The sequence below is a fragment of the Bos taurus genome, chromosome 23 (genome assembly GCF_002263795.3).
Source record: "Bos taurus isolate L1 Dominette 01449 registration number 42190680 breed Hereford chromosome 23, ARS-UCD2.0, whole genome shotgun sequence".
Classification (NCBI taxonomy): domain Eukaryota; kingdom Metazoa; phylum Chordata; class Mammalia; order Artiodactyla; family Bovidae; genus Bos; species Bos taurus.
The window spans coordinates 29,258,086-29,375,167 of NC_037350.1; the positions used below are offsets into that span (position 1 = coordinate 29,258,086).

A 117,082-nucleotide genomic window follows, 5' to 3' on the forward strand; every position below is an offset into this window, starting at 1 on the left:
GACTGATTTCCTTTAGGACTGACTGGTTGGATCTCCTTGCAGTCCAAGGGACTCTCAAGAGTCTTCTCCAATACCACAGTTCAAAAGTATCAATTCTTTGGCACTCAGCTTTCTTTATGGTCCAACTCTCACATCCATACATGACTACTGGAAAAACCATAGCTTTGACTAGACAGACCTTTGTTGGTAGAATAATGTCTCTGCTTTTTCATATGCTATCTAGGTTGGTCATAGCTGATCTTCCAAGGAGCAAAGGTCTTTTAACTTCATGGGTGCAGTCACCATCTGCAGTGATTTTGGAGTTCCCCAAAGTAAAGTGTGTCACGGTTTCCATTGTTTCCCCATCTATTTGCCATGCAGTGAGGGGACTAGATGCCATGATCTTAGTTTTTTGAATGTTGAGTTTTGAGCCAACTTTTTCACTCTCTTCTTTCACTTTCTTCAAAAGGCTCTTTAGTTCCTCATGTTTTATGCAGCAATGTAAAATCAGAGCTCTATTATTCTTCTGTAGTTCATAACATCCATTCAGATTGGATTATAGAACAAATTACAACTGACTGTAAAGCTAGTCTGAGATAGTTCACGTTGGAATATACCTTATCCACAAATGCCTTCTCTCATCTAAAGACCTGAATTGATGGGTTAAAGAAGACTGAGCAGGAAGATAGAAGTAGTACAAGCATGAGATCAGAACCAAGTTATTTGGGTATGCAAAAGTAAAAGCAGGAGCTTTGAATGGTCAATCCAACAGTTCAAATTAACTTTCATAGTTCTTACCTATGTGTATGTCTATGCTCAGTCATTTCAGTCATGTATGACTTTTTGCAACCTATGGACTAGAGCCTGCCAAGCTCCTCTGTCCATGGGATTCTCCAGGCAACAATTCTGGAGTGGGTTGCCGTGGCCTCCTCTGGGGGCATCTTCCTGACCCAGGAATTGAACCCACGTCTCTGGTATCTCCTGCATTGCAGGCAGGGTGTTTACCCACTAAACCACCTGGGAGGCCCCATGTGTGTATCTGAAGAGTTATAAATGCTGATACCCTATCCTTGGTCCAACAGCCACTCCTAGATACTGAGACACCAGGAAACATACTGCGTCTTTACTATTAGCTGCAGGAACATCTCAGAAATTATGGCCTCATTGCTTTTACTTAGTATAAAGTTGCCAAGTAAGGGGAAGAAGGAGGAGGAATGGAAATCCACTCCAGTGTTCTCGCCTGGAAAATCCCATGGACAGAGGAGCCTGGTGGCCTTCAGTCCATGGAGTAGCAAAGAGTTGTGACTGAACATGAGTACAAGGGAAAGAAAACTCATTTTATTTATTCTTACTATTTCTCTTGTATTACATCATATTACATTGCATTTCAGTTTCTTGAAATAGAGTAGGAAAACAAAACAAAAAAGGGGGAAATTCTATAAATCAACATTTTCCATGACAAGAAGTTGAGTGAAAAAATAAGCCACAAATAAGGAAAAGATATTCTTGAGATGCTTTTTCAACCTGCCTCCATTTTAAATAACATTTCACAGTAATCCTTGAGAGTTTGGCCAATGACTCCCCAAAATCTCTGAAAAGAGCGGTTCCCAAACTCCTTAGATGAACCATTGTTTGTTTTCTGTTAATTCATGATTCATTTCAGTTCAGTCACTCTGTCCTGTCCAACTCTTTGCAAATCCATGGACTGCAGCATGCCAGGCCTCCCTATCCATCACCAACTCCTGGAATTTACCCAAACTGATGTCCATTGAGTCAGTGATGCCATCCAACCATCTCATCCTCTGTCATCCCCTTCTCCTCCCACCTTCAATCTTTCCCAGCATCAGGGACTTTTCAAATGAGTCAGCTCTTGGCATCAGGTGGCCAAAGTATTGGAATTTCAGTTTCATTGTAATTCATGATTACAATGTCATTTTCTTTAATTACTATTTTGCTTCTTTGCTTGGATAACAAGAAATCATGACTACCTCTTAAAAATTCCCGATCAATCATGTGAATTAACATTTACTCTTCTAACTGAGTTATTATGCTCCTAAATTAAAATCTTCAAAATCTGAAAGTGTCATAATTTTACATCTCACATTAAAATGTGCAATATGGAGGGATCACACAGATAGGCTTTAAAACAACCTATCTGCACACTACATGGGCAATAGAGACATATTTCTATAACTAAATTCAGAGAAGAGCTTATTACAATATATAACAAATAAATTTTATCAACTAACATCTCAAAAACAAATTCAGCATTAGACTTCCATGGCTAGTATGCCATTTGCTCAGATTTCCTTTCTATTACCTAAGAATGTATTGTTGAGCCCTAGGCTAGAGTTTCCCAGTTATTTTTCCTTTATATTATTCCCTCTGTTATATGCATGTATCAGTTCAGTTCAGTAGCTCAGTAGTATCCAACTCTTTGTGACCCTATGGACTGCAATATGACAGGCTTCCCTGTCCATCACCAACTCCTAAGGCTTGCTCAAACTCATGTCCATCGAGTCAGTGATGCCATCCAACCATCTCATTCTCTGTCATCCCCTTCTCCTCCTGCCTTCAATCTTTCCCAGCATCAAGGTCTTTTCCAACAGTTCTTCGCATCAAGTGGCCAAAGTATTGGAGTTTCAGCTTCAGCATTGGTCCTTACAATAAATATTCAATGAATATTCCTTTAGGATTGACTAGTTTGATGTCCTTGCAGTCCAAGGGCCCTCAAGAGTCTTCTCCAACACCACAGTTCAAAAGCATCAGTTCTTCAGTGCTCAGCTTTCTTTATGGTCCACCACTCACATCCATTTTTGACTACTGCAAAAACCATAGCTTTGACTAGACGGACCTTTGCTGGCAAAGTAATATATATGGCAAGAGATTTTGAGTAGCAGTATCATTTAACATCTCAGCTGTCTCATTGCTTGTTTATTTATACCTCTAAGAGTTCTCTAGACTTCCTCAAGTTAGGGCCTTCTTCTGATCACCCTCTTCAAGGCCCCCTTTACTTCCTTGTTCCTCAGAGTATAGATCAGTGGATTTAGCACAGGAGTGACCACACTGTACATAATGGCAACAGTCCGGTCATGGTCCATGGAGCTACCCGAGGCAGGACGAATGTAAATGAAAAAAACAGGGCCAAATAAAAGAACAACCAACATGAAGTGGGAGGCACAAGTAGACAGTGTTTTACGAAGCATTCTGCAAGAATGAGTCTTGAAGAAAAGATAGATAATAATATAGAAATAGGAGAGAAGAATTAGAAAGAATGAGCCCATGGCAATGGTCTCTGTGACAGTATGAAGTAGCCACTCATTGAGGTCAGTGTTCCCACAGGCCAACTCCAGCAATGGCTTAACATCACAGAAGAAATGATGGATGTGGTTGGAACCACAGAAGTTTAAACGAGATGTCATTACTGAGTGCAGTAGGGCATGGAAAAAACCAATGATCCAGACAGTGACAGCCATCTGGGTACAGACCTGATGATTCATGATAACAGTGTAATGAAGTGGTTTGCAGATAGCCACAAAGCGGTCAAAACCCATCACGGCCAGCAACATGACCTCTGTGCTGCCTAGGAAGTGGAAGAAATGAAGCTGGCTTATGCATCCCAAGAAAGAAATTGCTTTGTGTATAGAGAGGAAGTTCTCCAGCATCTTTGGCAGAGTCACCGTGGAGTAGCAGATATCTAGACATGACAGGTTTCCCAGAAAAAAATACATAGGAGAATGGAGTCTTGGATCAGAGATGACAACCATCAGGATGGCTGCATTCCCAGCCACATTGACAATGTAAGTTGCAAGGAAAATCACGAAGAGAACAGGCTGCAGTACTTGGATGTCTGTCACTCCCAGGAGGAGAAATTCAGTGACTGAGGTTTGATTCAGCATCACTTGAAAGAAAAGACAAATAACATATGGAATGCGATCTCTGATGGAAACAGAGTCCCACAGCTGAGGATTTTCCCATCTAGACAATAATATTTTGAGGAATTGCTATTTAAATAAGGTCACGTGTTGGTTATGGACTGTTACTCAAACTTTTTAAGAATTAGATTTATCATTAATATTTTTCTTTCTTCCAGGAAAGAAAAATGCCAGACTTTCTTAGCCAGACTATCATCTTCTCTGATACAAGTTGCCTTTTATCATCCTAAATCAACTCCAAAAGCAGGTAAATTTTAAGCACTCCACCACAGTGCTATCTCTTGACCTAGGAAGAAACCATCTGAAGTTTTTACTTAAGAAAAATAGACAGTGAGAGAATAATAAGAGCTATAAGGAAATCTGAATCGAGATGCAGACATTGGAGCACTTCCTATAAAAAGGAATCATTCAAAGTTTGGGAAATCTATGAAAGGAGAAAGATTTGATATGACTAGAATAAAAAAGTGAATCAACTAGGGAACATTTCCAGAGATCCCCAGGGATTATCACTTTTGTAGCTAGAGAAAATTTTGAGAAATTATCTAACCTTTATTACATCTTTGTTGCAGCCTGGCAGGGCAGAGATCAGAACCTGCCCCATGGCAGGAGGGTGCGGCAAACTGCGCCCCTGAGATTGTCCTAGTAAGCATGCCCGATGGACATATGTGGAGCTGGCCGTGCTCTCTGCTCAGCTTCACTGGTTGCCCCTGTGTCCGTCCTCATGGAAACCAAGCAAGATGTTCCTGATTAACAGCAGAGCCTTAATTTTACTTCCTCTTGATGGTGTGCTGATCAAACTCCCCAGTATAGCTTTATCCTATTGATCTCATGTGACTTGTGCCAATAAAAGTGAGGGCTGAAAGGAGCCATCTTGTCTTCCTGCCATGGAGAGCAGGAGGGCCCCCTGACTCCCCACTTGCCAAATATATGCATCTGTTTTTTCATTATGTGCCCCCCCCCCCACCCCCGGGTTTCAGGTCTTTCTCACCTGCTATGCTGGACGCTGCACATCTTTTTTGTAAAGATGGCTTCAGGAATTCAGAGTAGCCTTCCTTGATAGCCATGTATATTTTGTATACTGTTAAACTTTATCACTCCTGATCAAGATACACATATGTCAAACATCGTTTTTGATTCTCTGCTTGCAAAAGAAAATTACATAAAAAAAATTCCCTTGGGGGAAAAATCTTTTCCTAACATTTAAAGAAAATAACAATGAGATTTTCTGTACCAAATATTTATTTCACTGCATCTTGAATATTTATCAATTACATATTTACTTTGGAGACTATCTAGAGATATGGCAATAAAAATGTAGGCAACAAAGAGTCTTCATAATCCACAAAGACAAGGTTCATGGTAAGATAGGCAACAGGTCTAAACAAGAAGACAGAGGATATGGGCAACTCCCCAGCCTGTCTCCTGGTTCATTCTCCTACCTGATTGAGTGTTCAAATTCATAGCTAAGAAGGCTTATCAGATTGACACTTCTGAAAAGTAAATAGTAGAAAAATTTTTGAAAAATAAAGAGTAGAAAAATATTTGATGTGATAGTTTATACTGGAATTACAGCATAGGCTCTTCATCTTCTGAAATCTCTTCTTTCTGAAATTCTGCCTGTCTTTTATGATCCACAGATCTTGAGATATTCAAAGCCTGAGAGAGAGTGTCCCTGGGGTTTGGGAGGATTATTGAAAGAATAAACAAGTTACCTTTCTATACCTGCAATATAAGAGAATTCTCTTTGGGGAATTTCGATCTTGAGTTCCATTTTTTTCCTTATTTTCCTTCCTTACTCTGTTTCTTTCTTAGTTTCATAACCACAGACAGTACAGTTCTCAAGGGCCTCAGGATTTCTTTAATTACCTTTCATTTCCTGGGACAGAGATTTGGATACACTTTCTCATGTTGAGGACTTCCATGGAAAAATGGAAGGAAATCGGGCAATGACCGTTAAGGAATGAGGGCCAGTCAGATCCCATTGATCCATACAGAAAATTGATTATCATTAAAATATTATACTCATTTATTCCTGTGATTCTATGGAAAACAAAAAAGAGGACTAGGAAAAAGTAGTATTGCTTTTGTGCCTTCTAAATCTGACTCTTCACCACTGGCAGTAACATTTAAATATTTTCTTTAATTTTGGGATCCCAAAAGCTCAAATTTATATCTAGGAGACTGAGGCTGGTCTCTCCAATGTGTGTCTTCACTTATTGCTGTACCCTTTAGGTAACAATATTCTTTCTGCTTCATCCAAGGAATACCTATATGCAATGTGACATGGATCCAAGCATCCTAATTATTGTTGTAAATACCATGTACTTTGTCCATCTGTCACAGTTCACTTTTGTTGCATTGCAGTTCATTATATATTCATCACAATAATTGCTTCTTATAGTATTCCATGAATATAATATAAATAAATAATTATTGTGTGCTCATTGTTTAAGTTATTGTTCTGTTTTCACATGTTTGTATTTCTGTCCTTCCTTGACAATCTCTACATCTTTAAAGGGATGCCAAAATTGCTGGAAGACTCTGTCTCTACTCACAAAGCAATTTCCTTCTTCAGATGCATAAGCCAGCTTCATTTCTTCCACTCCCCAGTGGCATGGGGACTTCAGGTAGGTGGCAAAGAGCGAGCTATAGAAGAGGATGAGCATGGAGAGGTGGGAGGTGCATGTGGTCAGGGCTTTCTTTTTCCTCTGTGCTGATGGCACCCAAGCTACAGCAAGGAATATATGGGCATAAGAGCTTATGATGCAGAAGAGAGGGCTGATTCCTCAGAGTCCTGTCAGAACCATCATCAGGTCCTCAATGAGGTGGGCATCAGAGCAGGAAAGCCTTAAGAGAGGTTTAAAATCACACACAAAAAATGAGGCATCCCTAGTTAGTACAGAATGATAGATTAGCATCAAGGTTTGGGTCAAAGAGTCGAAGTGGGACACTCCCCATGACCCACCCACCAGCAGCCCACATCTGCAAGGAGTCATTAGGAGTGTATAGTGCAGAGGATGGCAGATGGCAGCGTAGTGGTTGATAGCCATGGAAGTCAAAAGCAGGTTGTCCATATCAGCAAACTTCATAGAAATATAATTGGGCCTGACAGAGAGAGAGATTGATCTCTACCACATGGATTGCTGCTCAGTGTTATGTGGTAGCCTGAATGGGAGGACAGTTTGGGGAAGAATGAATACAGATATTGGTATGGCTGAGTCCCTTTGCTGTCTACTTGAAACCTACGTAACATTGTCAATCGGCTATACTCCAATAAAAATAAAACTTAAAAAAAAATAAAAGTCCCTTATGATCCGGCAATCCCACTGCTGGGCATACACACTAAGGAAACCAGAAGGGAAAGAGACACATGTACCCCAATGTTCATCGCAGCACTGTTTATAATAGCCAGGACATGGAAGCAACCTATATGCCCATCAGCAGATGAATGGATAAGAAAGCTGTGGTACATATACACAATGGAGTATTACTCAGCCATTAAAAAGAATACATTTGAATCAGTTCTAATGAGATGGATGAAACTGGAACCTATTATACAGAGTGAAGTAAGCCAGAAAGAAAAACACCAATACAGTATACTAATGCATATATATGGAATTTAGAAAGATGGTAACAATAACCCTGTGTATGAGACAGCAAAAGAGACACCGATGTATAGATCAGTCTTATGGACTCTGTGGGAGAGGGAGAGGGTGGGGAGATTTAGGAGAATAGCATTGAAACATGTATAATATCGTGTATGAAACGAGTCGCCAGTCCAGGTTCAATGCACGGTACTGGATGCTTGGGGCTGGTGCACTGGGACGACCCAGAGGGAGGGTAGGGGAGGGAGGAGGGAGGAGGGTTCAGGATGGGGAACGCGGGTATACCTGTGGCGGATTCATTTCGATATTTGGCAAAACTCATACAATATTGTAAAGTTTAAAAATAAAATAAAATAAAAATAAATAAAAGTGTCTCTTTTGCTGTCTCGCATACAGGGTTGTCGTTACCATCTTTCTAAATTCCATATATATGCATTAGTATACTTTATTGGTGTTTTTCTTTCTGGCTTACTTCACTCTGTATAATAGGCTCCAGTTGCATCCACCTCATTAGAACTGATTCAAATGTATTCTTTTTAATGGCTGAGTAATACTCCACTGTGTATATGTACCACTGCTTTCTTATCCATTCATCTGCTGATGGACATCTAGGTTGCTTCCATGTCCTGGCTATTATAAACAGTGCTACGATGAACACTGGGGTACACCTGTCTCTTTCAATTCTGGTTTCCTCAGTGTGTATGCCCAGCAGTGGAATTGCTGGGTCATAAGGCAGTTCTATTTCCAGTTTTTTAAGGAATCTCCACACTGTTCTCCATAGTGGCTGTACTAGTTTGCATTCCCACCAACAGTGTAAGAGGGTTCCCTTTTCTCCACACCCTCTCCAGCATTTATTGCTAATAGACTTTTGGATCGCAGCCATTCTGACTGGCATGAAATGGTACCTCATAGTGGTTTTGATTTGCATTTCTGTGATAAAGAGTGATGTTGAGCATCTTTTCATGTGTTTGTTAGCCATCTGTATGTCTTCTTTGGAGAAATGTCTATTTAGTTCTTTGGCCCATTTTTTGATTGGGTCATTTATTTTTCTGGAGTTGAGCTGTAGTTGTATAGAACAGTCTTTTGGACTCTGTGGGAGAGGGAGAGGGTGAGATGATTTGGGAGAATGGCATTAAAACATGTATAATATCATACATGAAACGAGTCGCCAGTCCGGGTTCGATGCACGATACTGGATACTTGGGGCTGGTGCACTGGGATGACCCAGAGGGATGGTATGGGGAGGGAGGAGGGAGTAGGGCTCAGGATGGGGAACACATGTATACCTGTGGCGGATTCATTTTGATATATGGCAAAACCAATACAATATTGTAAAGTTAAAAAATAAAATAAAATTAAAACATGTGGTCAATCAAAAGAAAAAAAAAGAATGGCTAAACAGAATAGAGATAATGACTGTTGGTAAGGATATGGAGAAAAGAGAACCTATGTTCACTAGCTTGGGGAATGTGAATTGGTATAGACACTATTGAAAACATCATGAATATTTCTCAAAAGATTAAAAATGGAAGTGCCAAAAAAAAAAAGTTTACTCTTGACACTTTATTTCAGTTTTATGAAATGATGATTGACTGTCAAATTATTTCCAAGATTCTTTAATTCACAATGAACAGATCAATTTTCCTGACTTCCAAAAAGAAAGTTAACCTGATTTAATGAAAATGCTAGCCAATCTCCACAATAATAAAAGTGCATTCAAATGTTAAAAAAAAGAAAGAAAGAAAGAAAGGACTCTTGTTCTTTTTAAAAAAAAAAAACAAAACTTAATTTTTCTGTTTATTTATTTATTAGTGGCTATGCCGTAGCAATGGCAACCCACTCCAGTACTCTTGCCTGGAAAATCCCATGGACAGAGGAGCCTGATAGGCTGCCGTCCATGGGATCGCTAAGAGTCAGACACGACTGAGCGATTTCACTTTCATTTTTCACTTTCATGCATTGGAGGAGGAAATGGCAACCCACTCCAGTGTTCTTGCCTGGAGAATCCCAGGGACAGCAGGGCCTGGTGGGCTGCTGTCTATGGGGTCGCACAGAGTCGGACACGACTGAAGCAACTTAGCAGCAGCAGCAGCAGCATGCTGTGCGGCATGCAGGATCTTAGTTCCCCGACCAGGGATCAAACTTGTGACCCCTGCACTGGGAACATGGAGTCTTAATTACTGGACTTCCAGGGAGGTCTCAGGACTTTTGGACTTTTTAATTTTTTTGAATATAGAATATTTTATATTATTTTTAAATTAATTTATTTTAATTGGAGGATATTACTTTACAATATTTGAGATTTTTGCCATATATCAACATGAATCGGCCACAGGTATACATGTAAAAAAAAAAATAAATAAAAAATAAAAGTGAAAGTTGCTCAGTCGTGTCTTACTCTTTGCGACCCCATGGACTATATAGTCCATGGAATTCTCCAGGCCATAATACTGGAGTGGGTAGCCTTTCCCTTCTCCAGGGGATCTTCCCCAACCCAGAGACTGAACCCTGGTCTCCCGCATTGTGGGCAGATTGTTTACCAGCTGAGCCACAAGTGAAGCCTGAGAATATTGGAGTGGGTAGCCTATCCCTTCTCCAGTACATTTTCCCAACAATGGGGTAAAACCAAGGTCTCCTGCATTGCAGGCACATTCTTTACCAACTAGCTATGAGGGAAGCCTAAAATAATAATAATAATAAATGGAAATAAATAAAAAGAAAAAAGAAAGGTAATATAATAATGTAATTCTCTGTGCTACACAATGTATCCTTGTTGCTTATCCATTAAAAAAGAAAAGAGATAAGCAACCAGGATACATTGTGTAGCAGATAGAATTATAGTGATTATTCTGTAATAACTTTTAATGGAGCATGATCTGTAAAATTAATGAATGACTATGCTGTACACTTGATAGTAGGATAATATTGTAAATAAACCATAATTCAATTTAAAAAAGATAAAAGAAACTAAACTTGCTAAGAAACTAGATCTCAATTGTTCCCACAGTTACTCATTAGAGAAAAACCTGGAGAAATTTTTCTTGAGAAAATTTCCTATAGACAGGGTTGAGGAATAAAATCAACAATTAAGCAGAAGCCGAATATTGATTTGGAAATGAAATTAGAAAGATTACTTAAAACTTGACAATTTCTGCCTCATTACTGCCCTGTCTCCTTAAGTAAGAATAGTTGGAAGAGACTGACATACAGGCATAAACTGTTATATATGTCCTTTTATTTTGATTGTTCTGAGAATTTCTGTCATGAAAATGTATCGCAGTTGATCAAATTATTTTCATACATCTATAAAGTCATCTCAGTTGAGACCTGTAACACCATTAAACAGAGTCAGTGCTTCCCTGCTGTACTCTTCCCAATTTCTGGATCACAGAATAATGCGGTTGAATTAAATAAGTGCTTAACCTTCTCTGTGTAGGGTGACAGTGTATCATGCAGCTATAGGTAATCATGTGCTCCTCTATAGTTTACAGCCTCCATGTAGGTTGGCTTATGTCAAAAATTTTGTTCAACAGAAATTCTGAGACAGTCCAGAGTGTAAGATATCTTGCCCCCACATACAGTCTTTTATTAACAAAACTGAAATTAAGAGGCCAAAGAAGGTAGAATTGGAAGATAGAAGAAACATGTGAGTAAGATCAGAACCAAATTCTTTAGATTTACAAAAGTGAATGTAAACAATTTGAATAGTCTATCAGCTCAAAATATTCTTTTACAGTCTTACTTGTCTGTATCTCTATTCAATGTTTTTTTTATTGGCTGTGCTCCCTGGCTTTGTGGTATCTTAGTTTCCTAACCAGGGATTGAACCTGGACCCTCGAGAAAGAAAGTGCAGACTCTTCACCACTGAACTGCCACAGCATTCTTTATCTCTAAATAGTTTTAAGTGCTGGCCCCCACCATGGTTTCAGGTCCAGTGGTATTTCTAGGACCTTAGAAAGTGAGGAACATAGTAATTCTTGTGAATTAGCTCCAAAAATACTTCTGCAATTACTATTTAATAGTTTTCACTTGGTATAAGTTTGGTGACAGAAAAGAAAAACAAGACAAAAACTTTTTATGAATTCTTCCTATTTCATTGGAGGAGGCAATGGCAACCCACTCCAGTACTCTTGCCTGGAAAATCCCATGGATGGCAGAGCCTGGTAGGCTGAGGTCCTTGGGGTCCCTAAGAGTTGGACACGACGGAGCGGCTTCATTTTCCCTTTTCACTTTCATGCCCTGGAGAAGGAAATGGAAACCCACTTCAGTGCTCTTGCCTGGAGAATCCCAGGGATGGGGGAGTGTGGTTGGCTACTGTCTATGGGGTCGCACAGAGTCAGACACGACCGAAGCGACTTAGCAGCAACAGCAGCATATTTCATTGGTATTACATCATAATATATCATGTTACAGTCTGTGAAAATAAGTATAGAAATAAAAAAACTAAGTAAAAAGGAAGAATTTTGAAACTCAATTTTCCATGGCCAGAAATTGAGGGGAAAATAACATAATAATGAACTAGAAAGATATTCCTGAGATTTTTTCAAGCTGACTCCACTTTGAACAATATTTTACAGTGATCTTTGACAGGTTATTCAATTGAATTATTAAATATCTTTGGAGTCAGAGTTCACAAAACTCTTTAGCTAAACCATTAGTTACACTACCTGTATTAATTAGAACTCAGACTACTGTTTATTTTAATAACTTGCCTCTCTGCTTAGAGAAAAAGAAATCATGACATGCTGCTTAAAAATGTCCTTTAATTCATATGTGAGTTTACGTTTTCTTTCTTGTGGAGTCCATGGCCCTAAATTAAAATCCTTAAAGTATAGCAGTTTAAGAAAACAGTTTAATTTAAAGTGTAATAATTTTTAAAAATTATTTTATTTTTTGGCTGTGCCATGCAACATGTGGGATCTTAGTTTCCTGATCAGGGACTGAACCTGTATCTTCTGCACTGGGAGCTTGGAGTCTTAACCACTGGGCCACCAGAGAAGTCCCTGAAACAGTATAATTTTATTATTTACACTATGATATGTTAACTTGCAGGGAACACATAGGTAAACATACTTAAGTACTATCCAACTATACGACGTATGAGTAATTGAGGCAAATTTCTGTATCTGATTTTATTCAAGAACACAAAAAATAGATAACAAATCATTTTTATCAACTGATATCTCCAAAACAAATTCAACAATCAAATTCAATGAGCAGTATCCCATTTATTCAAGTTTTTCTTATATTATATAGGAATGCATTGTTTAACATGACTTACTGGATTTTCCATTTATTATTCTTTTAGACAGTTCCTTTTGTTTCACAGATAGTAAACACTCTGCAAAGCAGAATAATTCCATATCTCCAGTTTCTCATTGCCTGTTAATTTATGCCTGAGAAGAGTTCTCTAGACTTCTTCAAGTCATTGACTCCTTGAAATCACCCTCCTCAAGGCCCTCTTTACTTCCTTGTTCCTCAAAGTATAGATCAGTGGATTTAGCACAGGAGTGACCCCATTGTACATAAGGGCACTGATCTGATCCTGGTCCATGGAGCTACTTGAGGCAGGATGAATGTAAACAAAAACACCAGGGACGTGGAAAAGAACAACTACCACGAAGTGGGAGGCACACGTAGACAGTGCTTTACGAAGCATTCTGCAAGAATGGGTCTTGAAGAAAAGATAGATAATAATATAGAAATAGGACAGGAATGTTAGAAAGCATGCACCTGTGGCAATTGTACCTGTGACATTATTGACCAGCCACCAGTTGAGCTCAGTGTTCCCACAGGCCAACTTGAGCAATGGCTTAACATCACAGAAGAAGTGATTAATCTGGTTGGAATCACAGAAGTTTAAGCGTGAGGTCATTACTGAGTGCAGCAGGGCATGGAAAAAACCAATGATCCAGACAGTGACAGCCATCTGGATACAGACTTGATGATTCATGATAAGAGTATAATGAAGTGGTTTGCAGATGGCCACAAAGCGGTCAAAGCCCATCACGGCCAGCAACATGGCCTCTGTGCTGCCCATGAAGTGAAAGAAATGAAGCTGGCTTATGCAGCCCAAGAAAGAAATTGCTTTGTGTGTAGAGAGGAAGTTCTCCAGCATCTTTGGCAGACTCACTGTGGAGAAGCAGATATCTATACATGCCAGGTTTCCCAGGAAAAAATACATAGGAGAATGGAGTCTTGGATCAGAGGTGACAACCATCAGGATGGCTCCATTCCCAGCCACATTGACAATGTAAATTGCAAGGAAAACCACAAAGAGAACAGGCTGCAGTACTTGGATGTCTGTCACTGGCAGGAGGAGAAATTCAGTGACCGATGTTCGATTCAGCATCACTTGAAAGAAAAGACAAAATAACATGGAATGTGATCTCTGATGGGGACCGGAGTCCTCCTGCTGAGAATTTTCTCACCCAGACAATAATATTTTGAGATAGAGAGCATTGCTGTTTAAATAGTCCCAGCATCACAGGTTGTACAATATTTGGACCACTAGATTATTAAATATTGAAGTTACATGGTGTTTGTGGACTGTTACTCAAACACTTTTTAAAAATTAGATTTATCAATATTTTTCTTTCTTCCAGGGATTCAGAGCATGTTGCCAGCCTACCCTCTTCTCTAATAACACTTGTGTTTTATCATCCTAAGATCTAACAGAGAGTCGATTTTTAAATAGTCCACTACGCTGCTTTTTCTTAACAAAGTAAGAACTCATTTGACTTACTTAAGATAAATAAACAAAGACAGAACAGTAAGAGCTCTAAGGAAACTGAAATAGAGATGCAAACTATGGAATGCTTTCTGTAAAAAGGAAACATTTTAAGTTTGGGAAATCCTTGAAAGGAAAAGAAAAAGATTTGATGTGACTAGAATTAAAAAGTGAATTCAGTAGGGAACATTTCTAGCAATCCCATGGGATTCTCACCCTTATAGCTAGAAAAAATTTTGAGTAAATATCTAACCATTATTTCAGCTTTATTGAAGGCTGGCTTCCAGGTATTCAGAGTAGCTTTCCTTGATAACCATGTATGGTTTTATATTATTAAACTTTATCACTCCTGCTTAAGAGATGCATGATATGCCAAATATCATTTTTGGTTCTCTCCCCTCAAAACAAAATTGTTTCAAAAATCCTTGGGGAAGAGAACCATTTCCTAACATCTAAAGATAATAGTAATCAGACTTTATGTACCAAATGATTTATTTCACTGCATCCTGAATATTTAAAGATCACATATTTACCCTGGAGAACACTTAGAGAAAGGCAATAAAAATGTAGGCAGTAAAGAGCCTTCATAATCCACAGACACAATGGGGAGTCCATCATAAGATAGGAAACTAGCCCGAAATCCTGGGCATTCAACTTCAATACTAGCAAGAAGGCAGACAATAAGTGCAACTCCCCAGCCTGTCTCCTGGCTCATTCTCCTACCTGTTTGAGTGTTCAAGTTCACCGCTAAGAAAGCTTACCAGGTTGACACTCCTGTAAAGTAAATAGTAGAAAAACATTAAGAAAAATAAAGAGTAAAAATATATTTGAAGTGACAGCTTATATTGGGACCAAGTACATAAGCTCTTCATCTTCCAAAACCTCTTCTTTCTGAAATTCTGCCTGTCTTTTATGTTCCACAGATCTTCAGACAAACCCTAAGAGAGAATATCCCAGGGGTTTGGGAGGCTCTTTCTATACCTGCAGTATGAGAGAATTCTCCTTGGGGATCTCCTATCTTGAGTTCCATTTTTGTTTTTTTCCATCATTCCTATTTTCTTTCCTTACTGTACTTCTTTCTTAGTTTAAGAATCACAGACAGTATAGGTCTCAATGGCCTATGTTTTCTTTTTCCCCCCAAACTTTAAACTTTCTTTTTTTAATTGGAGTTTAGCCAATTAACAATGTTGTGGTAGTTTCACATGAAGAGTGAAGGGACTCAGGTCATACAAGTAAATGTATCCATTCTTCTCTTCCAAGTTCCCCTCCCATCCTGGCCAGCACATAACACTGAGAGAGTTCCATGTGCCATGCAATAGGTTCTTGTTGGTTATACATTTTAAATATAGCAGTGTGTACACAACCATACCAAAGCCCTTAACTATCCCTTCCCCTGGCACCCATAAGTTCATTTTCTAAGTCTGTGAGTCTTTTTCTGTCCCACAAGTAGGTTCATTTGTATCATTTCTTTGAAAGTCCACATACAGGGGATGTCATATGATACTTCTTCTCTGACTTACTTCACTTAGTACTGCACTCTCTAAAATTACTTTTCACTTCCTGGGACAGAGGTATGGATACACTTTCTCATCTTGGGGACTGCTCTGGGAGAATTCTATATAAAATGGAAGGAAATTGGGTGATGACAGTTAAGGAATGAGCGCCAGTCACATCCTATTGATCTGCACAGAAAGATGATTATCGTTTAGGTATTCTGCTGCTGCTAAGTCGCTTCAATCGTGTCCGACTCTGTGAGACCCCATAGACCGCAGCCCACCAGGCCCCGCCGTCCCTGGCATTCTCCAGGCAAGAACACTGGAGTGGGTTGCCATTTCCTCCTCCAGTGCATGAAAGTGAAAAGTAAAAGTGAAGTCGCTCAGTCGTGTCCAAATCTTAGCGACCCCATGGACTGCAGCCTACCAGGCTCCTCTGTCCATGGGATTTTCCAGGCAAGAGTACTGGAGTGGAGTGCCATTGCCTTCTCCGTTAGGTATTCTACTCATTTATTACTGTGGTTCTATGGAATAAAAAAAGAGAGGAATGAGGAGAAGCGGTAATGCTTTTGTTCCTTCTTAGTGTGACACTTCACTGTTGATGTCTTTTTTTTTTTTTTTTAATTGATTTGTTTATTTTTGGCCGCACTGAGTCTTCACTGCTGTGCGCAGCCTTTCTCCAGCTGCTGTGAGCCCAGGCTACTCCCTCGTTGTGGTGCATGGGCTTCTCATTGCGGTGGCGTCTCGGGTTGCAGAGCATGGACTCTAGAGGATGCCGGCTTCAGTAGTTGTGGTTCTCAGGCTCTAGAGCTTGGGATCAAGAGTTGTGGCACACGGGATTAGCTGCTCAGCAGCATATACGATCTTCCCGGACCAGTAATTAAATCTGTGTCCCCTGCATTGGCAGGCAGATTCTTAAGCACTGGAACACCAGGATTCTCCTACTGTTGGTATTAACACTCAAATATTTTCTTTTATTTTGGTATCCCAGACCTCACACTTCTCCCTAGGAGAATGAGGCTGATATCGCCAATGTGTGTCTTCTTCACTTCTTGCTCTCTGCTTTAGTAGTAGTATTGTATCTGCTTCATCCGAGGAATATCTATATGCAATCCAACATCTATCCAGGCTTTCTAATTGCCATTACAAATGCAATGTACTTTGTCCACCTTTCAATTGTGTTTCATTTTTGCCGAAGTTCATAATATATTCATCACATTAATAATTTCTTAATTATTAATTTCATCAGCAGCTTAACAGGCTCACTGTCTCTACTCTCTATTACTAATGCCCATGCCATCAGCATCCATGCCATCGGCATCTGAAATACATTTTGGAAAGGTAAGTGTATACATATAGCTGATTCATCTGGCTGTACAGCAGACTAACACAACATTGTAAAGCAATTATACTCCAATAAAAAAAAAAGTGCATTCAGGAGAGCCACCATGGTGACTCCTTTCCAGTCTCCTTGGCTGGTTACTGCTCTTCCTCCTTATCATTCACTTTTGTGCATCTCCTCTTCTCTGTCTTCTAGTTCTGTGCTTTATATATCTATAAACAGATAACTCTCAAGTTATACTTCTAATTTCAACTTATTTTCCTAACTCTGGCTTATATATTTAACTTCCAACTAGGCAGTTCTACAGTAGCTGTCTTAACCGTTAAGATATTTTCTTTCAGCTGGCTTGATTTACATTACTGCATTGGAAACAGATACACAAATCTGTTAGACTGTCACAGTCTAACAGACACAATCACATAGACTGTCAACCTTATGCAGTCCACCAAGTGCAGAACTTGAACTCTCTATAGTCCACTTTGAAGGCTGATCCTATTACTCCATTTGCCAAATGACAGCTTCAACACTTGCCTCTGGCTACCCCAATCTCTATAAACAATGACCTTGGAATTCTCCATTCTATCCAATGATATTGGTGAGTAGATGGAAAGAGCAAAGGAGCCAGGGCCTTGGAATACACTGATGAGACCAGGTAAAAATAATGTAGTTTAGAAGCTGGGCATTATCAAGCTTTCTCTCTCTTGAACCAGAAGGATTTTGAGGAAGAAATCATTTTGGCCTTAGAGATCAGTTCCCAGAGTTACTCATTAGAGAAAAACCTGGAGGAATTGTTTCTTGAGAAAATTTCCTATAGATAGGGCTGAGGACTAAAATCAATAAACAGAAGTCTAACACTGATTTGGACATAAAATCAGAAAGATTACTTAAAACTCACAATTTCTGTTTAGTCACTGCCCTGTCTCCTTATATAAGAATAGCTCAAAGAGACGGCCATACAGTCATAACGTTAACATTATATGTGTTTTTTTTATTTTTATTGTTCTGAGAACATTTATCATACAAATACATTGAAGTTAAACAAATTATTTCATTCATCTGTTTATAAAGTCATCTCAGTTGAGACCTGAAACATTAAATAGAGTCAGTGCTTTTCTGTTGTACTTTCCCCAATTTCTGAATCACCGAATAATGCAGTTTAATTAAATAGGTGTTTACCCATCTGTGTTTAGAGCATGTCATAAAGCAATAGGTAACCATGTGCTCCTCTACAGTTTACAGTCTCTACGAAGCTTGGATTATGTCAAAAATTCCGTTCAATAGAAATTCTGTCTGAGATAGTGCAGGATGTAAGATGCCTTCTCCCACACACATTCCTTTATAAACAAAATTGGAATCAAGAGACCAAAGAAGGTAGAAGTGGAAGATGGAAGAACCATGTGAGTCAGGTTAGAACCAAATTTCTTGGGTTTACAAAAGCAAGCAGTCTGTCTGTGACCTCAAAATATCCTTTTATAGTCTTGATTTATCTGTCTGTATCTCTATTTTATTTATTTATTATTCCTATCTTTTATTTATTGACTGTGTTACCTGTTTTGTGGGATCTTAGTTTCCCAACCAGGAATTGAACCTGTGTCTTTGGCAGGGAAAATATGGAGTCCTAAACACTGGACACCAGGGAATTCTGTATCTCTAAATAGTTGTAAGCATTGGCACCCACCATGGTTTCAGATTCAGCGGCACATCTAGGAACTTAGAAAGTGAGGAACATAGTAATTCTTGTCTATTAGCCTCCAAACATACTTCAGCAATTACTATTTAATAACTTTCACTTAGTATAGCTTGGTGGCAGGTAAGGAAACAAGACAAAATTTTTGATGAATTCTTTATATTTCACTGGAATTACATCATATTATATCACATTACAATCTGTGAAAATATGTATAGAATTCAAAGAACAAAATAAATGATAGGGAACGTTTTGAAACTCAATATTCATGACCAAAAATTGAGAGGAAGATAACATGCTAAAAGCTAAAAATGTATTCCTGAGATTTTTTTTAAACTGACTATACTTTTAACAATATTTTACAGTAATCTTTGACAGGTTGTCAGTTGACTTATAATACATCTTGGCAGTCAGAGTTCACAAACTCTGGATAAACCATTGGTTGCTTTACCTCTGTTAACTAGAACTGACAGCAATACTTGTTTTAATTACTTGCCTCCCCGCTTAGAGAAAAAGAAATCACGACATACTGATTAAAAATGTCCTTTCACTCATGTGTGAGTTAATATTTACTTTTCCATTTGAGCCCATGATCCTAAATTCAAATCCTTAAAGTATAATGGCATAATAATTTTATTGTTAACATTATAATATGTTAACTTGCAGGAAACACACAGATAAACTGGCCTAAGCACTTTCCAGCTATACAGTGTATGAGTAACTGAGGCAAATTTCTGTACCTGATTTTATTTAAGAGCACAAACGTGACAGATCATTTGTGTCAACCAATATCTCCCAAACAAATTCAACTTTCAGATTCCATGGAGAGTGTACAATTGTTCAAATTTCCCTTTATTACCTAGGAATGCACTGTTTAATGCAACTTACTGGGCTTTTTCATTTCTTTTTTCTTTATACTATTCCTTCTCTTTCATAGGCTTCTCAGGTGGGACTAGTGGTAAAGAACCACCTGCTAATGCAGGAGACATAAGAGATGTGAGTTCAATCCCTGAGTCTGGAAGACCCATGGAGGAGGAAATGGCAACCCACTCCAGTATTCTTGCCTGGAGACTCCCATGGACAAAGGAGCCCAATAAGCTACAGTCCAAGGGTTGCAAAGAGTCAGACACAACTGAAACAACTTAGCACACATGCACTCTGTTTTACAAAGAGTAAACCATTTGAGAAGAGGTCTAAACTCGCTATCTCCAGTTTCTCATTACCTATTTATTTATGCCTCTGAAGAGTTCTTCAGATATCTTCAAGTCAAAGCCTCCTTCACATCACCCTCCTCAAGGCCCCTTTTACTTCCTTGTTCCTCAAAGTATAGATCAGCGGATTTAGCACAGGAGTGACCACACTGTACATAATGGCAATGATCTGATCCTGATCCACGGAGCTACTTGAAGCTGGATGAATGTAAACAAAATCAACAGGGACGAAGAAAAGAACAACTACCGAGAAATGGGAGGCACACGTAGACAGTGCTTTATGAAGCATGCTGCAAGAATGGGTCTTGAAGAAAAGATAGATAATAATATAGACATAGGACAGGAATGTTAGAAAGAATGAGCCCATGGCAATGGTGCCTGTGACAGTATTGAGCAGCCACTCATTGAGCTCAATGGTCCCACAGGCCAACTCCAGCAATGGCTTAACATCACAGAAGATGTGATGGATATGGTTGGAACCACAGAAGTTTAAGTGAGAGGTCATTACTGAGTACAGCAGGGCATGGAAAAAAACAATGATCCAGACAGTGACAGCCATCTGGATACAGACTTGATGATTCATGATAAGAGTATAATGAAGTGGTTTACACATAGCCACAAAGCGGTCAAAGCCCATCATGGCCAGCAACATGGACTCTGTGCTGCCCAGAACATGGAAGAAATGAAGCTGGCTTATGCATCCTAAGAAAGAAATTGTTTTGAGGGTAGACAGGAAGTTCCCCAGCATCTTTGGCAGAGTCACTGTGGAGTAGCAGATATCCAGACATGACAGGTTTCCCAGGAAACAGTACGTAGGAGAATGCAGTCTTGAATCAGAGATGACAACCATCAGGATGGCTCCATTTCCAGCCAAGCTGACAATGTAAGTTGCAAGGAAAATCACGAAGAGAACAGGCTGCAGTTCTTGGATGTCTGTCACTCCCAGGAGGAGAAATTCAGTGACTGAGGTTTGATTCAGCATCACTTGAAAGAAAAGAGAGAATAACATATGGAACGCTATCTCTAATGGAAACCAGTGTCCCGCAGCTGAGGATTTCCCATCTAGACAATAGCATTTTGAGGTAGAGCAGTGGTGTTTTAAATAGTCTGAGTATCACAGATTATAGAATATTTGGACCACTAGATTATTAAATATTAACATTATATGCTGTTTATGGACTTTTACTCAAACACTTTTGTTTTTTATTTGACATATCTTCTCAAATATATATGTATAAATCTTTTAAAGTGAAAATCTTTTCTTTTTCCAGGGATTTAGAGCAAATTGCCAGCCTACCATCTTTTCTGATAAAGACTTGTCTTTTATCATCCTAAAATCTAACAGAGGGTAAATTATTAAGCTCTCCACCACACTACTGTCTCTTGACTTAGTACAAAATCATTTGAAGGGTATTAAACCTAAGAAAATTTGACAGTGAGGAAATAATAAGAGCTATAAAGAACTCTGAATGGAGATGTAAACATTAGAGTCCTTGCTATTAAAAGGAATCATTCAATATTTGGGAAACCCATGAAAGGAGAAGATAAAGATATGATGTGACTAGAATAAAAAAGTGCATTTAGTAGGGAACATTTCTAGAAATCCCATGAGATTATCACCTTTAAATGCAGTGAGAATTTTGAGAAATTATTTAATGTTAATACACATTTATTGAAGGTTGGCTTTAGGAATTAAGAGTAACTTTCTTTGATAGCCATGTATATATTGTATATGGTTAAACTTAATCATTCTTACTTATGATACACATATGCCGAGCATTGCTTCTGGTTCTCTACTTACAAAACAAAATTGTATCAAAAATTCACTTGTGGTAAAAAAAACTTTTTCCTAACATTTAAAGAAAAAAGCAATCAGACTTTCTGCACTAAACATTTATTTCACTGCATCCTGAATATTTATCAACTATATATTTACTTTGAAAAATATCTAGAGATATGGCAAAAAAAAATGTAGCTAGTAATAAGTCTTTATAATCCACAAACACAATATCCATCATAAGATAGGAATTCAGCTCTAAATCCTTGGCATGTAAATTTAATACAGACAGGAAGACAGAGATGGGCAACTCTCCAGCCTGTCTCCTGGTTCATTCTCCTACCTGATTGACTGTTCAAATCCACAGTTAAGAAGGCTTCTCAGGTTGACATTCCTGAAAAGTAAATAGTAGAAAAAAATTTAAATGAATAGAGTAGAAAAGTATTTAACATGATAGCTTATATTGGAATTATAGTATAAGATCTTCATCTGCCGAAACCTCTTTCTAAAATTTTGCCTGTCTTTCATGATCCACAGATCTTTAGATACACAAACCCTGTGAGAGAGTGTCCCTGGGGTTTGGGAGGATTTTTGAAAGAATAAACAAGTTACCTTTCTATACTTGCAATATAAGAAAATTCTCCTTGGAGGATTCCTATCTTGAGTTCCATTTTTTTCATTGGTCCTGTTTTCTTTCCTTATTATGTTTCTTTCTCAGGTTCAGAACCATAGACAGTACAGTTTCAAGAGCCTCAGGAATTCTTAAATTACCTTTCATTTCCTGGGACAGAGAGATGGATATACTTTCTCATCTTGGGGACTTCCCTGGAAAAACTTTGTATAAAATGCTAGGAAATTGGGCGATGACAGTTAAGGAATGAGGGCCAGTCATATCCCATGGATCCATACAGAAAGATGATTATCTTTTAAATATTCTACTAATTTTTTACTGTGGTTCTATGGAAAACAAAAAAAAAGAAAGAGGGAGAAGTAGTATTGCTTCTGTTCTTTCTAAATCTGACTCTTCACAGTTAGTAATACTGTTAAAATATTTTCTTTAATTTTGGGATCCCCAAAATTCATATTTCTCTCTATGAGAATGAGACTTGTCTCTCCAAAGTATCTTCACTTCTTGCTGTATCATTTGTGTTCAGTTGCTCAAGTCATGTCTGGCCCTTTAGGCCCCAATGGACCCAGCAGTCTCCTCTGTCCATGAGATTTTCCCAGCAAGAACACTGGAGTGGGTTCAGTGGGTTCACTGCAGTGGGAGTTGTCATGCCCTCCTCCAGGGGTCTCCCCAACCTAGGGCTCAAACCTGCTTTTCCTGCATTGCAGGCAGTTTCCTTACTGCTGGGCCATTGGGGAAGCCCTGCTGTATCTTTGGTGCAAAAGTAGTTGCGGTTTTTGCATTGTTGTTTGATATTGTAATGCATTCTTAAATTAGTGTTCTCAGCTGGTAAAGAATCCACCTGCAATGTGGGAGACCTGGGTTTGATCCTTGGGTTGGGAAGATACCCTGAAGAAGGGAAAGGCTACCCACTCCAACAGTCTGCTCTGGAGACTTACAAATAAATAAACATTTATCATTGGGAATTTTTGGTTGTATTCAATTTTTTTTCTATAAAAGTATTATTGATATTCAGAATTTACCTTGATACATTCTTTATGGATTGATTGCTGTGCCTAAAGACATTGATATTTTAAAAATTATTTAAAGCGAACGCACTTTACTTTTTCATTTTAACGTTTAATGTAGAAAATTTTAAACATTCAGAAAAATGCAGACAGTGGTGTAAACCCTCCTGTAGCTATCATCCTGCTTTGACATCAACATTTTGCCAATATTGTGCCAAATATCTAGATATCCTTTTTTTCTGGAATAATTTAAAGAAAGTTTTAGACATTGTGTATGTATTGTGTTATATAACCTATGCAATCATTCATTTCAAATGTAAATATTTATTATACTCTCAAATTTATGAAGACATTTTTATAAAACATATTCACCATGCCATTATGATACTTCCCACAATTATCAACACAGCACAAAAACACAAAGAAATAGAAGATTCTGAAAAATGAGGCATTAAGAAGGAAAAAATGCATAGAACCAGTTTCCAGTCTCTTATTCATGGTGATGGTACTGGCAGTATTGATAAGGAAAGAGCTGAAGATGGTAATTTGTAACGTGATGCTAATGACAAAAAAATGATACTGACTATAGTAAAGCTGATGGTGAGAATCTTCATTATTAAACCAGTGATAGCCATGGAAATGATGGTCAAAATGGTGGTAATGATGAGAACAGATGACTAAGTTTCAATACTATTAGTGTTATAAGTCAACTTTAAAGAAGAGCTCATCCAATCCACTCAAGTATTCTATTTTTAGCTAATATACCTCATTATATATATTATAATATAATATTTATGGTATTATGTATATGAGAAGGAAATGGCAACCCACTCCAGTATTCTTGCCTGGAGGATACCATAGACAGAGGAGCCTAGAGGGCTACAGTCCATGGGGTTGCAAAAGTCCTGCATGACTTAGTGACTAAACCACGACAACCTGAAGTGGGCTTCCCTAGTGGATCAGACTGCCTGCAAATGCAGGAGACCCAGATTCGATCCTTGGGTCAGGAAGATCCTCTGGAGAAGGGAATGACAACTCACTCCAGTATTCTTGCCTGGAGAATTCCATGGACAAGAGGAGACTGATGGGCTACAGTCCATGGGGTCACAAAGAGTTGGACACAACTGAGTGACTAACAATTTCACTTTGATATATTACTGATATATTTTGATATAATAATATAGATAATATATAATATATGAACCTAGAGCTAGCAGTTAAAGTGAGTTCTAACAACTAATTCTCCCAATTTCTGTTTAGTGTTCTTTATGCTATAGCATATCTATACTGTGCAATAGCCTCACTTTATCAGTGTGGTGGTGAAGACTGTGATTTTTTTCCCCCAAAACACTTGTTTCTTGGAATTATTCCTAATGCCATGAGCTTTCTATGCCCAGAACCCTTTTCAGGGAACTCTCCACATCCTTATTTCTTAGACTATAAATGAAAGGATTGAGAGTGGGGGTTACCAGGGCATACATGACAGCAGTACCCAGCTCCCCAGAGGCATGAGAAGCTGACGGGGACTTCAGGTAGGTGGCAAAGACCGAGCTGTAGAAGAGGATGACCATGGAGAGGTGGGAGCTGCATGTGGCCAGGGCTTTCTTTTTGCCCTGTGCTGATGGGACCCGAGCTACAGCAAGGAAAATATGGGCATAGGAGCTTATGATGCAGGGAAGAGGGCTGATTCTTAAGAGTCCTGTCAGAACCATCATTAGGTCCTCAATGAGGTGGGTATCAGAGCAGGAAAGTCTAAAGAGTGGTCCGAAATCACAGAAAAAGTGGGGAATCTATTGATTAGCATAGAATGGGAGCTGGGATAGCAACAGGGCATGGACAAGAGAGATAGAGTGGGGCACTCCCCAAGACCCACCCAGCAGCAGTGCACATCTGTAAGGAGTCATTAGGAGTGCATAGTGCAGGGGATGGCAGATGGCAGCGTAGTGGCTGATAGCTGCGCCCATCAAAAGCAGATTGTCCATATCAGCAAAAACTGCAAAGAAATTTAACTGGGCCAGACACTCAGAGAAGGAGATCAACTGCTGCTGGTCCACAGAGTCTCCAGCATTTAGCGGGCTGTGGTGGTAGTGAAGCAGAGGTCAACCAGGGAGAGCTGGCTGAGGAAGTACATGGGGGTGTGGAGGTGGATATCAGCACCAATAGCCAGCAGCAGTAGGGAGTTTCCTAAGAGACTCAGCAAGTAGAGGGCCAGGAAGAGACCAAAGAGGAGTTGTGGTTTGTCTGGGTCACTGGACAGTCCTGAGAGGACAAAGTCAGGGTTCTTGCTGCAGTTCATTTCAGGTCTTGATGGGTTATAAGAAAAGAATCAGCATGAAGAGGATTCACTACAGTTAGCTAGAACCTTGGATCCTTTCTCTTGGCAATGGGTTTCCTTATACCACCAATGTGAGGAATGGATAAACAACTAAAATAGCAATGGGGAGGACAAGGGTTGTACCTCACGAAACATGGTCAAATTAAGGAGACATCAAGGTAAGAGAATGAAAGAAACCACAGAGATGTCCTGGAGTTATGAATGCGTAACGAGTTTTCTTAATAAAATTTTGTGTGATTGGTATTTAACTACTTGCTTGTGAATCTGTTTTCTTCTCAAGACCACGAATCTTTCAAGGCAGAAGTGATGTTTCAGTACTTAGCTCAGTGTCTGGCACATAGAAGGGGCTCAATAAATACTCCCACCCACACTCACAGTGACTATTCTAGTTCAAGGTTGTGACTGGCTGGAGAACTGTTATCCTCCTAACTATTTTAACATGGATCTTGCCCCACCCAATTTGTTCTCCATACTGTGGTCAGCGTGATCCTTAAAAAAAAAAAATCTCATCAAGTCACTTCTTTATTTAAAAATTGATCTCTACCCATGGAACTCTGCTCAAAAATATGTGGCAGCCTGGATGGGATGAGAGTTTGGATGAGAATTCACACAAGTGTATGTATGGCTGAGTCTGTTTACTGTCCACCTAAAAGTATTACAACATTGTTAATTGGCTATAGTCCAGTATAAAATAAAAAGTTTAAAAAAAGAAAATGAAGAAAATAAAATAGATAAGCAACAAGGATATATTCTATAGCACAAAGAATTACAGCCATTATCGTGTAATAACTTTTAATGAAGCATAATCTGTAAAAAATACTGAATTACTATGCTATACACCTGAAACTACTATAATTATTCAGTTCAGTTCAGTTCAGTCAATCAGTAGTGTCTGACTCTTTGCGACCCCATGAATCACAGCATGCCAGGCCTCCCTGTCCATCACCAACTCCCGGAGTTCACTCAGACTCACGTCCATTGAGTCAGTCATGCCATTCAGCCATCTCATCCTCCGTTGTCCCCTTCTCCTCCTGCCCCCAATCCCTCCCAGCATCAGAGTCTTTTCCAATGAGTCAACTCTTCGCATGAGGTGGCCGAAGTATTGGAGTTTCAGCTTTAGAATCAGTCCTTCCAGAGAACAGCCAGGACTGATCTCCTTTAGGATGGACTGGTTGGATCTCCTTGCAGTCCAAGGGACTCTCAAGAGTCTTCTCCAACACCACAGTTCAAAAGCATCAATTCTTCGGTGCTCAGCCTTCTTCACAGTCCAATTCTCACATCCATACATGATCACTGGAAAAACCATAGCCTTGACTAGACAGACCTTTGTTGGCAAAGTAATGTCTCTGCTTTTGAATATGCTATCTAGGTTGGTCATAACTTTTCTTCCAAGGAGTAAGCGTCTTTTAATTTCATGGCTGCGGTCACCATCTGCAGTGATTTTGGAGCCCCCAAAAATAAAGTCTGACACTGTTTCCACTGTTTCCCCATCTATTTCCCATGAAGTGATGGGACTAGATGCCATGATCTTCGTTTTCTGAATGTTGAGCTTTAAGCCAACATTTTTACTCTCCTCTTCCACTTTCACCTAGAGGCTTTTGAGTTCCTCTTCACTTTCTGTCATAAAGGTGGTGTCATCTGCATATCTGAGGTTATTGATATTTCTGAGGCCAATGTTGATTCCAGCTTGTGCTTCTTCCAGTCCAGCATTTCTCATGATGCGCTCTGCATAGAAGTTAAATAAGCAGGGTGACAATATACAGCCTTGAGGTACTCCTTTTCATATTTGGAACCAGTCTGTTGTTCCATGTCCAATTCTAACTGTTGCTTCCTGATCTGCATACAAATTTCTCAAGAGGCAGGTGAGGTGGTCTTGTATTCCCATCTCTTTCAGAATTTTCCACAGTTTCTTGTGATCCACACAGTCAAAGGCTTTGGCATAATCAATAAAGCAGAAATAGATGTTTTTCTGGAACTCTCTTGCTTTTTCGATGATCCAGCGGATGTTGGCAATTTGATCTCTGGTTCCTCTGCCTTTTCTAAAACCAGCTTGAACATCTGGAAGTTCACGGTTCACGTATTGCTGAAGCCTGGCTTTAGAGGAATGCAAATCAAAACTATAATGAGGTATCACCTCACACTTGTCAGAATGGCCATCATTAAAAAGTCTACAAATAACAAATTCTGAAGAGGGTATGGGGAAAAGAGAATTGCCCTACATTGTAGATGGGAACATAAGCTGGTATAACCATAATGAAAAACCATACGAAGTTTTTCTCAAAAAACTAAAAATAGAGCTGCTATAGCATGTATGATTCAGCATTTCCACTCCTGGGTTTATACTCAGACAAAACTATGATTCAAAAAGATGCATGCTCCCTTATGTTCATAGCAGCAGCACTATTTACAATAGCCAAAACATAAACACAACCTCAAAGTCCATGGACAGATGAATGGATAAAGAAGATGCGTTATATAAACTTATATATATTATCATACTAGGTGAAGTAAGGGTGAGATGGTTGGATGGCATCACCAACTCAATTGGCCTAAGTATGTGTGGACTCTGAGAGATAGTGAAGGACAGGGAAGCCTGGCATGCTGAGTTCATGGGGTTGCAAAGAGTCAGACATGACTGAGTAACTAAACAGCAACAAAAGTGAAGTAAATCAGAAAGAGATAAATACCGTATGATACCACTTATATATGAAAAACCCTAACACGTCTGACAAAGCTCATTTGGTTTTGAGCTTCATGTCACCAGCTTCAACTCACACCCCAGTCAATTATCATGTGCTCCCAGCAACACTGTCTGCACTGCATTGCCTTGTATGGACCATGTTCCTTCTCATCGCTCTGAGTCAGCTCTTGCTCATCCGTCTAACCTTGGCTCTATTGGTGACTTTCTTAGGAAAGTCTTCTGTGGCCTCTTTGACAAAGACAACCCTTCCTGTCTAGGCTCTTGGTCAATTGTTGAAGTTGTAATATGGAGGATGTAATCACATTTATTTTGTTTAAATATTTAAGTTATTTAGTTAATGTTGGTCTCCCTAACAAGGTTTTCCTCTCTTGTGTATCTCTAGCACTTGGAATGCTAAATATGGTATTTGTCAGAAAATGAATAAATTGGTTAATGAAAAGTGAAGGCAGGAGAGGACGATACATTGTCTTCTTCCAAAAGTCCTCTTCCATTTTAAGAATAAAACTTTTTACCAACAAAATATTGTCGTAGCAACATGGGTTGGAAACATTGATCCATCTAATTCCTTCATCCATCAACTTTAGACCAATGGCTAGAAATTTTATTTCCTATAAAATGTCCTTCATTTCAGACCCTTTCTCATCTTTTAAATTGTTATCCTTTTTGAGCTTTCTCTAATCAACTCACTTCCAGTTAGTTTCACGTTTCATCAGCAGCTTAACATGCTTCACTGTTTCTACTCTCTAGTAACGAAAATCCACGCCATTGGCATCCATGCCATCAGCATCTGAAACAAATTTTGAGGGGGTATGTGCATACATATAGCTTGTTCACATTTCTGTAGAGCAGAAACTACCACAACATTGTGAAAGAAAGTGAAAGTAAAGTTGCCTAGTCATGTCTGACTCTTTGTGACCCTGTGGACTGTAGCCTACCAGGCTCCTCCATCCATCAGATTCTCCAAGCAAGAGTACTGGAGTGGGTTGCCATTTCCTTCTCCATGGAATCTTTCCGACCCAGGGATTGAACCCAGGTCTGCTGCATTGCAGGCAGAGTCTTTACCCTCTGAGCCACCAGGAAAGTCCATTGTAAAGCAATTATATTCTAATTAAAACACATTGTAAAGCAATTATATTCTAATTTAAAAAAATCTGCACTCAGGAGACCCACCTAGTAGACTCCTTTCCAGTCTTCTTGGCTGGTTACTGCTCTTCTTCCTTATTATGTACTTCTGACAGTCTCCTCTTCTCTGTCTTCTAGTTCTGTGCTTTATATAGCTATAAACATATAATTATTCAGTTATGCCTTTAATTTCCACTTATTTTCCTATCTCTAGACTTACATATTTAACTTCCAACTAGACAGTTCTTCAGTAGCAATTTAACACTTTAATATATTTTCTTACAGATGGCTTGATTTATGTACTGCATTGGAAACAGATACACAAAACTTTATGCAGTCCATCAAGTGCAGAACTTGAACTCTCTGTGGTCCACTTGGAAGGCTGATCCCATTACTCTATTTGCCAAATGACGTCTTCAACTCCTGCCTCTGGCTTCCCTAATCTCTATAAACGGTGACCTTAGAAATATTCATCTATCCAATGATATTGGTGAGTGGATGGGAAAGAACAAAGAATCCAGGGCCTCGGCATACATTGATGAGACTGGGCAAAGGTAATGTAGTTTAGAAGATGAGCATTATCAATATTTGTCTCTTTGGGGATCAGAAAGATTTTGGCAGCAGAAGATATCATTTTGGCTTTAGAGACAGTTCCCAAAGTTACTCAGAAAAAAACCTGGAGGAATTTTCTGTTGAGAAAATTTCCTATAGATAGGTTTGAGGAATGAAATCAACAATTAAACAGAAGTCTAATATTGATTTGGACATGGAATTAGAAAGATGACTTAAAACTCACAATTTTGTCTAGTCACTGCCCTCTCTCCTTATATAAGAATAGTTTGAAAAGACTAACATAGAGCCATATAATGTTATATGTATCCTTTTGTTTTTATTTTTCTTAGAAGTTTTGTCATACAAATTTACTGAAATTTAACAAATTGTTTCATACATCTGTTGATAAAGTCATCTCAGTTGAGACTTGAAACATTAAACAGAGTCAGTGATTCTCTGCTGTACTCTTACCAATTTCTGAATCACTGAATTATGCAATTCAATTAAATAAGTGTTTGACCATCTGTGTTATAGGGTGTCATGCAGCAATAGGTAACCGTTTTCTCTTTTATAATTTACAGCCTCCATGTATGTTTAGTCAGTCAGTTCAGTTTCTCCATCATGTCCAACTCTTTGCAACCCCATGCACTGCAGCACGCCAGGCTTCCCTGTCCATCACCAACTCCCAGGGCTTACTCAAACTCATGTACATCCAGTCGGTGATGCCATCCAACCATTTCATCCTCTGTCATCCCCTTCTCCTCCTGCCTTCAATCTTTCCCACCATCAGGGTCTTTTTCAATGACTTAGTTCTTCAAATCGGGTGGCCAAAGTATTGGAGTTTCAGCTTCAGCATCAGTCCTTCCAATGAATATTCAGGACTGATTTCCTTTAGGATTGACAGGCTTGACCTCCCTGCAGTCACAGGGACCCATAGGGTCTTCTTCAACACCACAGTTTAAAATGATCAATTCTCCAGTGCTCAGCTTTCTTTATAGTCCAACTCTCACATCCATACATGACTACTGGAAAAACCATAGCTCTGACTAGATGAACCTTTGTTGGCAAGTAATGTCTCTGATTTTTAATATGCTTCCTAGGTTGGTAATAGCTTTTCTTCCAAGAAGCAAGTGTCTTTTAATTTCATGGCTGCAGTCACCATTTGCAGTGATTTTGGAGGCCCTCAAAATACAATCTTTTACTGTTTCCATTGTTTCTCCATCTATTTGCCATGAAGCGACGGGACCTGATGCCATGATCTTAGTTATTTGAATGTTGAGTTTTAAGCCAAGTTTCTCAGTCTCCGCTATTACTTTCCTCAAGAGGCTCTTTAGTTCTTCTTTACTTTCTGCTATAAGGGTGGTGTCATATACGCATCTGAGGTTATTGATATTTCTCCCGGAAATCTTGATTCCAGCTTGTGCTTCACCCAGCCCAGCATTTCACATGATGTACTCTGCATATAAGTTGAATAAGCAGGATGACAATATCCATGTATATTGGATTACGTAAAAAATTCTGATCAATAGGAATTCTAGTCTGAGATAGTTCAGGATATAAAATGTCTTCTCCCCATACATTCTATTATAAACAGAACTGGAATTAAGAGACCAAAGAAGATAGAGTAGGAAGATGGAAGAACTATGTGAGCTAGGTTAGAACCAAATTCTTTGCTTTACAAAAGTGGATGTAAACAATTTGGATAGTCTGTTCATCAACTCAAAATATCCTTTTATAACTTTTCAGTCTGTATCTCTATTATTTATATAGTAGTCTTATTTATTTATTTATTGGTTGCATGGCCTGGCTTGTGGGATCTTAGTTCTCCAACCAGGGGTTGAACCTAGGCCCTTGGCAGTGAAAATGCAGAATGCTAACCACTGGACCACAGCGAATCCTGTATCTCTAAATAGTTGGGAGTGCTGGTATCCACTATAGTTTCAGGTCCAGTGACACTTCATGGAACATAGAAAGTGAGGAACATAGTAATTCTTGTCTATTAGCTCCAAAAATACTTCTGCAATGAAAGCTGAGTGCCGAAGAATTGATGCTTTTGAACTGTGGTGTTGGAGAAGACCCTTGAGAGTCCCTAGGAATGCAAGGAGATCCAACCAGTATTTCCTAAAGGAAATCAGTTCTGAATATTCATGGGAAGGGATGATGCTACAGCTGAAAGTCTGATACTTTGGCCACCTGATGCAAAGAACTGACTCACTGGAAAGATCCTGATGTTGGGAAAGACTGACGGCAGGAGAATGGGACGACAGAGGATGAGATGGTTGGATGGCATCACTGAATCCATGTACATGAGTTTGAGCAAGCTTCAGGAGTTGGTGGTGGACAGGGAACCTGGCGTGCTGCAGTCCATGTGGTCGAAAGAGTGGGATATGACTGAATGACTGAACTGAACTGAATTACTATTCGATAGCTTTCACTTAGTATAAATTTGGTGATAGGTAAGGAAAACAAACTTGATGAATTCTTCATATTTCACTGGTATTATATCATATTCTATCACATTACAATCTGTGAAAATGAGTATAGAAATCAAAACAAAATAAATAATAAGGAAGAATTTTGAAGCTCAATTTTCTATGACCAGAAATTGAAGGGAAAATAACATATCAATAAGCAAGAAAGATATTCCTGAGATTTTTTTTTTCATGCTGCCTCCATTTTTAGCAATATTTTTCGGTAATCTTTGACAGCTTGTCCATTTGAATTACAAAGCATCTTTGGAGTCTGAGTTCACAATTTATCTTTGTTAATTAGTACTCAAAGCATTATTTGTTTTAATTACTTACTTGCTTCTTTGCTTGGAGAAAAAGATCATGATATACTCCTTAAAAATTTCCCTTAACTCATATATGAGTTAACATATAGTTGAGTAACCATAGCCCTATACTCAAATTCTTAAAATAAAACAGCATAATAACTTTATTGTTCACTTATAATATGTTAATTTACAGGAAACATGCAGATTAACAAGCCTTAGTATTATCCAACTGTATAATATATGCATATTTGAGGCAAGTTTCTGTATCTGATTTTATTCAAGAACACACAAGAATACATAAACAAATAGTTTTATCAACTTATATCCCCCACACAAATTCAACATTAAGATTCCAAGGGGGGCTTCCCTAATGGCTCAGTGGTATAGAATCTGCCTGCCAATGCAGGAGACACTGGTTTGATCCCTGATCCAGGAAGATCCCACATTCCATGGAGCAATTAAGCCCACTTGCCACAACAGGAGAAGCTACTGCACTGAGACACCTGAGCACCGTGACCTGAGAGAAGCCCCCACTCGCTGAAACCAGAGAAAAGGCTGCCACAGCAATGAAGACTCAGCACAGCCAAAAAAAAAAAAAAAAGATTGTGTGGATAGTGTCCTATTTGTTCAAGTTTCCCTTACATTACCTAGTCACACACTGTTAACACAACTAGACTGGAGTTTCCCATTTATTTTTTCTTTACATAATGCCTTCTGTTTCACAAAGAGTAAACAATTAGAAAAGCAGTCTAATTTCACATCTCAACTTTCTCATAGCCTTTTTACTGATGCCTTCGAAGAGTTCTCTAGATTTCTTAGGGTCAGAGTCTCCTTCTGATCACCCTCCTCAAAGCCCCCTCTACTTCCTTGTTCCTCAAAGTATAGATCAGTGGATTTAGTACAGGAGTGATCACACTGTACATAATAGCAATGATCCATTCCTGGTCCATGGAGCTACCCAAGGCAGGACGATTGTAAGTGAAAACAACAGGAGCATAGAAAAGAACAACTACCATGAAGTGGGAGGCACACGTGGACAGTGCTTTATGGAGCATGCTGCAAGAATGGGTCTTGAAGAAAAGATAGATAATAATATAGAAATAGGAGAGAAGGGTTAGAGAGAATGGGCCCATGGCAATGGTCCCTGTCACAGAATGAAGTAGCCATTCATTGAGGTCAGTGTTTCCACAGGCCAACTCCAGCAATGGCTTAACATCACAGAAGAAGTGATGGATGTGGTTGGAATCACAGAAGTTTAAGCGAGAGGTCATTACTGAGTGCAGTAGGGCGTGGAAAAACCCAATGATCCAGATAGTGACAGCCATCTGGGTACAGACCTGATGATTCATGATAAGAGTGTAAAGAAGTGGTTTGCAGATAGCCACAAAGCGGTCAAAGGCCATCACAGCCAACAACATGGCCTCTGTGCTGCCTAAGAAGTGGAAGAAATGAAGCTGGCTTATGCAGCCCAAGAAAGAAATTGTTTTGTGGATAGACAGGAAGTTCTCCAGCATCTTTGGCAGAGTCACCATGGAATAGCAGATATCTAGACATGACAGGTTTCCCAGGAAAAAATACATAGGAGAATGGAGTCTTGAATCAGAGATGACAACCATCATGATGACTCCATTTCCAGCCACATTGACAATGTAAATTGCAAGGAAAATCACGAAGAGAACAGGCTGCAGTACTTGGACGTCTGTCACTCCTAGGAGGAGAAATTCAGTGACTGAGGTTTGATTCAGCATCACTTGAAAGAAAAGAGAAAATAAGATATGAAATGATATCTCTCATGGGAACAAGAGTCCTACAGCTGAGGATTTCCCATCTAGACAGTAATATTTTGAGGGAGAGCATTGTTTTGGGGCTTACCTAGTGGCTCAGTGGTAACGAAGCAACCTCTAAATGCAAGAGACATGGATTCAACTCCTGGGTCAGGAAGATCCCCTGGAGGAGGAAATGGCAACTCTCTCCAGTATTCTTGCCTGGAAAATTCTGTGAACAGGGGAGTCTAGTGGGCTACTGTCTATGGGGTTGCAAAGAGTTGGACATAACTGAGCACATACACGAAGTTTGGGAAACCCGTGAGTGGAGAAGAAAAAGATTCGATGTGACCTCAATAAAAAAGTGAATTAACTAGGCAACATTTCTAGGGATCCCATGGGACATTCACCTTTATAGCTAGAGAATATTTGGAGTAATTATCTAAGCTTTATTACACCTTTACTGAAGGCTGGCAGCAAGGAATTCAGAGTAGCTTTCCTTAATAACCATGTGTATTTTGTATATTGTTAAACTTTATCACTCCTGCTTAAGATACACATGATATGCCAAATGTTATTTTTGGTTCTCTACCCACAAAACAAAATTGTATCAAAAATTCATTTGGGGGAAAAAAACCTTTTCCTATGGTTTAAAGAAAACAGCAATTAGACTTTCTGTACTAAATAATTTATTTCACTGAATCTTTAGAGATTACTCATTTACTTTGATGAATGTCTAGAGGTATGGCACTAAAATGTAGGCAGTAGAGAGCCTTCATAACCCACCAATACAATGTCCATCATTAAATAGGAAACCAACTCTAAGTTCTTGGTATGTAAATTTAACACTAACAAGAAATCAGAGAATATGGGCAACTTAGAGACTGTTTCATTCTCTTACCTGATTCTGTGTTCAAATGTATAGTTAAGAAAGTTGATCAGGTTTATACTTCTGAAAAATAAACAGTAGAAAACTATGAAAAATAAAGAGTAGAAAAATGTTTGAAGTGATAGTTTATATTGCGATTATAGGATAAGTTCTTCATATTCCAAAACCTCTTCTTTCTGAAATTCTTCCTTTTATTTATGATCCATTGTTCTTTTGATATATAAACTCTGAGAGAGGGTGTCCCCTGGGTTTGAGAGGAGTATTGTAAGAATAAACAAGATACCTTTCTGTAACTGCAACATAAGTGAATTCTCCTTGGGGAATTCTTATCTTGAGTTCCATTTCTTTTTTCATTTTTCCTCTTTTCTTTCCTGTTTCTTTCTTAGTTTCAGAACCACAGTCAGTACAATTCTCAGTGGCCTCAAATTTTCTTAAATTATCTTTCATTTCCTGGGACAGAGGTATGGGTACACTTTTTCATCTTGGGACCTGCCTTGGAAAAAGTATAAAATGGAAGGAAATTGGGCTATGACATTTAAGGCATGAGGATCAGTCATATTTCTTTAATCCATACAGAAAGATGATTATCTTTAAATATGCCCCTCATTTATTACTGTGGCTCTATGGAAAATAGAGGAATAGGGAAAAATAGTAGTGATTTATTTCTTTTCAATCTGACTTTTCACTGTTGGTATTAACACTAAATTATTTCCTTTAATTTTGAAATTCCCAAGCTCACATTTCCCTCTAGGAGAATGAAGCTGGTCTCTCATTGTATATATTTACTTCTTGCTATGCCCTTTTGGTAAAAATATTCTATCTGCCTTATCCAAAGGATATTTGTATGTGTTCTGACATCTATCTAAGCTTTAATTCAATTGCAAATGCCATGTCCTTTGTCCATCTTTCTATTGCAAATCAGTTTTTTTTTTGCTATGCAGAAGTTCACTGTATATTCATCACATTAATAATTTCTTGTTCTAGTATATGCTATGAATATAATACAAGTGAATAGCAATTATTATGTGCTCATTGTGTAAGTGATGTTTCTGAGTCTATGTACTTGCATTTCCATCCTTTCTTCTATATGTTTAAAGTGATGCCAAATGTGCTGGAGGACTTCCTGCAGAAGGCATTCATCTCTATGACTGGTTCCTTGACCCATTTCTTTATCTTTGACTCTCTAGGGTCAACTGGGTTCTCCTGATTGGTGGTCAAGGAATATAATCACTACTGAATAATTGTTAACATCACTGCCACTCACTCCCAGACGGTACTTGGGGCTGGTGGGCATAGCCTGGCTCTTTGGCTTCATGGTAGATGGATTGGTTGTGGCTCTGGTCCAGCAGAGGTCCAGTGGCCCAATCACATTAGCCAATTTTACTGTGACTTCACGCCTTTGTGAAGGCTGGCCTGCTCAGATCCTAGAGTCAGTGGTCCAGGTGACAAAATGCATTCATTCATTGTGTGGTTATCTCACTATTCCTTTTGGACTGATTCTGATATCTTATGTCTGGATTGTAGTGATTGTATTGGCAGTTCTTGCTGTGGTCAGCAAGAGAAAGGCTCACCCACATGGTCCTCCTACCTAGCTATAACGTTCACATGCTGTGAAATTCTCACGGTCTTTTACATTACAGTCTCTGCTGCTCAGTCTCCATTCAAGTTATCACCCTGCTCTATCTGATGGTCACCACCATCTTCAATCCTCTGATCTACCCTCTTGGGAGCAAGTTGGCTCATTAAGCACTGAGGAGGCAGCTCTCATAAGGAAACTGACACATTTGACTTACAAAGGAGGGTGTTGATATTTTCTTTTGGAAGTGCAGATTTCTCCACTGAGAAGTCTTCCAAGAATGTTTGAGAAAGCATATCTTTGTCTATTCTTTTGTTCCCCTCTAATCTTTCTATGGTTCCTCTATAAGTGAGGCAAGTATGGCAATTTTTAAGTGTTAGGTTAAATTTTTTGTTTTAAATTCTATTATTTGTCTATTAAATAGGTCATGAATATTTTATATAAAAAACAAACACAAGTAGTATCACTAAAAGAAACCTAGAAATACTGTTTATTTATAGCACTGTTTTATGACATCAGAATTGCATTCTATGCATATGTATAAATAACAGAAGTTGGATCATTAAGTTTATAATCAGATTTTCCAGTGAAAACTGTTAGGACAATCCTTATTTCTTGGACTATAAATGAAAGGATTGAGAGTGGGGGTGACCAGGTCATACATGACAGCAGCACCCAGCTCCCCAGAGGCATGAGAAGCTGACGGGGACTTCAGGTATGTGGCAAAGACCGAGCTGTAGAAGAGGATGACCATGGAGAGGCGGGAGCTGCATGTGGCCAGGGCTTTCTTTTTCCCGTGCTGATGGGACCCGAGCTACAGCAAGGAAAATATGGGCATAGGAGCTTATGATGCAGGGAAGAGGGCTGATTCCTAAGAGTCCTGTCAAAACCATTATCAGGTCCTCATTGAGGTGGGTATCAGAGCAGGAAAACCTTAAGAGTGGTCTGAAATCACAGAAAAGGTGGGGAATTTCTTGATTACTATAGAATGAGAGCTGGGATAGCAACAGGACATGGACAAGAGAGATAGAGTGGGCCACTCCCCATGACCCACCCACCAGTGGTGCACATCTGCAAGGAATCATTAGGGGTGCATAGTGCAGGGGATGGCGGATGACAGTGTAGCGGTCGATAGCCATGGCAGTCAAAAGCAGTTGCCCATATCAGCAAAAACCATGAAGAAATATAACTGGGCCAGGCACTCAGAGAAGGAGATCAGTCCATTGCTGGTCCACAAAGTCTCCAGCATTTTGGGGGCTGTGGTGGTAGTGAAGCAGAGGTCGACCAGGGAGAGCTGGCTGAGGAAGAAGTACATGGAGGTGTGAAGGTGGATGTCAGCGCCAATAGCCAGCAGCAGTAGCGAGTTTCCTAAGAGACTCAGCAAGTAGAGAGCCAGGAAGAGACCAAAGAGGAGCTTTGGTTTGTCTGGGTCATTGGACAGTCCCGAGAGGACAAAGTCAGGGTTCTTGCTGCAGTTCATTTCAGGTCTTGATGGGTTATAAGAAAAGTATCAGCATGAAGAGGATTCACTACAGTTAGCTACTGAAGTGTATTATAGCTAACCTCGATGGTTCTCTTTTCAGTTGGTTTCCTTATACCACAAATATGAGGAATGAAGAAAAGAAACTCAATTAGCAATGAGAGGGATAGAATTTGCACTTTCTGAAGGATGATCTAAGTGAGGAGGCACAAAGATGAGGGAATGAAGGGAACACCAGGAGCTTCCTGGAGTTTTTTAAGGGTGAAAGAGTTCTCTTAGTCTTCATATTATTGGATGGCATAAGGACTTGTTTATGAATCAGTTTTTATTACAAGAACATGAGCCTACTAAGGCAAAGCCTGCATCTCGGTACTTAGCTTAGTGCTTGGCACATCATAGGAGCTTGGTGAACGCTCCTACCCATCTACACAGTCACTACTCTAGTTTAAGTTATTGTTAATGACTAGAGTCCTGCTAACTTCTGAGCTGCTTGAATAGTCCCACTCTTGCCTCATTCAATATATTCTCCACACTGCCACCAGAGTGATCTTTTCAAAAAAGAAACTCTGATCACGTCTGTTATTTGCTTAAAAACAGATGTCCAGAGAACCACTGGGCTTGTGAAGGAACAAAAATCCCCAGCTATCTAACAAAGCTCAATCTGTCTTGACCTCGTGATGTCTCAGCAGCTTCATCTTACACTACAGTCCCCTCATTCTCTGCTTGCTAGCCACTCTGGCTGCCTTGCATTTCTTCTTGTGCACTATTTCCCTTTGCTTCATTCTGAGTCAACTCCTGTTCATCCTTTCACAGTCTCAGATCAATTAGTGACTTTCTTAGGAAAGTTTTCCCTTGCCTCTTTGATTAAGTCAAACCTACTTTTCATATGCTACCACGCGTAGCACCTTCATAGAATTGCTATAGGTGTCATACGGACAATGTTGTTCATATTTATTTTGTTAAAATATTTATTTAAGATATTTAGTTAGTGTTCAGAGAAGGCCTGGCACCCCACTCCAGTACTCTTGCCTGGAAAATCCCATGGACGGAGGAGCCTGGTAGGCTGCCGTCCATGGGGTCGCGAAGAGTCGGACACGACTAAGCAACTTCACTTTCACTTTCACTTTCATGCATTAGAGAAGGAAATGGCAACCCACTCCAGTGTTCTTGCCTGAAGAATCTCAGGGACGGGGGCGCCTGGTGGGCTGCCGTCTATGGGGTCACACAGAGTCGGACACGACTGAAGCGACTTAGCAGCTTAGCAGCAGTTAGTGTTGGACTCCCTCACGGGGCCATAAAGTGCATTAAGGCAAATAACGTGTCTGGTTTTCTTCTCCCTTGTGTCCCCAGTGTAGGCATCCATAAAGTATATTTGCACAAGATGAATAATAAATAAATTAATTGATAGTGAGGACAGGAGAGGATCATGAGCTTTCCTCCCAAGTGCTGAAATGTTCTTCCTTCCATTTCAACATTTTATGAATAAAAGATTTTTCCTCCAAATATTCTCTTAGTAAGACTGGAATCACTGATTCATCTTCTTACTTCATCCCTAAAATCTATATTAGTAGTATAACACTTCTTTTAAACTACAAAATGATCCTCATTTTTGTCTTTTTCTCAACTTTTTACAGTTACCATCTTTGTACTTTCAACAACTAGCTCCCAGTTACTTAATCAGTGGCTTTACCAGCTTTATTGATTCCAGAAAACATACAGCTTTATGGTTTTGGCCTGACGCTCCCTTGCTCAAATATCTCTAATGTCTTATTTTCTAATGCATCACTTCCCAGGTGGTACTAATGGTAAAGAACCCACCTGCCAATGCAGGAGACATAAGAGATGCTGGTTCCATTGCTGGGTTGGAAAGATCCCTGGAGAAGGAAATAGCAACTCACTCTGATATTCTTGCCTGGAAAATTCCATGGATAGAGGAGCCTGGAAGGCCATACAGTCCATGGGGTCACAAAGAGTAGGACAAGACTGAGCAAATGAGCATGCACACAAAATGCATCACTTCTACCTATCTGTGTCTAGTTATTGATAATTTCTATCCTTGTACCCACTTTCCAATAAACACGATTTTCTACTTTTTATCACTATTTAGTCTCCTTTCTCCTTGAGCTGATCATGTCATAACTCCACGAATATTCTCACTTATGCTTTCACACACTGATATATACACAGGATAATCTAGTCCTTGCTGCTGCTGCTGCTAAGTTGCTTCAGTCGTGTCCAACTCTGTGCAACCACACAGATGGCAGCCCACCAGGCTCCACCATCCCTGGGATTCTCCAGGCAAGAACACTGGAGTGGGTTGCCATTTCCTTCTCCAATGCATGAAAATGAAAAGGGAAAGTAAAGTCGCTCAGTCATATCCGACTCTTCTCGACCCCATGGACTGCAGCCTACCAGGCTCCTCCGTCCATGGGATTTTCCAGGCAAGAGTACTGGAGTGGGGTGCCATTGCCTTCTCCAACCTAGTTCTTAATTGAATATTATCTTAAGATGTTTTCTAATGTTTATGACATACAGATTTTCTTGTATCAATTATATTATAAATACACTGAGAGTAGAATCTTATATTTTTTAAAAATTTCTTTAAACCAAGAGTCTAGAAGTTGAGTGTGTGTTCTCTCTGACCATACCTCTCACATTTTTACATCCTTTCCCAGGTTGAATCTTCCTGATACTTTTGCTTGAATACCTTTCTGCTTTTATATCCACCTCCTGATAATTCACCTGAAAAATAATCATTCGTGTTGGATCTCAGATAGACCAGGAGTGGTTGAAAACTGAGGTTATCAGAATCATATTTCAGCATGGAAAATATACGAGATCCTAACTATCTAAAATTGTGAAGTCCTAACTGTCTAAAATCTCAGCCTCAGATGGACAATACCCTCATATCCTACTGTTTCCCCTCAGCCTTCCTCAGCTACTCCTCCACTTCTCCACTCTTAATGACAGATGCTTCAAAAAGCTACTTGTCTCCATCACACATTGTCCATTACTCTCCAGATTTGTTATTTTACCTTCCATGCTTTTTATGAATCGTCTTCAGTCAAGCTGTTCACCTGAAACTATCACAAACATTGTTAATTGGCTATGCCCTAAAACAAAATTAAAAGTTAACAAATTATCTGTTTATAGATATTTGAAGTCTGAAACTAGAAATAAAAGAAGAGGTCCAAAAATGAATAATAAGAAAGAGGAGAAGCCAGACATGGAGACTAAGGAGCCATCATTGAGATCACCAGCAAAAAAGAGTATTTGAAGTAAGAGAAGTTAGCTGGGATAAGTCTTGTTGAGACATCAAGTAACTTAAGGACTGAAAATTGAACTTTGACATGGATGAGAGTGATTTCATTGGTATGTTAAGAGCAATAGCCTGACTGAAGAGGGTCATACATGTACATGTATCCATTCTCCCCCAAACTTCTCTCCCATCTAGGCTGCGACATAATATTGAGCAGAGTTCTATGTGTTATACAGTAGGTCCTTGTCAACTATCCATTTTAAATACAGCAGTGTGTACATGTCCATCCCAAACTCTAACTATCCCTCCCCTCCAGCAACCGTAAGTTTGTTCTCTAAGTTTGTGAGCCTATTTCTGTCATAATTAGATAACTTTTAAATTATATCTTCTAATACATCTTCTTTTCTAAACTCTGCTAAGTCACTTCAGTCATGTCTGACTCTGTGCGACCCCATAGACGGAAGCCCACCAGGCTCCCCCATCCCTGGGATTCTCCAGGCAAGAACACTGGAGTGGGTTGCCATTTCCTTCTCCATTTCTAAACTCTAGACTTGCATATTTAACTTCCTATTAGATATGTCCTTATGAATGTCTGTTAGAAGTTTTACTGTCTAAGAAATTTCTTATAGCTCAACTGATTTACATATGGATTTAGAAACAGATACAGATGTAGACTTCAAGCACAGAACTTTCATCCACTATGTTCCACTCTGAAGTCTGAGCCTGTTTCTCTATTTGTCAAATGCTACCTTCCACACTTACCTACTGGCATTCATAATCTTCAACCCATGAGTTGATCTATGTATTCTATCATTTGATATATGTATTCTATCCAGTGCTTTTATTAAGCAAGTGGTATAGTCCAGAGATCCCAGAATCCTTGGCCTACATTGGTGAGGTGATGTTCATAGCTAGCAAAGATGTAGCTCAGGAGCTGAGTATTAACAGTATTCATGTCTCTTGGGATTGGAAAGGGTTGGTTAGCACTAGGAATCTTTCTTGTCCTTGGAGACTATTCCCAGAGTTACTCATTAATGGCAAATCTTGAGGAATTTTCCGTAGGAAAAGTTGGCTATAAGTGGTGCTGAGGAATAAAGTCAATAATTAACAGAGGTCTGTTATTAAGAATAACTTGGAAGTAAAATCAGAAAGATTATCTAAAACTCAAAATTTCTCTCTGGTTACTGCTCTGCTTCCTTAAGTCAGATTATTTTGAAGAGGTGAACACATGACCATAACATTTCATAACCCTTTATATATATATATATATTAAAAATAACAATCCTTTTTCTGTCTTTTGTATAAATAGATTGAGAGACTGAAATATTAAGACTGTGCATATGTCATCTACCTTTGGATATCTGACAAGCATCTCAATTTTAATTCTATCTAAATGAGAATGCCCCAACCTCTTAACTTTTCCTTGTTTCTAGTCTGATATTTACCATTTTAATAACAAGGTTTGTGGTATATCATTTCTTGAGTTCATAAAGGAATCACATTCAGCCATTAAAGACTATCATTATGGAGTTATAAACAAGTAGAAGTTCATTTTTCTCTAATGTAAATTAAGTCCAGGTAGGTAGTCTGGTGAGGATGTGGTGGGTCATTATAGAGTAAAACTCTCTCTGTCCTTAGCATATGATTTTTATCCTCAAGGTCAACTGTTGGAGCTGCATTAGTTTTGGTAATCATGCTATTTTCCTGTAGAAAATTTTCCACACCTAATTGTCTAGAATTTAATCCCTGATTTCTGGATACTCTCTTTGGTTTCATTGATCTATGCATCCATTTTTATGCCACTATCATATTGCTTTGACTACTATAGGTTTGTAATATTTGAAATTGGGGAGAGTAATATGTCCAGCTTTGTTGTTCTTTCTCAGGATTGCTCAAGTCTAGGCTCTCAGCGTGATTCTCCCCTGACCTGGGGGAGAGTCAGTGCAGTCAGCAGGTAGCCATTTCTCTTACCCTTCTAATGCAGTTTGCCTTGGTCTCTGTGGTGCTTTGGCCTCAATTCTGTAATTTTCTCAGTGATGTCTTATCCATGAATACTTGTTAGTTGTTCTTTTTGTGAGAGGGAATAAAGTTGGGAACAATTTATGTTGCCATCTTGGTGAGATCACTCTTCTATAGTAATTTGAAATACTTTTATCTTTTAGTGTTAAAGTGACTGAATCACCGTTACAATATTAGAGTATTCAGAATTTGACTATATTTTTTCCACTAGAATCTACTATTTATGGGACAAAATAGTAGATCTTTGCAAAGATCTGTGCAACACATCACAAACATCATTTCAATTGTTTCTCAAGGTAAGTATCACATCCATGTGTTACAGAGAAAACAAACGTTTCAGAAAAAATAAGCCATTTGCTCATTATTACATTGTTAGGAATAACTGAACCATAATTAGATCCTAATCTGACCCTAGCCAGCCCAATAGCAAGGAAAAGAAATGAAAGTTTAAAATTTTGGACATTAAGAAATAAAGCTCTTTATTCACAGATAACAATGTATAATAGAAATTTAAAAGAATCTATAAAGATCTATTAGAAAGTATATGTTTATAGAGAAGATCAATGAATATAAGGTTAATGTACAAAAGTCTATTGGATTTCTATGTACTATATACACAAAAATTAGACAATTAAATTTTTACAATTACAACTTAAAATATCATCAAATACATAGAGATAAATCAAATAAAAGATGTTGAAACTACTGTGTTCAAAATTATACATCATTTCTGACAGAATTTTTAAAAACCTAAAGAAGTGCAGAAAAATACCCTGTTCATAAATTACCCTGTTTATATAAATTAGAAGATGCAAACTTTTAAAGAAGATTGTTCAGTTTGATCTATGGATTCAATGTACTTCAGTCAACATCTTTTTTTTTTTTTAATTAAAAGCTTGTTTCTAAAACATGTGGATGAGCAAAAGACTTGGAATAGACCATAAGATCTGAAGGAGCAGAGTAGGAAAACTTACAGACTTAATATAAAAAACTGTATAGCTGCAATAATTAATAGAGCTTAATAGAATAAGCATAAATACATAAATCAATTGAACAGATGAGAGACCCCCATACATATACAATTACTAAACTTTTTACAAAGGCACCAACTGCAATTCTTTGGGGGGAAAAATTTGTTTCCAATTAATTATTGTAGTGAATTGGATATCAATGAGTAAAGCGAACAATGACATCCACCTTATGCCATCACAAAAATTGTTTTCCAATGGATTATGGAACTAAATAGAAAAGGTAAAATAATAAAGCTTCTAGGATATAACATTGGTATTTTTAAAACAGTTTTTGTGCTTTAAGATTTTTTAAATTTCTGTTTTCATTATTTTATAGGTTCAGAATGATATAACTACATTTATATTCATTTTACTTATCCTTGCCAATTTTTGTTGTGCTTCTCAAACCTGATGATCTACATTTCTATGAATTCTGGGAAAAAACCTTTAAAGTTATTTCTCTGAATATTCCTTGTCACACATTCCCTCAATTGCATGGAAAGTAGATCTTTCTGGAACCATTATTAGACAGATATTGAATATTTTTTTGTATCTTTTATGAAAACTAAGCTCTTTTTCATGCTTAAAAAATTTTTTTTTCTCATTCTGTGAGAAATTCTTGGATCTGTCAGCTAGCTTCTTCTGCCCTTTTTTGCATTTTATCTGCTGCTTATATCATCCATTCTTTTACATTTTGGTCACTGTATATTACATTGACATGATTTTTTTTTTGCTTATTTTTCAAATGTGCATTTTAAAAACATATTAGTTTAATTGTGTTTGTATTTATTCCTATAAGCATTTTATGAGTCATGTATTATTTGTATTTTTTCAACTTGTCACTCACATGAAAGACAAGGATGCAACACAAAGCACCAGACTTGTCCCTGATGACCATGTGTGTTACCAACTGAAGCCCTGTAAGATTAATAGGACATTAGGTGGACCCTTAAACAGACAGAAAACACTGAGGGCCAGGTGGTTCTCTTATGTGCTTACGTACTATATAATATTCCAAACTTGATTGTAACTCAGAAAAAAGAATGAGCTGTCCTTTTCTTTGACAGAAATGAGCCAGAAAGCAATGTACAGATGCCCTTACAATCACTGTCCTCAAAGAAAAAGAAGATATGACATATGATGAAGACAACAATAAGAAAATAAGAGATTAGAAGCACAGTAAACAATGGGATAAAAATTAGACAAAATGTGGTACAGAAATTTTGAAGGAATTACCTTATTCCTGAAGAGGGACCCTTGAGCTGAAACAGAACCAAAGTCTGTCTATACATTATTTAATAAGAGTCTAGACTAAAGAAAAGGGACCTGGAAAAATTAAAAGTGAAGGAAAAGACAGATGTGTACCAAGCAAAGAAAGCACAGGAGATAATAATAACCTGAGATGAAATATGAGTCAAAGTGAAAATAAAAAAATTAAACGGGAAAAACAAAAAAGGAAAAAAAAAAAAGAAATGAGTCAGAAAGGATAATTAAGTTGGAGTCTTCAGAGTTAAAAAAATTTATATTTTCACCATACTTGGCATTGTATAGTGAGATTTAAATCTACTCTATTTACAAGAATAGTGTTTAGATAACTCTATGTAGGCAAAGCAGCACATGTATATGTTATTATTGCTCAGAGACACTCCATTGGTATGATTTTCCTTATTATGAGTTATGCTTGAGCTTTAAGTTCTTGATTGACTCTGCCATATTTTTCCAATATATTTTGATTTGTTTCTCAGTGAGGAATGAATAGATGTGACTCAGCAAAAGAGGTAGGCTTTTCTTTTCTTGAAAACTTTATTAGAGATGCCTTTATGGTTTTGTTTCTCAGGCTTTAGAGCATCAGATTAAGTGTCGGAAGCAAAATATTATAAAAAAACAATATAAAAATAGTAAGCTTCCCTCATAGCTCAGTTGGTGAAGAATTCGCCTGCAATGAAGAAGAATGGTTCGATTCCTGAGTCAGAAAGATCTGCTGGGGAAGGGATAGGCTACTCGCTCCAGTATTCTTGGGCTTCCCCTGTGGCTCAGCTGGTAAAGAATCTGCTTGCAATATGGGAGATCTGGGTTCGATCCTTAGATTGGGAAGATCCCCTAGAGAAGGAAAAGGCTATCCACTCCAGTTTTCGGGCCTAGAGAACTCCAATGACTGCATTAGTCCATGCGGTCACAAAGACTCAGACATGACTGAGCGACTTTCACTTTCAAGTAAAGTCTAATGCAGTTGGAGAGTCAGTATGTGCTTTAGAAACTCAAAGGACACCAGTAGAGACACACAATATGATGACAGCTGGTGGAGGGGGCAGGTGGAAAAGGCCTTTGCTCTGCCCTCAGCAGATGGGATCCTCCACACAGTAGAGAATATGTGTCTGTGTGTGCGTGTGTGTGTGATTGGGTGAATCAAATGGAAATGAAGCAAAGAAATGCCATCAAGGACAGGAAGCCAGTAACCCCAAGCTCACTGACATATTCATTGGAGCAAGTGAGTTTTAGGAGCTGGGAGATATTGCAGAGAGTTTGTAAATGATATTGGCACCATAGAAGTGATGGAGAAAGTAGCAGATGTATGCATAACTTCAGAGATGACCCCACTGATCCAAATGGCCAAGATTTCTTGAGTACAGATGTTGACGTTCATGATGCTTTCAGAGCGCAGAGGAAGGCAGACAGACGGCCACACAGCAATCATAAGGCATCACTGTGAGCATGGCCATCTCAGCAGAGCCACAAAGAGTGAAAGCACAACACTGCAAATGCATTCCCAGAGGGGAATATTGCTACTGTGCAGAGTCAAGTTGCAGATGAACGTTGGTCCAGTCACAGAAATATAACATAGGTCCAGGAAGGAGAGATGTTTCAGGAAGAAATATACAAGTAAACAGAGACTGCCATCCATGGAAGTTGCAGTGATAATGAAAATGTTACCAGTTAAAGCCACTAAGTATAAGACTAAGAACAGAGAAGTGAAAGAATATAATAATTTATTTATTCTTAATATTTCTCTTATATTACATCATGTCACACTGCTTTACAGTTTGTTGAAATAAGGGTAGAATGTAAAAGAAAAACAAAAGATTAGAAAAAATTCTGTAAATCAACATTTTCCATGACCAGAAGTTGAGAAAAATAACTAAACCATAAATAAGATACAAGATATTCTTGAGATGTCTTTTCAAGCTGCCTCCATTTTTAATAACACTTCATAGTAATTGAGAGTTTGACCATTGAGTTCTAAAAATATTGAAATCATTTGAAGTTAAATTACTGGTTATTTTCTGTTCATTCATGATTACAATATAATTTTATTTATTTTGCCTCCCTGCTTGGATAACAAGAAATCATGATGTACCTCTTAAAAAAATTCCCCTTAAATAGTATGTTAAATGGTGAGTTAACATTTAATTTTCTGAGTAATTATGTCCTAGATTAAAATTCTCAAAATCTGAAAGCATAATAATTTTACTTCTCACATTAAAATGTGCTAACCTGGAGGGGTGATTTAGACAGGCTTAAAAAACTGTACATGTTACATGGGCAACAGAGGCAAATTTCTGTAACTAAATCCAGAGAAGAGTTTGTTGAGATATATAGCAAATCTACTTTATCACTGGTATCTCTAAAACAAATTCAGCATTAGACTTCCATGGCTGATGTTTCATTTGTTCACATTTCATTTCTATTACCTAAGAATGCATTGTTGAACACTAGACAAGCCTTTTCCAGGTCCACATGTATAGATGGGCTTCCCAGGTGGCTCTAGTGGTAAAGAACCCCCCTGGCAATGCAAGAGGTGTAAGAGACGTGGGTCTGGAAGATCCCCTGGAGGAGGAAATGGCAATCCACTCCAGTATTCTTGCCTGGAAAATCCCATGGACAGAGGAGCCTGGAGGGCTACAGTCCAAAGGGTCACAGAGTCAGACCTGACAGAAGTGATTTAGCATGTACACACATATATATGTATTTATATCTATCTATATATATGTATTTATGTACTTGATAAACAATTTGAGAAGCAATATATTTCACATCTCAACTGTCTCATTGCTTGTTTATGCTTCAGAAAATATCATAGACTTCTTCAAGTCAGAGTTTCCTTCTGATCATCCTCCTCAATGCCTCCTTCACTTCCTTGTTCCTCAAAGTATAGATCAGTGGATTTAGTACAGGAGTGACCACACTGTACATAATGGCAATGATCCCTTCCTGGTCCATGGAGCTACCCGAGGCAGGACGGATGTAAATGAAAAAAACAGGACCAAATAAAAGAACAACTACCATGAAGTGAGAGGCGCACGTGGACAGTGCTTTATGGAGCATGCTACAAGAATGGGTCTTGAAGAACAGATAAATAATAATGTAGAAATAGGAGAGAAGGGTTAGAAAGAATGAGCCCACGGCAAAAGTCCCCGTGACATTATTGAGCAGCCGCTGGTTGAGCTCAGTGTTCCCACAGGCCAGCTTGAGCAATGGCTTAACATCACAGAAGAAGTGATGGATGTGGTTGGAACCACAGAAGTTTAAGCGAGAGGTCATTACTGAGTGCAGCAGGGCATGGAAAAAACCAATGATCCAGATAGTGACAGCCATCTGGATACAGACCTGATGACTCATGATAAGAGTGTAACGAAGTGGTTTGCAGATAGCCACAAAGCGGTCAAAGGCCATCACGGGCACCAGCATGGCCTCTGTACTACCCAGAAAGTGGAAGAAATGAAGCTGGCTTATGCATCCCAAGAAAGAAATTGCTTTGTGTGTAGAGAGGAAGTTCTCCAGCATCTTTGGCAGAGTCACCGTGGAATAGCAGATATCTAGACATGACAGGTTTCCCAGGAAAAAATACATAGGAGAATGAAGTCTTGGATCAGAGATGACAACTATCAGGATGGCTCCATTTCCAGCCAAATTGAGAAAGTAAATTGTAAGGAAAACCACGAAGAGAACCGGCTGCAGTACTTGGATGTCTGTCATTCCCAGGAGGAAAAATTCAGTGATGGGAGTTTGATTCAGCATCACCTAAAAGACAAAACAATAATGAAATGCTATCTCCTGTGGGCTTCCCTGGTGGCTCAGCCTGTAAAGAATCCACCTGCAATGTGGGAGACCTGGGTTTGATCCCTGGGTTGGGAAGATTCCCTGAAGAAGAGAACAGCTACCCACTCCAGTATTCTGGCCAGGAGAATTCAAAGAGCCGGACATGACTGAGCCACTTTCACTTTCATCAGAACCAAAGGCCTCCTGCTGAGGATTTTCCTACCTAGACACCATATTCTGAGGGAGAGCATTGTTATTTTAACCATTTACAGCACCAGAAATTGTATAATATTTGGACCATTAACTTCATAAATATTAAGGTTACATGTTGGTAATGGACTGTTTCCTAACCACTTGTTTTCTTCATTAGGTTTATCATTATTTTTTCCTTTACCCAGAGATTCGGAGCATGTTGCCAGCCTAGCATCTTATCTGGCTGTGAACTTCTACATTCTGATGCAACTTCCTTATTGTCATCTCAAGTCAGCTCTAACAGAGGGTAAACTTTTAAGCACTCCCCGCTGCTGTCTCTTGACTTAGTAGGAAACCACCTGAAGGGTTTCACTTCAGAAAAAAAGACAATGAAAGGATAATAAGAGCTATAAGAATCTGAATAGAGATGCAAACATTAAAGTGTTCCCTATAAACAGGAAATCATCTCAAGTTTGGAAAATCCCTGAGAGGAGAGACAAAAGATTTTAAGTGACTAAAGTAGAAAAGTGAATTAGGGGACATTTCTAGGGATCCTGTGGGATTCTAGGCTTTATAACCAGATAAAGTTTGAGAAATTATCTAACTTTTATTACACCTTTATGAAAGATTGGCTTCAAGGGATTCAGAGTAATTTTCCTTAATCAGTCCAGTTCAGTTACTCAGTCGTATCCAACTCTTTGCGACCCCATGGACTGCAGCATGACAGGCCTCCCTGTCCATCACCAACTCCCAAAGTTTACTCAAACTCATGTCCATTGAGTTGGTGATGCCATCCAACTATCTCATCCTCTGTCATCCCCTTCTCCTCCCACCTTCAATCTTTCCCAGCATCAGGGAAATTAATAATTATTATTAATTTTCCTTAATAGCCAAGTATATTTTGTAAATTGTTAAACTCTGTGACTCCTGCTTAAGATATAATTGTCATGCCAGATATTATTTTTGGTTCTCTACACAAAACAAAATCGTATCAAAAATTCATTTGGAGAAAAAACCATTTCCTAACATTAAAAAAATATCAATGAAACTTTCTGTACTAAATGATTTATTTCACTGCATCACAGTGAATATGTAGAGATTACATATCTACTTTTGAGAATATCTAGAGATATGGCAATAAAATTGTAGACAGTAAAGAACCTTCATAATCTACAAACACAAGGTTCATTATAAGATAAGAAACAGGTCTAAATCCTTGGCTTGTAAATTTACTACAGGCAAGAAGACAGATAATATGGACAACTCTCCAGCTTGTCTCCTAGTTCATTTTCCTACCTGGTTGAGTGTTCAAATTCACAGTTAAGAAGCCTTATCAGGTTGACACTCCTGAAAAGTAAATGGTATAAAAATATTTGAAAAATAAAGAGTATAAAAATATTTGAAAAATAAAGAGTAGAAAAATATTTGATGTGATGGTTTATATTGGGATTACAGTATAAGCTCTTCATCTTCTAAAACCTCTTCTTGCTGAAATTCTGCCCGTTTTTATGATCCACGGATCTTTAAACATATCATCCCTAAGAGAGAGTGTCCCCTGGGTTTGTGAAGATTATTATAAAAATTAACCTGTTACCTTTCTTTCCTTGCAATATAAGAGGATTCTCCTCAGGGAATTCATCATCTTGAGTTCCATTTTTGTTGTTGTTCCTATTTTCTTTGCTTACTGTGTTTCTTTCTTAGTTTTAGAACCACAAACAGTTTGAGACAATTCACAATGACTTCGTGTTTTCTTTAATTACCTTTCATTTCCTGGGACCAGAGGTGTGGATGCATTTTCTTATCTTGGGCACTTTCCTTCAAAAACTCTGTATGAAATGGAAGGAAATTGAGCAATGACAGTTAAAGAATGAGGGCCAGTGATATCCCATTGATCCATACAGAAAGATATCTGTATTTCAATACCCTTTAAATATTTTGCTCATTTATTACTGTGGTTCTATGGAAAACAAAACAAAACAAAAAAGAGGAATATGGAGAAGTAGTATTGTTTTTGTTTCTTCTAAATCTGATTCTTCACTGTTGGTATTAACACTAAAATATTTTCTTTAATTTTGGGGTCCCTGAGCTCACATTTCTCTCTGGGAGAATGAGGCTGGTCTCTCCAATGTGTATCTTCACTTCTTCCTATATCCTTTAGGTAAAAAATCTGATTCATTGAAGGAGTACCTGTATGTGATCTAACATCTATCAAAGTTTTCTAATTACAGTTATGAATGCCATGTACTTTATGTATCTTTCTACTGCAGTTTATTTTTCTTGCTTTGCCGAAACTCATTACATATTCATCACATTAATAGTTTCTTGTTCTAGGATATGCTATGAATAGAATACAAATCAATAAGAATTATTGTATACTCATTGTGTAAAATATTGTTCTCAGTCCATATATTTGTATTTCTGTCCTTCCTTGATAATCTCCATATCTTTTTTTCCCCCCTACATCTTTAAAGTGATGCCAAAAATGCTAAAGGGCTTCCTGCAGGAGGTATTTATTTCTATGGCTGGTTCCTTGATCCAGTTCTTTATCTTTGACTGTCCCAGGATAGCTGGATGCTTCTGGGTGGTTGTCAAAGGATATAATCCCTCCTAGTAATTATTACCCTCTCTGCCACTCCCAGATGGTACTTGGAGCTGGTGGACATAGCCTGTCTATCTGGCTTAATGGTGGATGGATTGGTTGTGGCCCTGACGGGCCCAGTTGAAGTTCTGTGGCTCAACCAAAATAGCCACTTTCGCTGTGACTCCATGCCTTTGATAAGCCTGACCTGCTTATCATTCAATATTTCCATGTGATAGAATGGGAAGGACTAGAGAGCTCTTCAAGAAAATTAGAGGTACCAAGGGAACATTTCATGCAAAGATGGGCACAATAAAGGACAGAAATGGTATGGACTTAACAGAAGCAGAAGATACTAAGAAGAGGTGGCAAGAATACACAGGAGAACTATACAAAAAAAGATCTTCATGACCCAGATAATCACGATGGTATGATCACTCACCGAGAACCAGACATCCTGGAATATGAAATCAAGTGGGCCTTAGGAAACATCACTATGAACAAAGCTAGTGGTGGTGATGGAATTCCAGTTGAGCTATTTCAAATCCTAAAAGATGATGCTGTAAAAATGCTGCACTCAATATCCCAGCAAATTAGAAAAACTCAGCAGTGGCCACAAGACTGGAAAAGGTCAGTTTTCATTTCAATCCCAAAGAAAGGCAATGCCAAAGAACGCTCAAACTCCTGCAGAATTGCACTCATCTCACACACTAGTAAACTAATACTCAAAATTCTTCAAGCCAGGCTTCAACAGTACATGAACCATTAGCTTCCAGATAGTCAAGCTGGATTTAGAAAAGGCAGAGGAACTAGAGATCAAATTGCCAACATCTGTTGGATCATCGAAAAAGCAAGAGAGTTCCAGAAAAACATCTATTTCTGCTTTATTGACTATGCCAAAGCCTTTGACTGTGTGAACCACAATAAACTGTGGAAAATTCTGAAAGAGATGGGAATACCAGACTACCTGACCTGCCTCTTGACAAATCTGTATGCAGGTCAGGAAGCAAGAGTTAGAACTGGACATGGAGCAACAGACTGTTTCCAAATAGGAAATATGAGTATTCCAAATAGGAGTATGTCAAGGCTGTATATTGTCACTGTGCTTATTTAACTTCTATGCAGAGAACATTATGAGAAATGCTGGCTGGATGAAACACAAGCTGGAATCAAGATTGCTAGGAGAAATGTCAATAACCTCAGATATGCAGATGACACCACCCTTATGGCAGAAAGTGAAGAAGACCTGAAGAGCCTCTTGATTAAAGTGAAAGAGGAGAGTGAAAAAGTTGGCTTAAAGCTCAACACTCAGAAAACTAAGATCATGGCATCTGTTCCCATCACTTCATGGCAAATGGATGGGGAAACAATGGAAACAGTGAGAGATTTAATTTTGGGGGGCTCCAAAATCACTGCAGATGGTGATTGCAGCCATGAAATTAAAAGACACTTTTTCCTTGGAAGAAAAGTTATGACCAACCTAGATAGCATATTAAAAAGCAGAGACATTACTCTGCCAACAAAGGTCCGTCTAGTCAAAGCTATGGTTTTTCCAGTAGCCATGTATGGATGTGAGAGTTGAACTATAAAGAAAGCTGAGTGCTGAAGAATTGATACTTATGAACTGTGGTGTTGGAGAAGACTCTTGAGAGTCCCTTGGACTGCAAGGAGATCCAACCAGTCCATCCTAAAGGAAATCAGTCCTGAATATTCATTGTAAGGACTGATGCTGAAGCTGAAGCTCCGATACTTTGGCCACCTGATGCGAAGAACTGACTCACTGGAAAAGACCCTATTGCTGGGAAAGATTGAAGGCAGGAGGAGAAGGGGTCGAAAGAGGATGAGATGGTTGGATGGCATCACTGACTCATGGACATGAGGTTGAGTAAACTCCAGGAGTTGGTGATGGACAAGGAAGCCTGGCATGCTGCAGCCCATGGGGTTGCAAAGAGTCTGACATGACTGAAAGGCTGAACTGAACTGAAGTGAACTGATCTGTTCAGACTCTAGAGTGAGTGGTCTAGGTAGGAACATTATTCATTAATTGTGTGGTCTCCTTCATTATTCCCTTTGCACTGATTGTGGAATTTTCTTTAAAGTCTATTGGATTTATTTTGTTTTTGTTTTTTTGTACAAGATATCTGTTACAGTATTTAATTATCTCATATTTAAATGTGATATATTGCTACTTTTATTCAGTTTTAATTTAAATCTTTGGATAGAAAAACTTTTGTAAGTTTTGTTCATTTTTAAAAAGTGAATTCATTTCTATTTTTAGTTGTATTTCATGGCCTACTAACTTTTCTATATAATCGTTATTGTTGTAGCTGAATATTTGATTTGTATATGTTGGTTTTTATTAGGCAGCATTACTTAAGCTTCAAATTCATTTTAAATTTGCTTCTTAATACATCGATTTTATTGTTGCTGTTTTAAATGAACAGACTTTCAGAGCACTTTTAGTTTCACAGAAGAATTGAGCAGAAAATACCTAGTTCCTACATAACCCCTCCTCGTTTCCCACACAGCCTCCTCACTACCAACATCTCTACAGAGAAATACCTTTGTTACAATCAATGAATCAACACTGGCACATCATTCCAAGCCTGTGTGGTGGTGGTGGTTTATTCGTGAAGTCGTGTCTGACTCTTGTGACCCCATGGACCGTAGCCTGCCAGGCTCCTTTGTCCATAGAATTTCCCAGACAAGTACACTGGAGTGGGTTGCCATTTCCTTCTCTAGCCCACCGTTTACATCGTGTTTCATTTTTTGTGTTGTACATTCTATGGTTTGGACGAATGCATAATGTCAGGTATCCACAGTTACAGTGTCACACAGAATGGTTTTCCTGCCCTAAAAATCCCAAGTTAGATCTCTTTATCTCTCCCTCCCCAGACTCCTGGCGACCACTGATCTTTTTATTGTCTTCAGTTTTGCCTTTTCCAGAATGCCATGTACTTGGAATCTTCTTTCACTTATTAATATGCCTTTAAGATGCCTTCATGTCTTTTTGTGGCTTGATAGCTGTGCTTTTTTTTTTCTTTTTACCTATCCATTGTATGGATATGGCTTCCCAGGTGGCACAGTTAGTAAAGAATCTGCCTGCCAGTGCAAGAAAGGCAGGAGATGTGGATTCAGTCTCTGGGTTGGGACGATCCCCTGGAAGAAGAAATGGCAACCTGTTCCAGTATCCTTGCCTGGAAATTTCCAAGGACAGAGGAGCCTGGTGGGCTACAGTCCATGGGGTCACAAAGAGTTGGACACAACTGAGACTGAGCATGCAGGCATGTGTAAGGATGCACCAGTATCTATTCACCTGTTGAAGGGCATCTTGTTTACTTCTAAATTTCAGCAGTTATAAATAAAGCTGCTATGAACATCCATGCGCAGGTTTTTGTGTGAACGGAAGTTTGCAACTTATTTTGGATAAATTTACAGTTTTTATAATGTCAAAAATAATATATTCTGCATTATTTAAGGTTTTTGTCTCTTCCCTTCCTCTTCTTTTATTTCCTATTCATTTTATTATTTAATTACATTGGCTGAGATCTATTACAGTAGCAGGGATGCAGTAGTGGAAAACCTTGATTTTTCTTTCATATATTAAAAGGATATTTCTAAAGTTCTTCACTGCATGTGACTTTGGCTGCAGTTTTTTTTTTTTTTTTTTTATGGCAGCTATATAAAATTCTTTATCTGTTAGGGGACATTATATTTTAAGTCTGATTTCTGAACTGTCATTTTCTTTTGTGGTAATGTGTTACAGTGGTCCATAATGGTGTTTGATGAGTTGTTCCTTTTAGGGCATTTGTAGTTGCAAACACCTTTCTTCTATAGGTGGGCTTCCCTGATAGCTCAGTAGGTAAAGAATCTGCGTGCAATGCAGGAGACCCTGGGTTGATTCCTGGGTCGGGAAGATCCTCTGGAGAAGGGATAGGCTACCCACTCCAGCATTCCTGGACTTCCTTTGTGGCTCAGCTGGTAAAGAATCCTCCTGCAAAGTGTGAGACCTGGGTTTGATCCCTGGCTTGGGAAGATCCCCTGGAGAAGGAAAAGGCTACCCATTTCAGTATTCTAACCTAGAGAATTCCATCGACTGTATAGTCCATGGGAGTCGCTAAGACTTGGGCATGACTGTGCAGCTTTAAAGATTCTGACACAACTGTGCAACTTCACTTTCTTCTGTAGGTAAGACTTTTTATTTTTAAACTTGATTCTGAAGATTCAACAAGTTAGAAATTAGAGGGCTTTCCTTTGGTTCCTTGTAGGTGGCACTACTGCATACACGACTGCGCAACTTTCACTTTCTTCTGTAGGTAAAACTTTTTATTTTTTATTTGATTCTGCGGACTCAAAAGTTAGAAAGGAGAGGTCTTATCTTTGGTTCCTAGTGGTCGCACTGCTGCATAAGTTTTTGGTTTCCCTTACCCGAGCTACCTCTGGTTACACTTGAGAATTGGCACTTTGCTCCCTCTAGCACCTCTGTCAAGGTGTCATCCAGTACTCCTGCCTCCGGGGTTGTTAGTGCCTTGCCCAGCCCGGTGTCACTGGCATTGCCACCTAGGGCACTGGAATGGCCAGCACATCCACTGTACCCAGGGCCTCCTGTGTTGCAGGCTCCGGCCACCACAGCAAAAGGGTGGAGGTGGCTGGAGGGCTAGGGTTGGGAGGGTCCCCATGTTGCCCGGGGTTGTTGGGTTCATAGGCGTTGCTGCTGTGGGTGGAAGCTGCCTGGAGTTGGAGTGTCTCCACAACTAGCAGGATGGGGTCCCAGGCCTCACTGTCTCTGCCACTTGGTTGCCTGTGGCCGTGGGGACTGCTGAGGCTCAGAGATTGGAGTCATGTGCTGCCTCCCCTGAAGATACTCTGTTTTCTGGGACCACAGGTTCAGCTGCTGTCCCTGGAGGTTGGGAATTATAATCCCTACCCGTCCTCTGCTCCTGGTTGTGCCTTTTCTATATGTTCTAGTCCTAACACTTATATGAACAGATATATGGAATTCTCTGGCATCGTGGGGTGTTGGGCAGAGGCAACTTTGTTGAGTTATGGATGTTTTACTGGTTTTAGATGGAAGGGGAGCAGCAAAGGGAGCCATACAGCCATGATGCTGTCGTCACCCTGAGCCCATATATCTTGCTGAGGAGACTACCAGGAAGAATTGTGAAAGTTCCAAGCAATTTCTTTTAGTTGACTATTATAAAATACATAAGGAATGAGATGAGCTAAAAACCAAACCACTCAGCTTTCAAGCAGAATTTACAGGAAATTTAAAGAAGCCAGACAGTTCAGACTCAAAAGTTTAACTGTATGTAAGTCCTAGATACTCTATATGGTAGAGGGTTATCAAAGTAAAAATGATGTTGAGGCAAAGATCAAATTCTGGTGCTGGGAGTAAAATGTGGGCTTTGGTTAGATATCTCAAGGATGTGGCTGTAAAATCCTTTGTTGGGACCTCAGAAAAATAAACAGGAAACCTAGATTAGATTCTAAAAGACTTAAGGTCAGGTCTCCTAGACCCTCTCTAAGAATCTTAAGGACATGACTTATAGACTTTCAACCAGACAAAAATGTTCCTAGAAATCTTAACAACATTGTTCCAAAGTCCTCTGACCCTCAGCTCAACTCAGAGAAAAGCTTGTATCAAAGAGCTTTGTGAATATGGCATTTGTCTAATTGAGTATATCTTAATAATAATTGTAAGGCCCTAATGGGAAATAGATGGGGAAACAGTGGAAACAGTGTCAGACTTTATTTTTCTGGGCTCCAAAATCACTACAGATGGTGACTGCAGCCATGAAATTAAAAGATGCTTACTCCTTGGAAGGAAAGTTATGACCAACCTAGATAGCATATTCGAAAGCAGAGACATTTCTTTGCCAACAAAGGTTCGTCTAGTCAAGGCTATGGTTTTTCCTGTGGTCATGTATGGATGTGAGAGTTGGACTGTGAAGAAGGCTGAGCACCGAAGAATTGATGCTTTTGAACTGTGGTATTGGAGAAGACTCTTGACAGTCCCTTGGACTGCAAGGAGACCCAACCAGTCCTTTCTGAAGGAGATCAGCCCTGGGATTTCTTTGGAAGGAATGATGCTAAAGCTGGAACTCCAGATCTTTGGCCACCTCATGGGAAGAGTTGACTCATTGGAAAAGACTCTGATGCTGGGAGGGATTGGGGGCAGGAGGAGAAGGGGATGACAGAGGATGAGATGGCTGGATGGCATCACCTACTCGATGGACGTGAGTCTGAGTGAACTCCGGGAGTTGGTGATGGACAGGGAGGCCTGGCGTGCTGCGATTCATGGGGTTGCGAAGAGTTGGACACGACTGAGCGACTGATCTGATCTGATCTGAAAATATTTTTAAAAAGAATTTCATCGGTGTCATCATTTTCAATTTCATAATATTGGGCTTTAGGGGCAAATTTAGAAAAATGCCCCCTCTTGGAGTTTACTACTGCTATGTTGCTGTTAAAGTGAAGTCGCTCAGTCGTGCCTGACTCTTTGTGACCCCATGGACAGTAGCCTGCACCAAGCTCCTCCATCCATGGGATTTTCTAGGCAAGAGTACTGGAGTTGGTTGCCATTTCCTTCTCCAGGGAATCTTCCTGACCCAGGGATCAAACCCAGGTCTCCCGCATTGTAGGCAGACGCTTTACCATCTGAGCCCCCAGAGAAGTCCTGTTACAGTTATGTGCCTCCCATTTTCCCCTTTTACAATAAAAGTTTTCTGTTTTGGTCATTCTATATCTATTGTATCATTATTTGTTGAGTCTGTGATGGGCAGATAATTTGACTCTTTATTCTAAGTTCTTCAGACTACAAGAAATCATACTTGAAGGATCTACACAAGAAGCCCCATTTGTACCTTGATTTGATGAAAAGACCTGGACTTTGAACTGATGTTGTAATGTTATACATTTTAGAACTAGGAGAGGGAGTAAGTGTACTTTGTATATGAGGACTATGAAAGCTATTTGTAGTTATGAAGAGGAAAATTTAAATTTTACATAACTTTCTTCTCCTTCTGCCTCTGTAACCCAGCTTGCTCCTTGCAGTCTAGATCACATAGGTCTCAGAAAGTGGGGACTCACAATACTAGGAACAGGAGTTTATCTCACTCACCCTTGTCCTGCTCTTTGCAATTGCTTTAGCCCCTGCAAACCCACTGTTGTGTATAAAAAACTCTGTAACCGCTTTGTTTGGGGCTCAGAGCTTGGAGAGTTAACTCCTCTGGGCCCACCAGTGAAATAAACCTGAGTTCTCCAACTCTCCGAGTGTGGTGCTTGGTTTCTCGAGTACTGGTTTCTGCAACAGTTAGAGATGGGACTGATGGCCACAGTTCTTTGACACTCTTTCCCTTGAAAGGTAGGATTTATTTTCTCTCTCTATGAAGAAATGTGAGGTTGGTCTGTAACTTCTTAAACTAATAGAATATGATAGAAATGATGTTAATTCTGGCTATGGGGTTTTTCTTTCAATGACTAACAGCTTTTGCCTTAGTCTGTTGGCCCTCCGAGTCCCTGCATTATCCCTGCTGAGGAAGTACAGGGTAGTCACAAGGAGAAAGTGGAGGAGGAGAGAATAAAAAGGGAAAGATTTTATCAGTTCCCAGGCATTCTATGTCCAACTGTTACAAAGAGAAACTGGAGAGAGAAACACAGGGAAAAATTTTATTAGGTCCTAGTTATTCCATGAACAACTGTTCAAGTTAACTTAACCAAGAGGACCCAGACTTTCTTTAGCAGAGTCAAATCTTTCTGTTTTCTGGCCCATGGAATAATGCAATTTAATGAAAAAAGTGTTTTTTTTTTCTTTTAAAAAGTGGTTTTAAATCAGTAAAATTTTGAGTACTATTGTGTTATCAGTCAGTTCAGTTGCTAGGTCATGTCTGAATCTTTGCTATCCCATGGACTGCAACATGCCAGTCTTCCCTGTCCATCACCAACTCCCAGAGCCTACTCAAACTCATATCCACTGAATCAGTGATGTCATCCAACCATCTCATCCTCTGTTAGCCCCTTCTCCTCCTGCCTTCAATTTTTCCCAGCATCAGGGTCTTTTCCAATGAGTCAGTTCTTTGCATCAGGTGGCCAAAGTATTGGAGCTTCAGCTTTAGCATCAGTCCTTCCAATGAATATTCAGGACTGATTTCCTTTAGGACTGACTGGTTGGATCTCCTTGCAGTCCAAGGGACTCTCAAGAGTCTTCTCCAACACCACAGTTCAAAAGTATCAATTCTTTGGCACTCAGCTTTCTTTATGGTCCAACTCTCACATCCATACATGACTACTGGAAAAACCATAGCTTTGACTAGACAGACCTTTGTTGGCAGAATAATGTCCCTGCTTTTTAATATGCTATCTAGGTTGGTCATAGCTGATCTTCCTAGGAGCAAAGGTCTTTTAATTTTATGGGTGCAGTCACCATCTGCAGTGATTTTGGAGTTCCCCAAAATAAAGTGTCTCACTGTTTCCATTGTTTCCCCATCTATTTGCCATGCAGTGGGGGGACTAGATGCCATGATCTTAGTTTTTGGAATGTTGAGTTTTGAGCCAACTTTTTCACTCTCTTCTTTCACTTTCTTCAAGAGCCTCTTTAGTTCCTCTTGTCTCTTATGCAGCAATATAAAATCAGAGCTCTATTGTTCTTCTGTAGTTCATAACTTCCATTAGGACTGGATTATAGAACAAATTACAACTGACCGAAAAGCTAGTCTGAGATAGTTCAAGTTGGAATATACCTTATCCACAAATGCCTTCTCTCATCTAAAGACCTGAATTGATGGGTTAAAGAAGACTGAGCAGGAAGATAGAAGTAGTACAAGCATGAAATCAGAACCAAGTTATTTGGGTATGCAAAAGTAAAAGCAGGAGGTTTGAATGGTCAATCCAACAGCTCAAAATAACTTTCATAGTCTTGCCTATGTGTATATCTATGCTCAGTCACTTCAGTTGTGTATGACTCTTTGCAACTCCATGGACTGTAGGCCACCAGACTTCTCTGTCTATGGGATTTTCCAGGTGACAATACTGGAGTGGGTTGCCGTGCCCTCCTCTGGGGGCATCTTCCTGACCCAGGAATTGAACCCACGTCTCTGGCATCTCCTGCATTGCAGCCAGGGTGTTCACCCACTGAACCAGCTGGGAGGCCCCGTGTGTGTATCTGAAGAGTTATAAATGCTGACACCTTATCATTGGGCCAACAGCCACTCCTAGATACTGAGACACCAAGAAACATACTATGTCTTTACTATTAGCTGCAGAAACATCTCAGAAATTATGGCCTCATTGCTTTTACTTAGTATAAAGTTGCCAAGTAAGGGGAAGAAGGAGGAGGAATGGAAATCCACTCCAGTGTTCTCGCCTGGAAAATCCCATGGACAGAGGAGCCTGGTGGCCTACAGTCCGTGGAGTAGCAAAGAGTTGTGACTGAACATGAGTACAAGGGAAAGAAAACTAATTTTATTTATTCTTAATATTTCTCCTGTGTTACATCATATTACATTGCATTACAGTTTGTTGAAATAGAGTAGGAAAACAAAACAAAAAAGGGGGAGATTCTATAAATCAACATTTTCCATGACCATAAGTTGAGTGAAAAAATAAGTCACAAATAAGGAAAAGATATTCTTGAGATGCTTTTTCAACCTGCCTCCATTTTAAATAACATTTCACAGTAATCCTTGACAGTTTGGCCAATGACTTCCTGAAAATAGTGGTTCCCAAACTCCTTAGATGAACCATTGTTTGTTTTCTGTTAATTCATGATTCTGTTCAGTTCAGTCCCTCTGTCCTGTCCAACTCTTTGCAAACCCATGGACTGCAGCATGCCAGGCCTCCCTGTCCATCACCAACTCCCGGAATTTACCCAAACTGATGTCCATTGAGTCGGTGATGCCATCCAACCATCTCATCCTCTGTCATCCCCTTCTCCTCCCACCTTCAGTCTTTCCCAGCATCAGGGTCTTTTCAAATGAGTCAGGTCTTCGCATCAGGTGACCAGAGTATTGGAGTTTCAGCTTCATTGTAATTCATGATTACAATGTAATTTTCTTTAATTACTATTTTGCTTCTTTGCTTGGATAACAAGAAATCACGACTACCTCGTAAAAATTCCCCTTCAATCACGTGAATTAACATTTACTTTTCTAACTGAGTAATTATGCTCCTAAATTAAAATCTTCAAAATTTGAAAGTGTCATAATTTTACTTCTCACATTAAAATGTGCTAATATGGAGGGATCATATGGATAGGCTTAAAAACAACCTATCTACACACTACATGGGGAATAGAAGCATATTTCTATAACAAAATTCAGAGAAGAACTTATTACCATATATAACAAATCAATTTTATCAACTAATATCTCAAAAACAAATTCATCATTAGACTTCCATGGCTAGTATTCCATTTGCTCATATTTCCTTTCTATTACCTAAGAATGTATTGTTGAGCCCTAGGCTAGACTTTCCCAGTTATTTTTCCTTTATACTATTCCCTCTCTTATATACATGTATCATTTGAGTTCAGTCGCTCAGTAGTATCCAACTCTTTGTGACCCCATGGACTGCAACACACCAGGCTTCCCTGTCCATCACCAACTCCCAAAGCTTGCTCAAACTCATGTCCATTGAGTCAGTGATGCCATCCAACCATCCAACTACTGGAAAAACTATAGCTTTGACTAGACAGACCTTTGCTGGCAAAGTAATATATATGGCAAGCAATTTTGTGTAGCAGTATTATTTCACATCTCAACTGTCTCATTGCTTGTTTATTTATACCTCTAAGAGTTCTCTAGACTTCCTCAAGTCAGGGCCTCCTTCTGATCACCCTCTTCAAGGCCACCTTTACTTCCTTGTTCCTCAAAGTATAGATCAGTGGGTTTAGCACAGGAGTGACTACACTGTACATAATGGCAACAGTCCGGTCCTGGTCCATGGAGCTACCTGAGGCAGGACGAATGTAAATGAAAAAAACAGGACCAAATAAAAGAACAACCAACATGAAGTGGGAGGCACAAGTAGACAGTGCTTTATGAAGCATTTTGCAAGAATGAGTCTTGAAGAAAAGATAGATAATAATGTAGAAATAGGAGAGAAGGGTTAGAAAGAATGAGCCCATGGCAATGGTCTCTGTGACAGTATGAAGTAGCCACCCATTGAGGTCAGTGTTCCCACAGGCCAACTCCAGCAATGGCTTAACATCACAGAAGAAGTGATGGATGTGGTAGGAACCACAGAAGTTTAAACGAGATGTCATTACTGAGTGCAGCAGGGCATGGAAAAACCCAATGATCCAGACAGTGACAGCCATCTGGGTACAGACCTGATGATTCATGATAACAGTGTAATGAAGTGGTTTGCAGATAGCCACAAAGCGGTCAAAGGCCATCACAGCCAACAACATGACCTCTGTGCTGCCCAGGAAGTGGAAGAAATGAAGCTGGCTTATGCATCCCAAGAAAGAAATTGCTTTGTGTGTAGAAAGGAAGTTCTCCAGCATCTTTGGCAGAGTCACCGTGGAGAAGCAGATATCTAGACATGACAGGTTTCCCAGGAAAAAATACATAGGAGAATGGAGTCTTGGATCAGAGATGACAACTATCAAGATGGCTCCATTTCCAGTCACAATGACAAAGTAAATTATAAGAATAGTAACAAAGAGAAAAGACTGCAGTTCCTGGATGTCTGTCATTCCCAAGAGAAGAAATTCAGTGATTGAAGTTCGGTTCAGCATCACTTTAAAAAAAGACAAGATAATAGAGGAAGACAATCTTTAATGAGAACCAGTCCTTCTAGCCCAGGATTTCTTGCTGAGACAAATGTTTTAAGGAATAGTGTTGCTGTTCTATACAATCCAAAATCAGAGGTGGTGCCATATTTGGACTATTAGATTGTTCAATACTAAAGCCACCTATCACTTATGGTCTATAAGTCAAACATTTATTATCTTTACAAGATTTGTCATTAGTGGTTTTTTTTTTTCTCCCAGTAATTCAGAGTACATTGCAGCATGCTATGTTCTCTGGTTGTGAACTGCTACATTCTTGTACAACTTTTCTTTTATCTTCCTAAGTTAACTCTAATAGGAAGCAACTTTTTAAGTATTCCACCACACCGCTGTCTCTATACCTAATAAGCTATTGTAAGTATTTTAAATTTAAAACAATTGACAGGAAATAGAACTGCCTTATGATCCAGCAATCCCACTGCTTGGCATACACACTGAGGAAACCAGAAGGGAAAGAGACACATGTAACCCAATGTTCATCGCAGCACTGTTTATAATAGCCAGGACATGGAAGCAACCTAGATGTCCATCAGCAGATGAATGGATAAGAAAGCAGTGGTACATATACACAATGGAGTATTACTCAGCCATTAAAAAGAATACATTTGAATCAGTTCTAATGAGGTGGATGAAACTGGAGCCTATTATACAGAGTGAAGTAAGCCAGAAGGAAAAACATAAATACAGTATACTAACACATATATATGGAATTTAGAAAGATGGTAATGATAACCCTGTATACGAGACAGCAAAAGAGACACTGATGTATGGAGCAGTCTTATGGACTCTGTGGGAGAGGGAGAGGGTGGGAAGATTTGGGAGAATGGCATTGAAACACGTGAAATGTCATGTATGAAACGAGATGCCAGTCCAGGTTCAGTGCATGATGCTGGATGCTTGGGGCTGGTGCGCTGGGACAGCCCAGGGGGATGGTATGGGGAGGGGGGAGGGAGGAGGGTTCAGGATGGGGAGCACGTGTATACCTGAAATTTTTTGAATTTTAAAAAGAAAAAAAAAAACAATCGACAGGGATGAAAACATTACAACTACAAATTCTTTTTTAAAAAACCAAAGTGCTCTTTCAAATAATAGTAATAACTTTTCCTCCTCTTAGAATGTTAGTGGAGCTAGTGGTGTTCTTATACTGATCTCTTTCTGACTCTCACACTTGGAAAAGTCATAAAACCTTACTGGGGTAAGAAATGCGCTGTGCTGTACTTAGTCCCTCAGTCGTATCCAACTCTTTGTGACCCCATGGACTGTAGCCCACCACGCTCCTGTGTCCATGGGGATTCTCCAGGCAAGAATACTGGAGTGGGTTGCCATGCCCTCCTACAGGGGATCTTTCCAACCCAGGAATTGAACTGGGGACTCCTGCGTTGCAGGCAGATTCTTCACCAGCTGAGTACCAGGGAAGTCCCAGCTAAGAAATAAGACCACATTAGTCAGACATTAGCCAGAGGTATATTTGAAATTTTACTACTGCTTTATGTGATAGTGAGCTTAGTTTTTTCCTACAATCTGAGAAAATATAAATTTATATGTAAATATAAATTATCTCAAAACAAGATCCCCAAATTATTACTTTGATGACAAATGTTCTTATGCTTCTTCTCTCTAGTTGCACTGGGACTCTCTTTCATTTCCCAAATTGCCAAATCCCTGGATAAGAAAAATTCTTCCTCAAATGAGCTTACTAGTTCTTATTTTACCTTACACTGACCTCTCTTTGAAGTATGTGAGTTCAACCCTCTTAAAATCTTATGTTTTCTGAATGATCCGCTTTCTGAAGTTCCATTTTCATTTTGTCTGCAATAAATATGCTCTTCAAATATTAAGGAATATTCTACCCCACGTGCGATTTACCTTCTTCACTTCTAGTTCTGTTGCAGGAAGGGACATCCCTTCCAGGGCCCAAAACTGGGCTCTTGTCTAACACTCAGAAATGAATTGTCTGAGGAGACACATGTGCTGACAAAGCAAGAGATTTTGTTGGGAAAGGGCGCCCGGCTGGAGAGCAGCAGGGTAAGGGAACCCAGGAGAACTGCTCTGCCATGTGGCTCTGCAGTCTCGGGTTTTATGGTGATGGGTTTTATTAGTTTCTGGGTTGTCTTTAGCCAATCATTCTGACTCAGAGTCCTTCCTGGTGGTGTACACCTTGTTCAGCCAAGATGGATGCCAGTGAGAAGGATTCTGGGAGGTGGTCGGATATGTGGTGTCTCCTTTTGACCTTTCCTGAACTCTTCCAGTTGGTGGAGGCTTATTAGTTCCATGTTCCTTACTAGGACCTCCTGGCGTAAAACAACTCATGCAAATGGTTACCCTGGTGCCGGGGTGAGCGGTTTCAGTCAGCGTGCTTCCCCTAACAGTTCCGTCATTGTGTCACTGGCCAAGTCTATGTGCTTTATAGCAACTCTCTCCCAAATTGTCACAAATTTCTCTCACTTGAAAATTGCGTTTTCTCTTTTGACTTTTCTGTTAAATAAAATTCTTGTTTTCTACTACAGGAAAGCATTAATTTTAATTTCATTGGTGGGACTGAAGTCTTTTCTTTAGTGAAGGCTAAAACTCTTAAGGAACTGTAAGGAAATTAGCTGTAATGAAGTTTGATATTTGACTAAATTTGCCCTATTTACTGAAAGGCAGGAAACCTTTTGAATCTTTTTTTCCTCTATTATTTACAAAGTATATTGTTTTCCTTCAGGTACCCTGACAAAAGCAGATATAAGTACATAAAATTGCTTCCTCTTTGTTCCTTTTATTTGCTGATGTAATGAATTAACCCTTGCATATTGTGAGAGAAGAAGCAAAGGTGGGTAGAAAACTTATAGATATGAAAGCACTGAGAAAAAAGTAAGAGCTGTAAGGAAGTTTGAAGAGAGATGCAGATATTGGAGGGGTGGATAGTTCAATTTTGAGAAATAACTGAGGGCAAAAGAAAATGATTTGACTAGAGTAAAAAAGTGAATGGACTGGGAAACACTTTGAGGGAAATCATAGAGTTCTAGGTTTATCTCTGAAAGAAAAATTGAGAAAATTATCTGATCTCTACACATCTTCAAAAAGGGCTATTTCAAATAACTCAGTAGATTTTTTGATAGCCACGTATATTTAGCATATTTAAATAATTTTATCATCACTGTTTAACATAAAAATGATATGCCAAATATCATCTTGGTTTTCTGACCAACCTGAAAAATATTATCAAAAATTATTCTGGGAATAAACAAAACACAACACACACAGACACACACACACACACACACACACACACACACACACACACACCCCTTTCCTAATTTCTAAAGAAAATTAACAATTAGATTCCTCTGTTCTAAATTATTTCTTTCACTATGTCAATATTTAGACATTAAAGATTGAATTTGAAGAATGTCTAGAGAAGCAGGAGCATTGAATGAGGTATGTGACTTGGCAATACAACTGTGGGGAGTAAAGTGCTTTCATAATCCACAAACACAATGAGGAGTCCATCATAAGACAGGAAATCAGCTCTTAACACTGGGTATTTAATTTTCATCCTAGCAAGCAGACAGATCACTTACTAAGAGATAGAAAATATGGGCAACTTCCCAGCCTGTCTTTTATTTTATCCTCTTACCTGATGGAGTATTCAGATTCATAGGTAAGAAAGCTTTTTGGGTTGACACTCCTAATGATAACAGTAGAAAAATATTTGAAAGGATGGCTCTTGCTGAGATTGTATTATAAGCTCTTTATTTTGAGATGTCATTTCTTCTCTTTTTGAAAATTTGCCTGCCTTTTTATGGGTCACATATTTCTGCACAAGAAAATCCTAGGGGAGAATGTCTCCTGGGTACCGAGAAGAATGTTTTTCACACATACAACATGATGAGGTAAGCTTGGGGAATTCTTTTCTTTAGTTCCATTTTTTTAAATTCTTCCTATTTTCTTTACTGCTTTTGTCCCTTTGTTTCAGAATTATAGACAGCAGCAGGATTTCAGTGGCTATTCAATGTCCTTTCATTTCCTAGGACAGAGGTATAAATTCACTTTTTCATTTTGGAAATTATCTTGGAAATACTCTTTGGCATATATGATGAAAAGAAAATTGGCAATATGAGTTAAGGAATGGGAATCACATTAGCATCATGGCAGAGTGAGATGCTCCTTGTATTTCTCCCCTTCAACTTATAACCGGTAAAACACCCACAGCTCAACAAGGTGCCTCTGCCAAACACACCAGAGTGTCAGAGAATTCCACACATCTTTTCATCTAGAAGAGGGTGGACTGGAACCCATAAAGGAGACAAAATTAAGGAACAGCAGAAATGGTGCCTACAATCCCAGCATATCCCTTGCCCACTGGCTACAGCAGCTAATCACAAAGCCCCAGAGAACCCAATAGTAGCAGGTGGTGCCCATGACTCTGACTTCCCAACAACAGGGGTAATCAGAGCCAAAGTAAATGGGCATCAACAGTGAGGTCTGTGACCCCATCCCTCCAGCTGTGGAGGCATCCATGACTTGGGCCCCCAACCCAGCAATGATAGTGGCAGCTTCCACATATCCCACAGCACTGGACATGACAGAAGCATTCCACCTTGATAACACATGGTAGATAATGAATGGAAAAGGGAAATGAACCTAACTTTTACTGAGTGCCCATTGTGAGTCAGGGACAATATCCTTTATCCATCGTTCTATCAATTTTTCATTTTTGTTGCTTTTCAGGAGTTCCTTGCTATGTAATATGTTGCAAATATTATATAAAGATAACATTTATTGTGTGCTCATTTTATGTGTAAGTTATTGTTCTGAGTTCTTTACCTGTGTCAGATTATTTAATTTTTATAAAAGCCCAATGAGGAGGATATTAAAATCATGGAGCACAAAAACCCAAGGCTCGAAGGATTTTAACAAATTTCCAAATTTATATCAATACACTGCGAAACTAGGATTCAAAGTGAATCACAAAAAAACTAATACTTTAAAATATCACTGGGACGACCCAGAGGGATGGTACGGGGAGAGAGGAGGGAGAGGGGTTCAGGATGGGGAACACGTGTATACCTGTGGCAGATTCATGTTGATGTATGGCAAAACCAATACAATATTGTAAAGTAATTAACTTCCAATTAAAATAAATAAATTTATATTAAAAAAAAAAAAAGAACTGCCATAGGACCCAGCAATCCCACTGCTGGGCATACACACCAAGGAAACCAGAATTGAAAGAGATACGTGTACCCCAGTGTTCATTGCAGCACTACTTACAATAGCTAGGACATGGAAGCAACCTAGATGTCCATCAGAAAATGAATGGATAAGAAAGCTGTGGTACATATACAAAATGGAATATTACTCAGCTATTAAAAAGAATGCATTTGAATCAGTTCTAATGAGGTGGATGAAACTGGAGCCTATTATACAGAGCAAAGTAAGTCAGAAAGAAAAACACCAATACAGTATACTAACACATATATATGGAATTTAGAAAGATGGTAACAATGACCATATATGTGAGATAGCAAAAGAGACACAGATGTAAAGAACAGACTTTTAGACTCTGTGGGAGAAGGCAAGGGTGGGATGATTTGAGAGAATAGCTTTGAAACGTGTATATTGCCATATGTGAAATAGATCACCAGTCCAATTTCAATACATGAGACAGGGTGCTCAGGGCTGGTGCACTGGGATGACTCTGAGGGATGGGATGGGAAGGGAGGTGGGAGGAGGCTTCAGGATGGGGGACATGTACACTCATGGCTGATTCATGTCAATGTATGGCAAAAACCACTACAATATTGTAAAATAATTAACCTCCAATTAAAATAAATTAATTAATTAAAGAAAAAAAATATCACCCATTCTTGGTTCCAGATCAAGATGGTGGAGTAGGAAGTTCCTGAGTTCACCTCCTCCCATGAACACACAAAAACTACAACTGTATATAAGACAATTATCTCTGAAAACAGACCAAAGACTAGCAGAACAGATTCTATACAACTAAGGATATAAATAAAAGGCCATATCAAGATGTATATGAGGGGCAGAGAGATGTGGTCTAGTCAGAAACCACACCCTGGTGTGGCAACCAACAATCAGGTGGGCTACCACAACCTCAGAGGTCCCCCTTGGTAGGCTAGCCATGAACACTGTGTATGCATGATCAGTTGCTTCAGCCAAGTCTGACTTTTTGCAAACCTATGAATTGTAGCCTGCTAGGCTTCTCTGTCCATGGGATTCTCCACGCAAGAATACTGAAGCATGCCCTCCTCCAGGGGATCAATCCCTGGTCTCCCACATTACAGGCAGATTCTTTACCATCTGAGGCACAAAGGAAGCCTGAGAATACTGGAGTGGTAGCCTATCCCTTTTCCAGGAGATCTTCCCGACCCAGTAATTGAACCGGGGTCTCCTGCATTGCAGGCAGATTCTTTACCAACTGAGCTATAGGAAGTGAAGGCGCTCGGTGGCGTCCGACTCTTTGCGACCCCATGGACTGTAGACTACCGGGCTCCTCTGTCCATGGGATTTTCCAGGCAAGAGTACTGGAGTGGGTTGCATTTCCTTCTTCAGAGAATCTTCCAGACCCAGGGATCGAACCCAGGTCTCCCTCATAGTAGGCAGGCGCTTTATGGTCTGAGTCACAAGTCTGCAAATATTAAGCCTGCCTTACTTGTTTTGCAAATAAGATCATCTATACTATTTTTCTTGTAGAAGGAAATGGCAACCCACTCCAGTATTCTTGCCTGGAGAATCCCAGGGACAGAGAAGCCTAGTGGGCTGCCGTCTATGGGGTCGCACAGAGTCGGACATGACTCAAGCGACTTAGCAGCAGCAGCAGCATGCTATTTTTATAGATGACCTGAATGGGAAGGAAGTCCAAAAAGGAGGGGATATATGTTTATGTGTATGTATGACTGATTCATTTTGTTGTAAAGCAACTCTATTCCAATAAAAATTAATTAAAAAAAAAAAAAGACCAAGTTGAACTAAGGATAAGATACAAACACTGTATGTTGAAAATTAACATTTTTTTTCTTAGATAAATTTAAAATTTTTAGTCTCTCCTTTAAATTAAATTTGTTATTTATTATTTGACCATTAAAAATACTGAGTATGAAAGAGTAAAATCATTTCGGAGATAAGTGTGTTACCTGCAAGTCAATTTTGCCGTCTACATGGCTTTTGTCCTTACTAAAAGTTTTGTCTTTATTTTTCTTTCTCATGCCCTAAATTTTGGTGTCAACAAAAATTTGATATTTGGATCTTTGTTTTTTATTTCATGCTATGTGGTCTTCATTAGTTTCATGAGTCAAATGTTATCTTCTTCCACATAACATGAATTGTTATTATATAACTCTTGAGTATCAGTTTAATATATTCAAACATTTTTCGGAGATTTCTGATTGAAAAATAATATTAATAATAAGAGCTAACATTTGTTCAGCACTCTGTGATAATCACTGTGCTCATGTCTTGTACATATTTTTCATTTAATCTCAGTGCCCTGATAGACCAGAAAACCTGAGTCATTTAAAATTCATTTCTTTGCCAAAATAAGCTTTTTCTCTGAATGCATTTTTACATCTATAACTTTACCATTCTCCAAATTTCCTCACCCAAGCTTTAACCTTTAGCTCTTTTTAATTTTTCTTTCCTCTTTGGCTGAAAAATAAACATGACGACAAAATGTACCTATTTTTTTTTTTCTTCACAGTGATTTTGATTTTTATCCTTTTCTTTCTTTTTTAGTATCATCACTTACACCTCACAATCAAGCTTTCTTAACTTTACAACTATATCATTGCATTAACTTCCAAATGATTTTTTTTTTTTGCCTCTAGAATTTATATTTCGGAGAAGGCAATGGCACCCCGCTCCAGTACTCTTGCCTGGAAAATCCCATGAATGGAGGAGCCTGGTGGGCTATAGTCCATGGGGTTGCTGAGAGTCGGACACTACTGAGTGACTTCACTTTCACTTTTCACTCTTATGCATTGGAGAAGGAAATGGCAACCCACTCCAGTGTTCTTGCCTTGAGAATCCCAGGGACGGGGGAGCCTGGTGGGCTGCCATCTATGGGATCGCACAGAGTCAGACACGACTGAAGCGACTTAGCAGCAGCAGCAGCAGGATTTATATTTAGGAAAAATCTGCATAGAATCCTTGGATTAATTTTCTATTGTTGTGTTCCCCTCTACCCCCATCACTCTTTTCATTTAAACTCTTAACTGAGTCCCAGCTACTTAGAAGACAAGCCATAATTTCTTAATCTGAAATTTCATCCTTCATGATCTGTATTCATGCAAAGATGGATGAGTATTTACCAGCTAAAGTGAAGATATTTTTTTTTTTTCTTCTCCAATTTTATTTTATTTTTAAACTTTACATAATTGTATTAGTTTTGCCAAATATCAAAATGAATCCGCCACAGGTATACATGTGTTCCCCATCCCGAACCCTCCTCCCTCCTCCCTCCCCATACCATCCCTCTGGGCCGTCCCAGTGCCCCAGCCCCAAGCATCCAGCATCATGCATCGAACCTGGACTGGCAACTCGTTTCCCACATGATACTTTACATGTTTCATTGCCATTCTCCCAAATCTTCCCACCCTCTCCCTCTCCCACAGAATCCATAAGACCGTTCTATACATCAGTGTCTCTTTTGCTGTCTCGTACACCGGGTTATTGTTACCATCTTTCTAAATTCCATATATATGCGTTAGTATACTGTATTTATGTTTTTCCTTCTGGCTTACTTCACTCTGTATAATAGGCTCCAGTTTCATCCACCTCATTAGAACTGATTCAAATGTATTCTTTTTAATGGCTGAGTAATACTCCATTGTGTATATGTACCACAGCTTTCTTATCCATTCATCTGCTGATGGACATCTAGGTTGCTTCCATGTCTTGGCTATTATAAACAGTGCTGCGATGAACATTGGGGTACACGTGTCTCTTTCCCTTCTGGTTTTCTCAGTGTGTATGCCCAGCAGTGGGGTTGCTGGATCATAAGGCAGTTCTATTTCCAGTTTTTTAAGGAATCTCCACACTGTTCTCCATAGTGGCTGTACTAGTTTGCATTCCCACCAACAGTGTAAGAGGGTTCCCTTTTCTCCACATCCTCTCCAGCATTTATTATTTGTAGACTTTTGGATCGCAGCCATTCTGACTGGTGTGAAATGGTACCTCATAGTGGTTTTGATTTGCATTTCTCTGATAATGAGTGATGTTGAGCATCTTTTCATGTGTTTGTTAGCCATCTGTATGTCTTTTTTGGAGAAATGTCTATTTAGTTCTTTGGCCCATTTTTTGATTGGGTCGTTTATTTTTCTGGAGTTGAGCTGTAGGAGTTGCTTGTATATTTTTGAGATTAGTTGTTTGTCCGTTGCTTCATTTGCTATTATTTTCTCCCATTCTGAAGGCTGTCTTTTCACCTTGCTAATAGTTTCCTTTGATGTGCAGAAGCTTTTAAGGTTAATTAGGTCCCATTTGTTTATTTTTGCTTTTATTTCCAATATTCTGGGAGGTGGGTCATAGAGGATCCTGCTGTGATGTATGTCGGAGAGTGTTTTGCCTATGTTCTCCTCTAGGAGTTTTATAGTTTCTGGTCTTACGTTTAGATCTTTAATCCATTTTGAGTTTATTTTTGTGTATGGTGTTAGAAAGTGGTCCAGTTTCATTCTTTTACAAGTGGTTGACCAGATTTCCCAGCACCACTTGTTAAAGAGATTGTCTTTAATCCATTGTATATTCTTGCCTCCTTTGTCGAAGATAAGGTGTCCATATGTGCGTGGATTTATCTCTGGGCTTTCTATTTTATTCCATTGATCAATATTTCTGTCTTTGTGCCAGTACCATACTGTCTTGATAACTGTGGCTTTGTAGTAGAGCCTGAAGTCAGGTAGGTTGATTCCTCCAGTTCCATTCTTCTTTCTCAAGATCGCTTTGGCTATTCGAGGTTTTTTGTATTTCCATACAAATTGTGAAATTATTTGTTCTAGCTCTGTGAAGAATACTGTTGGTAGCTTGATAGGGATTGCGTTGAATCTACAAATTGCTTTGGGTAGTATACTCATTTTCACTATATTGATTCTTCCAATCCATGAACATGGTATATTTCTCCATCTATTAGTGTCCTCTTTGATTTCTTTCACCAGAGTTTTATAGTTTTCTATATATAGGTCTTTAGTTTCTTTAGGTAGATATATTCCTAAGTATTTTATTCTTTCCGTTGCAATGGTGAATGGAATTGTTTCCTTAATTTCTCTCTCTGTTTTCTCATTATTAGTGTATAGGAATGCAAGGGATTTCTGTGTGTTGATTTTATATCCTGCAACTTTACTGTAGTCATTGATTATTTCTAGTAATTTTCTGGTGGACTCTTTAGGGTTTTCTATGTAGAGGATCATGTCATCTGCAAATAGTGAGAGTTTTACTTCTTCTTTTCCAATTTGGATTCCTTTTATTTCTTTTTCTGCTCTGATTGCTGTGGCCAAAACTTCCAAAACTATGTTGAATAGTAATGGTGAAAGTGGGCACCCTTGTCTTGTTCCTGACTTTAGAGGAAATGCTTTCAATTTTTCACCATTGAGGATAATGTTTGCTGTGGGTTTGTCATATATAGCTTTTATTATGTTGAGGTATGTTCCTTCTATTCCTGCTTTCTGGAGAGTTTTTATCATAAATGGATGTTGAATTTTGTCAAAGGCTTTCTCTGCATCTATTGAGATAATCATATGGTTTTTATTTTTCAATTTGTTAATGTGGTGTATTACATTGATTGATTTGCGGATATTGAAGAATCCTTGCATCCCTGGGATAAAGCCCACTTGATCATGGTGTATGATCTTTTTAATGTGTTGTTGGATTCTGATTGCTAGAATTTTGTTAAGAATTTTTGCATCTATGTTCATCAGTGATATTGGCCTGTAGTTTTCTTTTTTTGTGGGATCTTTGTCAGGTTTTGGTATTAGGGTGATGGTGGCCTCATAGAATGAGTTTGGAAGTTTACCTTCCTCTGCAATTTTCTGGAAGAGTTTGAGCAGGATAGGTGTTAGCTCTTCTCTAAATTTTTGGTAGAATTCAGCTGTGAAGCCGTCTGGACCGGGGCTTTTGTTTGCTGGAAGATTTTTGATTACAGTTTCAATTTCCATGCTTGTGATGGGTCTGTTAAGATTTTCTATTTCTTCCTGTTCCAGTTTTGGAAAGTTGTACTTTTCTAAGAATTTGTCCATTTCTTCCATGTTGTCCATTTTATTGGCATATAATTGTTGATAGTAGTCTCTTATGATCCTTTGTATTTCTGTGTTGTCTGTTGTGATCTCTCCATTTTCGTTTCTAATTTTGTTGATTTGATTTTTCTCCCTTTGTTTCTTGATGAGTCTGGCTAATGGTTTGTCAATTTTATTTATCCTTTCAAAGAACCAGCTTTTGGTTTTGTTGATTTTTGCTATGGTCTCTTTTGTTTCTTTTGCATTTATTTCTGCTCTAATTTTTAAGATTTCTTTCCTTCTACTAACCCTGGGGTTCCTCATTTCTTCCTTTTCTAGTTGCTTTAGGTGTAGAGTTAGGTTATTTATTTGACTTTTTTCTTGTTTCTTGAGGTGTGCCTGTATTGCTATGAACTTTCCCCTTAAGACTGCTTTTACCGTGTCCCACAGGTTTTGGGTTGTTGTGTTTTCATTTTCATTCGTTTCTATGCAAATTTTGATTTCTTTTTTGATTTCTTCTGTGATTTGTTGGTTATTCAGCAGCGTGTTGTTCAGCCTCCATATGTTGGAATTTTTAATAGTTTTTCTCCTGTAATTGAGATCTAATCTTACTGCATTGTGGTCAGAAAAAATGCTTGGAATGATTTCTATTTTTTTGAATTTACCAAGGCTAGCTTTATGGCCCAGGATGTGATCTATCCTGGAGAAGGTTCCATGTGCGCTTGAGAAAAAGGTGAAATTCATTGTTTTGGGGTGAAATGACCTATAGATATCAATTAGGTCTAACTGGTCTATTGTATCGTTTAAAGTTTGTATTTCCTTGTTAATTTTCTGTTTAGTTGATCTATCCATAGGTGTAAGTGGGGTATTAAAGTCTCCCACTATTATTGTGTTATTGTTAATTTCTCCTTTCATACTTGTTAGCATTTGTCTTACGTACTGTGGTGCTCCCGTGTTGGGTGCATATATATTTATAATTGTTATATCTTCTTCTTGGATTGATCCTTTGATCATTATGTAGTGACCTTCTTTGTCTCTTTTCACAGCCTTTGTTTTAAAGTCTATTTTATCTGATATGAGTATTGCTACTCCTGCTTTCTTTTGGTCCCTATTTGCATGGAAAATCTTTTTCCAGCCCTTCACTTTCAGTCTGTATGTGTCCCCTGTTTTGAGGTGGGTCTCTTGTAGACAACATATGTAGGGGTCTTGTTTTTGTATCCATTCAGCCAGTCTTTGTCTTTTGGTTGGGGCATTCAACCCATTTACATTTAAGGTAATTACTGATAAGTATGTTCCCGTTGCCATTTACTTTATTGTTTTGGGTTCGAGTTTATACACCGTTTTTGTGTTTCTTGTCTAGAGAATATCCTTTAGTATTTGTTGGAGAGCTGGTTTGGTGGTGCAGAATTCTCTCAGCTTTTGCTTGTCTGAAAAGCTTTTGATTTCTCCTTCATACTTGAATGAGATCCTTGCTGGGTACAATAATCTGGGCTGTAGGTTATTTTCTTTCATCATTTTAAGTATGTCTTGCCATTCCCTCCTGGCTTGAAGAGTTTCTATTGAAAGATCAGCTGTTATCCTTATGGGAATTCCCTTGTGTGTTATTTGTTGTTTTTCCCTTGCTGCTTTTAATATTGGTTCTTTGTGTTTGATCTTTGTTAATTTGATTAATATGTGTCTTGGGGTGTTTCTCCTTGGGTTTATCCTGTTTGGTACTCTCTGGGTTTCTTGGACTTGGGTGATTATTTCCTTCCCCATTTTAGGGAAGTTTTCCACTATTATCTCCTCAAGTATTTTCTCATGGTCTTTCTTTTTGTCTTCTTCTTCTGGAACCCCTATGATTCGAATGTTGTAGCGTTTAATATTGTCCTGGAGGTCTCTGAGATTGTCCTCATTTCTTTTAATTCGTTTTTCTTTTATCCTCTCTGATTCATTTATTTCTACCATTCTATCTTCTAATTCACTAATCCTGTCTTCTGCCTCTGTTATTCTACTATTTGTTGCCTCCAGAGTGTTTTTAATTTCACTTATTGCATTATTCATTATATATTGACTCTTTTTTATTTCTTCTAGGTCCTTGTTAAACCTTTCTTGCATCTTCTCAATCCTTGTCTCCAGGCTATTTATCTGTGATTCCATTTTAGTTTCAAGATTTTGGATCAATTTCACTATCATTATTCGGAATTCTTTATCAGGTAGATTCCCTATCTCTTCCTCTTTTGTTTGGTTTGGTGGGCATTTATCCTGTTCCTTTATCTTCTGGGTATTCCTCTGTCTCTTCATCTTGTTTAAATTGCTGAGTTTGGGGTGTCCTTTCTGTATTCTGGCAGTTTGTGGAGTTCTCTTTATTGTGGCGTTTCCTCACTGTGTGTGGGTTTGTACAGGTGGCTTGTCAAGGTTTCCTGCTTAGGGAATCTTGTGTCGGTGTTCTGGTGGGTGGAGCTGTATTTCTTCTCTCTGGAGTGCAATGAAATGTCCAGTAATGAGTTATGAGATGTCTATAGTTTTGGGGTGACTTTGGGCAGCCTGTATCTTGAAGCTCGGGGCTGTGTTCCTTTGTTGCTGGAGAATTTGCTTGGTATGTCTTGCCCTGGAACTTATTGGCCCTTGTGTGGTGCTTGGTTTCAGTGTCGGTATGGAGGCATTTGATGAGCTCCTGTCAATGAATGTTCCTTGGAGTCAGGAGTTCCCTGGAGTCAGGGTTTGGACTTAAGTCTCCTGCTTCTGATTATTGGTCTTATTTTTACAGTAGTTTCAAAACTTCTCCTTCTATACAGCACCATTGATAAAACATCTACATTAAAGATGATAAGTTTCTCTACAGTGAGGGTCACTCAGAGAGGTTCACAGGGTTACATGGAGAAGAGAAGAGGGAGGAGGGAGTTAGAGGTGACCCAAATGAGATGAGGTGAATCAATAGTGGAGAGAGTGGGCTAGCCAGTAGTCACTTCCTTATGTGCACTCCACAACTCGACCACTCAGAGATGTTCACGGGGTTATACAGAGAAGAGAAGAAGGAGGAAGGTAACAGAGGTGGCCAGAAGGATAAAAGGGGGGAATGAAAAGGAGGGAGACAGATCCAGCCACTAATCAGTTCCCTAAGTGTTCTCCACCGTCTGGAACACACAGAAATTCACAGAGTTGGGTAGAGTAGAGAGGGGTTAGGGAGGAGACACAGGCGACCTGGTGGAGAAAAAGGAGGGTCCAAAGGGAGAGAGAGCAGTCAAGCCAGTAATCTCACTCCCTAGTGAAAAATGGGTCCTGAAGATTGGGTCCTTATAGGTACAAAATTGGTAACAAATACATAAAAGCAAAAATTAAAAATCTAGAGTAGAGTTTGGAATTTCAAAAATACGATGTTAAAGAAAAGAAGAAGGAAAAGAAAGAGAGAAAGAACGAACAAACAAAAACAAACAAGGTCGCGAAAATTATAGAGAAAGTACAGGTACAAAATTGATAACTAATACCAGAAAGCGAAAATTAAAAATCTAGAGTAGAGTTTGGAATTTCAAAAATACGATGTTAAAGAAAAGAAGAAGGAAAAGAAAGAGAGAAAAAACGAACAAACAAAAACAAACAAGGTCGCGAAAATTATAAAGAAAGTACAAGTATAAAATTGATAACTAATACCAGAAAGCAAAAATTAAAAATCTAGAGTAGAGTTTGGAATTTCAAAAATACAATGTTAAAAAAAAAAAAAAAGAAGAAAAATAAAGAGAGAAAACAAACAAATACGAACAATGTCACAAAAATTATAAAGAAAATACAGGTACAAAATCGATATCAAATACCAAAAAGCATAAATTAAAAATCTAGAGTAAAGTTTGGAATTTCAGATATACAATGTTATATAAAAGAAGAAGAGAAAGAAACAGAGAAGAAGAAAAAAAAAAAAAAAAGTCACAGAAATTATATAAAAAAAAACTATAGGTACAAAATTGATAACATATACCAAAAAGTGAAAATTAAAAATCTAGAGTAGAGTTTAGAATTTCAAAAATATAATGTTAAAGAAAAGAAGAAAAAAACAAAAACAAACAAAAAAAAACAAGGTCAAAAAATTATAAAATACATATATATGAAGTTTGCTGAAGAAGAAAAAAATAGGGTCTTTTTTTTTTTTTTTTGCAAAGTAATAGGATATAAAGGTGAAAATTAAAGGAACAATAGAGGACTTAAAATTTTTTTTTTTTTTTAAATTAAAAAAAAAGAATGATCGTAAAAATAATAAAAATATGTCTAGGAATTTTTTTTTTTTTTTTTTTTTTTTTTGTGGGTGTTGTGGGTTCAGTTCATTTTTGGCTAGTTCCTTGGTCAGATTTATATTTCTCAAGATCTATAGGCCCCTTCCTATGTAGTCCGTAGTAACCACAGGGTTTTGATCTATTGCCTGTAGCTTCCAAGGCGTTTCCCTCTGTTATATCTTCTTCTGTTTGCTAGTCTCTTCAGTATCTGGTTTCCGCCCTGACTCAAAGGGCACGGTGGAGGACACTTTTTTTTTTTTTTTTTTTTTTTAGGCTTACTTGTTCAGTCGCGCTGTGGGGAGGGAGGGAGGGAGGGATGCTGCAAACAAACAACACTGGCGTGGGCTCGCAGTGCCCCAGCCACCCTGGGTCTGCCCCCGCCCACGGCGCGTGCAGCCTCCCCGTCCACACTGCTCGGACTCCAGGCCGTTCCGCCGGGAACAATCCGAGGCTGGCCCTGGGCTGCATGCACCTCCCAGGTCCAAGCCGCTCAGGTTCAGGCACTCGGGTAGTCCTCAGAGGCGCAGACTCAGTTGGGCCCGCGTTCTGTGCTCTTCCCAGGTCCGAGCGCCAATTTGCTCTTCCCAGGCGAGCGCCAATGCTGCGACTTATCGCCTCCCCGCCACTCGGTTATCTGGATGTAAAACCGGCGCACCTTCTCAGGCAGATGTTGATCGTCCAGACCCCCAAGAAGTTTTAGTTAGCAAAGAAGCCTGCTTACAGTTTTATAGATAATGTCTCTCTGGGGCTGCGATTGCCCCCTTCCGGCTCTGGCTGCCTGTCACCGGAGGGGGAAGGTCTGCAGCCGGCTATCTCTGTTCAGTCCTTTGTTCCGTGCGCGGGCCTGGCGGTCTTAGGTTAGGGCTGGCTTTTCGCGTGGTAGGTATCCCACAGTCTGGTTTGCTAGCCCAGATTATTTCGCTCAGATAGCGCTCAGGGTATTCAGGCCAGATTCTTACTCTCAGCGATGCAGCCCACGCCGCGCCTCCCTGCCCAGCCCCGGTTTGCTAATGGCGGATGCAGGCGTCTGCGCTGCTTCTCTGCTGGGGGAGTTACCGTAGGGCTCGCAATCTGCGAGTTTTAAATTGTTTATTTATTTTTTCTCCCTGTTATGTTGCCCTCTGTGCTTCCAAAGCTCGGCACAGATTCGGCAGTGAGAAGGTTTCCTGATGTTTGGAAACGTTTCTCTTTTTAAGATTCCCTTCCCGGGACGGAACTCCGTCCCTCCCTCTTTTGTCTCTTTTTTTTTTTGTTTTTAATATTTTTTCCTACCTCCTTTCGAAGAGTTGGGTTGCTTTTCTGGGTGCCTGATGTCCTCTGCCGGCATTCAGAAGTTGTTTTGTGGAATTTACTCGACGTTTAAATGCTCTTTTGATGAATTTGTGGGGGAGAAAGTGTTCTCCCCGTCCTACTCCTCCGCCATCTTGGCTCCTCCTAAAGTGAAGATATTTTTAATTTGAAGGTGAGATTAGGCCAGATACCCAAGTGAGAGAAAAAGAGTCTTGAACCTTCATTCTGTGTGATCCTAGAAATGTTCAAAACTTATGGGGACCTCAGTTTGTTTTCATTGCCAGTTGGATAGTGGTAGCAAATAAACATGATTGGAACAGGAATGTCTAAAGGCTTAAGAGTCTCGTAAGTCAGTCTCTTCTGAGGAGAGCTCTTACATAATCACCATGAAGGATTACCATTTATCTGAGACTTTTCTATTTCAACTCCCTAAAGCAGCACATCCTGCTTCTGTAACACCCACAGCATCGGCATTTAATTAGGGATGCTGGGCTCTTGTTAAATGTTTCTAACAGCATGGAAGCTCCAGGGACAAGAAGTCTGTCACTCCAAGAGTCCATAAAAGAAGCCTCGTACCAGGTTTTGGGATTTTGAATTTGAACATCTATTCTCATGTTCTCTTTTCTACTACAAGTAAGTGTTTTTCTTTTTGTTCTTATTCTCCTTGTCTTCCACCTCCTTTCCCCCACCTCCCTACTTCTTATTTCAGCCTGAATCTTAGATTTACTGTTTTTCTTCAATCACCCTCTTTGGAAAACAGTAGGGAATAGTTAGGAAAAAGGAAATCAATGATCTCATAGACCTTTATTTGGGGAGACAATAAGATATCCATCCTGTCTCTGGGTGTGTGGGGCAGCTCAAGTGTCTGTAAACTGTGTAGCTTCCTTCAGCAATGTCATTTTTTAGCTACAGGAAAGGTGCTTGGCTCTCCAAAGTATTTGATTCATCTGTTCTGCCAATACTGTGAATTCTTGAGACAAGTCGTTCAGTCCATGACAGTGAAAAGATACAAGTCCTACTGGATGATAAAAGAGTTTGGCATGATTTGGCATAAATGACTATTATCAAATCCATATTATGTGAGAAACAAAGACAAAATAAATTTCTTTAGTCCAGAGTCAAAAGTTTCATATAGCAAAGTCCTTCATGAAGAAGAGAGACCAAACTTTACCTGTGGTTTCAGAATTTAGATCTAAAACCAAATATGTGAAATAACAATAGTAATATCTATCATTCATTGTTATTTTTATGTACTACACACTAGGTTAAGTACTAAATGCATTACCTCATTTAATGTCAAAATTTTCAGATGAGAAAGATATCATTATTTTCATTTAGGGAGGAAGAGCTTTATAATTCATTCATGGTCACACAGCTAGTAAGTGGGTAGAATAGCTGCATTTTTTGTGTTCACACAGCTGGTAGGTGTAACCATTCTTCCAGTAATAAAACACAGTGACCAGGGACTTCCCTGATGATCCAGTGGCTAAAAGTCCTTGTTCCCGATGCAGGGGGCCAGGGTTTGGTCCCTGGCCAGGGAACTAGATACTACATGCTGCAACTAAACATCCCACATGCCACAACTAAAATGTGGTCAAGCCAAAAAACCCCACAATGATCAAAATTTTTTTCTAATACTTGGATTTGTCTAAAGATGGAATAGCCTCCCTTTAAAGAGTTTACATCTCTCATCAATACAGTATACAATTTTAGATTGGGTTATCACCTTGCAAAATATAGGGCTTCCCTGGTGGCACAAATGGTAAAGAATTCTCCTGTAATGCCAGAGACTGGGTTCAATCCCTGGGTTGGGAAGATCCCCTGAAGGAGGGCATGGCAACCCACTCCATTATTCTTGCCCGGAGAATCCCCATGGACAGAGGAGCCTGATAGATGACAGTCCATGGAGTTGCAAAGAGTCAGACATGACTGAGCAACTAAGAACAGCACAGCAAAACAGCTGTATAGGGTATTTCAGTGGCCGGACTAGATGACTTTTAAAGGCTCCTTCCCAATTGGAGCTGGAATTTCCATTCTGTATATTCCATAAGAGATGGTCCAAAATACCGCATTGAATTTTCAGCACCATGCCTTAGACTCAAGTACCATGCCTTAGACTCAGTAATGCTCATTGATTATATAAATAGCCATGGTTAGCCCCAACTTTGATTTCAATGTTGGAGAGGAGATGGATAGTGGTGGTACAGCAGATAAAAGCCTAAAGAAAAGGTTTTCTCAAGATTTCTACCTTTTTCATGATTTTTCAGTTAATACGTACAGTGTTATCATTTCTAGAGAATTCATTAATTAAAGGGAAATACGCTATTGTAGAGTTTTTCCTTCACTTATCTGAACACTCTACAAAAACAGCAACATAGGGTCAAGTAACACCAAACAAACCATTTTCCAAAATGGAACTTTTCCAAAACAAAAGTTTCTTATTTGTATACTGGATACAATGGTCAGATGATTCACAGAAAGCTTTGTTGTGTAAATGAATTCATATTAAATCCTTCACTTTAATATTGATAAGAATTCTGAAAGCCAGTTTAAATTTTACCTTAGTTCTAGTACTGAACTCTTGGGATTACTATTTCTTTGTCTTCCATTCAGTTCTCCACTGAGACGGAATTCAGCCAAGTATTGCCATCTGTAGACTAACTCATGGCACCCCACTCCAGTACTCTTGCCTGGAAAATTCCATGGATGGAGGAGCCTGGTAGGCTGCAGTCCATGGGATCACTGAGAGTCAGACACGACTCAGTGACTTCACTTTCACTTCTCACTTTCCTGCATTGGAGAAGGCAATGGCAGCCCACTCCAGTGTTCTTGCCTGGAGAATCCCAGCGGTGGCGGAGCCTGGTGGGCTGCTGTCTATGAGGTCGCACAGTGTGGGACACGACTGAAGCGACTTAGCAGACTAACTCACGAGAGATTTTCTTCATGGAAAGTTTATTTTTCATGATACTGAAATGATGCATGGCTACCGGGAAATTAAATAGAAATAAAATAATTTGCATTTACTAAGTGTATTTAATCTCATAATTTTTTGAAATAAGACTCAGTCTTAATCTCAGTTTCATTAATATTTCCTTGATGTTTGTTCTTTGGGCCTTAAACCAAAACATATTTCTAAGGTGTGTTTTGGAAACAGTTTGGCCAACCTAGGGGGAAACAACTAAATAATTAGAAATAAAAATTACTGATTATTACCATGGATATTATGTTGCTTTCTTACCCATTTTGTTTTTTTACTATTTTTTATTTTGACAATTTTAAGCATATAATATATACAAAATTTTATCCTATGTCCAAGAGATCCAAGTTTTAAGTTATCCTTTATTTTGTGTGGAAATATTTATAAATTTGATCTTTGTCATAAGTATCTGAGTTGGAGTAATTCAAACTTTTCATGGATCTGGAAAAAGACAGAAATGGGAAAGGACAATGGGCTAATGTCTCATCAAAGCCAGTGCCGTCCCAGCAATATTTTACTCAGCGTTTTATTTTAAATTTACTCTTTGAGTTGTAATATGCTATGATCATAGTATACTTAATTTACTGAGATCATTAATTATGATATCACATTACCAAAACCATTGATGAGAAATTGATTTTTAAACATTTTTGTTTCTTCATCATTCTAAGCAATCAGAATGGATCAACGGTCAAACTAAAACTGTTACTTTTACATCATAATACATAAATATTTTTCTGGAATTTTGGAGACAGAGAGTTTATAATAATTTTACATATGACTCAGGATTTCCCCTGTGGCTCAGCTGGTAAAGAATCTGCCTTCAATGCATGAGACCTGGGTTCAATCCCTGGGTTGGGAAGATCTCCTGGAGAAGGGAGCGGCTACCCATTCCAGTATTCCGGCCTGGAGAATTCTGTGGATTGTATAGGCCATGGAGTTGCAAAAAGTTGGATATGACTGAGCGACTTTCACATCACATATGACTCAACAGGGAACCAGAAAATTAAAATGATCTTTCCATGTTCAAACAGCTAGTGGATTGTAGAACTGAGGAGGGAACTCAGGTATTCTGACTTGTTGTGAGATGTGTTCTCTTGTTTGTTTCATGTTTTCTCTGATCAGCTAAGGTTGTTGTTGGTGACCATACCAGTTAAAGAGAGAGAAGTCTGATTTTTAAAGTTCCTGCTCTGAATGCAGACACAGGACTTAGTGACTAAACCACCACCACATCATGATATTTGAGGCTAAAATGAGACAAAATTATTATTTAAAATTTTTATTCATTTACTTGGTCTTACTTTTACAGCAGTGAAAACTCCAAGTCCTAATCACTGGACCACCAAGGAAATTATATGACAAAGCTTAGGGCACTGGAGAGTGGTTTCAATAACTAATTCCATTGATAACAGTGTCATCTTCAAGTCTTAGTGTCATGGTTTGAAAGAGTCTGTTCCAGGACATGCTTACTAGTGTCAACTATTGTTTTTTAAGATAAAGTTTTATCAAAGTACATGGTATCACATTCTGGAACTGTCTTGTTTTTGGAATTTTCTATTCCACTTTCATTTTCTTAAAATATAACTTAAAACCATAAAGATCAATCTCTAAGTGTGCAAGGAAGACAAGGAGGCATCACAAGGAGAAACTCAAATAACCCCACAACTCTTGAAACAAATTATGTAATGGATATTCACCAGTCATCTCTAAGACACAACGAGGTGTTAAGAAATGGGCTTGCCAAGACCTATTTACATAAATAGCTCTTATGCTGCACATAGACCTTTAAAATATTTACTTTTTCCTGCAAAGGTGTTGCTGATGTTCTGTAAGACATGCGTCCTATAGGAAAAGTTTAAATGTGTGTCGAAGGCTTATGTGATGATTGTGGTACAACACTGTAACTTGTCATAGATTCTAAATTTGAGTGTTTTTTCCTGTTATTTTCTGATGATTATTTTATCTATAAAGTTATATGTTCTTGTTTTGTAGATTACTGCTGCTGCAGCACATGAATACTGCAATCTGTACTGCTTCTTTCTCAGTTTCCAAGAGAAAACATCATGGAAGGAGAAAATCACACTCTGTCTGAATTTATCATCTTAGGATTCTCTGACTTAAATGATGTGCAGTTTTTATTCTTTACCATATTTCTTATGATCTATCTCTGTACCCTGGGAGGAAATATTTTCATTATTTTGGTAACATTGGTCGATATACGACTCTATACCCCCATGTATTTTTTTTTAAGGAATCTGGCCTTTCTTGATATCTGTTATACCACCACTAATGTCCCCCAGATGATGGTGCATCTCCTATCAAAGAAGAAAAGTATTTCTTACGGGGGCTGTGTGGCTCAACTTTTTGCATTCCTTTTCTTTGTGGGGGTAGAATGTCTCCTCCTGGCAGCCATGGCATATGATCGTTACATTGCAATCTGTAAGCCCTTAAGGTATTCGGTTATTATGAACAAGGTCCTATACAGCCAGTTAGCAGCCTCCTGCTGGACTGGTGGTTTCCTCAACTCAGTGGTGCACACAGTACTGACATTCCACCTGCCTTTCTGTGGCAACAACGAGATTAATTATTTCTTCTGTGACATCCCCCCTTTGCTGATCTTGTCTTGTGGGGACACTTCTGTCAATGAGTTGGTGTTACTTATCATTGGGGTCTTCATTGGATGGGCTCCTTTCCTAGGTATCATCCTTTCCTACCTCTACATTATCTCCACCATCTTGAGGATCCGCTCCTCAGAGGGGAGACAAAAGGCCTTTTCTACCTGTGCGTCTCACCTGGTCATTGTCCTTCTCTACTATGGCAGCTCCATCTTCACCTATGTGCGGCCCATCTCATCTTACTCATTGGCAAAAGACCGGCTGATCTCAGTACTGTACAGTGTGGTGACCCCTATGCTAAACCCTATCATTTATACTTTGAGGAATAAGGATATCAGAAAGGCCCTGAGAGCTGTGGGAGAAAAAGTAGCAACTTTCAAATTTCATTTCCCTTGAAGTGTAGTGTTTATTTTTCTCTCATGATAAATCTAGAAAATTATCTGTCTTGCCCATGCAATCTGTTTTTTCTTGCCAACAGTATTGATTTCAATGATAAATAGGGCAAAATGTTGACAAGAAATTAATCTGGGTAAAGGATTAATGGATTTTGGGAGTTCTCTTCTTATTCCTGAAATGCTTCTGTATATTCTATATATTTGAAACTATATCTAAATAAAAAGTTAATTTGAATCTTTTGAGCATAACTAAAACTACAATGTGCTTGTCTCTACTTGTGCACACTTTTTTTGGTATTTTAACCTCCATATCAAATATAGTGAACTGAAGTTGCTCAGTCAGGTCCAACTCTTTGCAACCCTAAGGACTTAGCCCTCCAGGCTCCTCCATCCATGGGATTTTCCAGGCAAGAATACTGGAGTGAATTGCCATTTCCTTTTCCAGGGGATCTTCCTGACCCAGTGATCGAACTCAGGTCTCCCACACTGCAGGCAGCCTCTACCGTCTGAGCCACTAGGGAATCCCAAATATATTCAAACATATCAAATATATTCTTCAGTTAATCTATTGTTCTTAAATTTTATTTTGTCTTATGGTGAACTAACTATCCATTGACTTGTGGTTCTCTAACTTTCAGCATTTGTCTCAAAGTTGTCTTCCTTTGTCACTGTCCTTCTTACGTTTACTGTACTTTCCCAGTGGCTCAGCTGGTAAAGAATCCGCCTGCAACGTGGGAGACCTGGGTTTGATCCCTGGGTAGGGAAGATCCTCTGGCGAGGGGAAAGGCTATCCACTCCAGTATTCTGGCCTAGAGAATTCCATGGACAGAGGAGCTTGGCAGGCTACAGTCCACGGGGTTGCAAAGAGTCAGACACAACTTAGCAACTAAGCATAAACCAGTGGTTAGAACTCAGCGCTTTCACTGCTGTGGCCTGGGTTCAATCCCTGGTGTCAGGGAACTAAGATTCTGTAAGCCACATAATGTGACCAAAAAAAAGAAAGAAACAAAATAGAAAATATATATTTATCATAATAGCACAAATAATAACCTTAGATTTTTTGCAATACTTCAAAGATCCCATACATAAAATTGCAAATTAAACAAATTTATTCCCATTGTTTATTCTTCCTTGTTTATCATTTCCCCAAATCCTTCCTTTTTCTTTATCTGTGGAATTCAGTTTATAATTCATATTTTTAGTTTTCATTATATTGCTCTAACTGATATCACTTTTTTGCATTTACAAGGTGTTAGACTTTTGAAGGATAGAGCTGTCTCTTCTCTTTTATATTCTCATCACTCCCTTTTGCTCATGATCAATCAAAGGCTCTGCCCCAAATTTATTATTAAAGAATTAATCTAGTGACTTCACAAGCACACCAAAGAAGGGTATAAATTGATACTTATGGAAGAGAAATATGGAGAGAATAAGTCTCTAGAGAGAAAAATCCCAAGATATTAATGTCCAGATACCCCCAGGGAAGTTTATACAGGATTTAGTCTGTTTGTTCTCTCAAATAAGACATGGATTTGCTGAGATTCAATCTCACATCTAGATAGAGGTTTCTTGCAATAAAATGGGTGTAAGAGTTTTGAACAGCTGGAACTATCTCTGATGATCTTATTCAAAGAGACAGTAAATGCAGCTGATCTCTGATTTTTGGATATCCTTTTTGAGCCAAAATTTTATTTTATTATAAAGTACGTGAAGACATGTGCAGGACAAATTGGCTGAGAGTAAACAGAAGAAAAGTGAGCTTAGATTAGAGGAATAATTTTCTGAAGAAGGGGTGTTAATATAATTGGAAAAAGCAAGTGAAAGTAAATGGGGAAAACTCTTTGAATCTAAGCCGTGAAAATTACAGAGTGGAAGAGCAGGTGGGTTTACAGCATAAGTCATTAGCAAGTAAAGCTTTGAATTTCTCAGTCTATGTGTATGTACATTTTTGTTTTTGTTTTTGGTTGTTTGTTATTTGTTTCAGGGTAGACTCTCATTGTGACCAAGTTAGGTCTATGTTTTAATTAAATGTCTGAGTGCCTATATCTGTTTAGTGGTGTGTGGGTATGGGTGTGGGTGTGTGTGGGTGGGTGTGTGTGTTACCGAGAGTTATAGAAAATATAAAGAAAAGAAGAAAGTGAAGTAGAGAAAAAAATTACATGAGTAGTACCTTAATGTATGTCAAAATTAATAATGCAAAAATGATAGGTTCTAGTTCTAGTCAAGCAATATGTTAGATTGTACCTACTATTTATATAATTACATAACTTTGCAATAGTATGATTTTTAGTGGGAGATGGATGGTGCTATTATCCAGGAAAAATATAATAATTTTCAAAACACTTGTATGAAGTATTTACTTAAGTATTAATATTTTCACTTGAGTACATCCCCAGTTTCCCATATATGCATAGGTAATAATGTCCTTCAATTATATTTATGACTCCTGAGATTAATCATCTTCTCTACCAACAACTCCATTTAGAATATTTCTTCTATATCCATACTCATGGAGTGCAGCTCCTAGATTTTTGTTTTCTTTCACCAATAATGTAATTTCTTAAATTTAAAATACTGTTTATAGACAGCAATTAATCATTAAGAATCACAAGTGTCTTTGAGAACAGTCCATGACAAAAATTAATTGCTAAAACTGGCCCTATATGGCTAAAAGTTATTTACTTAATCACAAATATTCATTGCTCATTTTCTATGTTGCCATGTCCTCTGATAAACTGGAAGAATCTTTTGTGAGTGTAGCATCACATTCAGGAGAATAGTATGGATAGGTGAGAATGTTCAAAAGAAAACAAATTTGACCTTTTGAGGGTAGCTTTTGTAACTGATAATGATTGAACAGGTAATCCTAATCCAGTAGTTAATTCAGTAAGTATAGAGAGAGCACCAAAAAAAATGTTCCAGACAATGTTTTAGGTGCTAGGTTGCAGTAGTGAATAAAACAGACAACAGTTTTGTGTGTGTGTGTTTGAGACTGCATGTAAGTTAAATAAAAAATATAAAATATTTAATAAAATCCAATACAGCAGATTAAGATAAGTGCCATTGATAACAACATAGCAAGAAAGGATATGCTTTTTTTTTTTTTTTTTTTTGGTCATTTAACCTGGAGAAGACTCTTAAGAGTCCCTTGGACAGGAAGGAGACCAAACCAGTCAATCTTAAAGGAAATTAACCCTGACTCTTCACTGGAAGGACTGTTGCTAAAGCTAAAGCTCCAATACTTTGGCCACCTGATGTGAAGAGCTGACTCACTGGGAAAGATGGAGGGCCAGAGAAGAGGGTGAGAGAGGATGAGATGGTTAGATAGAATCACTGACTCAATGGACATGAATTTGAGCAAACTCCAGCAGATAGTGGAGGAAAGAGGAGCTTGGCATGTTGCAGTTCATCGCATCACAAAGAGTTGTACAGGAGTCAGTGACTGAACAAAACAATCAGAGAAATTCACGATGAGGGTGTAGCTTTAGGGCAAAGGTCTGAAAGAGATGTGGGAATTAAACATGTGAATTTATTAAGTGTAAGAATGCTTCATATAAGTGGAGAGCTGGTGCACAGACCTTGAGATGAGAATGTAGTTAGTGTTTCAGTAACAACATAGAGATCAATGTGGCTGAGGGATAGAGTGGAAGTGGAAGCTTAAATCATTAGACATGTTTAACAGAATAATCCTGGATGCTGCCTTGAGAATAAGAGACTGGATAAGAGTGGAAATAAGATCATTCCAATAATTCAAATGAGTGATGATGGTGATTTGCACAGAGTCACATAGGAGACAGTGAGAAAGGAATTTTGCATCTGTAGTCATGAAACAGGGTAATCTGCACATTGCCTTGTATAGTCATTTTTCACTTTTATTGGGTCAATTTTTCCTTACATGCATACAGACACATGCCCATTCTGATATTCTTCACTTCCTTCTGCATTTCCATTCTTCTGCTTAGAGTCTTTTCTTACTGACTAGCAAACTTTTAGTGTATATTTTTAGTGTAGTGATAAATTCTCTCAGTTTGTATTTTCTCTTTTTTATGTGGGTGTGAATTCTTTTCTTACTGAGCTGTTTATATATGTCAATCAAATTTGTAAATTATGCTTTTCAGATTTTTATATTCTTACTAATTTTTTTTTTTTTTTTTTTTTGCTTTCTCTTCTATAAGGCATAGAGAGAGAGAGAGAGATGTTAAAAACTTCTATTAGGATTGTGAATTTTACTCTTCATTATTTCTGTCAACTTTTGAAGCTATTTTATTGGGAGCTTACATTGGGTTGTGATATTCTGGACCAGTTGTTAGCAGGGGAGTGTTAGTGTGGGTAAGGGTGGGTAGGCTGCTGCTTAATCGCTCAGTCATGTTGAACTCTTTGCATCCCCATGGACTGGAGCCCACCAGGCTCCTCTGTCCATGGTATTCTCCAGGCAAGAATACTGGAGTGGGTTGCCATGCCCTTCTCCAGGGGATCTTTCCCACACTGCAGGCAGATTCTTTACCATCTGAGCCACCAGGGAAGGGGTATACCAGGTAGTTTTTCCATTCCTCAATTCAAGGGCTCCCTCTTCTGTTACTAAGGTGGTGATTATTTTTTACAAATGGCAAAGCGTTTAGTATATATTTTTCCTCTCTCTTTCAATGCTTATGTTTTATCTTCTTCTAATTCTCCTCCTCTTGTAGAAATTCCCACTAAATGTAGGGCACTTTTTCCTGGGCCTGAAAAATTGGGGATGTTTTCAAAATTCTCTTCCTGTTAACACTTTTTACTCTTTCAAGTTTTTCTCATCTACACACACAAACCCACCACTGTGCTGCAGTTTTGTGGCTACTGAGGCTAACTATGCTGGCGTGATGGGATTCATGGGGTCGCAGAGTCGGACATGACTGAGAGACTGAACTGAACTGATGCTGTTTTTATTCCCTCTGCTTAAACACAATATTTGAAGATTCTGGATTTTATGTTTCTTAGTTTTGCTGAAAGTTTAGGCATGTAGGAAGGATACATTAATTTCCTGAGGCTTTAAAATATCTTAGGAGAAAAGAAGAAATCCTCAGTAGGCTACATCACTTTTACTGCCAGAACCGAGAATCACAAGCTGAACAATTATTTCCTTTGTATGTTTTAAAATTTTCTAACCTCTAATTTTTTTTATCTAACCTCTAATTCTAATGTTGTAAATAAGATATAGTCATGCTTTACATTTTATGTTTTAAAAAAGTGTCTTTTATCTATATCTGACTTACTCATCATAAGCTGTTTTTATTAGTACATGATAAATTCTAAAGCAGTAAAAAGATGTTTGACTCATATTCAGGAGTGGTAAAGCTGTTTACTTACCACTTTTAAATATTCTCCACACTGGAGCTCACCCTTAGGCTTTTCCAAATAGTAAACTTGCTTCACTTAATTCCCACAGTGTAAAATTCAAAAAAACTAATTCATTGTCATCATTACATTTGCTTCCCAAAGCAATGGAGAATGTCACTACAGTAAATGAGTTTCTGTTACTTGGCCTGACCAGTGTTCAGCAGCTGCAGCCTTTCTTCTTTGTGATTTTCTTAATCATTTACTTGATAAACTTGGTTGGAAATGGAGCTATATTAGTGATTACGATTTTGGAACCCAAACTGCATTCCCCCATGTATTTTTTCCTGGGAAACCTTTCTTGTCTGGATATCTGCTACTCTTCAGTGACATTGCCCAAAATCCTTATAAACCTCCTCTCTGCTCGCAGGACCATATCTTTCCTGGGCTGTATCACTCAGCTATACTTCTTCCACTTTCTGGGAAGCACAGAGGCCGTCTTACTGGCTGTCATGGCTTTTGATCGCTTCACTGCCATCTGCAACCCACTTTGTTACCCTGTCATCATGAGCCCCAAGGTATGTATTCTCTTGGCAGCCATGGCCTGGATCACCAGCATCTTTAACGCTCTGGTACATTCTGTCATGACTGCACGCCTGAACTTTTGCCACTCTCAAGAGCTCAATCACTTCTTCTGTGATGTCAAGCCCCTCTTGGAGCTGGCCTGCAGTAACACGCTGCTCAACCAGTGGCTGCTTTTTGTTGTCACAGGCAGCGTATCTATGGGAGCTTTCTTCCTGACGCTTCTCTCCTACTTCTATATTATTTGCTCCCTTCTGCTCAAGCATAAGTCCTGCAGGATACTCCACAAAGCTTTGTCCACTTGTGCCTCCCATTTCACGGTCGTGTGTCTTTTCTATGGACCTGTAGGCTTCACGTACATTCATCCTGCCTCAGCCACTTCCATGACTCAGGATAGGATGGTGGCCATCGTCTATAGTGCAGTCACTCCAGTGCTGAATCCACTGATATACACTCTTAGGAATAAAGAAGTGAGGCTGGCGCTGAAGGAAATCTTCAGGAGCAAGTTATTTAAAGACTGCCGGCAGCACCACTGAGATTAATGAGGCTTATATCTGACTCTGATTAAGATTTTTATCCCTTCACTCTAATAAATGGTCTACATGATTTTTCCTCAGGAATTTGTAGCCCCATAACCATGTTCTGTGCTCAACCATGTGTCATTATTTGCTCAGTTTTTATTTACCTACTCACTTATTTAAGAGATAGTCATTGAATATATATTGTGTCAGGCAGCATAGATGTAGGAAGCAAGACTGAACAAAAGAAATTCTACAATCTTACACAATGGACAAATTCATAAGTATATATGTCAGGGTAATTAGATGCTGCTGCTGCTGCTGCTAAGTTGCTTCAGTCATGTCCAACTCTGTGCAACCCCATAGACGGCAGCCCACCAGACTCCTCCGTCCCCGGGATTCTCCAGGCAAGAACACTGGAGAGGGTTGCCATTTCCTTCTCCAATGCATAAAAGTGAAAAGGGAAAGTGAAGTCGCTCAGTCGTGTCCGACTCTTAGTGACCCCATGGACTGCAGCCCACCAGGCTCCTCCATCCATGGGACTCTCCAGGCAAGAGTACTGGAGTGGGGTGCCACTGCCTTCTTCAATTAGATGCTACAGAGAACTAAAAAGAGATAAGAAAGCTAGGGAGGGATGAGAGCAGGCACTTACTACATAATAAATGATTTATCTATTTCTTTTCTATTCTGGCCATTCTATTATATATGTCAGATGTTCTCATATCAATTTATTTATCGGAAAAAGATCAGCTGATCTGAACGCTAGAAAATGCACTCAATTTATTGGTAAATCCCTTGTTGTATACCTTGAAAAGGGAAGACATATTAAAACTGAGATTTATAATAAATGTCTCCATCAGCATCTGGATGCAGAATAATTGGAAGCCAGACTCTCAGGCAGCAATTTTCAATGAATGTCTATAGACTTCCTTCAGTCTGTAAGGAATGTCTGTAAGAAGTGAGTTTGCTTCTCCTTCACTGAGCCCTGGGGTGGTAGCCAGTTAAGAACAGTTTCTTTGTTTGTGACTGTCTGGTAAGCCCAAAGATACAAGCCCCTCTGGTCATTAGAGCAGGCTATCTGGGTTATGTGGCCTCTGGGTGTCAGCAACAAAAACCGGAACATCAGGAAGATGTTTTTTTTTCTCAGAAACACCAGATATCTGAGCTAGGGCAGAGCTATAGCCTGAAGATTGCATCCATTGGACTCCCTGAGCTCTAGAAAGGATTGTACTTGCCCCCTGTTGCTGCTGCTGGTGCTAAGTTGTGTCAGTCATGTCCGACTCTGTGTAACCCCATAGACGGAAGCCCACCAGGCTCCTCTGTCCCTGAGATTCTCCAGGCAAGAACACTTGAGTGGGTTGCCATTTCCTTCTCCAAGGCATGAAAGTGAAAAGGGAAAGTGAAGTCGCTCAGTCGTGTCTGACTCTTAGCGACCCCATGGACTGTGGCCTACCAGGCTCCTCCGTCCATGGGATTTCCCAGGAAAATGGCACTGGGGTGCCATTGCCTTCTCCAGTACTTGCCTTCTAGCTATGTGATAAATGAGAAGCCTGCCTCTTAGGCTGTAGCTTTTAAGGGAAACAAATAGTCCTATTTCACAGAAAGACTGGGTGTTTCTGTCTATGTCTCTGTGCTGTCTCAGGGGAGATAGCCTGTTAAGAATTGTTTCTCTGTTTGTTACAGACCTGTGGGAGCCAAAAGACATGAGCCCTGCTGGCCACTAGAGTCAAATGGTCAAGGGGTGTCCTCTGGATGTTGGGATATATTGGCAATCTGAATGAGGCAGAGGAATAGAAAAGAGATGGTGTCTGCTAAGGCCTCTGTCTATGGAGAGTATTGTAGTTGGCCTCTAGAAGTGTGTTAGATAAGAAGCCTACCACTTAAGTCAAGCCTTTAAAATAAGCAAATAGATCTCCTTCACATGAAGACTGGACACGTTTCATTAAATGGGAGTTTTTTTGTCTGTTTGTTTTGTCTTTTGTATTTTGACTATTCCATATGGCATGTGGGATCTTAGTTCCTTGACTAGGGATTGAACCTGTACCCTCTGCATTGGAAGCTCCAAGACCTAACCACTGGACAACCACGGAATTCCACAATTTGGTTTTTATTTTATTTTATTTAACTTTACAATATTGTATTGGTTTTGCCATATATCAAAATGAATCTGCCACAGGTATACATGTGTTCCCCATCCTGAACCCTCCTCCCTCCTCCCTCCTCATACCATCCCTCTGGGTCATCCCAGTGCACCAGCCCCAAGCATCCAGTATCATGCATCGAACCTGGACTGGCAACTCGTTTCTTACATGATATTTTTTTACATGTTTCAATGCCATTCTCCCAAATCATCCCACCCTCTCCCTCTCCCACAGAGTCCAAAAGACTGTTCTATACATCAGTGTCTCTTTTGCTGTCTCGTATACAGGGTTATTGTTACCATCTTTCTAAATTCCATATATATGCGTTAGTATACTGTATTGGTGTTTTTCTTTCTGGCTTACTTCAGTCTGTACAACTTGGTTTTTAAAAAAGCATTTTGATGGAAGAAAGTCTCCTGGGGCTTCCTTTGCTGTTTTCACCTCCTATGTCTAGTCCTCCCATGAGAACGTAAGAGGGTCACTCTGGGAAGGACTTCAGTCTTAACCACTGGACCTCCAGGGAATTCCCTAAGACTGGACACATTGCAATCTGCTGCCTCTTTTCTGAGCTTTGGGGAGTAGTAGGGTGTCAGTTAGCCAGAGTGAGGTCCTGTGAGCTTTTTAAGCTTTTTCTCCATAGCCTTGTAGGTCTCACATATGCAAGCCTTGTTTTTCAAAGCTAGATGTCTGGGGGCTTGTTCCTCAAGTGAAATTCTTTAGAGTTGGGGTGCCAGATGTGGAGTCTAAACTCTTTACTCCTCAGTGAGAAGCTGGGAGTTGTGAGTTGCCATGCTGGGAATAGAATGTTTGGCCAGACTGTATCTTGGTCTCTCTGCCTGATTCAGTGTGGAATGTTTCTCATTGATTTGATGTGTAACAGTACTTCAACTAGTTTCTGGTTTTCTTTTCTGTGTAGCTATAGATTGGGTGTGCCCATGGGAAGAGGTGAGTTCAGGGTCTCCTACTCCACCATCTTGAACCAGAACCTTTGTTATTCTTTTTTGTTAATTTAGAATCTGCTTGTCAATATCCATGAAAGAAAATACATTTTAAATTGGATGAAAAGTAATCCTTTGGCAAATGTCATCATGCAGTAGAACTGGATAAAATTCTAGATATGTGATTGAGGTTTCCAGACTATAATTCTTAACATCACAGATTCTCTCTCTGCTTCTTGCAAAATGTTTTTATAACCCTTATTCAGAATTCTCTGTAGCCATGATTGTGTGTGTATGTGTGTAATCACTTATATAGAGTTTGTTCACTTACAGATATTATTTTATTTAGCCTTAGTCATCACATCAATCAAATTAGGTTGGTTTCATTATTAGCATATGTTTACAGAAGGGGAAAACCAGAAACCAGAAAGGAAAAGTAACTTAACTATAGTCACATTACAAGCAGAGCCAGGATTCTAACTCCAGGAGATCTTGTTCCAGAGTCTGAGAGTTTTGCTGTATGCATCTATAAATAGTCATTATTAAGAAATTTTTGGCTAAGGCAGATTTTAAGAAAAATCTGTCAATTTCTCTTCCATTTATAGACAGGATCTATTTTGAGTCTAACAAGGTACTTTATTTTTTATTTTGGTGGCTATAAAGCCCTTATTTTGTTGCTGTTTTCTTTTTCTCTGACGTTTCTCAAGTTAAATCAATCACCTTGTCTTGTCAAAATGGTTCAGTTTAAACTTTATCATCTTTTAATTTCTTAACATATTTCTCTAAACAATGACAAACTTTGGATCCACAAGCTGTTAAGAGTTTCCAATGATAGGAGCTGTATTGTTTAAAAATTGTCATACTTACTCTTTCTTTAACCTTTCAGTGGAAATCACTGGCTCAGCATAATATTCTTTTCTAGTTAAATGTAGCAAAATGTTCTACCAAATAGATTAAAAAAACAAAATAACTATTTATTGAAATATTAAAGTAGAGAATAACCCTTTGAGAAGAGATCCCTAGACATCTATGCTAGGAACATCTCTAGGGAGAGTTCAGAGGGGATTCAATGTACTTATTTTGTGCTTAGAATGGGAATGAAGGCCAAGTCCTCTGTGATTTATATTTACTCTTAGGTATATGATATTTGTCATATAAGACTCTGAGCAGCTAAAATCTTTCTGATAATTTTATACAAAGAGATAATCAACATATTATAGCCCTCATTCTTGGGTTTCCTTATGCACCAAAACCATATATTTTTTCCAAGGATGTACACAGAGAAGTAAAGAATAGGGTGAATTGCCACAGTCAGTAGGTAGAACATAAGAGAATAGGTAAGAAGGAAGGTTTTTGTTTTTGTATGTGTAGAAATGTGTGGGGTTTTTTGTTTTTTTTTTTGGTGTTTTGTATATGTGTGTGTGTTTTATAGAAGGAAACTGAGACCATTAGAAAGGGTGAGTGAGAGTAGCTGGGGAATGTCTTTGAATATAATTTGTCAAAACTATAGGGTGGAACAAATGGGTTTATGGCACAATTTCTTAGTTGGAAAAGTTTTGATTTTCTTAATCTGTTTAATCATGCATCTTTTGTATGAAGTAGATATAGCAGCACATATGCATCTCTACCTGTGTACTTGTGAATGTTTTTTTGTGCGAGACAAAAAACAGTATATAAAGAGCTGCCTTGTTTTACTATTTCCTATGAAATTAAAAGACGCTTACTCCTTGGAAGGAAAGTTATGACCAACCTAGATAGCATATTCAAAAGCAGAGACATTACTTTGCCAACAAAGGTTCGTCTAGTCAAGGCTATGGTTTTTCCTGTGGTCATGTATGGATGTGAGAGTTGGACTGTGAAGAAAGCTGAGCACCCAAGAATTGATGCTTTTAAACTGTGGTGTTGGATAAGACTCTTGAGAGTCCCTTGGACTGCAAGGAGATCCAACCAGTCCATTCTGAAGATCAGCCCTGGGATTTCTTTGGAAGGAATGATGCTAAAGCTGAAACTCCAGTACTTTGGCCACCTCATGCGAAGAGTTGACTCATTGGAAAAGACTTTGATGCTGGGAGGGATTGGGGGCAAGAGGAGAAGGGGTCGACAGAGGATGAGATGGCTGGATGGCATCACTGACTCGATGGACGTGAGTCTGAGTGAACTCCGGGAGTTGGTGATGGACAGGGAGGCCTGGCGTGCTGCGATTCATGGCGTCTCTAAGTGTCGGACATGACTGAGTGACTGAACTGAACTGAACTGATGTACTGAAAATTATTTAACTAGTCCCGTATGGTCATTTAGTTTGTTTGCAATCTTTCTTATGGTGATGCTTAAATAAATATCATGGCAAATACACAATTTTTGACATTTGCAAACACATCTGAAGGACAATCTAGAAAGTGGAATTGCTTTGAATGTGAGATTTTTAGTAGTTATTGCTAAAATATCCATTAGAGATTAAATCAACTGACATCCTCATCTGTGTGTATTTTACCACCCTCAGGCAAATATAATGTCTCAAACATTTTAATCTTCATCAAAATAGCATATCATTGTGTTTTAATTTGAAATTCTGTTTTGAATATTTGTATATTTTTTCATTAAAAATTATGTTATAGTTTTAATAGCTTCACTTAGGAATGTTGTGCTGAAGTTTTCTGTTTCACTTCAAATATTTTTTTCCGAAGAAATATATTTGATTAAGAAATCACGATTTTCTATTTATCTGTTTTTTTCTTATTGTGCTTTCATGTAGATGCAGAAGTTCTCATATTATTGTTTATCTATGAAAAAGTTGAATTTGGGGGGCAAGTTATCAGCAGGAGGTTTATGGAAAAGGGGATAGGATATTTTCCCTAGATTCTTGGCTCATTTGTCCCCTCTTGTATTGCAACATTCTTATTGCCTCTGTAGTAATGTACTTTTCTCTGCATTCCATCATTACAAGCACATTGACTCTCTCTTTTCTGATATTCCAGAGAAATTCACTCTCAGTGTGAGGTACTCTTTTCTGAGACTGAATTTTTTTGCTGTTTTCGATATTCTCTTGCCTTTAAAGAGCTTGGTATTTTGGGATTTTCCTACATAATTAGCCCTGTTGCTGTGATGCCTTCTTCTGATGCTGACACCAATTCTGCTTATTTGTATTCCCTCTGCCTACACATGATTTGAAGTTTGTGGATTTTAAAAAATGTCTTCTAGTTTTATGAAGGCTTAGGTTGTGGAGAACCTACTCTTTTTTAAAAGAAGATATTTAGGACTATTGCTAAGCTTCTATCTGTACCCAGAAATAAATTTTTATAAATATATCTGACAAGACTCTTTTTAGATACATTAATTTTAATGCTGCAATGAGGCTAAAATTGAGTCCTGTTCTCTTACTGTATTCACTGAATATCTGCCTTTATTCTATATGGGCTGCTTTATAGGTTTAACTCAGCATCCTAAATATATTTCTTAGTTCTATGTATCACATATATCACACTGACTCAGAATTTTATCATATATTTCTGTCCTTAATTATGTTGCAAGTGAATTTAATTCTAGCATTTCTAATCATTTTACTCACCGTAGATCATCCTTATATACTTTCAGATGATGAACTTGCTTCATTTAACCCATACAGTCTACTAGAGCAGCTTTACTAACTGTTATCACTCCTTCTCAGAGCGATGGAGAACGTTACCACAGTGAATGAGTTTCTCCTGCTGGAACTGACCTCCACTCAGGAGCTGCAGCCTGTTCTCTTTGTGACCCTCCTGATTATATACATGATTGATCTGTTTGGAAACGGGTCCATATTAGTGGTTGTCATCTTGGAGCCAAGACTCTACTCCCCTATGTATTTTTTCCTGGGAAATCTTTCTTGTCTGGATATCTGCTATTCTTCAGTGACACTGCCCATACTAATGGCAAACCTCCTCTCTGCTCACAAGGCCGTATCTTTCCTGGGCTGCATCACTCAGCTACACTTCTTCCACTTTCTGGGCTGTACTGAGTCCATCTTGCTGGCCATTATGGGTTTTGACCGATTTGTGGCCATCTGCTATCCACTTCGCTACACTCTTATCATGAACCTCAAGGCATGTATTCTCCTGGCAACTGTGGCCTGGATCACCAGTTTCTTTTATGCTCTGATGCATTCTGTCATGACTGCACGTCTGAACTTTTGCCACTCTCTGAAACTGAATCACTTCTTTTGTGATGTGAAGCCCCTCTTAGAGTTGGCTTGTGGTGACATTCGGCTCAATCAGTGGCTCATTTTTATTGTCACTGGCAGCTTAGCTATGATACCATGCTTCTTCACTTTCCTCTCCTACTTGTATATTATCAGCTTCCTTCTGTTTAAGAACCATACCTGTCGTGTGCTCCACAAGGCTCTGTCCACATGTGCCTCCCATTTAATGGTGGTATCTCTGTTTTATGGAACTGTGGGGCTCACCTACATCGCCCCAACCTCTGCCACCTCTGTAATACAGGAGTGGTATGTGACTGTCATACACACCACTGTCACTTCATTGCTGAATCCATTGATATACACCCTTAGGAATAAGGAAGTGAAGTTGGCTCTGAGCAGAGTGTTTGGGAGGAAACTGAAGCTGCCTAAAGAAAATCATTGGCAGCACTAGAAAAAAAATCAAAACTCTATTTTATGTTTATGACATTTATTTCTAATTTTAATACTTTTGATACATTTCTTGAATTTTCTTTTCTTATCAGAAATTTGTTCCATTTGTAACTGTGTTCTTCATGTATATGATTCCAATTACTCTTCATTAGTCATTCATTCAATTGAAATATATTTTTCAGGAAGAAGTGTTCAATTTGCAGAGGATACTATCTTGGAAAAGATCCATGAGTACCTGACATGAGGACATGGATCTTTTTCATTTGAAAAGGTTTGCAAAGATAAGATGAACAAGTTAACGCATATGCCTTTCAGAAGATAAAACACAGAATGAATGAACAAGAATGAGCATGTGCCAGCGGGCACTCTTTTGTAAGATTGGGTCTATGAAATCTTATTTAAGAAATGACATTTGAGCAGAATGCCAAAGGAAGTAGGGAAGTGAGTCATGCAAGTATGTGACAATAAAGCTTTTTATGTAGAAATGACAGAGAATGAAAGAGTATTGGTATAGAGTCTTGTTCCAGTAAGATGTCCCATATGCCTGGAGCTCAGTGAGTAATGAAGCGGGTGGCAGGAGATAAGGGCAGAAAGTTGATGATAGTCATGTCATGGGCATTCTGTTGTCTGGCTGAAGGCTTTCAGCACTAACTCTGGGTGATTAGTATGATATGGAGCATTTGAGTGAAGAATTGACTTGACTTGACTTCTGTGGTGAAAGAATCACAATGTTACTGTGTTGAGAACAGAGAGTAGGGGAGCAAGGATGAAATTAGAATTTCCTTATAATCTTTTGGATGAGAATTTATGGAAGCCTAGACAAGGGTAATAATGGTGGGGATAGGAGAAGCAGTTAGATTCTGGATGTATTTTGAACACTCAACTTTCATTATTTGCTGATAGCTGGTAGGAAGATGAGAGGCATCGAGGATGATCATTAATTTTTATGTACTTATGTTAACACCAAGATATGTCGATAGTGTAGAAAAATCAGGCTATGAACAGAGAAGTGTGTGATAAAGGTTTTGATTTGTTTTTCTCACCATAATATTGTTTTGAATTGAGTTCTCCTTCCTATTAATTGGGCTTCCCTGATAGCTCAGACAGTAAGCAATCTGCCTCCAATGCAGGAGACCCGGATTTGATCCCTGGGTCAGGAAGATCCGCTGGAGAAGGGAATGGCTACCCACTCCAGTATTCTTGCCTGGCGAGTTCCATGGGCACAGGAGCCTGGTGAGCTATAGTCCATAGGTTTACAAATAGTGGGACACAATTGAAATGACTTAGCAGGGCACACACACAAAATTACCACAAAGGTATAACAGTTCAAGTGTGGTGGTCCACGAGATCTTAGTGATGTAAAAATAATCATTAATGTTAAGATAAAGGAAAAATTCTCAAGTATTTTCTTTTGATTTCTTTTCAGAACATGCCAATACAGGCAGACCTCAGAGATATTGTGGGTTTCCAGACCACCACCATAAAGATGATATAACAATAAAGCAAGTCACATGAATACTTGGTTCCCAGTGTGTGTAAATGTTATATGTACACTCTACTGTAATCTATTAAGTGTACAATAGTATTATGTATGTACATGTATGTACCTTAATTAAAAATACTTTATTGCTAAAAAAATGCTAACTATCATCTGAACTCTTCAGTGAGCTGTAGTAATAGCAACAAAGATCACTGATCACAGGTCACCATAACAAATATAAAGTACTGGAAAATTTTGAAATACTGTGAGAATTACCAGTATGTGACAGGTGATTCAAAGTAGGCAAACGCTGTTGGGAAAATGGAGCTAACAGGCTTGCTTAGTTAGACCTTGTGCCAGGTAGTCACAGACCTTCAAGGTTGTAACAACATTACAATTTTGTAACAACAACAAAAAAACACAGTATCCATGGAGTGCAATAAAATAAAACAATAAATCTAAGTATTCAGTTCAGTTCAGTTAAGTTGCTCAGTCGTGTCCGACTCCTTGCAACCCCATGAATCGCAACTCGCCAGGCCTCCCTGTCCATCACCATCTCCCGGAGTTCACTCAAACTCACGTCCATTGAGTCGGTGATGCCATCCAGCCATCTAATCCTCTGTCGTCCCCTCTTCCTCCTGCCCCCAGTCCCTCCCAGCATCAGAGTCTTTTCCAATGAGTCAACTCTTCGCATGAGGTGGCCAAAGTACTGGAGTTTCAGCTTTAGCATCATTCCTTCCAAAGAACACCGAGGGCTGATCTCCTTTACAATGGACTAGTTGGATCTCCTTGCAGTCCAAGGGACTCTCAAGAGTCTTCTCCAACACCACAGTTTAAAAGCATCAATTCTTCGGTGCTCAGCTTTTTTCACAGTCCAACTCTCGCATCCATACATGACCACTGGAAAAACCATAGCCTTGACTAGATGGACCTTTGTTGGCAAAGTAATATCTCTGCGTCTGAATATGCTATCTAGGTTGGTCATAACTTTCCTTCCAAGAGTAAGCGTCTTTTAATTTCATGGCTACAGTCACCATCTGCAGTGATTTTGGAGCCCCCCAAAATGTAGGTATCTCAAGTAGAAAAATGGTGAAAAATGCTGGACTCTCCTTCCTATACTGCCCTCTTCTGGATCTTGGTCCTGGAAATACTCAATGCCTTGTTAGCTCTCTGACTCCTTCAGAAGGATTTTTAATACATTGACCAACCTTTTGTTCCCAACCTGAGGGTTATATAAAATAGTGCAACCTACTGTTGCCAAAAGCATAAGTTTAGCTGTAGCATTTTTTTTTTATTTTTAAAAATTAATTAATTTATTTTAATTGGATACTACTTACTTTACAATATTGTAGTAGCTTTTACCATGCATTGACATGAATCAGCCAAGGGTGTTCATGTGTCCCCCATCCTGAACCACTCTCCTACCTTCCTCCTCATCCCATTCCTCAGGGTCATCTCAGTACACTGGCCCTGAGTGCCCTGTCTCATGCATCGAACCTGGGCTGTAGCATTTTTGATTCCACTTTTGAAGTCAGGTGATTTCTCCTTTTGTAAAACAGCTGAGATGTGCAGCTCCAGATCTGTTCTCACAGCTTTAGTAACAGACTATTTCCTTCAAATATGCAGAATTATTCTCTACATCACCGCCCCCAACCAGAAATAACTTCTGTCTAATTCGGCTTACTTCTTTTAGTCCACACTGACTGCTCTGCTCTAGGAACCAGACAAGGTCGAGAAAATTTCCTGCTGCTGTCTCGTTCATATCTTAACCTGTGCTACTTACTTTAAAAAGAGAAATCTGGCAGCTTTTTCTTAACTTTGCAGAAATGGACTTCCTTTCTTGACATCTTCCTACTCCCTTCTCTTGCCTCCATTGTTTTCTGAATATTTATTTCTATTTTATTGTTCTGGGATTCAGACTTTTTCTAATATTTGTTTTGAAATAAAGTTTGGATTTAGCTTCTTTTTCTCCTTATTTCTTTCAGAAAAGTTTTTAGAAGATAAGAGAAGAACACTGATTAATCCAACCATATTATTAACACTGTTATTAACACTGATTTAATAACAGCCATATTAGCACTGGATGTTTTATTTGTAGATTTAAATGATTTATATAATAATTTTCATGGCTGAACTTCTGTAAATCTCTTCACCAAGAAAGCTGGCTGAAATTTGTGTGGTAGCAAAATAAATGCAGAATGATTAGAAAAAAATGAATCACTTGATATTATTGTCAATTGATTACAGTGGCTATGATGACATTTTACAGAAAGAGATAAAAAGCAAAACTTTTAAGGTCTTCCCTGGTGGCTCAGAGTAAGAGAATCTGCTTGCCAATGTAGGAGACACAGGTTCAATCCCTGATCCAGGAAAATCCAAATGCTCAGAGCAAGTAATCCCAGGCACGCAAATATTGAGCCTCTGCTCTAAAGCCCAAGAACCACAGCTACTGAACGCAAGTGCTGAAACTAGTGAAGCTCGTGTGTTAGAGCTAGTGCTCTGCAACAAGAGAAGCTGCTGCAGTGAGAAGCCCATGCACCGCATCTAGAGAGCGGGCCCCACTCACTGCAACTAGAGAAAATCTCGTGCAGCAATGAAGACCCAGAGCAGACAAAATAATAAATAAATAAATTTTTAAAAGCAAAACTTTTAGATATTATGCTTTTTAAGATTTCACTCTTTTTTGAACAGTTGCTTCTCTTATTTGTCTAATTGTATGCTATTTAAATTTATGTAATTATGTAATGAAGTTCACATTAACATCATTTAAATACAACAATAAAAACAACAGCAATAATAAAAAATTCCAACATTATCCAGTTATAAGGATTTAATATTATGGAAAATTATAAAGGTAATACTATTTTGTGGAAAATGATAATAATGGTATGCTATGCTAAGTCGCTTCAGTCATGTCTGACTCTGTGCAACCCCATAGATGGCAGCCCGCCAGGCTTCCCCGTCCCTGGGATTCTCCAGGCAAGAACACTGGAATGGGTTGCCATTTCCTTCTCCAATGCATGAAAGTGAAAAGTGAAAAGTGAAAGTGAAGTCGCTCAGTCGTGTCCGACTGTTAGCGACCCCATGAACTGCAGCCTACCAGGCTCCTCCATCCATGGGATTTTCCAGGCAAGAGTACTGGAGTGGGGTGCCATTGCCTTCTCCGGATAATAATGGTATTTTTCTTATTTTGCCCCTGTAGACAATTTTACAGTATACCTTAATTACCAGTAAGATACCTAAAGTCCCCAAAGTCTTCATCATTGCTATTTGGGGAAAAGTAATTAGATTCTCAGTATGCTGTGTGTGTGTGTGTGTGTGTGTGTGTGTTTTAAAGAAATTATATAAACAGGAGGGTTTATAAAGAAGAGGGTTCCTGGTGTTGGGTATGTGAGTTGGACGAGAACAGAAGAGTCCAGCCACACTTCCAGTTGTTCCAAACATAAGTGGGCACAGATGGTAACACCACAGGAGAAAATTTCACTCCTGTTCACATAATAATATGAGAGAGAGGCTATTATTTCTTTATAAGGTTAACATTTTTCTTCATGACAACTCCTGGTTGAACCTATACCACAGCAAATCAAATTAAACCAAACTGGGTAAGTGGGGCAAAAATAAGTTGTCTTGAAAAAACAAAGAGACTTTCTATGAGTTTTCTGCAAAGGGAAATCAGCTAAGTTAATTCCTCATGAAAGGAGACTAGAAAGATTGATTTAACAATGAACAAATACGTGTTGTGTGTCAGGTACTGTTATAGATGCTCAGAAGACATCATTAAGAGATAATACACTGACTTTGTAAAGATTATATCCAACTAGAGGAGTAGGTAATACACAATAAAGAGAATAAAAAAATAAATAAATGATATGGGATTTCAGAAGGTGTTATGTGTCATGGGGAAATGAAAGGAGAGTGAAGGGGGTATGGAGTGTATGAGAGCCCCAGTAGGATGATCAGAGTGGGTCTCATTGAATAAATACCATTTGAGGTAAGATTGAAATGAAGTTAGGGCTTTTGTCAGACAGCTAGTCATGGGGAAGAGCAAAGGAGAACAGCAAAGAGGCCAGTGTGACTTGACTGATTGAACTCAGGGGAGAAAGGGAGAAAATTAGGCTGGAAGAGTAAAAAGAAAAAGACATTACAGAGCTTGTAGTCTTTCTTAGAATTTGAGTTTATGGAGAATTTCCTGGTTGTCCAGTGGTTAGAACTCCACACTTTCACGCCAAGTGTCCTGGTTCCATCTCTGGTTGGGGGACTAAGATCACACAAGCTGTGTGGTGTGGCAATGAATAAATAAGTTTGAATTTACAATCTGAGCTGAAGTGTGGTGGGAGGGTTATAAGAAAAAGCATGATGATGGGAGGTGATTTACAGGTAAGGTTAGAAGCAAGAAGCTATTAATAATAATACTATAACTGTTAATAATAATAACTGAGACATGACATGGACTCACTTGATAGCTAGAGAAGTGAAAATAAGTGGAAGATTCTGTGCATATGCGTTTCATAATTGATCCAACAACTAGAGTTCAGGGGAATACTGAAGTAAAGGTCTAATGAGATAGGTTGAAGAGAGACAGGAAAGAATAAGAGTTGAGACCATCAATTTAAACATTGTTTGTGAGAAGCTTTGATGTAAAGATCAGAGGAAATGGACAGTGAAGAAAAACAGAGAGAAAGGAAGACTTTTAAATGTTCCTTTGCTGAAGAGAATGTTACATTAGAGAAAGGAAAAATAATTATGGAAGAGAGAATGGCATTGTGGGAGTGCACACCTGATTAAACAAATGGGTATCATTGAAAGGACAAGCAAGAGCTTTGGCTTTAAAAAAGCACAGGTTGGGCAGGGAGAAAGGCTCATGAGGGAGAAGATATCTGTATGATTCACATTATTATATGACAGAAACTAACACACCATTATAAAGCAATTATCCTCAATTAAAAATAAAAAGAAAGTGCAATCACTTTCTAATAATATAAACACAAATGATAGTGAGTCTGGAAGTTCTTTTCAATTGCTTCAAATTTCTTATAGACAAGGAAGCAAAGTCAGTATTGGACAGTCAATATGGAGAAGAATGTTGGCTGGAGGTTTGAAATGGTTATCCAGGAGTGTGTGAGGGTGAATGGACTTGACAGTTGTAAATAATTCCTGAATACATTGTAACTTGATCAAATAGAGGTTGAATTTTAGCTATGGTGTGAATTTCAAATATAGTTGAATTTCAGCAAGTATTTAGCAAAAATCAATATTAGCATTCTGTGAATGTCAATTCAACAAAGAAATCTCTCGCATCAATGATGAATTCCATTAGGGTTTGATATGTTTATGTTAATAACAAAGACAAAAGTGAATCAAGGAAGTTATATGCCTGGATTTCTCTCATTGGTCAGTGATATTAGTTTTCCTAAAGTACAAAACTTTTTGAATACCAGAAGAAATGTTCCTCCATTTTTGCGTTATTCACAATATAATGGCTACAAATATGACACACTTTTAAGTTTAATCTGCATCATTTCCATCACTTTCTTAAGCCTAGACAATCAAAAAACCATAAACCATGCTTATAATTTGTAGAATTTACCAATTCCTTGGCATAAGCACTTCCACCATGACCAACTGCAAGCTGTTAATGTGGTTCACTGAATGTGAATTTGGGAATAAATGAACAGGTCATTTTATGGCATCTCTAACATACAGATACAATAAAAGTGATAAACTCTAAACATGCAGATAATAGGAACATCTAAAATGATTAGGGAGTGATGTTTTGTGTAATTTTGTTGTTGTTTAGTCGCTAAGTTGTGTCTAACTCTTTGTGACCCCACAGACTGCAGCACACCAGGTTTCTCTGTCCTTCACTATTTATCTCCTGGAGTTTGCTCAAATTCATGTCCATTGAGTTGGCGATGCTGTCTAACAATTTCATCTTCTGTCACCTGCTTCTCCTATTGCTTTCAATCTTCCCCAGCATCAGGGTCTTTTCCGTTGAGTTGACTGTTCGCCTCAGGTGGCTAAAGTACTGGAGCTTCAGCTTTAGCATCAGTCCTTTCAACGAAATCCAGGGTTGATTTTCTTTAGGGTCTTGCTGTTTGATCTTGCTGTCCAAGGGACTTTCAAGAGTCATCTCCAGCACTATAATTCAAAAGCAGCAGTTCTTTGGTGCTCAGCATTCTTTATGGTCCAACTCTCACATCCATTATTACTAAAATGTCTGTTAGAGATTAAATCAATTGACATCCCCATCTGTGTGTATTTCACCACCTTCAAGAAAATAAATGTTGCAAACATTTTAATCTTTGTCAAAATAGTATATCATTGAATTTTAATTTGAATTTCCGTTTTGAATATTTGTATATTTTTTCCTGACTAAAAAGTATGTTGTAGTTTTAGTGGCTTCTCTTAGGAGTGCTGGGCTGCCATTTTTCTGTTTCACTACAAATATTTCTTTCAGGTGACGTAATTCTGTTGAGAAATCATGATTATCTATTTTTCTGTTTGTTTCTTATCATACTTTCATGTGCATATAGAAGTTTATCTATTTATTGTTTATATATGAACAAGTTGGATTTGGGGGGCAAGTTATCAGGAGGTTTATATGGCATGGGGGATAGGATATTTTCCCCAGATTCTTGGCTCATTGGTCCCCTCTTCAGTTGCAACATTTTTACTGTCTTTGTGGTAACATACTTTTCTCTTCATCATTATGTGCACACTGACTTGCTTGTTTTCTGGTATTCTGGAAAAATTCACTCTCAATGTGAGGCACTCTCTTTCTGAGACTGATAATTTTCTGCTGTTTTCAATACTCTTTTGCTACTAAAACTTCTTAGTACTTTGGGATTTTCCTGCATAAATAACCCTGCTGCTGTGATGCCCTCTTGTGATGCTCACATCAAATCTGCTGATTTGTATCCCCTCTGCCTACACATGATTTGAAATTTTGGGGTTTACAATTTTTTTTTCTAGTTTCATGAAGGTTTAGATTGTGGAGAACCTACTCTTATTTTTTTTAAGCATATTTAGGACTATTGCTAAATTTCTACTTGTACCAGAAATGAGAAGTGTGCCTATTATGTCCATTTAAAAATATTTAAATTTTTACAAATACATCTGACAAGACTCTTTAGATACACTAATTTTAATGCTACAATGAGGCTAAAACTGAGTCCTGTTCTCTTACTGTGTTCACTAAATATCTGCTTTTATTCTTTATGAGTTGCTTTATAGGTTTAACTCAGCATCCTAAATATGCTTCTTTGTTCTATGTATCACATATATCACACTGACTCAGAATTTATCACAAATTTCTGTCCTTAATTACATTGCAAGTGAATTTAATTCTAGCATTTCTAACCATTTTACTCACCATAGATCATCCTTATATACTTTCAGATGATGAACTTGCTTCATTTAACCCATACAGTCTACTAGAGCAGCTTTACTAACTGTTATCACTCCTTCTCAGAGCGATGGAGAACGTTACCACAGTGAATGAGTTTCTCCTGCTGGAACTGACCTCCACTCAGGAGCTGCAGCCTGTTCTCTTTGTGACCCTCCTGATTATATACATGATTGATCTGTTTGGAAATGGGTCCGTATTAGTGGTTGTCATCTCGGAGCCAAGACTCTACTCCCCTATGTATTTTTTCCTGGGAAATCTTTCTTGTCTGGATATCTGCTATTCTTCAGTGACACTGCCCATACTAATGGCAAACCTCCTCTCTGCTCACAAGGCCGTATCTTTCCTGGGCTGCATCACTCAGCTACACTTCTTCCACTTTCTGGGCTGTACTGAGTCCATCTTGCTGGCCATTATGGGTTTTGACCGATTTGTGGCCATCTGCTATCCACTTCGCTACACTCTTATCATGAACCTCAAGGCATGTATTCTCCTGGCAACTGTGGCCTGGATCACCAGTTTCTTTTATGCTCTGATGCATTCTGTCATGACTGCACGTCTGAACTTTTGCCACTCTCTGAAACTCAACTACTTCTTCTGCGATGTGAAGCCCCTCTTAGAGTTGGCTTGTGGTGACATTCGGCTCAATCAGTGGCTCATTTTTATTGTCACTGGCAGCTTATCTATGGCAGCATGCTTTCTCACTTTCCTCTCCTACTTGTATATTATTGGCTTTCTTCTGTTCAAGAACCGGACCTGCCGTGGGCTCCACAAGGCTCTGTCCACGTGTGCCTCTCATTTCATGGTCGTATCTCTGTTTTATGGAACTGTGGGGCTCACCTACATCCCCCCTGCCTCTGCCACATCTGTATCACAGGGACGGTATGTGGCTGTCATACACACCACTGTCACTTCATTGCTGAATCCATTGATATACACCCTTAGGAATAAGGAAGTGAAGTTGGCTTTGAAGAGAGTCTTTGGCAGGAAACTGAAGCTGTCTGTCTAAAGAAAATCATTGGCCAAACAGGAATAAATAAAAACTGTGCTTTTTATGACATTCATTTTCTCATATCTAATAAATCTGGTACATTTCTTGAATTCTGTTTTCATTTCAGAAATGGTAGGGAGATGAGAGGCATCAAGGATGATCATTAATTTTTATTTATTTATGTTAACACCAAGAAATATCTATAGTGTAGAATTAGTCTATGAATAGAGCAAGGGTGTGATAAAAGTTTTTATTTGCTTTTTGCATAATAAAATTGGTTTGAATTGAGTTTTCCTTCCTACTAACTAATCCTCTTTATGCATAGAACAATATATTAAAAAAAATCATAGATTAGTATGCAGGCTTTACTTTCAAAGACAACTTCATTTGTGACAATTTATTCTCTCTAGGCATGGTTTAATTCAATTTTTCTGGTAATAAGAGCAGTAATAAAAAAAACATAGTTTCACCATTATGGAATTTATACATAACTAAAACGAATCGGATAAGAATATAAACATAAAAGTATGGCAGAAAATGGCAGGTGAAAACGACATTCTAGATGTTAATTCGAGGTAAAATCTAGGATGAATAGAGAGCATTTGTCTAAAAGAGAAACCGTGTTATATTTGATCCGTGATAAAATTACCAAAAAGGTATAACAGTCTAAGCGTAGTGGTCCACAAGATACTAGTGATGTAGAAATAATCATTAATGTTAGGATAAATGAAATCTTCTCAAATATTTTCTTGTGACTTCTTTTCAGAATATGCCAGTACAGGCATACCTCAGAGATGCTGCGGGCTTGTTTCCAGCCCTAAAGCAGATGTGGCAATAAAGCAAGTCATGTGAATACTTTTTCCCCACTGCATACGTTCATACCATAGTGTGTAATCTATTAAATGTACAGTAGAATTATGTCTAAAACAAAGTATGTATCTTCATTAAAAACACTTTTCCTCGCCATCATCTGAACCTTCAGTGAGCTGTAGTAATAGCATCAAAGATCACGGATCACAGATAACCATAACGAATATAATAACACTGAAAAAGTTTGAAATACTGTGAGAATTACCAAAATGTGACAGGAGATTCAAAGTGGGCAAATGCTGTTTGGAAAATTGTGCTGACAAGCTCGCTCAATGCTGGGCTGCCATAGATCTTCAATTTGTTAAAAAAAAAAAGCACAGTATCTGTGGACTGCAGTAAACTGAAATACAAAAAATTAAGGTATGCTTGTACCTCAAGGAGAAAAATGGTTTAAAAAAAATGCTGGACCCTCTTTTATGTACTGCCCTCCTCTTCTAGATCTTAGTCCTGCAAGTCCTCACTGCCTGGTCAGCTCTCTGACTCCTTCAGAAGGATTTTTAGTATGTTGACCAACTTTCAGTTCTCCTCTTGAAGGTTTGTGTAAAACTGTTGCCAAAAGTGTAAATTTAGTCGAAGCTTTTTGGATCTGGTTTTTGAAGTGAGGTAATTTCTTTCTTTGTAAAGCAACTGAGGTTTGCAGTTGTAGATCTGTTCTCCTCACAGCTTTAATAACAGACTATTTCCTTCAAATACACAGAGTTTCTCGCTACATCATCACTTCCTTCCTGAAATAATTCTGTCAAATGCGGCTTGCTTCTTTGATTCTTTGAGTCCATGCTGACTACTCCTTGAAACCAAATCAGGTCAAGAAAAATTCCTACTGCTGACTGATTAATAGCTTAGCTTATGCAACTTACTTAACAAAGGGAAATTCAGCAGCTTTTTCTTAGCTTTGCACCAGTGGGCTTCCTTTCTTAACATCTTCTACTCCCTTGTTTTATCTCCATTGTTTTCTAAGCATTTATTTCTATTTTATTGTTCTGGGATTCAGACTTTTCTTAATTTTTTAAAAATAAAATTTGGATTTATTCCTCTATCATTTCTTTCAGGAAAATTTTTAGAAGATAAGAAGGGAACATGGACTTAATCTAACCATGTTAACATTGAATGTTTTACTTGTAGATTTAGATGATATCTAGAATAATCTTCATGGCTGAATTTCTGTGAATCTCTTCACCAAGAAAACTGGCTGAAATTTGTGGGGCAGAAAAATATATGCATAATGACTAGAATAAAAATGTGAAATGCCTAATATTGTCAATTGATTACAGTGGCTATGATGATATTTTATAGAAGAAGATAAAAAGCAAAACTTTTAAATATTATGCTATCTTTTAAGATTTTACTCTGTTGAACAATTGCCTCTATTTCTCTATTATTTTTATCACAATGAACTTGCCCAAATTTCTCAGATAGAAAATAATAGGGAGTTGGAGAGGACATAACCATTGCTTCTATGTGGGAATAAAGATTTATATTGTCAAACAAATGTATTTTGATACTTTAGGTATAAGGAGATAGATGTGGAATAGTGAGAAATAGTGTGCTGTGAGAAGATGCAATTTTATGTGACCCTTCTACATTATTTTATTATTTGTAAAATTCTCATATAGACATAATTTCACTGTACTATTTTCTATTGTCTTTTCTATTAAAATGACAATCATTTATTAGCTTAGTTGTCAGTTCTGTAGGTTAGAATTCCAGGTGTGTTATGTCTGGGTTTTCTGCTAAGTTTATCAAATGGCTGAAATCAAGCTGTTGGCTGGGCTGCATTCCTTTCTGGAATCCAAGCTCATTCAGGTTGTTGGCCAAATTCCTTACAGTTGTAGAAAGAGATCTTCATTTCCTTGTTGAATGTCAGTTGAAGCTACTGTTGATTTTTAGAGGCTGCCTACACTTCTAATCATGTTTAAGCAAGAGTGGAGAACTTCTCACACTTAAATTCCTCTTCTAATTTAACTCTGACCTTTTCAACTCAGATTTAGGCCCACATGATTATGTCAGACCCACCTGGAAAATCTCCCTATTTTAATGCTAATTAACTTGAGGATATCATTACATCTGCAAAATATATATATTTTGCCATATAATATAATTATGGAAGTAATATCACCTTATGTTCATATGTTCTGCCTGTATTCAAAGGGAGGAGATTATACACAGGTTAGGTTTGTTAGGATTTATCTTGGAATTTTGCCTACAAATATACACCCATCTTAAAAGTTGTTATGTGACTCAATGAGACAAATAGTATAAAAATATAGTCTTTAAAAATTTAAGTTTCTGAAATTACATGCTATTTAAATTTACATAATTATATAATGAAGGTCACTTGAACATCATTTTAAATACAACAATAAAAGCAACAGCAATCTTAATAATTTTCAACTATATCCAGCAATAAGGATATAATGTTATGGAAAATTTATAATGGCAGTATTATTTTGTGCAAAATAATAATAGCAGTATTGTTCTTTTAAATTCTGCCACTATAAACAATTTTATGCATCCATGCTGAATCACTTCAGTCATGTCCAACTCTTTCCAACCTTATGGACCATAGCTTGCCATGGTGCTCTGTCCAAGGGATTCTCCAAGCAAGAATACTCGAGTGGGTCACCATGCCCTCCTCCAGGATCTTCCCAACCCAGGGACTGAACCCTGTCTCTTATGGCCCCTGTATTGGCAGGTGGGTTATTTACCTCTAGTGCCACCTGGGGAAGCCCACAAACAATTTATAATATACCCTAATTACTAGTAAGATATTCAAAGTCTCCAAAGTCTTCATCATTGCTATTTGGGGAAAAGTAATTAGATTTTCACTACAGTGTGTATGCTTTTCTAAAGACATTACATGAACAGGAGGAAAGAAGAGGGTTTCTGGTGTTAGGCATGTGAGTTCGAAGAGAGCAGCAGCTTCCTGCCACACTTACGGTGGTTCCAAACATAAGTGGCCAGAGATGGTAACACTGAAGGAGACAATTTCATTCCTGTTCACATGAGAATATGAGGGAGAGGCTAATCCTTCTTTATAAGGGTAACATTTTCCTCCTTGACAACTCCTGGTTGAATCAAGACAGCAAATCAAATTAAACCAAACTGGGTAAGTGGGGCTAACATAAGTTGTCTTGGAAAAACAAAGAGATTTCCCTATGAGTCTTCTGCAAAGAGAAATTAACTAAGTTAATTCTTTATGAAAGGAGATCTGGAAGACTGATTTAACAATGAACAAATATGTGTTGTGTGCCAGGGACTGTTCTAGATGCTCAGAACGCATCATTAACAGTCAATACACTGATATTGTAAAACTTATATACAACTTGTGTTAGTCGCTCAGTTGTGTCCAACTCTTTGCAACCCTATGGACTGTAGCCCATCAGGCTCCTCTGTCCAGGGAATTCTCCAGGCAAGAATATTGGAGTGAGTTGCCATTCCCATCTCCAGAGAAGCTTCCTGACCCAGGTGTCAAAGCTGAGTCTCCTGCACTGCAGGAAAACTCTTTACTGACTGAGTCACTAGAAGAGCCCATATCCAACTAGGGGAATAGGCAATCCACAATAAGCAGGATAAATAGATAAATTATATATGGATTTCAGAAGGTGCTATGTGTCATGGGGAAATGAAAGGAGCATGAGAGGGGTTTAGAGTGTAGGAGGGCACCAATAGGATGATCAGAGTGGGTCTCATTAAATAAATGTTATTTGAGGTAAGATTTAAATAAAGTTAAGACTTTTGTCAGATAGCTAGCCATGGAGAAGAGCAAAGGGGAACAGTAAAGAGGCCAGTGTGACTTGACTGAGTGAACAAAGGGGAGAAAGGGGGGAAATTAGGCTGGAAGAGTGAAAAGAAAAAGATTTTACAGAGCTTGTAGTATTTTTTTAAGAATCTGATTTTATAGGGAATTCCCTAGTGGTCCAGTGGTTATGGCTCAGTGCTTTCACTGTGGTGGGCCCTAGTTCTATCCTTAGAGGGGGAAATAAGACTCCCACAAACTGGGAAAAGCAGCAAAAAAAAAAAAAAATTTGAATTTACAATCTGAGCTAGGGTGATTGGAGGGTTATGAGTGGAAAAATGATGATGGAAGGTGATTTACACATAATTGGGCTTCACTGGTGGCTCAGCCAGTAAAGAACCTGCCTGCAATGCAGGAGACCTGGATTCAATCCTTGGGTGGGGAAGATCCCCTGGAGGAGAGCATGGCAACCCACTCCAGTATTCTTGCCTGGAGAATCCCCATGGACAGAGAAGCCTGGTGAGCTACAGTCCATGGTGTCACGAAGAGTTGGACACAACCAAACAACTAAGCACTGCATGCACTGGGCAAGATTAGAAGCATTAAACTATTGAGAATAAGATTATAACTATTAACTGAGACATAATGAGGACTCGGTAGCTAGAGAAGTGAAAATAAGCAGTAAGATTCTGTGTATAAACATTTCATAATTGATCCAACAGCTAGGAATTGGGGGAACATTGAGATAAAGGTCTAACAAAGTAAGTTCAAGAGATGGCAAAGAATAGGAAATGAGACCATCAGTTTAGTTATTGTTTTTGAGAAGTTTTGATATAAATATCAGGAAAATGGGATGGTAAAGAAAAATAGTGAAAAAGAAAGACAACAAATTTTTATTTTATTTTATTTTTTAACTTTACAATATTGTATTGGTTTTGCCATACATCAACATGAATCTGCACAGGTATACAAGTGTTCTCCATCCTGAACCCTCCTCCCTCCTCTCTCCCCGTACCATCCCTCTGGGTCATCCCAGTGCACCAGCCCCAAGCATCCAGTATTGTGCATCGAACCTGGACTGGTAACTCGTTTCATATATGATATTATACATGTTTCAATGCCATTCTCCCAAATCATCCCACCTTCTCCCTCTCCCACAGAGTCCAAAAGACTGTGTTAGGAGAAATAATAGCCTGTTCCTTTGCTGAAGAGAATGCTTCATCAGAGAAAGAAAAAAGAATTACAGAGGAGAGAGTACCATTGCTGGAGTGCACACTTGATTAAGTGA

The 117,082-nt window shown here is 38.7% G+C and overlaps 10 protein-coding genes and 3 pseudogenes across 13 annotated transcripts; 4 read left to right on the forward strand and 9 right to left on the reverse strand.

Annotated features, from left to right (window-relative positions):
- Positions 1-2,951: 2,951 nt before the first annotated feature.
- On the reverse strand, positions 2,952-3,878 carry OR12D2F (olfactory receptor family 12 subfamily D member 2F). Its single transcript, NM_001390624.1, has one exon. The coding sequence runs from the start codon at positions 3,876-3,878 to the stop codon at positions 2,952-2,954; it is 927 nt and encodes a 308-aa protein (NP_001377553.1).
- On the reverse strand, positions 6,494-7,025 carry OR1O13P (olfactory receptor family 1 subfamily O member 13, pseudogene; annotated as a pseudogene).
- OR12D23 (olfactory receptor family 12 subfamily D member 23) lies at positions 12,945-13,898 on the reverse strand. The gene has a single exon (NM_001390222.1). The coding sequence runs from the start codon at positions 13,896-13,898 to the stop codon at positions 12,945-12,947; it is 954 nt and encodes a 317-aa protein (NP_001377151.1).
- Positions 13,899-18,082: 4,184 nt separating this feature from the next.
- On the reverse strand, positions 18,083-22,157 carry OR12D18 (olfactory receptor family 12 subfamily D member 18). 2 transcript variants are annotated; one of them, XM_015459919.3, is made up of 2 exons: positions 22,103-22,157; positions 18,083-20,966 (listed from the first exon to the last, which is right to left on the reverse strand). In XM_015459919.3, the coding sequence occupies exon 2, from the start codon at positions 20,962-20,964 to the stop codon at positions 20,050-20,052; it is 915 nt and encodes a 304-aa protein (XP_015315405.1). In that variant the 5' UTR covers positions 20,965-20,966; positions 22,103-22,157; the 3' UTR covers positions 18,083-20,049. The 2 variants fall into 2 exon arrangements, with proteins under 2 accessions (XP_015315405.1, NP_001377364.1); NM_001390435.1 differs by lacking the exon at positions 22,103-22,157 and having other exon boundaries at positions 20,050-20,991.
- On the reverse strand, positions 24,765-25,690 carry OR1O6P (olfactory receptor family 1 subfamily O member 6, pseudogene; annotated as a pseudogene).
- Positions 33,702-34,628, reverse strand: OR12D2H (olfactory receptor family 12 subfamily D member 2H). The gene has a single exon (NM_001390432.1). It carries the CDS (start codon positions 34,626-34,628, stop codon positions 33,702-33,704), a length of 927 nt encoding a protein of 308 aa, NP_001377361.1.
- On the reverse strand, positions 37,683-38,588 carry OR1O7P (olfactory receptor family 1 subfamily O member 7, pseudogene; annotated as a pseudogene).
- On the reverse strand, positions 47,847-81,757 carry OR12D2E (olfactory receptor family 12 subfamily D member 2E). 2 transcript variants are annotated; one of them, XM_024983520.2, is made up of 3 exons: positions 81,195-81,757; positions 51,866-51,931; positions 47,847-49,895 (listed from the first exon to the last, which is right to left on the reverse strand). In XM_024983520.2, exon 3 carries the CDS (start codon positions 49,890-49,892, stop codon positions 48,966-48,968), a length of 927 nt encoding a protein of 308 aa, XP_024839288.1. In that variant the 5' UTR covers positions 49,893-49,895; positions 51,866-51,931; positions 81,195-81,757; the 3' UTR covers positions 47,847-48,965. The 2 variants fall into 2 exon arrangements, with proteins under 2 accessions (XP_024839288.1, NP_001091852.1); NM_001098382.1 differs by lacking the exons at positions 51,866-51,931; positions 81,195-81,757 and adding an exon at positions 51,402-51,700.
- Positions 63,494-64,420, reverse strand: OR12D2D (olfactory receptor family 12 subfamily D member 2D). The gene has a single exon (NM_001390429.1). It carries the CDS (start codon positions 64,418-64,420, stop codon positions 63,494-63,496), a length of 927 nt encoding a protein of 308 aa, NP_001377358.1.
- On the forward strand, positions 81,756-87,678 carry OR5V2 (olfactory receptor family 5 subfamily V member 2). 2 transcript variants are annotated; one of them, XM_002697411.6, is made up of 2 exons: positions 81,756-81,845; positions 86,182-87,678. In XM_002697411.6, the coding sequence occupies exon 2, from the start codon at positions 86,253-86,255 to the stop codon at positions 87,198-87,200; it is 948 nt and encodes a 315-aa protein (XP_002697457.1). In that variant the 5' UTR covers positions 81,756-81,845; positions 86,182-86,252; the 3' UTR covers positions 87,201-87,678. The 2 variants fall into 2 exon arrangements, with proteins under 2 accessions (XP_002697457.1, NP_001376873.1); NM_001389944.1 differs by lacking the exon at positions 81,756-81,845 and having other exon boundaries at positions 86,253-87,200.
- A 4,998-nt stretch (positions 87,679-92,676) lies between these two features.
- Positions 92,677-93,627, forward strand: OR12D3 (olfactory receptor family 12 subfamily D member 3). The gene has a single exon (NM_001390173.1). The coding sequence runs from the start codon at positions 92,677-92,679 to the stop codon at positions 93,625-93,627; it is 951 nt and encodes a 316-aa protein (NP_001377102.1).
- A 6,729-nt stretch (positions 93,628-100,356) lies between these two features.
- Positions 100,357-101,313, forward strand: OR12D21 (olfactory receptor family 12 subfamily D member 21). The gene has a single exon (NM_001389908.1). The coding sequence runs from the start codon at positions 100,357-100,359 to the stop codon at positions 101,311-101,313; it is 957 nt and encodes a 318-aa protein (NP_001376837.1).
- Positions 101,314-110,267: 8,954 nt separating this feature from the next.
- Positions 110,268-111,206, forward strand: OR12D20 (olfactory receptor family 12 subfamily D member 20). Its single transcript, NM_001390252.1, has one exon. It carries the CDS (start codon positions 110,268-110,270, stop codon positions 111,204-111,206), a length of 939 nt encoding a protein of 312 aa, NP_001377181.1.
- Positions 111,207-117,082: the final 5,876 nt, after the last annotated feature.

Coding starts and splice junctions, on each gene's coding strand:
- OR12D20 (NM_001390252.1), top strand. CDS start 110,268: ATGGAGAACGTTACCACAGTGAATGAGTTTCTCCTGCTGGAACTGACC.
- OR12D3 (NM_001390173.1), top strand. CDS start 92,677: ATGGAGAATGTCACTACAGTAAATGAGTTTCTGTTACTTGGCCTGACC.
- OR12D23 (NM_001390222.1), bottom strand. CDS start 13,898: ATGTTATTTTGTCTTTTCTTTCAAGTGATGCTGAATCGAACATCGGTC.
- OR12D2E (XM_024983520.2), bottom strand. CDS start 49,892: ATGCTGAATCAAACTCCCATCACTGAATTTTTCCTCCTGGGAATGACA.
- OR12D2F (NM_001390624.1), bottom strand. CDS start 3,878: ATGCTGAATCAAACCTCAGTCACTGAATTTCTCCTCCTGGGAGTGACA.
- OR5V2 (XM_002697411.6), top strand. CDS start 86,253: ATGGAAGGAGAAAATCACACTCTGTCTGAATTTATCATCTTAGGATTC.
- OR12D2D (NM_001390429.1), bottom strand. CDS start 64,420: ATGCTGAACCGAACTTCAATCACTGAATTTCTTCTCTTGGGAATGACA.
- OR12D2H (NM_001390432.1), bottom strand. CDS start 34,628: ATGCTGAATCAAACCTCAGTCACTGAATTTCTCCTCCTAGGAGTGACA.
- OR12D21 (NM_001389908.1), top strand. CDS start 100,357: ATGGAGAACGTTACCACAGTGAATGAGTTTCTCCTGCTGGAACTGACC.
- OR12D18 (NM_001390435.1), bottom strand. CDS start 20,991: ATGTTATTCTCTCTTTTCTTTCAAGTGATGCTGAATCAAACCTCAGTC.